The 108,365-nt window shown below is 42.1% G+C and overlaps 2 protein-coding genes across 10 annotated transcripts; one reads left to right on the top strand and one right to left on the bottom strand.

Annotated features, from left to right (window-relative positions):
• Positions 1-1,886: 1,886 nt before the first annotated feature.
• LOC109899784 (equilibrative nucleoside transporter 1) lies at positions 1,887-74,009 on the top strand. 3 transcript variants are annotated; one of them, XM_020495313.2, is made up of 13 exons: positions 1,887-2,049; positions 55,707-55,782; positions 57,312-57,393; positions 57,793-57,974; positions 64,204-64,343; positions 64,844-64,978; positions 65,071-65,168; positions 66,086-66,170; positions 66,442-66,527; positions 66,613-66,721; positions 66,979-67,064; positions 72,416-72,615; positions 72,903-74,009. In XM_020495313.2, exons 2-13 carry the CDS (start codon positions 55,754-55,756, stop codon positions 73,012-73,014), a joined length of 1,344 nt encoding a protein of 447 aa, XP_020350902.1. In that variant the 5' UTR covers positions 1,887-2,049; positions 55,707-55,753; the 3' UTR covers positions 73,015-74,009. The 3 variants fall into 3 exon arrangements, with proteins under 3 accessions (XP_020350902.1, XP_020350898.1, XP_031691455.1); XM_020495309.2 differs by lacking the exon at positions 1,887-2,049 and adding an exon at positions 44,032-44,157 and having other exon boundaries at positions 72,903-73,541; XM_031835595.1 differs by lacking the exon at positions 1,887-2,049 and adding an exon at positions 54,891-55,000 and having other exon boundaries at positions 72,903-73,541.
• Positions 74,010-78,977: 4,968 nt separating this feature from the next.
• On the bottom strand, positions 78,978-97,278 carry LOC109899787 (atlastin-2-like). Of its 7 annotated transcripts, XR_004211603.1 has the most exons (15): positions 96,877-96,944; positions 90,912-91,202; positions 89,756-90,123; positions 85,630-85,773; positions 85,361-85,465; positions 85,121-85,171; positions 84,953-85,009; positions 84,746-84,838; positions 84,145-84,283; positions 83,821-83,948; positions 83,651-83,707; positions 83,463-83,534; positions 82,960-83,391; positions 80,439-80,692; positions 78,978-80,211 (listed from the first exon to the last, which is right to left on the bottom strand). XR_004211603.1 is itself a non-coding variant. In XM_020495315.2 (14 exons), exons 2-14 carry the CDS (start codon positions 91,168-91,170, stop codon positions 80,098-80,100), a joined length of 2,019 nt encoding a protein of 672 aa, XP_020350904.1. In that variant the 5' UTR covers positions 91,171-91,202; positions 96,877-96,938; the 3' UTR covers positions 78,978-80,097. The 7 variants fall into 7 exon arrangements, 4 of the variants coding, with proteins under 4 accessions (XP_020350904.1, XP_020350906.1, XP_020350905.1 ...); XM_020495315.2 differs by lacking the exon at positions 80,439-80,692 and having other exon boundaries at positions 96,877-96,938; XR_004211604.1 differs by lacking the exon at positions 90,912-91,202 and having other exon boundaries at positions 79,337-80,211; positions 96,877-96,997.
• Between the last annotated feature and the right edge of the window lie 11,087 nt (positions 97,279-108,365).

Below are 108,365 nucleotides of genomic sequence, written 5' to 3'. Positions count from 1 at the left end.
GGGTTGGCTGAGTGACTGCTATTAAAACAGGACAACGTGACGCTGTCGCAGTTGCTTAGATATTCTTGATGGACTAGCATAGTTGTATAGGAGAGGGAAATAAACAAGGCCCACCAAAATAGCCCCTCAAGTGGATCTTTATGTCAGACTTTTGTGAGTTTCCCCCAGTGTCAGTGTGTTATGTGGCTTCCTATTTGGGAGGTACTGAGTCATGTCAGTAATGGAGAGTGAAATGAACAAGGAGGAAAATTGAAACAATGAGCCAGTCCATTATGCTACATAAAATGCAGTACCAGTCAAAGGTTTGGACACACCTACTCATTCTAGGGTTTTTCTTTATTGTTACTATTTTCTACATTGTAAAATAATGGTGAAGACATCAAAACTATGAAATAACACATGGAATCATGTAGAAACCAAAAAGTGTTAAACAAATCAAATTAAAGTGTATATTTGAGATCCTTCAAAGCAGCCACCCTTTGCCTTGATGGCAGCTTTGCACACTCTTGGCATTCTCTCAACCAGCTTCACCTGGAATACTTTTCCAACAGTCTTGAAGGAGTTCTGACATATGCTTAGCACTTGTTGGCTGCTTTTCCTTCCCTCTCTGGTCCAACTCAACCCAAACCATCTCAATTTGGTTGAGGTCGGGTGATTGTGGAGGCCAGGTTACCTGATGCAGCACTCCATCAGCCTGTTGTACATACTGCCAAATTCTCTGAAACGATGTTGGAGGCGGCTTATGGTAGAGAAATTAACATTAAATTATCTGGCAACAGCTCTGGTGGACAGTCCTGCAGTCAGCATGCCAATTGCATGCTCCCTCAAAACTTGAGACATGGCATTGTGTTGTGTGACAAAACTGCACATTTTAGAGTGGCCTTTTATTGTCCCCCCCAGCACAAGGTGCACCTGTGTAACGATGATGCTGTTTAATCAACTTCTTGTTATGCCACACCTGTCAGGTGGATGGATTATTTTGGCAAAGGAGAAATGCCCACTAACAGGGATATAAAACAAATGTGTAACATTTCTGGGATATTTTATTTCAGCTCATCAAACATTGGACCAACACTTTACATGTTGCGTTTATATATTTGTTCAGTGTATATATTTATTCCGTGGAATTACCAATATACCTTTTACATGTAAATGCCCTATTCACTTCTATACATTTTCCGGCCTGGTACCAGATTACGAGTCCCTTGACACTTGTGGGGGTTTTAGAGCAAAACAGAGAACATCATCGTGTTCGTGAGTGTCATCTTTTCAGAAAGGGGTCATGTGTGTAGCCAAAACCGTTCGGATGATGCAGATATTATCATGTCTCCTGGTCTGAAACACCGCTGAAGCTATGCGGAAGGCGGATGTAGTGGACTAAGACAAAGCCCATGCAAAACAGAAATGATCTCAATCTTAAACAGACGGATTTAGATTGTGATTTAAATATATATAAGCAGAGCATGGAGGGGGGGGGCTCAAGCGGAGAAATTAGTAAAACAAACACAAAAGTGTTGATTTAATGTTTTTTTTAATGCCCAGCTCATGTGCCCCTTGATGAGGCCTACAGCAATTGCATATTCTGTCTAATGCTAAATCCGCCAGTGTCCACAGGGACGTTTGCTTCAAACATTGAGTTTGCTCTGGCTTTGTTTTCCCGTTATTAGGATGGTTATCATCAGAATGGATAGTGTTCAATACCACATATGTGTAGGCTAACGTTGGAAGCCAATAAACTTCAGTACATGTTATTATGGTGCAAATTCTTATAGTAGGTAGGCAAAATTATTTCAATCCTGGATTTGTAAAAATCCCTATTTCTGGTGGAATTTGGAACGTCCGGGTCCCCTGCTTATTTGCATGTGCCCGCGCCGCCACCACCATACCGCTTTAGGAATGAATGCAGACCCAGTTTGTAAGTTTTTTTGGGACAAATGACTCGAGTCGACAACTGGAGCAAATCTGTTGGGTCAAAAGAATAACACCCACCAACTTTATGTGGCGAAAATTGAGCGCGTTTGAATGTTATAACATCCCACCACATTTCATGTAAGTAAATCGTTTTACTCACATAACGAACTCTGAAACTGCACATGCCAAAAGCTCTTAAGAGTCTAATTGGGGAGAGTATATGAGTAGAATCCGAATGAGGTAGCCAAGCGTTTGTCAGAGAAACTTATAATAATTTGGATGCACAGTTTTTGGGATTAAATTATTTTAACAAACGAATTTACCAAACACAATGCATGTGAACTGCGCGGATTAGCCTAGATCACAAGTAGCAAATGTTTATAGCTAAAATTCTAATGGTAACTACAATGCACTGCGCTACCTCGAAATGACATGCGAATGCACCGTTACCTTAGTAAGCATTAGTAAACCTATAATTTATGATTTCACATTGTGTGTGAGAGAGAGAGAGAGAGAGAGAGAGAGAGAGAGAGCGAGAGACAGGAATCATGTTTGGTTAGCTGTAGGATATTGTATTATTTTAAACAAAACTTTGCATAGAGGCCACACAACCCAATGACACATTCCCATACTGTGTGTGTGTGTGTGGGGGGGGGGGGGGGGGGGGGGGTCTTTACAGTGGGAGAACGAGAGTTAACAAAATATCCCCTATAGAATACATGACATAGTAACACGACCATATAATCAGTATTATGTCTCTACTGCCATTAATTCCAATTGGACTGGTGTGGATTTCTCCTGGGCCAACATGGCTGCCATTTCCACCCCATTCTGGAACTTTGAGGGTTTATGACATGGCCTCTCTAGTAATTTAATAGGATCTCCATGAGCATGACTGTAGACATTTCCTATTGACTCAAACCTTCTCCATCTTTTATAATGTGCTTCTCTCTGATAAGCATTTTCTCAAAGTAATCTGTAGTGAGATAGCATTCTCAGCTGTGTGTTATATCAGCAGTCCTGAGGATCAGGATGCTGCCATTTCAAAATGTTCAGCTGCAACATCCTGAAATAACACGAAGTACCTCACTGCCTTTAATTTAATGTAACTATATTTAATCTATATTGTAATCTACGTAATCCCCAAAATAAATTATTTACAGTGGGAGAACGAGAGTTAACAAAATATCCCCTATAGAATACATGACATAGTAACACGACCATATAATCAGTATTATGTCTCTACTGCCATTAATTCCAATTGGACTGGTGTGGATTTCTCCTGGGCCAACATGGCTGCCATTTCCACCCCATTCTGGAACTTTGAGGGTTTATGACATGGCCTCTCTAGTAATTTAATAGGATCTCCATGAGCATGACTGTAGACATTTCCTATTGACTCAAACCTTCTCCATCTTTTATAATGTGCTTCTCTCTGATAAGCATTTTCTCAAAGTAATCTGTAGTGAGATAGCATTCTCAGCTGTGTGTTATATCAGCAGTCCTGAGGATCAGGATGCTGCCATTTCAAAATGTTCAGCTGCAACATCCTGAAATAACACGAAGTACCTCACTGCCTTTAATTTAATGTAACTATATTTAATCTATATTGTAATCTACGTAATCCCCAAAATAAAATATTTATTATGAGAGGACCATAAACAATAGCTAGTAATGCTGCATACTCTAGTTATACATTGCTGAGGTGTAGTCACTTTTGAGGACACAAGCTCAAGTACACAGTACAAATATGATATATTTTATATGATGTCCAGGGCTTTTGGAAAGTATTCAGACCCCCTGACTTTTTCCACATTTTGTTACGTTACAGCCTTATTCTAAAATGTATTAAATAAATACAAATATTCAGCAATCTACACACAATACCCCATAATGACAAAGCGAAAACAGTTTTTGTTGAAACTTTAGCAAATGTATTCAAAATAATACACAGAAATTCCTTATTTACATAAGTATTCAGACCCTTTGCTATGAGACTCGAAATTGAGCTCAGGTGCATCCTGTTTCCAGTGATTATCCTTGAGATGTTTCTACAACTTGATTGGAGTCGACCTGTGGTAAATTCAATTGACTGCACATGATTTGGAAAGGCACACACCTGTTTATATAAGGTTGCACAGTTGACAGTGCATGTCAGAGCAAACACCAAGCCATGAGATTGAAGGAATTTTCCATAGAGCTCCGAAACTGGATTGTGTCGAGGCACAGATCTGGGGAATGGTACCAAAATATTTTGGCAGCATTGAAGGTCCTCAAGAACACAATGGCTACAGGTTCACCTTCTAACAGGACAACAACCCTAAGCACACAGCCAAGATAACGCAGAAGTGGCATCGGGACAAGTCTCTGAATGTCCTTGAGTGGACCTGCCAGATCCCAGATGTGAACCCGATCAAACATCTCTGGAGAGACCTGAAAATAGCTGCACATCAGCGCTCCCCATCCAACCTGACAGAGCTTGAGAGGATCTGCAGAGAAGAATAGGAGAAACTCCCCAAATGCAGGTGTGCCAAGTTTGTAGCGTCATACCCAAGAAGACCCAAAGCTTGAGGTTGTTTTTCAGATAGAAAATGCACTGACTGCCATGGCTCAGCCTGGTTTTAATGTATGCAGTTTATTACTATCTGATATTTATTGTCTTTTTGGGCTAGATTTTGTGATATTTAGATATTGCAAAATTGTAATCAATTGCAGTTATTCGTCATATTCCTTGAAAACGGAAAGGGATAGAATTTACTGAAAAACAATTGGTTCAATAAGCCCTCAGACGAGGGTAGGGGTGTCATAGGTTTTAATTAAGTCGGATATTTTCAGGTTTGAATTACAGTCTTGACCTCTCGCCGACCAGGTGCCTTTGGTATCAGCTTGTTATGTAGGCACATTCCATGGTCTAGCTGTGCAGTAGTCAGCTAAGGGACTACCCTACTGAGCAAGCTGCCAACTTCTGACTGCTTCACAAAATCATCCCTTTATCACAGCCACACTGCCAGGGAGGGTCTGCTGAGGTATTTGAGTGTTTGCCTAAGGGTGGTTAAAACTCACTATCCTCTTACGTATGCTGTGGTGGACAGCCAAGATATTCACGGTTGAGAGACAATGTTCTTTCAAAATTCCTGAGTAATGGCATTTTTTTCACCCTGTGTCCCACCTGGCACTGCAGACCCTCTTACTCAGATAGTGGATGGAGAGAAAAGTCAGGAAATACAATGCATTTGGAAAGTATTCAGACCCCTTGACTTTTCCACATTTTGTTACGTTACAGCATTATTATAAAATGTATTAAATAGTTTTTCCCATCAATCTACACACAATACCCCATAATGACAAAGCAAAAGCGGGTTTGTAAAAAAAAAAAAAAAAACATATTTACATAAGTATTCAGACCCTTTACTCAGTACTTTGTTGAAGCACCTTTGGCAGCAATTACAGCCTTGAGTGCTCTTGGGTATGACGCTACAAGCTTGGTACACCTGCATTTGGGGAGTTTATCCCATTCTTCTCTGCATATCCTCTCAAGCTCTGTCAGGTTGGATGGGGAGTGTCGCTGCACAGCTATTTTCAGGTCTCTCCAGAGATGTTCAATCGAGTTCAAGTCTGGGCTTTGGCTCCGCCACTCAAGGACATTCAGGAACTTGTCCACAAAATGTGGAAAAAGTCAAGGGTTCTGAATATTTTCCGAATGCACTGTAAGCTCCAGTCGAATCCTTAAGCATCTTAGGGTGGTGAAATAATTAACTAAGTCGCCACCTCTATTCAACAAAAATAGGTGTAATGTACCATGTATGAGAACACATGAAAATGTCACTGCCGCTTGAATATTCAAATCAAACTTTATTTGGGGTCAATGTAAATAGTCTGGTGGCCATTTGATTAATTGTTCAGCAGTCTTATGGCTTGGGGGTAGAAGCTGTTAAGGAGCCTTTTGGGCGCTCCGGGTACCGCTTGCTGTGCGGTAGCAGCGAAAACAGTCTATGACTTGGGTGACTGGAGTCTTTGACAATTTGATGGTCTTCCCTCTGACACCGCCTGTTATATAGGTCCTGGACGGCAGGAAGCTTGGCCTCAGTGATGTACTGGGCTGTACGCACTACCCTCTGTTAGAGGTCGACCGATTAATCGGAATGGCCGATTAATTAGGGCCGATTTCAAGTTTTCATAACAATCGGAAATCGGTATTTTTGGGCGCCGATTTGCCGATTTTTATTAGATTTTTATACCTTTATTTAACTAGGCAAGTCAGTTAAGAACACATTCTTTATTTCAATGACTGTCTAGGAACGGTGGGTTAACTGCCTCTTTCAGGGGCAGAATGACAGATTTTCACCTTGTCGGCTCGGGGGATCCAATCTTGCAACCTTACAGTTAACTAGTCCAAAGCAAATAACGACCTGCCTCTCTCTCGTTGCACTCCACAAGGAGACTGCCTGTTACGCGAATGCAGTAAGCCAAGGTAAGTTGCTAGCTAGCATTAAACGTATCTTATAAAAAACAATCAATCATAATCACTACTTAACTACACATGGTTGATGATATAACTAGATATTATATAGCGTGTCCTGCGTTGCATATAATCTGACTGAGCATACAAGCATACAAGTATCTGACTGAGCGGTGATAGGCAGAAGCAGGCGCGTAAACATGAATTCAAACAGCACTTTCGTGCGTTTTGCCAGCAGCTCTTCGTTGTGCGTCAATCATTGCGCTGTTTATGGCTTCAAGCCTATCAACTCCCGAGATGAGGCTGGTGTAACCGAAGTGAAATGGCTAGCTAGTTAGCGCGTGCTAATAGCGTTTCAAACGTCACTCGCTCTGAGCCTTCTAGTAGTTGTTCCCCTTGCTCTGCATGGGTAATGCTGCTTCGATGGTGGCTGTTGTCGTTGTGTTGCTGGTTCGAGCCCAGGGAGGAGCGAGGAGAAGGACGGAAGGAATACTGTTACACTGGCAATACTAAAGTGCCTATAAGAACATCTAATAGTCAAAGGTTAATGAAATACAAATGGCATAGAGGGAAATAGTCCTATAATTCCTATAATAACTACAACCTAAAACTTCTTACCTGGGAATATTGAAGACTCATGTTAAAAGGAACCACCAGCTTTCATATGTTCTCATGTTTTGAGCAAGGAACTGAAGCGTTAGCTTTCTTACATGGCACATTTTATATGGAACATATTGCACTTTTACTTTCTTCTCCAACACTTTGTTTTTGCATTATTTAAACCAAATTGAACATGTTTCATTATTTACTTGTGGCTAAATTGATTTAATTGATGTATTATATTAAGTTAAAATAAGTGTTCATTCAGTATTGTTGTAATTGTCATTATTACAAATAAATGTAAAAAAATCGGTATCGGCTTTTTTGGTCCTCCATTATCGGTATCGGCGTTGAAAAATCATAATCGGTCGACCTCTACCCTCTGTAGTGCCTTGCGGTTGGAGGCTGGGCAGTTACCATACCAGGCGGTGATGCAACCGGTCAGGATGCTCTCGATGGTGCAGTTGGAGAACATTTTGAGGATTTGGGGACACATGCCAAATCTTTTCAGTCTCCTGAGGGGGAAAGGGTTTTGTCGTGTCCTCTTCACGACTGTCTTGGTGTGTTTGGATCATGATAGTTTGTTGGTGATGTGGACACCAAGGAACTTGAAGCTCTCGACCCGCTCCACTACAGCCCTGTCAATGTTAATGGGGGTCTATTCGGCCCGGCTTTTCCTGTAGGCCACGGTCAGCTCCTGTGTCTTGCTCACATTGAGTTTCCACGTTGGTGGTGTAGTTATTTTCCTCTGCTGAGCACAATGTTTTGCTTGCTTAATTTGGACCACACCCTTGTCATTTCACCCAGTTTCAGGAAAAGAAGTGAATGTAGAAGTTTTGAGTTTGTATTGCACAATCTTGGCATGGTCATATAAACTCAGCAGATGCTTTCTGTATTGATACCATGTGTGTTTGAGTGACATTATGTTACATTGCCAAAATGTTTCTCTTCCTTATGATTTTTCTCTGAAATGAAAATGGATGTGTTGTGGACATTTTTACACAGGGACACTCGAAGTCAGTCTTAAATGAATCATTGTTTATTGTCAGCATGCTGGAGAGGTTCCAACAAAATTGATGCACCATATTGAAGATCTGTCAGTTCTCTTATATACTGCAGACAAGTCATAATTGCATAATTTAGCTTATTCATAATAAATCAATCATTAACGTTTGCTTAATTCATGTGACCGACCAATACTGGATCATGCATGTGACAGACCAATACCTCACGAGAGTTCTTCTCTCTAAGTTGAGACCTTGAAATTGAGATATGACTTTCTCTAAACAAGGTTCTGGACATACTGCCAAATTGTAGACACTGATAGTGAGGATTCGTTCAATCAGTCACTTGCTTGAACAAAGAAATTTGTAAATAGAAAAGCACCAACATAAAATGTTCCATCACAGATGGCACTCCCTTCAGCAAAATATGTTTTACCTAAACCTTCCCTGAATGCTTGAAAAAAAGCAAGTGACCCTCCCCTAAACCCAAAATAATAATTTCTAACATAAAGTGGATAGCAGAGAACCTGACTACCGTTTACCCTCACTTCTTGGACAGACCCGCGCATTAGATATGCCATTTTAGAAACTGTTCTTCGTCTTGTAAGCATCAAATCCAATCACATTTTATTGGTCACATACACATGGTTAGCAGATGTTATTGCGAGTGTAGCAAAATGCTTGTGCTTCCTGTTCCGACAGTGCAGCAAATTCATAACAAGTAATATCTAACAATATCTAACAAAAGGAGAGGATTGTGGACTACAGGAAAAAGAGGACCGAGCACGCCCCCCTTCTCATCGACGAGGCTGCAGTGGAACCGGTTGAGAGCTTCAAGTTCCTTGGTGTCCACATCACCAACAAACTAACATGGTCCAAGCACACCAAGACAGTCGTGAAGAGGGCACGACAAAACATATTCCTCCTCAGGAGACTGAAAAGATTTGACATGGGTCCTCAGATCCTCAAAAGGTTCTACAGCTGCACCATCAAGAGCATCCTGCCTGGTATGGCAACTGCTCGGCTTCCGACCGCAAGGCACTACAGAGGCTAGTGCGAACGGCCCAAAACATCAGAGGCCAAGCTCCCTGCCATCCAGGACCTCCATATCAGCCGGGGTCAGAGGAAGGCCCTAAAAATTGTCAAAGACTCCAGTCACACTAGTTGTAGACTGTTCGCTCTGCTACTGCACAGCAAGTGCCAAGTCTAGGTCTAAGAGGCTTCTAAACAGCTTCTACCCCCAACAGCTTCTCTCTGATACTTCACGGCAAGTGGTACCGGAGCGCCAAATCTAGGTCCAAGAGGCTTCCAAACAGCTTTTTCCCCCAAGCCATAAGACTCCTGAACAGCTAATCAAAGGGCGACCCAGACTTCTCTTTTACGCTGCTGCTACTCTCTGTTTATAATCTATGCATAGTCAAATCAAATCAAATTTTATTTGTCACATACACATGGTTTGCAGATGTTAATGCTAGTGTAGCGAAATGCTTCTGCTTCTAGTTCCGACAATGCAGTAATAACCAACGAGTAATCTAACCTAACAATTTCACAACTACTAAGTGTAAAGGAATGAAGAATATGCACTTAAAAATATATGAATGAGTGATGGTACAGAACAGCATAGGCAAGATGCAGTAGATGGTATCAGGTACAGTATATAAATATGAGATGAGTAATGTAGGTTATGTAAACATATAAAAGTGGCATTGTTTAAAGTGGTTAGTCATACATGTATTACATCAAGATGGCAAGATGCAGTAGATGGTATAGAGTACACTATATACATAGAAGATGACTAATGTAGGGTATGTAAACATTATATTAAGTGGCATTGTTTAAAGTGCCTAGTGATACATTTTTCATAAATTTTTACATTATTAAAGTGGCTGGAGTTGAGTCAGTATGTTGGCAGCAGCCACTCAATGTTAGTGGTGGCTGTTTAACAGTCTGATGGCCTTGAGATAGAAGCTGTTTTTCAGTCTCTCGGTCCCTGCTTTGATGCACCTGTACTGACCTCGCCTTCTGGATGATAGCGGGGTGAACAGGCAGTGGCTCGGGTGGTTGTTGTCCTTGATGATCTTTATGGCCTTCCTGTAACATCGGGTGCTGTAGGTGTCCTGGAGCAGTTACCGTACCAGGCGGTGATACAGCCCGACAGGATGGTCTCGATTGTGCATCTGTAAAAGTTTGTGAGTGCTTTTGGTGACAAGCCAAATTTCTTCAGCCTCCTGAGGTTGAAGAGGTGCTGTTGCGCCTTCTTCACCACACTGTCTGTGTGGGCAGACCATTTCAGTTTGTCAGTGATATATTTGTCAGGAACCTTCTCTAGTGCTATCCTGTCGATGTGGATAGGTGGGTACTCCCTCTGCTGTTTCCTGAAGTCCACGATCATCTCCTTTGTTTTGTTGACGTTGAGCGAGAGGTTATTTTCCTGACATCACACTCCGAGAGCCCTCACCTCCTCCCTGTAGTCTTGGTAATCAAGCCTACTACTGTTGTGTCTGCAAACTTGATGATTGAGTTAGAGGGGTGCATGGCCACACAGTCATGGGTGAATAGGGAGTACAGGTGTGGGCTGAGCATGCACCCTTGTGGGGCCCCAGTGTTGAGGATCAGAAAAGTGGAGATGTTGTTTCCTACCCTCACCACCTGGGGACGGCCCATCAGGAGCACAGGAAGCTTGATAGTGGTTTCACAGACCACCGTGGAAAGAGTAGGGGTGGAAAGATCTCCTTTATAGTGAATGCATTGCATTAATCTATCATTGTATTTGTAGATACGAGAAAAAAGGGCCTTTTTAGAAATATTTTATAAACATACGTCATTTTACATATTAGCATAATATTTTTTAATACCCCACAAATTACAGGCAGAGAGATGAACACATCTTATCATATTTGTCCAATGCCAAATCAGTGTGCCTTGTTTGCAAATAATTAGGAATCTGACATTAGGAATCTGAGCGTGGTACTTTCAAATGTTTGGCCTACCTTTCCACCCCGGACAGAGTAGGCCTAGCGACACAGAAAAATGTAAGCTTTATCTGCTGGCTACTCTTCTTCTGTGGCTTAACCCAACGAGAGAAGGTCACAAGTGTTTCCCTAAAAGCTGTCTGGGTTTAAACATACAGTGGGGCAAAAAAGTATTTAGTCAGCCACCAATTGTGCAAGTTCTCCCACTTAAAACGATGAGAGGCCTGTAATTTTCATCATAGGTACACAAAATCCAGAAAATCACATTGTAGGATTTTTAATGAATTTATTTGCAAATTAAGGTGGAAAATAAGTATTTGGTCACCAACAAACAAGCAAGATTTCTGGCTCTCACAGACCTGTAACTTCTTCTTTAAGAGGCTCCTCTGTCCTCCACTCGTTACCTGTATTAATGGCACCTGTTTGAACTTGTTATCAGTATAAAAGACACCTGTCCACAACCTCAAACAGTCACACTCCAAACTCCACTATGGCCAAGACCAAAGAGCAGTCAAAGGACACCAGAAACAAAATTGTAGACCTGCACCAGGCTGGGAAGACTGAATCTGCAATAGGTAAGCAGCTTGGTTTGAAGAAATCAACTGTGGGAGCAATTATTAGGAAAGGGAAGACATACAAGACCACTAATAATCTCCCTCGATCTGGGGCTCCACGCAAGATCTCACCCCGTAGGGTCAAAATGATCACAAGAACGGTGAGCAAAAATCCCAGAACCACACGGGGGGACCTAGTGAATGACCTGCAGAGAGCTGGGACCAAAGTAACAAAGCCTACCATCAGTAACACACTACGCCGCCAGGGACTCAAATCCTGCAGTGTCCCCCTGCTTAAGCTAGTACATCTGAAGTTTGCTAGAGAGCATTTGGATGATCCAGAAGAAGATTGGGAGAATGTCATATGGTCAGATGAAACCAAAATATAACTTTTTGGTAAAAACTCAACTCGTGTTTGGAGGACAAAGAATACTGAGTTGCATCCAAAGAACACCATACCTACCGTGAAGCATGGTGGTGGAAACATCATGCTTTGGGGCTGTTTTTCTGCAAAGGGACCAGGACGACTGATCCGTGTCAAGGAAAGAATAAATGGGGCAATGTATCATGAGAATTTGAGTGAAAACCTCCTTCCATCAGCAAGGGCATTGAAGATGAAACGTGGCTGGGTCTTTCTGCATGACAATGATCCCAAACACACCGCCCGGGCAACGAAGGAGTGGCTTCGTAAGAAGCATTTCAAGGTCCTGGAGGGGCCTAGCCAGTCTCCAGATCTCAACCCCATAGAAAATCTTTGGAGGGAGTTGAAAGTCCATGTTGCCCAGCAACAGCCCCAAAACATTACTGCTCTAGAGGAGATCAGGCATGGAGGAATGGGCCAAAATACCAGCAACAGTGTGTGAAAACCTTGTGAAGACTTACAGAAAACGTTTGACCTCTGTCATTGCCAACAAAGGGTATATAACAAAGTATTGAAAAACTTTTGTTATTGACCAAATACTTATTTTCCACCATAATTTGCAAATAAAGTCATAAAAAATCCTACAATGTGATTTTCTGGATTTTATTTCATAATTTTGTCTGTCATAGTTGAAGTGTACCTATGATGAAAATTACAGGCCTCATCTTTTTAAGTGGGAGAACTTGCACAATTGGTGGCTAACTAAATACTTTTTTGCCCCACTGTATCTGGTCCAAATCTATTACTTAGGGCTTGGGTCTATTGGGTCTACTCTCTGGCAGATGATTACACGGGCTGCTTTATATAATTAACATTTCAATATTTATTTTTCCATATTTTCTCATTGTTTCTGTGATTTAAAAATACAATTAACATTTAAATACAATTCTTTAATAATCCTGCATAGTATTTTCATACTTTGTGCAAGGTAATTGATAAGCATAAAAAAGTTTGGATGGAGAGCGCCCCAGTGGCGCAGCGGTATAAGACACTGCGTCGCAATACAAACTGCATTGCTACAGATGCTGGTTCGACCGTGCTGGCCGTGACCGGGAGGCCCATGAGGCTACGCATAAATGGCCCAGTGTCGTCCAAGTTAGGGGAGGGTTTGGCCGGCCGGGATGTCCTTGTCCCATCGCGCTGATGTGGCTCAGGTGCATGCACGCTGACACAGTCACCAGGTGTATGGTGTTTCCTCCAACGTAAAATGCTTTTTTTTTGTGGATGGGTATAATTTCTATGTATAAAATAGTCATATTTAAAATGACTAAATTGGGTAATTTTGAATACATTAATTTAAATTAGCCATTTCTGGGGGGGATTCTGGTAAGATGCCGGCAAAGTCGGCTGACTTCCGGTAGACGGAAACGGCCCGATGTACTTGGGCCGATTCTGTGCAGTCATTCATCTTGATTCCGGGTCTAGTCCGACACCCGATTCTGGGCCGATTCATTATTGCTAGCTGTGTAATTAGGCTTCTCCAAGCTCTGATGCTGCTGATGGTCATTAGTAGCCTACCAAACCAAGCCTGGTACTCAGCAGTCTATTGTGCCTCTAATCACTCTGACATCAATGTAAATGTAATTGAACATCTAATCAAACACTTCATGAGAGCCCATGAGCTCATGTTGTGCAACATTTCTATAGGCTATGCAATTGCACGAGAAAACAGAGTGATGGCCTCTATTAGAAAGAGGAGGATCACATCAGCTTTCTATAGGCTAGGCCTACGATATTTACTTCTAAACTTTCCTATTATTAAGCACATTGCTTCTCTTGACACCAGGAGTATAGCCTACATGGCTGGCATGAAAATGAACTACGGGAAAAAGGTCCTCCATTCGCTATTTAAGTGCATAGGTAACATGTATTTTTTTTTCCTCTGCCCCTGTTTCGAGACCGGTGCATAATAATGGTCCACTCTAAATCAAAACAAATGTTACACATACAGTTGAAGTCGGAAGTTTACATACACTTAGGTTGGAGTCATTAAAACTCGTTTTTCAACCACTCCACAAATTTCTTGTTACGAAACTATAGTTTTGGCAAGTCGGTTAGGACATCTACTGTGTGCATGACACAAGTAATTTTTCCAACAATTGTTGCCAGACAGATTATTTCACTGTATCACAATTCCAGTGGGTCAGAAGTTTATATACACTAAGTTGACTGTGCCTTTAAACAGCTTGGAAAATTCCAGAAAATGATGTCATGGCTTAGAAGATTCTGATAGGCTAATTGGCATCATTTGAGTCAATTGGAGGTGTACCTGTGGATGTATTTCAAGGCCTACCTTTAAACTCAGTGCCTCTTTGCTTGACATCATGGGAAAATCAAAAGAAATCAGCCAAGACCTCAGAAAATAATTGTAGACCGCCACAAGTCTGGTTCATCCTTGGGAGCAATGTCCAAACACCTGAAGGCAACATGTTCATCTGTACAAACAATAGTACGCAAGAATAAACACCATGGGACCACGCAGCCATCATAACGCTCAGGAAGGAGACGCGTTCTGTCTCCTAGAGATGAACGTACTTTGGTGCGAAAAGTGTAAATCAATCCCAAATCAAATCAAATCAAAAATTATTTGCCACATACACATGGTTAGCAGATGTTAATGCGAGTGTAGCGAAATGCTTGTGTTTCTAGTTCCGACAATGCAGTAATAACCAACAAGTAATCTAGCTAACAATTCCAAAACTACTACCTTATAGACACAAGTGTAAGGGGATAAAGAATATGTACATAAAGATATATGAGTGAGTGATGGTACAGAGGGGCATAGGCAAGATACAGTAGATGGTATTGAGTGCAGTATATACATATGAGATGAGTATGTAAACAAAGTGGCATAGTTAAAGTGGCTAGTGATACATGTATTACATAAAGATGCAGTAGATGATATAGAGTACAGTATATACATATACATATGAGATGAATAATGTAGGGTATGTAAACATTATATTAGGTAGCATTGTTTAAAGTGGCTAGTGATATATTGGCTAGTGATATATATACCTCCTCCCTGTAGGCCGTCTCGTCGTTGTTGGTAATCAAGCCTACCACTGTTGTGTCGTCCGCAAACTTGATGATTGAGTTGGAGGCGTGCGTGGCCACGCAGTCGTGGGTGAACAGGGAGTACAGGAGAGGGCTCAGAACGCACCCTTGTGGGGCCCCAGTGTTGAGGATCAGTGGGGTGGAAATGTTGTTGCCTACCCTCACCACCTGGGAGCGGCCCGTCAGGAAGTCCAGTACCCAGTTGCACAGGGCGGGGTCGAGACCCAGGGTCTCGAGCTTGATGACGAGCTTGGAGGGCACTATGGTGTTAAATGCCGAGCTGTAGTCGATGAACAGCATTCTCACATAGGCATTCCTCTTGTCCAGATGGGTTAGGGCAGTGTGCAGTGTGGTTGAGATTGCATCGTCTGTGGACCTATTTGGGCGGTAAGCAAATTGGAGTGGGTCTAGGGTGTCAGGTAGGGTGGAGGTGATATGGTCCTTGACAGCAAAGGACCTTGTGAAGATGCTGGAGGAAACAGGTACAAAAGTATCTATATCCACAGTAAAACAAGTCCTATATCGACATAACCTGAAAGGCCACTCAGCAAGGAAGAAGCCACTGCTCCAAAACTGCCATAAAAAAAGTGGTTTGCAACTGCACATGGGGACAAAGTTCATATTTTTTGGAGAAATGTTATCTGGTCTGATAAAACAAAAATAGACCTGTTTGGCCATAATGACCATCGTTATGATTGGAGGAAAAAGGGGGAGGCTTGCAAGCCGAAGAACACCATCCCAACCATGAAGCACGGGGGTGGCAGCATCATGTTGTGGGGGTGCTTTGCTGAAGGAGGGGCTTGTGCACTTCACAAAATAGATGGCATCATGAGCCATGATGATTATGTGGATATATTGAAGCAACATCTCAAGACATCAGTCAGGAAATAAAAGCTTGGTCGCAAATGGGTCTTCCAAATGGACAATGACCCCAAGCATACTTCCAAAGTTGTGGCAAAATGGCTTAAGGACAACAAAGTCAAGGTATTGGAGTGGCCATCACAAAGCCCTGACCTCAATCCTATAGACAATTTGTGGGCAGAACTGAAAAAGCGTGTGCGAGCAAGGAGGTCTACAAACCTGACTCAGTTACACCAGCTCTGTCAGGAGGAATGGGACAAAATTCACCCAACTTATTTTGGGAAGCTTGTGGAAGGCTACCCGAAATGTTTGACCCAAGTTAAACAATTTAAAAGCAAAGCAACCAACATAATTCTCAGCATAATTGAGTGTATGTAAACTTCTGACCCACTGGGAAAATGATGAAAGAAATAAAAGCTGAAATAAATCATTCTCTCTACTATTATTCTGACATTAAAACATTCTTAAAATAAAGTGGTGATCCAAACTGACCTAAAACAGGGAATTTTTACTAGGATTAAATGTCAGAAATTGTGAAACTGAGTTTAAATGTATTTGGCTAAGGTGTATGTAAACTTCCGACTTCAACTGTATATTATTTTGTATATGTAAAGACAAGATTAAATCGAGAATAGTCTGAGCGACAATATTAGCCTATCACTTGTTTATTATGCTGTGGGGCAAAAAGTATTTAGTCCGCCACCAATTGTGCAAGTTCTCCCACTTAAAAAGATGAGAGGCCTGTAAATTTCATCATAGGTACACTTCAACTATGACAGACAAAATGAGATTTTTTTTCTCCAGAAAATCACATTGTAGGATTTTTTAATGAATTTGTTTGCAAATTATGGTGGAAAATAAGTATTTGGTCAATAACAAAAGTTTATCTCAATACGTTGTTATATACCCTTTGTTGGCAATGACAGAGGTCAAATGTTTTCTGTAAGTCTTCACAAGGTTTTCACACACTTGCTGGTATTTTGGCCCATTCCTCTATGCAGATCTCCATTAGAGCAGTGATGTTTTGGGGCTGTTGCTGGGCAACACGGACTTTCAACTCCCTCCAAAGATTTTCTATGGGGTTGAGATCTGGAGATTGGCTAGGCCCCTCCAGGACCTTGAAATGCTTCATACGAAGCCACTCCTTCGTTGCGGTGTGTTTGGGATCATTGTCATGCTGAAAGACCCAGCCACGTTTCATCTTCAATGCCCTTGCTGATGGAAGGAGGTTTTCACTCAAAATCTCACGATACATGGCCCCATTCATTCTTTCTTTTACACGGATGAGTTGTCCTGGTCCCTTTGCAGAAAAACAGTCCCAAAGCATGATGTTTCCACCCCCATGCTTCACAGTAGGTATGGTGTTCTTTGGATGCAACTCAGCATTCTTTGTCCTCCAAACACGACGAGTTGAGTTTTTACCAAAAAGTTATATTATGGTTTCATCTGACCATCTGACATTCTCCCAATCTTCTTCTGGATCATCCAAATGCTCTCTAGCAAACTTCAGACGGACCTGGACATGTACTGGCTTAAGCAGGGGGACATGTCTGGCACTGCAGGATTTGAGTCCCTGGCGGCGTAGTGTGTTACTGATGGTAGGCTTTGTTACTTTGGTCCCAGCTCTCTGCAGGTCATTCACTAGGTCCCCCCGTGTGGTTCTGGGATTTTTGCTCACCGTTCTTGTGATCATTTTGACCCCACGGGGTGAGATCTTGCGTGAAGCCCCAGATCGAGGGAGATTATTAGTGGTCTTGTATGTCTTCCATTTCCTAATAATTGCTCCCACAGTTGATTTCTTCAAACCAAGCTGCTTACCTATTGCAGATTCAGTCTTCCCAGCCTGGTGCAAGTCTACAATTTTGTTTCTGGTGTCCTTTGACTGCTCTTTGGTCTTGGCCATAGTGGAGTTTGGAGTGTGACTGTTTGAGGTTGTGGACAGGTGTCTTTTATACTGATAACAAGTTCAAACAGGTGCCATTAATACAGGTAACGAGTGGAGGACAGAGGAGCCTCTTAAAGAAGATGTTACAGGTCTGTGAGAGCCAGAAATCTTGCTTGTTTTGTAGGTGACCAAATACTTATTTTCCACCATAATTTGCAAATAAATTCATAAAAAATCCCACAGTGATTTTCTGTTTTTTTTCTCCTTTTGTCTGTCATAGTTGAAGTGTACCTATGATGAAAATTACAGGCCCCTCATCTTTTTAAGTGGGAGAACTTGCACAATTGGTGGCTGACTAAATACTTTTTTTGCCCCACTGTATATTATCACTTGATCATGCCTAGCATAAGTCAAGAAACAATGCCCTTTTTTGTGTGACTTTTTCCAATCATAGTCACACACATCATGTAGCTAGCCCACAGGCCTATATGTTCTGATAAGGTTTGTGGCACAACTAAAGTTGCCAAAAAACATCTTAAAATTAAGCATATTAATATTTTTTACAAGGGGTGTAGAGCCTAACTGGCATACATAAGCAGGGTGTCAGTTTCATGTTTGGGAAAGATCATTTTCATCATAAAAATGCACCTTTATAATAAAAGCATTACATGCATTTGCGGTCACTTTTGATAATGGTGTTTTCCCGCTAATGGAACGTTTGCGCTTATAGCTTACTGCAATGCACTTATGTGTGTGTTGCTGCGCTTATAATGTGAAGAAATAAACTATCTGTTGCATCAGCCACATTGTGTAAAAAAGTTTTTGGGGTGGTTGTATTATTTTGCGATCTATTGCATTCCACAACTGTCCCAGAATATGTTTGGAATAAAATAAGTAAACTTTTGTACTATGGCTTATAGTAGATTGACATAGGCTAGTGCTTTTGCTGTTTGTTAGGCCTACTCATCTTGTTGACTGACGAAAAGTGAATATCTTCCAATATCTTCAATATGCACCTCGGAATTGGATAAGGAGGCGAGCAGTTGCGTCCCTGATATGTCTGTCTTCACTTGTGGCCTATGAGAAAGACCCAATCACCTGATGAAGAGCCATGTGAGTGAGAGGTGCTTCATAGCGCGCAGCATTCATGTAGAAGAGCACAACGCAGCACTCCGTGCCAAGGGCACAACAGTCACTGGCCACAAAAGGCATAGATTTTTTTAGGGTGCATTACGGCCACACAAAGGGGATGGCACCGTGAAATTTGAGGCATTATCAAGTGCTTGTGAAATTGTGAATGAAAGACTGAAGTGTGTACAACCTGCGCAAAAAAACAAAGCAGAGCTCATGCCTTTCAAGCAACTTTTTTCAATTAATCATTAGTCGCATCATGCAGCCTTGCAATGTATTAAAAATCAAAACATATAGCCCAACGTTTGTAGCTAAAGTTACATTAATAACTCTCAATTAAGCATATAGTAGTACCTATTTCTTTGTTAACCACTCAACACAGAATAGCCGCATGTGCGCACTCCCTCAAATTGTTTGGAGAAAATATCCTTTTTATTTTATTCAGCTTGATTAAATTATATTCTTCATACTATAAAATAATGCCATGGAATTCTAAGCAAATATTGTCTGCTAAATTAACTATTGTAGCCCACAGCCATTTGGCATAGCTTTCTTATTTGTAGTTGTAAATAAGATTTTGTTCTTAACTGACTTGCCTAGTTAAATAAAGGCTAAATTTAAAATAAATAGCCAGATCAGGACCTAACATAAGGACAACTCAGAGTATGCTATTCTGTTATTTTCTAAATATCATGCTTCTTTAGACCTGTCTAAAATAAATATTGGATTTATTGTGAAGGTGTAGGCTATATTACATGTATTTACTAGACTTTTTAAAATGTAGAGGTTCCAAAGGTAACTGTTGGTGTGGAAGCCAGGAGATGCTAAATGTGTTTATGTTCATTCCGGTCAATTACCGTGAGACCAACAGTTATTTGCTTGTGATTACCGGCTGACAGAATTTCAAGACCGCCACAGCCCTAGGCGTGGCAGCCACTATAACTCAAATGTAAGTACATATTTAGATGTCAGTCAATGTCTCTATACCAGTCTCATCTTTCAGATGCATTTGGAACTGAGTTTATAGCCCATAGGGTTCCAATGTTAGAGCTAAAAGTCTGATGGCACCTGCACATTATTAATTTTGCAACAACAATTGTGACAAAAATATTGGTCACACACCTATTTTTCAGTGGCAATTGACGAGACTATAACTGACTAAATAAACTCAGAGGAATTATAACTAAACAAAAAATATTTTTCACTTCAGTTGACTAAAACGAGATTATCTCTGTGACTAAAATCTGACTACTAAATGGGCTGGACAAGAGTTTTTGGAGAGATCGGTGATAAGCACAATTAATAGCCGTCTTTGCGGACATATTTTACATTCATATAGCGTTCTAAAACTAGGCTACTTGCGGTCCGGACCGTTAACCATTTGTTTAGGCTACATCTTGTTGGGTAATGTTACCTCATTAGCTAGCTATAGTTAACAATCTGGGGGCATGTTCATCAGGATGCAACGTTTTGGAACGTTCAAATATAAATATGCTATGTAGAACAAACATGCCTATTTGACATGTTGAATAAGGAATAACGTTGGCTCTATTCATGCAATTTCTATTTAAATGTGTCCATATTAACATTACCAGTAGCCAATATGCAAACATATGGTGGCACAAAAATAAAGGAAAAGGGTTTTATTGACTAAGTTCCTCTTGCCTTCAGAAAGTATTCATACCCCTTGACTTATTCCACATTTTGTTGTGTTACAGCCGGAATTCTAAATAGATTAAATAGATTTTTTCTCTCACCCTCCTACACACAATACCCCATAATGACAAAGTGAGAACATGTTTAGACATTTCTGGAAATTAAATACAGCAGTATCTAAGAGCTTTGCACACCTGGATTGTACAATTATTAGCAAATTATTTTTACGATTCATCAAGCTCTGTCAAGGTGGTTGTTGATCATTGCTAGACAGGTATTTTCAAGTCTTGCCGTAGATGTTCAAGCCAATTTACAGTTGAAGTCAGAAATTTACATACACCTTAGCCAAATACATTTAAACTCAGTTTCTTAATTCCTGACATTTAATCAAAGTAAAAATTCCCTGTCTTAGGTCAGTTAGGATCACCACTTTTATTTTAAGAATGTGAAATGTCAGAATAATAGTAGAGAGATTTATTACAGCTTTTATTTCTTTCATCACATTCCCAGTGGGTCAGAAGTTCACATACACTCAATTAGTATTTGGTAGCATTGCCTTTAATTGTTTAACTTGGGTCAAACGTTTTGGGTAGCCTTCCACAAGCTTCCCACAATAAGTTGGGTGGATTTTGGCCCATTCCTCCTGACAGAGCTGGTGTAAATGAGTCAGGTTTGTAGGCTTCCTTGCTTGCACACGCTTTTTTAGTTCGTCCCACAAATCTTCTATAGGATTGAGGTCAGGGCTTTGTGATGGCCACTCCAATACGTTGACTTTGTTGTCCTTAAGCCATTTTGACACAACTTTGGAAGTATGCTTGAGGTCATTGTCCATTCGGAAGACCCATTTGCGACCAAGTTTTAACTTCCTGACTGACGTCTTGAGATGTTGCTTCAATATATCCATATACTTTTCCTGCCTCATGATGCCATCTATTTTGTGAAGTGCACCAGACCCTCCTGCAGCTAAGCACCCACACAACATGATGCTGCCACCTCCGTGCTTCACTGTTGGGATAGTGTTCTTCGGCTTGCAAGTATCCCCCTTTTTCCTCCAAACATAACTATGGTCATTATGGCCAAAAAGGTATATTTTTGTTTCAAGGAGACAGAACGCATCTCCTTCCTGAGCAATATGATGGCTGCGTGGTCCCATGGTTTTAAACTTGCGTACTATTGTTTGTACAGATGAACGTGGTACCTTCAGGCATTTGGAAATTGCTCCCAAGGATGAACCAGACTTGTGGAGGTCTACAAAAAAAATTTGAGGTCTTGGCTGATTTCTTTTGATTTTCCCATGATATCAAGCAAAGAGTCACTGAGTTTAAAGGTAGCCCATGAAATACATCCACAAGTGCAACTCCAATTGACTCAAATTATGTCAATTAGACTATCAGAAGCTTCTAAAGCCATGGCATAATTTTCTGGAATTTTCCAAGCTGTTTCAATGCACAGTCAACTTAGTGTATGTAAACTTCTGACCCACTGGAATTGTGATACATTGAATAATAAGTAATATAATCTGTCTGTAAACAATTGTTGGAAAAATTACTTGTCATGCACAAAGTAGATGTCCTAACTGACTTGCCAAGCAATAGTTTGTTAACAAGAAATTTGTGGAGTGGTTGAAAAGGGAGTTCTAATGACTCCAACCTAACTGTATGTAAACTTCCGACTTCAAGTGTATGTGAAAACTAACTAGGCCACTCAGGAACATTAAATGTTGTCTTGGTAAGCAACTCCAGTGTATATTTGGCCATGTGTTTTAGGTTATTGTCCTGCTGAAGGGTGAATTTGTCTCCCAGTGTCTGTTGGAAAGCAGACTGAACCAGGTTTTCCTCTAGGATTTTGCATGTGCTTAATTAGGTCTATTACGCTTCTTTTTATTTAGAAAACTCCCTTGTTCTTGCCGGCAAGCATACCCATAACATGATGCAGCCACCACCATGATTGAACATATGAATAGTGATACTCAGGGATGTGTTGGGTATAATGATTCACCATCCAAAGTGTAAGAATAATATTCCATAAAAAGAAAATCTGCTGTTTCCAGCTACAATAGTAATTGACAAAATTAACAATGTCTACACTGTATTTCTGATCAATTTGATATTTTAATAGACAAAAAAAGGTGCTTTTCCTTCAAAAACAAGGACATTTCTAAGTGACCCCAAACTTTTGAATAGTAGTGTATGTTCCGAAACCATTGCGTTGCTATAACTGTCAAATATTTGGGCATGTGGCGGCGGTGTGTAAAGGCAAAAGGAGATATGCGAATTGTGGAGATGGGGTCCAGTTAAAGTGCTGTAACTGTGGGGGTGCCCATAGTGTAGTGTATGGGGGTTGTTCAGTGATGTCATGACTCTCCTGGTCGAGGATCCATGGCCTCAGATTAACTTGGCAAATGACTGACAGCCAGACCCCCCTCTTTCCCAGAGGAGAGAAGACGGGTGGTTGGGCCGGTTTTATGACACCTCACGCCAATCGTAAATCTTATGCAGCAGAAAACCCTCTCCTGCTCTTCAGTACCAACCAAAGGAATGCCTTTGTCCTCCAGAAAACTTTTGCCGCCAAAACTATTACGTCCCAAAAAAGTTAATATTGGAACAATATTTTTAAGGTAGAAATGTAAAGAATGGTCAGTGGTGATCTAAAGAATAATCATGTCATATTGCTTTTCATTTTGTGATGTTATTAACTGTACTGTATGAACCATATACTGTAACTTAGGAAGGAAACCCCCTTTGGCTGTTAAATTTCCATCCAACATGATGTTAATACAATATGAAGAACGATTAAACTATTTTTGTTAGCAATTTGATTTTAGTTTTCTAACGGGACCATTGTTTTCATGTCCCTTGCACATTAACTAAGCCACACCCCAAATGAGGTCAGAAGAGCGTGTCAGTGTAATGGAACCGGCATTTTCGACCAGAGCTTAAAAAGACTCGCTAATAATTAACATATTCAGACCAGCAGACGTGAAGCTGTGACTACACGTAGAAAATGTTGGAAACTCTGAAACTCAACGAGGTGAAGAAAAACTCACGAGACCTGTGAAGGGATCTAGAACGTTGACTAACTACACGAGGAGGGAAGAAAGAAAATCCCATCGAAGACAATCGCAGAGTATCTGTATCACTACAAGACCATAACTAAGAAGAAGGACATTGTGACCTTTGGTGGACAACCAGAGCCTTACACCCATCGAGCCACTTCCCCAAAGAAGTTTCAACAGAGAGACAACAGATAGACATCTAAGTAAATACATTGCATTTCTTACCCAAATGGGCGGTGGTTCATGTGCAAGGTATATGGTTACTGTGAGCGTCTTTACCAAATGTACGATAAATGTCCCTTTCTCCCTATCTATTTTCCCCACCCCTTTTTTCATCTCTGTGTAATAAGCCGTCATATCTTGTCAGTCCACTAGGGACTTTTGTCTCATGTAAGTGTGTAAGTGTATTCTGTGTTATTATTTAGTTAGTTAGTAAATAAATAATTAAATCAATTTGTGTAGAACTGAATAATCAGAAAAGGCTGGGGTTCTTGCGGATTCAAGTGGTCTGCGATGTTCAGAATGAGACTGATATGAGATAATGATTAATAAGTTATCGATATATAACATACATACATCTTTTAGAGTTGAATTCAGGAGATGGTAACTCTATAAACTACTTCTACTGTGGTGCCCCAAATCCTAATGACTTAATTGTTACATGATTAATTTAAATTGGGTAAACAATTAAACATAGTTAGTTGATTCGATAAATAAATCAGATTAATGTAAGTCACGTCACGACAGTGATGAAAAGACAGGTGGAAGTGCAGCAGGTAAGGAGTGAGCGTAACATCTCGCATGCAGTGAAGGTATTTAACGCATTAACAAATCTGGGCACCTAGAAGAGCAGGTATTCCAGGAGAGATTGAGATGCAGTTTGGGTGTGATGGAGGGAGCAGAATGGTGGAGAACACAAGACTGGTAGAAGACATGAGGAAGGTTGTTACATTTGTGACACTAACAATCAATTAAACAGAAAAATTACATTCGAAGACTAAGATGATTAAGACCATAGTGGAGCAGGCAGTGAGGTATCTTGGACTCACAGGACTGACATGGAAAAATGTACAGGATGACTACAATAAGACTGAGAATCAGTCCAGCCAGGAATCATGTATTGGTTAATTTGCCTTTTTTATGGTGTTAATCCTTCAATGGAATACCAGAAGTGTGATGGCTAATGGGCAAGAGTTCAAACGGTTCCTTGAGGAGTTACCAGCCAAACCTGGTGTGATATGTCTTCAGGAGACATGGCTAAAACCTACTCTAGATTTTGTATTACAAGGTTATGATGCAGTCCGTAGTGATAGGGTGGAAGGAGGAGGAGGTGGTGCTACCTTTATAAAGTGGGGGATCCCATATAGGTGTGTGGGAGAGGGAGTATGTAGTGGTAGAGGTGTGGTTGGGAGGGGGGAATATAGTAATAGTGAATTTTTACAACCCGTGTAAGAGAATGGAGTTGCTGGCCCTTGGGAATGTAGAAGGTCAAGATAGGAGACTGGTAATGTGGTGTAGGGATTTTAATCCTCATAGTACGTTCTGGGGAGGGTTATGGACTGATGTAAATGGAACTGTGTTGGAGGAACTACTAGGTGAGAAAGGGCTTGTGAGTCTTAATGAAGGCGGGGGGACCAGGATTGACCCAGTAATTGAAAATTAATCTGCTCTGGATCTTATTTTGATCTCAAGATCTCAACTGCAAGGCATGTGATTCCTATGGGTACAGGGGGGAGAAAGAGTAATGCAGTCCTTTGGTGGAGTGTAGAGGTGCCGTGGAGAATAAGAACATTCAGAATGTTGAAACGGTCCCATAATTACCAGCACCTGATTCAGAATAAACCAGCACAAGCAGTAGTAAGGAGGATCACAAGGACAGCTGAGTATTGGAGCCAGTTCTGTGGAAACATAGGCAGGACCACTCCTGTGGGAGAGGTATGGGGGATGATTAGGAGGATGATTGGGATCTCCCTGTGCTGAAAAGTGGGGAGATTGTTGCAATGAGAGATATGGAGAAGGCAGAGATGTTAGCCCAGGCATTTGTGAAGGTGCACAGCTCAAATAATCTGACAGAAGAGAGGCAGCTTGGGAGAGAGAGGGTCAGAGGAGAACATCCGGGAGTCCTTGATCAGAGAATGATGGTGGGGGATACATTGAGATAAAAAGAGATTTAGCTAAAGCTGGGGTAACATCTCCTGGGAAGGATGAGATATGTTACATCATGATGGTTAATCTCAGTGACACAGCAATGGGGAAAGTATTGGACCTTTACAATAAGGTGTGGCAGGAAGGGAAACTGCCTGGAAGTTGGATGCAGGTGGTAGTGGTGCCGATATGGAAACCTGGGAAAGACCCTACTAGTCCTTTAAGCTATAGGCCGATAGCGTTGACATCTCACGTATGTACATTAATGGAAAGAATGATAATGGAAAGGCAGACTTACTTTCTGGAGAGAAGAGGACTGATGTCACCAGATCAAAGTGGGTTCAGGAAAGGCAGGGGAGCGATGGATCCTGTACTGTGCCTTGAGTCAGTCATAAGGAAGGCATAGGCAAATAAGGAGGTGGTGGTAGCCATTTTCTTTGATGTAGATAAGGCTTATGATGTGATGCGGAAGGAAGGCCTACTTATCAAGCTGGATAACATGGGGGTTGGAGGAAGGGTTTTTAACCAGATAAATTATTTTATTTTTGGGCGATCAATACAAGTGAGGGTGGGGAGCTCTATCAGAAAGCTATGAGGTGGATTATGGTACCCCCCAGGGAAGTGTCATTAGTCCTTAGTTGTTCTCCATTATGATTGACGATGTATTCTCTCAGGTGAGACCTGATATTGGGAGGTCATTATTTGCGGATGATGGAGCGCTGTGGAAGAGAGGGAGAAATATTACCCATAGAGCAAGAAGAGTTCAAGAAGCGATTAGTGAAGTAGAGCAGTGGTTCCTCAGGTGGGGCCTCAAGTTTTCAGTTTTCTAGAAGGAAGGTTGTGGAGGAAATATACTTGAAGTTGTATGGAAGGAATCTGGAGATAGTGGGAGGATTTAGGTTCCTGGGGGTCTGGTTTGACACTCAAATGACATGGGCGGAGCATATTAACAGAGTAGTTCTCAAATGAAAGAAAATATTAAATGTGACGCGTTGCTTGTCAGGAATGGAGTGGGGGGCATATAGAATGGTGTTGAAATTATATATATATATATATATATATATATATATATATATATATATATATATATATATATAGTGCTGTTGAGGTCATCAATGGATTCTGGAAGTATAGCATATGGATCAGCAGCTCAGACATCTTTACCAAAGCTTGATGTTATCCAGGCCCAAGTCCTAAGAATATGTTGTGGAGCACTCAGGACCTCCCCGGTGGCAGCAATGCAGGTAGAGTTGGGAGAAATGCCGTTAAGGTTAAGAAGACAACAGCTAGCCATTACATATTGGGTAAATCTACAAGGACATAAGGTGACACATCCTACAAAAAAGGTGCACCTAGAGTGCTGGGACCATAAACAATATCTGAATACAAGCTTTGGGTGGATAGGCAATTGCATGGCGAGAGAGATGGGGTTGTTTGGGAGGGGGTTTAGCCCCTCTGTAGATCTTCCTGCTATCCCACATTGGTTTCTCCCTCAGCCAGTGATAGATCTAGGGTTGCTTGAGAGGGTAAGATATGTTGAGGAAGGAGTAGATTCAGTTGTAAGTGAACATTTAAGAACACAATACTATGCTTTCTTGAATATATTAACAGAAACAAACAGGGAGAACAGGAGCAGCGTTTAGTGTTCCTGAGTTTAAGGTGGCAGTGACAAAAAGAGCAACGGATAATTAGCCTGTTTACAGAATGGAGTTGTTGGCCGTACTATTGGCTGCAGAGCGGGTGGAGGAGGTTAGGCCAGACAGGGTAGTCATCTGCTCCGACTCATGTGCAGCACTGATGAGCTTAAATTCATGTGTCTCAGAGCAGACAGGATGTATTGTATGAGTTTTTGCAGCGTTTGTATAGGGTGAAACAGATGGGGGTATTTGTGATATTCCTCTGGGTACCAGTTCATGTGGGAGTAGAGGGGAATGAGGAAGTGGATATTATTGCCAAGCAGGCTCTTAAACATCCTAATGATGAGATGGAATTGTCAATCAGTAAAGCAGAAGCCAAGGGATCAATAAGAACAGTGGTTAAAAATAAGTGGCAAGTTTTGTGGAACAAGGAGAGTAAAGGAAGACACTTTTATAAGATTCAGGAAAAGGTGGGGGCAGGGAGCTCCTCAGGCTGAGAGAGAAGGGAGGAATGTGTAGTCACAAGGCTGAGACTGGGACACACAAGGCTAAATAGTACATTGAAAGTGGTGGGGAAACATTTGACTGATTGTCAGGAGGAGATGGAGACATTGGAACATGTTCTATTTCCGTGCCAGAAATATGTGAGAGAAAGGGAGCTCCCTGCCCCCACCTTTTCCTGGATCTTATACAAGTGTCTTCCTTTATTCTCCCTGTTCCACAACTCTTGCCACTTATTTTTCACCACTGATCTTTTATTAGATTTGAGGAGTAATGGGTTTGAAGAGCCAGGATTAAGTGAACTGCTGGGGAAATCTTCATGGGATGTAGTATTTAATTATGTATTTTGTTTCCTTAGGGAGACGAGATTATTGGGTAGAATTTATACCTTCACTGTCTCTGGTCTACACTCCAGTCCAGTGGCAGTAATGCACCGTAACGTTGGTTGCCAACCGCCATACAAAATTCACAGAAGAAGAAGCAGTTGTGTTTGAGCCAATCAGGCTACTGCACTAGTGGTGCGTGTCTGCCGTCTTGATGGCTTCAGCCGGTGCCTTCCAGGACCTATGCAAACAATTAGAAAAAGGTCACAAACAAGCCGGGCTAATGGGTTTGTAGCACTGGGTTTATGTGATGATGGGGAGAGAACAGTCATGTAATGCAGTGGAGACTGGTGGGAGGAGCTATAGGAGGACGGGCACATTGTAATGGCTGGAATAGAATGAGTCAAACATGTGGTTTCCATAGAGCTCCTCCCACTAACCTCCACTGATCTAATTACTTCTGGACAGTGTAAGAGGATGAACAGCCCTTCGAGGGTTGAGAATGTTGCTCAAATTATAAGGTTCAAGGTAACCCAGCCACGGTAGGGTTCAAGGGAGGGAAGTAAATATCCCCTCCATCTAGATACAGTACCTACAGAGCTTAAATATGTAGTTAAGATCTGTGTAAGACCAGAACAGAGAGAGGGGCTGTTCAGATTTACTAACCAAGCATATGGTGATGCGATTTCGTCAGTGTCATAGGGCAGCCCTAGTGAAGACTTCTTTCCGAAGCTCCATTCCTGTGCCAGGTATGTCACGTAGAGACCATGTTCATTTTGGCACTCTTTTTTAGTCTTAGTCATTTTGGCAAAAATATCATTAAGTCTTAGTCACATTTGAGTCATTCAAATAATGATTTAGTCTAGCCATTGTCAAAATGACGAAAACAGTGGGCCATTTTAGTCAACTAAATGCCCTTTCATTTTAGTCACAGAAATATCAAACATATAAGAATTATCTGGCCATGTAAATCCCAAATTCAGCCTACACAGATATTGCACATTAGAGAGAGAGAGAGAGAGAGAGAGAGAGAGAGAGAGAGAGAGAGAGAAAGAGAGAGAGAGAGAGAGAGAGAGAACAAGATGGTCCTGCAAAGTAGTATGGGTTGCACCTCCATCACTCGGTCCCGTCATCAACGTCCCACAGCCACATTGGTGTCCAAAAGTAGAACCGGGGTTAATGACTTTCAACAGGAGCTAATGACTCTTGCCTAGTCCCAGTGCTCAAGATCTGGTCCAAGTGGTCAAGTCTGAGTCACTGGGTCTACATTAACTCAAAATAAAGTTATTCACCCATTCAGATATAATGTAGTGGCAAGGGGAATTGTTTTCAAAATTAAATTGTTTGGTTACCCTCTTTCTTTCTGTGTAACCAAATGTTTGTATATTGGCTACTGGTAATGTTACCAGGGCCATGTTCAGTTGCATTACATGAATAGAGCCAACGTTATTCCTTACTTAACATGTCAGAGAAGCATGTTTGTTCTATATAGCATGTTTCTATCTGAATAGTCCAAAGCGTTGCGTCCTGCTGAACACACCCAGGTTGTTAGCTATAGCTAGCTAATGAGATAACATGACTGAACAAGGTGTAGCCTAAACAAATGGTTAACGGTCTGGTCCGCAAGTAGACTAGTTTTAGAACGCTTTATGAATGTAAAATGTGGGCCACTAATGCACGATAGAAAGAAAAAAATGTAGTGCCAGTGTTGTGGGTCATATCTTTTGAACGGTGAGGGCTAGAATCAATACGGGTTTTTTTTTGAGGAAAAGAGGAAGACTTGGCTACTTTGGCTACAGAACCTGGCTATGAGCGGCGGTAGTGAAAGACTAGAAATTCAAAGACAGCCTACTTTTCTATACTCAAGGGAGTCTAGAAAAGTGCCCTGCAGCTCACCAGCTCATGTAGGCTGTGTGTCTGTGCTTTCCACTGCTGAACAGAACTGCATTGCGCATCTGTGCTGCTAATATTATTGGTGCTTATCACTGAAAAGCTCTCAATCTCTCAAAAAACCTGTCCAGCCCACTAAGTCAGATTTCAGCCACAGAGATAAATTTGCCTCGTTAAACTGAAATAAAAAATTGTTTTTGTTTAGTAATACTGTTAAACTGAAATAAAAAAAATGTTTTTGTTTTCCTGAGTCTATTTAGGCACTTATAGTTTCATCATTTGCCACTGAAAAATAGGTCATTTTATTTTAGTCACTGTTTTTGTTGATGAAATTAGCACTGCATAGAGAGCACACTCACAGATATCAACATGCCTTCAGGCAGATGTGTCGTGGTCTGGAGAACTGGGTATACTCACATTTTTCCCAAAAATGTCCATGCGCCCCACCAGGCAAAGGAAAGGCACCCTGTGTGAAATATTCTATGAGAAACATTGATATACACTCTGAATTACCAAAAATGATGAATCCCATATTGGTATTTCACAGTCAGGCCAACCCAAGCTGTACTGTGTAAGTAGGCTAATAGTAAGCCTACCATTAAAACAGATTACATTTAAAAAAAAACATTTTAATACAGGTTTCACTCTCAGTCACGCTTTTTAAATCAGAAAAACAACAAAATTGTATGTTCTAAGTCCATAACAATGCTTAAACCACATTAGGAGACCACTTTTGAGGTCTGTGAAAAATCAAAGAAATGTAGGGTTTAGTTATCCTTTAATGCAAGTGTGCAGGCACCTAGCACTGTTTGGTTAGCAGTGTTTCTGTAGCGCGCAAATTTATAAATTCAAAACAGAAATACCTTATTTGCATAAGTATTCAGACCCTTTGCTATGAGACTCGGAATTGAGCTCAGGTGCATCCTGTTTCCATTGATCATCCTTGATTGAAGTCCAACTGTGGTAAATTACATTGATTGGACATGAGTTGGAAAGTCACACACCGGTCTATGTAAGGTCCCACAGTTGACAGTTCATGTCAGAGCAAAAACCAACCCATGAGGTCGAAAGAATTATTGGTAGAGCCTCGAGACAGGATTGTGTCAAGGCACAGATCTGGGGAAGAGTACCAAAAACTGTCTGCAGCATGAAGATCCCCCAAGATCTTCAAGAAGAAGTTTAGAACCACCAAGACTCTTCCTATAGAGTTGGATGCCGGGCCAAACTGAGCAATCTGGGGAGGAGGGCCTTGGTCAAGGGAGGTGAGTGGCCAGGCTGAAGCTACTCTTCTGTAAAAGTCACATGACAGCCCGCTTGGACTTTGCCAAAAGGCACCTAAAGACTCTCAGACCATGAGAAACAAGATTCTCTGGTCTGATGAAACCTAGATTGAACTCCTTGGCCTGAATGTCAAGCGTCATGTCTGGAGGAAACCTAGCACCATTCCTACGGTGAAGCATGGTGGTGACAGCATGTGGGGATGTTTTTCAGCGGCAGGAACTGGGAGACTAGTCAGGATCGAGGGAAAGATTAACGGAGCATCCAACCTGACAGAGATTGAGAGGATATGCAGAGAAGAATGGGAGAAACCCCCCAAATGTTGTATTTATTTATATTTGTACCTATTGGGGATCCCCATTAGATTCTGCCAAGGCAGCAGCTACTGTTCTTGGGGTCCAAACATATTACAACACTTACATTACATATAAATTAAAAGATAAAACAGTACATCATATAACATTATTTCACTACTACATACACTACCGGTCCAAAGTTTTAGAACACCTACTCATTCAAGGGTGTTGCTTGATTTTTACTATTTTCTACATTGTAGAATAATAGTGAAGACATCAAAACTGAAATAACGCATATGGAATCATGTAGTAACCAAAAGTGTTCAACAAATCAAAATATATGTACATTTAAGATTCTTCAAAGTAGTCTCCCTTTGCCTTGATGACAGCTTTGCACACTCTTGGCATTCTCTCAACAAGCTTCATGAGGTAGTCACTGGGAATGCATTTCAATTAACAGGTGTGCCTTCTTAAAAGTACATTTGTGTAACTTCTTACATTAATGCGTTTTGAGCCAATCAGTTGTGTTGTGACAAGGTAGGGGTGGTATACAGAAGATAGCCCTATTTGGTAAAATACCAAGTCCATATTATGGCAAGAACAGCTCAAATAAGCAAAGAGAAACGACTGTCCATCATTACTTTAAGACATGAAGGTCAGTCGATCCATAACATTTCAAGAACTTTGAACGTTTCTTCAAGTGCAGTTGCAAAAACCATCAAGCGCTATGATGAAACTGGCTCTCATGAGGACCGCCACAGGAATGGAAGACCCAGAGTTACCTCTGCTGCAGAGGATAAGTTCATTAGAGTTTCCAGCCTCAGAAATTGCAGTCCAAATAAATGCTTCACAGAGTACAAATAACAGACACATCTCAACATCAACTGTTCAGAGGAGACTGTTTGAAACCACTACTAAAAGGACACCAATAATAAGAAGAGACGTGCTTGGGCCAAGAAACACGAGCAATGGACATTAGACAGGTGGAAATTGGTCCTTTGGTCTGGAGTCCAAATTGGAGATTTTTGGTTCCAACCACTGTGTCTTTGTGAGACAAGGTCTGGGTGAACGGAATGATCTCTGCATGTGTATTTCCCACCGTAAAGCATGGAGAAGGAGGTGTTATAGTGTGGGGGTGCTTCGCTGGTGACACCATCTGTGATTTATTTAGAATTCAAAGCACACTTAACCAGCATGGCTACCACAGCATTCTGCAGCAATACGCCACCCCATCTGGTTTGCACTTAGTGGGACTATCATTTGTTTTTCAACAGGACAATGACCCAACAAACCTCCAGGCTGTGTAAGGGCTATTTTACCAAGAAGGAAAGTGATGGAGTGCTGTATCAGATGACCTGGCCTCCACAATCAACAAGTTTGGGATGAGTCAGACCGCAGAGTGAAGGAAAAGCAGCCAACAAGTGCTCAGCATATGTGGGAACTCCTTCAAGACAAGCATTCCAGGTGATGCTGGTTGAGAGAATGCCAAGAGTATGCAAAGCTTTCAAATTAAGAAAGCCAATGTATCACATTGAGCCCATTTCAGCCATTACCGTGGTGTTTGACAGGTCATTACAAACATTTCCGTGGTCATAACGTTAACGGGGAAAATGACCGGCAAGAGTATGAAAGAGTCACAGGAGTAAAATGGAAGAAATTCATCATTTGCCCAACTGAGACCCCTAGCAGCCTGGTTTAATAGATTAGACGTAACATTGTAAATGCAAATCCAGGACACTCAAAGTGGTACGATGTGTTACGTTTGATATGTTTATACAGTTGAAGTCGGAAGTTTACATACACTTAGGTTGGAGTCATTAAAACTTGTTTTTCAACCACTCCACAAATTTCTTGTTAACAAACTATAGTTTTGGCAAGTCGGTTAGGACATCTACTTTGTGCATGACACAAGTCATTTTCCCAACAATTGTTTAGACAGATTATATCACTTATTATTCACTGTATCACAATTCCTGTGGGTCAGAAGTTTACATACACTAAGTTGACTGTGCATTTAAACAGTTTGGAAAATTCCAGAAAATTATGTGATGGCTTTAGAAACCTCTGATCGGCTAATTGACATCATTTGAGTCAATTGGAGGTGTACCTGGGGCGGCAGGGTAGCCTAGTGGTTAGAGCGTTGGACTAGTAACCGGAAGGTTGTGAGTTCAAACCCCCGAGCTGACAAGGTACAAATCTGTCGTTCTGCCCCTGAACAGGCAGTTAACCCACTGTTCCCAGGCCGTCATTGAAAATAAGAATGTGTTCTTAACTGACTTGCCTGGTTAAATAAAGGTAAAATAAAATAAATAAATAAATGTATTTCAAGGCCTACCTTCAAACTCAGTGCCTCTTTGTTTGACATCATGGGAAAATCAAAAGAAATCAGCCAAGACCTCAGAAAAAAATGGCAAAAAATTGTAGACCTCCACAAGTCTGATTCATCCTTGTGTAGCCGGTGCTATACTGCACCGCTGTAACTCTGCGTTGTGTGTGGTTGAAAGAGACTATAAACGTGGACTTTGGAGATCAGGTAGTTTTAATCAAGCAGAACTGACTCTCTGCATCTTGCATCTGCATCCAAAAGGAAATAAAACATTTGTAGAGCACATCTGTTCTGAGAATCGTCGCCTCTTTCTATAACAGATGCACAATAGGAGGGACTGGGATCATTCGAGGAGCTAGCCATCGTTCACATACAATAGCCTGCTAATACCTTAGCTAGCTATTAACCACATGTTGAATTCAGAATGTTGATATCATCCTAAAAAGTACAATTACAAGTGCATCTTAACAATACCATCCACTTATGAGTAACCTCTAAATATACATCATTATTCATGAACAAAACACTGTGTGTATGACTTTGTACTTAAAAGAATCAAACTTTTCTGAAGACAGAAAAAGTGCATCAAAATGATTTGAGCACGAGCAAAACGTAAGTACACACTCCCCTTCTCCCAGGATGCAGGCATGCATAACAAATCAACACAACATATTGATATATGAACCTGGTGAAATTCACATAGTACTCTAACAACTGTTACACTTGGGAGCAATTTCCAAACGCTTGACGGTACCACGTTCATCTGTACAAATAATAGTATGTACACCATGGGACCACACAGCCGTCATACCGCTCAGGAAGGATACGCGTTCTGTCTCCTAGAGATGAATGTACTTTGGTGCGAAAAGTGCAAATCAATCCCAGAACAACAGCAAAGGACCTTGTGAAGATGCTGGAGGAAACGGGTACAAAAGTATCTATATCCACAGTAAAACTAGTCTTATATCGACATAACCTGAAAGGCCACTCAGCAAACTGCCATAAAAAAAGACGACAGTTTGCAACTGCACATGGGGACAAAGATCATACTTTTTGGAGAAATGTCCTCTGGTTTGATGAAACAAAAATAGAAATGTTTGGCCATAATGACCATCCTTATGTTTGGAGGGAAAAGGGGGAGGCTTGCAAGCCGAAGAAATCCATCTCAACCGTGAAGCACGGGGGTGGCAGCATCATGTTGTGGAGGTGCTTTGCTACAGGAGGGACTGGTGCACTTCACAAAATAGATGGCATCAAGAGGAAGTAAAATTATGTGGCTATATTGAAGCAACATCTCAAGACATCAGTCAGGAAATTAAAGCTTGGTCGCAAATGGGTCTTCCAAATGGGCAATGACCCCAAGCATACTTCCAAAGTTGTGTCAAAATGGCTTAAGGACAACAAAGTCAAGGTATTGGAGTGGCCATCACAAAGCTCTGACCTCAATCCTATAGAAGATTTGTCGGCATAACAACTGAAAAAGCATGTGTGAGCAAGGAGGTCTACAAACCTGACTCAGTTACACTAGCTCTGTCAGGAGGAATGGGCCAAAATTCACCCAACTTATTGTGGGAAGCTTGTGGAAGGCTACCCAAAACGTTTGACCCAAGTTAAACAATTTAAAGGCAACGCTACCAAATACTAATTGAGTGTATGTGAACTTCTGACCCACTGGGAATGTAATGAAAGAAATAAAAGCTGAAATAAAAAATTTGCTCTACTATTATTCTGACATTTCACATCCTTAAAATAAAAGTGGTGATCCTAACTGACCTTAGATAGGGAATTTTTACTAGGATTAAATGTCAGGATTTGTGAAGAACTGAGTTTAAATGTATTTGGCTAAGGTATATGTAAACTCCCGACTTCCAACTGTATAAGACATATGGTTACTTAAGGCAAAAACTAAAAGTAGGATGGTTGGTCGGGACTGATGGGTGTGCGTATAACGCGAACATCTAGCGAACCAAAGGTTGCGAGTTCAAATCTGTTCACAGACAACTTGAGCATTTTAGCAACTTTTCAGCTACTTACTACTTTTTAGCTACTTTGCAACAACTTAGCATGTTAGCTAACCTCTCCCCTAACCCTAACCTTAACCCTTACCCTAGCTACCATTTGCAAGCTATAATTTGTGACATATTATACGTTTTGCAACGTCATAACATATAGCATGTTTAGTAAATTTGTAACACATTGTACGTTTAGCAAATTCGTTACATATTATACGAATTGTAATTCGTAATATATCATACGAAATGGTGATGGACATCCATTGGGGCGGCAGGTAGCCTAGTGGTTAGAGCGTTGGACTAGTAGCCGAAAGGTTGCTAGATTGAATCCCCGAGCCAACGTGGTAAAAATCTGTCGTTCTGCCGCTGAACAAGGCAGTTAACCCACTGTTCATAGGCCGTCATTGAAAATAAGAATTTGTTCTTAACTGACTTGCCTATTTAAATAAAAGGTCAAATGAAAAATTCGAATAAAAAAATTTATACATACCATACGGAATATAACGTATCATACTAAATGGAGTGTCTCAGATTTCCGTACAGAATAATACAAAATGCTCTGAGACCAGGTTGCCTAGTGCTGTCTTTGTTTAAACTTCTTTAGCAGTTCATAGGTTAATCACAGTGTTGATGACACTGAGTATGTTTACATGCACAGTAATAATTTGATAATAAACTGATTATGGCAGTAGGCAGATTATGCAATAGTTATTTAAACACCTTACTCTCTTTATTTTAATCAGTGTAAGGCCAAAATCGAAGTAAGCATATGCCGATTTAAAACACCTTTTCTGAGCAATCTTTCAAATTATTAGGACGTGTAAACATCTTAATCAGCTTTCCATCTGTGTATTTGATCTGCATGTGAGCGAGCCTCCCTCTTCAACGCGAGTGAAGTACATTCGGAATGAGGTAGTTTTCACATACTGATTTTAGATGTGTCAGGATTTAAACATGATTGTTAGGGAATTCGTTCTTCTTGCAAAGCTTGTAAATGTTTTAAATAAAATGATTATATTAATCTGGCTATCCACAACAATCGCATTATTGTGAGCATGTATCCGTACTCTGTGCTTTGCTCCCTCCCCACAAAGCCTCTAATCCTGCATGGGGTTCAGAGCTCTCTCAACTAAGAGTTAAAAAGGCTTTCCCCTGGAATTTGTTTCGGTTCTCAGTCTTAAATTTATATTTTTATATTTACATTTTAGTCATTTATCCAGAGCGACTTACAGTAGTGAGCACATACATTTTCATAATAAAAAATAATAATTTCAGTATGTGGTCAAAAACACCACTTCCACCCTTTTTTGTGAATGTTTTTTATTTCTTTTTGTGCCACAAATTCAACAGTTATAGAATAGACATGTTTACTTTCGTATTTGCATATTATTGCCTGTCGTTACTAAAATGGGTAGATGACATCAGCCAGAATTCAAACCAATTTTGGTAAACAAACATCTTGACACATCATGATTGAATATAAGATGGGGTTACTGACCAGAATACAGTTTGTTGACTGGTTGAGTAGTGGAATAAATGGAAAGGGGGTGGCAGGACAAGATGCACAAATGTAGACAACCACCACAGGTCTAACCCTGCCACTCTTTCCTGTACTACGCCCTTGGAAGAATACAGTCAGAGCTGTTCTGCTCTATGTGCGGAGTCAGTTTTTGCTCCTGGAGGAAATTAAAAAAACACGTGGCCGAGGTTGGCGTGACGGAGACAAATATTATATGAGACAAACATCTTCATTTTGTGCTTGTTTCATGAAGGTAATCAGGTCTACTTCTATAAAGTGTAATATGGTGTTGGGCGACGACGTACCATTTAGAGGACTGGTTTTGGAGTATCCATCAGCCAGCCCAACTCCTTCATGGGTTTGGGATCTGGGGTGTGTATTGAGTGGAAGTTGCCAGACTACAACTCCTCCGATGGTCTGTGTCCAAACCCCAGCAGCCTTATTTTAGACTAGACAGGGTGTGGGTGAATGCAGTTGGAACATAAGAGCAAACAACAGTCTCACGCTCAGCATATCCAGATGCATACTGTCAAAGCCGAACATAAACAATGCTTCAGCCAATTCCATTCAAACATACAAATTTAACTTCCACAGCAGACAATCTAGAGAGTATTTGGAAAACAACACTTAGAGTAATGCTTTATAGTGTTGTCCAAAGAAAAGTGCTACATTTAGACTCAAAGCAGTCCTTTACTTTTTCCTCATTTTGTTACATTACAGCTTTATTCTGAAATGAATTAAATATTTTTTCCCCTCATCAATCTACACACAATACCACATAATGACTGAGCGAAAACAGGTTTAGACATGTTTGCAAATGTATTAAAAAAAAATAAAAACAGATACCTTATTTACATAAGTATTCAGACCCTTTGCTATGAGACTCGAAAGTGAGCTCCGGTGCATCCTGTTTCCATTGATCATTCTTGAGATGTTTCTACAGCTTGATTGGAGTCCACCTGTGGTATGATTCAATTGATTGGACATGATTTGGAAAGGCAGATACCTGTCTATATAAGGTCCCACAGTTGACAGTGCATGTCAGAGCAAAAACCAAGCCATGAGGGCGAAATAATTGTCCGAAGCGCTCTGAGACAGGATTGTGTCAAGGCACAGATCTGGGGAAGGGTACCACAACATTTCTGCAGCATTGACGGTCCCCAAGAACACAGTGGCCTCCTTCATTCTTAAATGGAAGAAGTTTGGAACCACCGAGACTCTTCCTAGAGCTGGCCGCCCAGCCAAACTGAGCAATCTGGGGAGAAGGGTCTTGGTCAGGGAGGTAACGAAGAACCCGATGGTCACTCTGACAGAGCTCCAGAGTTCCTCTGAAGATGGGTGAACCTTCCAGAAGGACAATCATCTCTGCAGAACCACCAATCAGGCCTTTATGGTAGAGTGCCCAGACGGAAGCCATTCCTCAGTAAAAGGCACATGACAGCCCGCTTGGAGTTTGCCAAAAGGCACTTAAAGAGACTCTCAGACCATTGAGAAGCAAGATTCTCTGGTCTGATGAAACCAAGATTGAACTCTTTGGCCTGAATGCCAAGCGTCACGTCTTGGAGGAAACCTGGCACCATCCCTACGGTAAAGCATGGTGGTGGCAGCATCATGATGTGGGGATGTTTTTCAGTGGCAGGGACTGGGAGACTAGTCAGGATTGAGGGAAAGATGAACAGAGCAAAGTAAAGAGATCATTGATGAAAACCTGCTCCAGAGCTCTCAGGACCTCACTGGGGTGAAGGTTCACCTTCCAACAGGACAATGACCCTAAGCACAGCCAAGACAACGCAAGAGTGGCTTCGGGGCAAGTCTCTGAATGTCCTTGAGTGGCCCAGCAAGAGTCTGGACTTGAACCCCATCGAACATCTCTGGAGAGACCTGAAAATAGCTGTGCAGCAACGCTCCCCATCCAGCCTGACAGAGCTTGAGAGGATCTGCAGAGAAGAATGGGAAAAACTCCCCAAATACAGGTGTGCCAAGCTCATAAGGTCATACCTAAGACTCGAGGCTGTAATTGCTGCCAAAGGTGCTTTAACAAAGTACTGAGTGTAAATATATCACTAGCCACTTTAAACAATGCTACCTTATATAATGTTACTTACCCTACATTATTCATCTCATATGCATACGTATATACTGTACTCTATATCATCGACTGCATCCTTATGTAATACATGTATCACTAGCCACTTTAACTATGCCACTTTGTTTACATACTCAACTCATATGTTATACTGTACTCGATATCATCTACTGTATCTTGCCTATGCTGCTCTGTACCATCACTCATTCATATATCCTTATGTACATATTCTTTATCCCCTTACACTGTGTGTAAGACAGTAGTTTTTTGGAATTGTTAGTTAGATTACTTGTTCGTTATTACTGCATTGTCGGAACTAGAAGCACAAGCATTTCGCTACACTCGCATTAACATCTGCTAACCATGTGTATGTGACAAATAAAATTTGATTTGAGTAAAGGGTCTGAATACTTATGTAAATGTGATCGTTTTTTATTTTTAATACATTTGCAAACATTTCAAAAAATCTGTTTTTGCTTTGTCATTATGGGATATTGTGTGTAGATTAATGTGTAGAAAAACAATCCATTTTAGAATCCGGCTATAACGTAAGAAAATTTGGAAAAAGTTAAGGGGTCTGAATACTCCGAATGCATTGTATGTGTCACTTGATTTCATGGTCTCGTGATCGACTGACAGAGATGTACAGTTGAAGTCGGAAGTTTACATACACTAAAGTTGGAGTCATTAAAACTAGTTTTTCAACCACTCCACAAATGTTTTGTTAACAAACTATAGTTTTGCCAAATCGGTTAGGACATCTACTTTGTGCATGACACAAGTCATTTTTACAACAATTGTTTACAGACAGATTATTTCACTTATAATTCACTGTATCACAATTCCAGTGGGTTAGAAGTTTACATACACTAAGTTGACTGTGCATTTAAACAGTTTGAAAAATTCCAGAAAATTATGTCATGGCTTTAGAAGCTTCTGATAGGCTAATTGACATCATTTGAGTCAATTGGAGGTGTACCTGTGGATGTATTTCAAAGCCTACCTTCAAACTCAGTGCCTCTTTGCTTGACATCTTGGGAAAATCTAAATAAATCAGCCAAGACCTCAGAAAAGAAATGTAGACCTTCACAAGTCTGGTTCATCCTTGGGAGCAATTTCCAAATGCCTGAACATACCACGTTCATACAAACAATAGTACACAAGTATAAACATCATGGGACCACGCAGCCGTCATACCGCTCAGGAAGGAGACTCGTTCTGTCTCCTAGAGATGAACGTACTTTGGTGCGAAAAGTGCAAACCAATCCCAGAACAACGGCAAAGGACCTTGTGAACATGCTGGAGGTAACAGGTACAAAAGTATCTATATCCACAGTAAAACAATTCCTATATCGACATAACCCGAAAGGCCGCTCAGCAAGGAAGAAGCCGCTGCTCCAAAACCGTCATAAAAACAAAAGTATCTATATCCACAGTAAAACAATTCCGATATCGACATAACCCGAAAGGCCGCTCAGCAAGGAAGAAGCCGCTGCTCCAAAACCGTCATAAAAAAGCCAGACTACGGTTTGCAACTGCACATGGGGACAAACATCGTACTTTTTGGAGAAATGTCCTCTGGTCTGTTGAAACAAAAAATATAACTGTTTGGCCATAATGACCATTGATAGGTTTGTAGGAAAAATGGGGACGCTTGCAAGGCGAAGAACACCATCCCAACCGTGAAGCACAGGGTTGGTAGCATCATGTTGTGGGGGTGCTTTGCTGCAGGAGGGACTGGTGAACATCACAAAATAGATTACGTGGCTATATTGAAGCAACATCTCAAGACATCAGTCAGGAAGTTAAAGCTTGGTCGCAAATGGGTCTTCCAAATGGACAATGACCCCAAGCACACTTCCAAAGTTGTGGCAAAATGGCTTAAGGACAACAAAGTCAAGGTATTGGAGTGGCCATCACAAATCCCTAACCTCAAGCCTATAGAAAATATGTGGCAGAACTGAGAAAGCATGTGTGAGCAAGGAGGTCTACAAACCTGACTCAGTTACACCAGCGCTGTCAGGAGGAATGGGCCAAAATTTACCCAACTTATTGGGAAGTTTGTGGAAGGCTACCCGAAATGTTTTACCCAAGTTAAACAATTTAAAGGCATTGCTACCAAATGAGTGTATGTAAACTTCTGATCCACTGGGAATGTGATGAAAGAAATAAAAGCTGAAATAAATCACTCTACTATTATTCTGAAATTTCACATTCTTAAAATAAAGTGGTGATCCTAACTGACCTAAGACAGGGAATTTTTACTAGGATTAAATGTCAGGAATTGTGAAAAACTTAGTTTAAATGTATTTGGCTAAGGTGTATGTAAACTTCCGACTTCAAATGTATGTGTTGCTGCCAATCAAATCAATCAGACATGAAATGTAGAATTTGTGACACACACAAACCCAACATAGTGATACGCATCAACCCAAGTCCACGCGATACTTGATGCAACTGGAGAACAAGAAAAAAATGTTTATGTAATGAGGGAATGTTATTGCACATACCCTACACCAGCGTACTCAATATTATTGTCATTTATTGGCGTAGTAACAAACCCCCACCTCACAACCCATGTTTGTACACACCCCTCTTGTTGGCAGACATTTTAGCAGTTTGAAAGTGAATTTTCTGCAATTCTACACATTTTGCCATGGGGCGTTTTATTTTATTTTCTGTTTTAAAGCAAATTTTCTGCAATTGTACAAATGTTCCCATGTCCTGTGTGTGTTTATATGATACCAGAGATTGAATTCTGACGGAGATCCCCCCCCCCCCCCCCCCCCCCACACACACACACAAAAAAACTTGTTGTCGGGACCTGTGGTCCACATTGACCCCTTCTGGGTCCGGATCCGGACCATGGTCCGCCAGTTGAGTGTGGGGGCCCTATACTCTGCACTCCATGTAGTTTTGTGTAAACTGTCCCAATGGGAGGTCTCTCATCGTTCATTCCTTCTTCAACTCGTTTGATTGCTGGATAATGGGCAATGATTAAACATCATCCACTATCAAGACATAAAATGGAGTGATTTAGTTCGTGTAGATCCTGTGCATGCTCAGTCAAGCTTGTACTATGGCAGTTCAACACTCTCAGGTTTTTGGCGAGGACTCCATTGAAGCAGATGGTTTCACATTTGCCATTTGTGATTGTGCCTTTCTTATTTGGATAAAGAGGAATGATAAGTCTGTTTGTTCAACCACAAATACTTTTGCTCGCTCTCTAGCATAAACATAGATGTGGACATAGTGAATAAAACTGCAGGGCCGTTGGTCCTCACCAAGGGTTTCACTGACCTCGACATCTCCCCAATGTGATGAAGGCCGATTTCAATTAGAATAGCTTACTTGAGCTTGCTCATTTTACACATACTTCAGTGGCCGCTCATCTGATAGCCTACAGGTTAACTATGTGGTCCTGAATGGACAACAGCACTGTTCTTCTCATGTTCATTCAACAGTAGCCTAACCCTAAAAAAAGGCATTTAGACCTGCCTTAAAGGGCAACTTTACCCACTAATTTTCATTATCTACAGCACAACGCCAGTGTCTACATATGTGAAAGCGGCGCATGACTAGATTTTATAGAAAGAAATATAAAGTTAGAAAGTTCTACCCGATGACATCATCAAAAGTTAAAACAAAAAAAAGTGATTTTCAACTTCATGAAATTCACGGTGACATGGGGAGCAAGAAAATACCCTCCCTCTGGCTAGAAACGGCAGATTTAGAAAATCACAGTATTTCTTACTTTTTAATCCTACCCTATGATGTAAAAAATAAGCATTTTTTGGGGACATTTTACATTTTTAACTACAGATCATTGAAATGTCCGTTTTCACATATGTAGAATCTGGTATTGTCCTGGGGATAATGAATATGATGGTGAAAAGTGGGAGAATTGCCCTTTAACTTGTAAATGAAGTCCATTGCTTTACATTTTAGTCATTTAGCAGATGCTCTTATCCAGAGAGACTTACCGGAGCAATTAGGGTTAAGGGCCTCGCTCCAGGGCACATTGAGATTTTTCACCTAGCCGACTCTGGGATTTGAACCTGCAACCTTTTGGTTATTGGCCACCCTTTACCACTAACTTTAGGCTACCTGCTGCCCATCCATCCGTCTTTCAGGGTGAATCTCTCGGTGACTGCATTGTAGAAGTCTTCTTTATTACTTTTAAGTTTGAAATATCTGTGTCAATTTAGATAATATTGTGCAGTTTTAAAGCAAATGTCCTGTAATTCTACACATATAGCCATGTCTTGTGTGCTCATGTGATATGAGTGGCTCAAACATTACAACTAAATCAATGGCCTAAAAAAACGTTAGCTGGCATGGGCAAATTAAACTGGATATTTCTGACAAGTTATAAATAGCACTCTTGGGTCTGCAATGACTGACACGCAATGACTGAAAACCTGACTGAGTTTCTTTTAAAAAAAGTTTGGGAACCACTGCCATCAATCAGTGCTGCTGCATGTCACGAGTTGGGGGATGCATGTGCGGCTCCTCACTACATCCTGAATTTTGACCGGGTTGAGGACAGACTACTGGTACTCTTCTTCTCGCGCTAAGGTATTGTTCCAGTATAAATATAATTGAACTGTTGAACTTTTTGTTGAAAACTACTTATACATTCATAGCTCAGTTGTAGAATAGTTTACAAATGAGTAAAATATTTCAGTAACTTGTATAGCGTCCGATTAGGCTACACTTTATGATTGCACATTGTTTACGAATGAGTGATGGCAATTGTTAGCTGAAACATTCTCCTACATTGTAATTTTGTTCGGGTTTTCATACCTTTTTTCTGCGCCTTGGTGCTGACAAACGCTTATGTTTGTTGGAGGAACTCTTTGTCGTGATTTGGATTTCAATTTAGTGTAAATTTTTACGCTTCGAACACACCGACAGTGTCATTGCGCTAAATGGTGTGCAGCATCGTCTGGATATATATATATGCAACAAAAGTTACGCTTTGAACACACCGACTGTGTTTTGCGTTTCGAAACACGAGGAGTACATTCATTTCCAATGGAACGCTGCGTTTGCCTTTCAGCATTGCGTTGCAGAGGCAGTTGTAGTGCGTTCTGTGTGGTGCATACGCTGGATTTATCGAACGTATGCATCAAATTGTATGTGTAGACTTACTTGACAGAAAGTAGCAAAATGTGAATGTTGAATTTTTGTTGCACATATCCAGTAAAAACATGTGGGATAACATAATAAAAACAGTTAGACTGTACAATCTCTTTACATGTTTTATTCATTTATTTGCCAAGTATATTATTTATTCGATGACATCCACAAATTAATTATGAGAGCCTATAATATAATTTCCCACTAAAATGCAGTTTTGGCGCGAAATGCAATAATAAATAGTCAAGATAGCAGAGTAGGCTCTTTCAACAATGAGACCAACGTTGAGGAAGGTGGTCTTGATTGCGCTGTTGGACCGGGACCAGCCCTGCCGAAAGCGCAGGTCTGTTTGGGTCCAGTCCTGAAAGCAGGCAGGGGAGTTCCACCGTCTCATTCAAGAGCTTCGACTGTTTGGAGAGGAATTCCGACGTTACTTTCGTCTGGATCAAAGCCAGTTAGATCATCTGCTCCAGATGGTTGGAGCCAGGATCGCCCGGGTGGATACCAACTACGGGAGTCCACCAGCCGTTGAACGCCTGGCGATTTGTCTCCGGTAAGCTACATTCAAGTACATTTTTAAAGCCTTTGATACCATAATTGATTGATATTTGATACATTGTTTTTATGTGCAACCTAGCTAGCTAAAGGGCTCTCTAGTTAATAGTCCCTATTTGACATCAGATGTACTTTTACAGAATGTTCATTAGGACTATAACTTTTCCAGAAGTTGGTTTATAATCCTTTTTTAATTATTCAATGTTACCAAATGAAAAGAAAGTTGAGGTGCCTGCCCTCTGCCCTGATGAAGGTAGGCTAGTCTTCTCCAGGACCCATTGTTGTTCAAGACAGTTAGTCATTCATTACATTCTTATTGGACTCACATACACTCTTAGAGAAAAAGGTTCCAAAAGTGTCCTCCTGCTTTCCACATAGGATAACCCTTTTTGGTTCCAGGTATAACCCTTTGGGGAATAGGTTATACATGGAACCCAATAGGGTTCTACTTGGAACCAAAAGGGTTCTACCTGGCACCAAAAAGGGTTCTACTATGGGGACAGCCGGAGAACCCTTTTAAGTAGATAGTACCATTCTTTCTAAGAGTAGAGTTGGCCTGGGCTACAGTTTAATGATATAGTCATAGACTGAATTGTACTGTTTCAAGGCATTGTTAATGATGGTTGATGAGTATTACAATATAATTAGTAGAGCATAATAAACAGTAATGAGGTAGCTATATGAGTACATATAATATGTGGGTGGAATTCAAGTTACACAAAATATTGATAATTATTTGGAATTATATTTTAGATTCTTGGCAACAGGAGACTCCTACAGGACCATTGGATTCAGCTTCCTAGTTGGACGGTCCACGGTGGCAGGCATTGTCCCCTCTGTGGCACAAGCCATTTGGGACTGTCTGGTTGGTGAATACATGCCTGTCCCCAAGGAGGAAGACTGGAGGACCATCGCTACTGAGTTCCTGGAGAGGTGGAATTTCCCCAATGGTCTTGGCTCCATTGACGGGAAACATGTAGTAATCCAGGCTCGCAATTCTACAACAACGGTACATATTAAGTTGTACTCTTGGCTGTTGTAGATGCCATTTACTATTTCTGTGTTGTTGGTGCTTCAGGCAAGGGAAGTGATGGTGGGACCCTCTGGGACTCTGCCTTCGGCCAGGCACTTCATGATGGCATCCTGGAGATTCCACCACCTGCATCACTCCCTGGGGCTGAAGACCTGGGACCTGTTCCCCATGTCTTCGTCGGCGACAAGGCCTTCCCTTTAAGGCCCAACCTCATGAGGCCCTACGCTGGACACCAGCTGCCATTGCCAAAGCCTGTAAGGATCTTTAACAAACGACTGTCCAGGGCAAGGTTAGATGTTGAATGCGCCTTTGGGATTCTGGAAGACCGGTGGAGAATGTATTGGAGAGTGCTTGGTCTCAGCCCCTCAAATGTCAATGCCTGCGTGAAGGCCACACGTGTTCTCTATAACTACCTGCGGAGGTCATTCCAGGAGCTGCTCCGGATGGAGATGGGCATGCCAAATGGTCACCTACCTGATGTCACCAGGGCAAGTGCCAACAATGCCCCCAGACAGGCACTCCAGGTGAGGGAGAAGCTGACCACCTACTTGTCATCACCAGCAGGTGAAGTCCCATGGCAGTATGCCGTGGAGTGAAACTGCTCTTTTAAGAGCGCCCTAACACAAAGGTTATTTTAAGAACCAACGACCGTTGTCCATAAAATTGCATTTTTTCCCCAGATTACTTTGTGTCATTGTCTCTCTTCATTTGGAAGTTATATTTAAGTGAAATTTGGGAGTAAAGACCACACCTTAACCCCTTCCCTCTCCCATTAACATCAGTATTATACACACCTGGCATGGTACACCAGGTGAGCGGGAGCACTAATTAAAGTTATAAGACATACAGTTAGTATGATAACAAAGGGAAAGGGTAACCTAGGTAACCTAGGGTCCATACAAATAGTACAGTTTACCACCATGTTCACTGACCTGACAAAATACAGGTGGGAAAAAACTAATTAGGAAGAGAATGTGTTTTTACTTTCATCTTGTTTTAGATCTGCAAAGGTGTAGGGAAGAAATAAGCAGATTAAGTCTAAATGAGATATGAATAAACCACTGAAACAACTGACTATAAAAACATAATTTAATAAGTATTCAAGTACAGGAAAGAACATGACAAGTATGTGCGTGTAAAAATAAATGTATGTGTAACCTGTAACAGAACAACAAGAGCATGTATTTTTGGCACAACTGCAGACCGATACAGGGACTACTCATAAAGCCTAGACGTAGTAGGGGAACTTCAGACATGGCCATAAATTGAGAGAGGGCAGGGCACTGGATCTGAGGTACGAAGAGGTGTGTGTGTGTGTCTCTGAAAAAAATAATAATAATGTGTAGCCATAACACAGCTAAACAAACAAATGGCCCCTGGACGTCATGGAGTCGATGGAACATAACTTAGCAAACAGTTTCAACACCCTGGTTTTCAAGTGGTTTTAAATGAAAGAAATATATTCACCTTTAGTCTTCTAAGAGACCAACAAGAGCATCTGTGAATTCTCCGTTGTATGAGATTCAATTCTGTCAATTCAGAAATCTATGTAACACTAATAATGAATGCTATCCTAAGACTTTATAAACAAATTACTTTATGAATTGACTGAATTTAAACGGAACTGACGTGTGTGAAAATAAAGGTCAAAACAACAACGAGACAACTCATCTCCTCTTCCTGTCCTTCCTGTGAGCTGGTCAGCTAAATTGACTCTATTTCTGAAAGGGAAGAGAAAAACAACACATACAAGCTTAACTTAAATAACACCATAAAAGGGGAGATTTATGTTAACTAAATACTGCTTGTATAGTGTAGATAGTGGCATAAATATTGGAACAGTGTGGTAAAGTTGGTAATACTTGCTGTTTACTCATGGAATTTGTATGAATGTGACAGGCAAATATTTAGACAGCAAACAGTTGTTTTAGGATATTTTCTAACCCAGAAACAACAGCTATACATTTGCCTCATATTAATACTTTGATCTGTAATACCAATTAGCCTACATGACTATACTGTAAAAATGACCTACTTTACTTTACTTTACTTTACTGTTGCAACACTTATGACACTACCTGTGATGTGGAGAATATTTTTTTATTACCATTGAACTCTGCTTCGAACAGCAGCTGATACATTTTATCCTTGACTGCTGCTTTTCTTTGCTGAGGCAGCCTCTTCAGTGTTGGTACCAGGCTCATGGCAAAGAGGGTCTCTTCATCCTCTTTCCTGTGAGCATCAGGTTGGGCTGCATCTCTCTCGACGGCTTGGAGGAGAGCCTCTGCTGAAATGAGTTGAGTGAATCTGGGGGCTGCTACCTCCGATGACGCCTGGTGTGATGTTGTTCCTCTTCTTTACTCTCTCTGTTTCTCTATCCGGCAACATCCAGTTCAACGAGGTCCTCAGTGGTCACTTCCGTGAGGTTCATAATAATCTCAGGTTGTCCTAGATCCAGAGTTGCTTCCTCCATTTCATCATCTTCCATGGCTGCACCGGTGGTGGTCATACTTGTGGATGATGTAGATGTTATAGAGTGTCTCGATGCACCGATGGAGGGGATAGTCGCACTTGTAGGTGACGTTGAGGGTCTTGATGCACCGGTGGCGACAACACTTGTGGATGACGTAGTAGAGGGTCTGGCTGTAAAATTGCCACTCGTTGCCCGAGGCACAATATATGGATCCAGAAAAGAAAGAATGTGGCAGAAGCGCCAAGGCTTGCTGGCCTGAAGCTGCTGACCCAGACTTCTTCTTCTCTTTCTCTGCCCTTCTCTCTCGCTGATACCTGTCCCTGAGTCCTCTCCACTTCCTCCTACAGTCTTCTTCTACATAGACATGAACATGATAAGCCAAACCATTACCTAACATAACTATAGTTATTAGATAGCTATCATGGACATGTCACCTACTATACACATAGACACACACACACACGGTTTTCTGACAAATTATCAGGGGTACAGTAGTATCTACCATTTCTATTACTATTTTATCTGGCATACACACTCACACTCTTTCAAACATGATTATTTGGTAACGTTATCAGGGGTAGTAACTAGCATAATTTATTTGACTATCTCTTTCACACACCTCATTGGCTAGGTTAGCAAGTTAGGTTAGCTAGCTAGCTAACTAGCCACATCTAGCACATGCTCACTACTAAACTGACCTGGCAATCCTACTATCGTGGACACTTGTCTCCAAGCAGCATTTTATGTGTTTATGTCTAGACACGTCAAAAAGACACGGTTTTGAGGATATGGCGAAAATGATTCTCTCCTCCATGTGTCCAACAGCAAGCGACCATCTGCAAAAGGTACCTGCATCAGTATAGTTGCCTAGCTGCGCAAAATGTTATGCAGCAATGATGCAGTCGGTGTGTTCGAAGCGTTAAACATTCACCTTCTGCTACAATTTCTGTAAAGGCGTCTACCTACGCATACAGTTTGACGCATACGTTCAATAAATCCAATGAACGCACTGCATCACAAACACAGTGTTTCATTGGAAATGAATGTAATTCTGGTGTACCAAAATGCAAGAACACTGGTCGGTGTGTTCGAAGCGTTAAGCGCGGTAAGGAACGTTAATGTGACAAGAACACGGCAATAGGGACTGGTGGGTCATGTGCCTGGCCCTGACCCATCTGTTAGCTAATTCAGCAAGCTAGCTGTCCCGTTGTTGTTTTGCATTGTTTACAATTGTTGTGAGTTTTTTTCCTTCTTTCCAAGGCTTCAAACACACCGACAGTGTCCTTGCATTTTGGTACACCAGAATTACATTCATTTCCAATGGAATGCTGCCTTGCAGAGGCAGTTGCAGTGCATTCGGTGTGGTGCACACCTTGGATTTATCGAACGTATGAGTCAAACTGTATAGGTAGATGGCTTGACAGAAATGGTAGCAGAAAGTGAATGTTGAGCTTTTGTTGCATACATATCCAGATGATGCTGCATACTATTTTGTGCAAAGACACTGTTGGTGTGTTCAAAGCATTAGGCCTAGTTGCGTATTAGTTGGCTAGCTCGCGCTATCCATTCATTTCCGACTTGTCAGTTAGCTAGCTAGCCAATGCTGAAACTTGTCTGCATGTCATTTTGATATACTTAAGCAATAAGGCACAAGGGGGTGTGGTATATGGCCAATATACCACGGTTAAGGGCGGTTCTTAAGCACGACGCAGCCCTTAGCAACCCCCCGAATTGCCTTATTGCTATTATAAACTCGTTAGTAATGCAATTAGAGCAGTAAAAATAAATATTTTGTCATACCCATGGTATACGGTCTGATATACCATGGCCGTTAGCCAATCTGCATTCAGGGCTCGAACCACCCAGTTTATAATTGTGTATTGATCATGACAAACATTACTTTAAATGATTCCCAGAAGAGTTGTCTATAGACCATAGCCAAGTCTTCTATAGCAGGGTTTCCCAAACTCGGTGATCATGCTCCCTCCCGTGCACGTTTTGGTTCTTGCCCTATCACTACACAGCTGATTCAAATAACCAACTCATCATCAACCTTTGATTGTTTGAGTCGGCTGTCTAGTGCTAAGGCAAAAGCCAAAACGTGCCCCCAGGACCAAGTTTGGGGAAACCCTGTTCTAATAGCATGGCTAACTATAGAAGCATGGTTAGCCCAGTGTTTCTTCGCTTGTTGTTGTGCGTGCTGTCGTTCACATGTGTCAGTGCTATTTCTGTGTCATCCTGACAGTCCTGGCTGTGGAGCACAAGAATGGCTTCTTTGTTGTAGCAAGAACTGCCAATGAGCAGCTGATGAACTGCAGCTAAACTGAGTGAGCTAGAACAGACAGCAACAGCGTTTCACTCCTGTGTGAAATGGCTTCACAGACAAAAGAGTGCCACACAGTTAATTTTTATTTCAACATTTAGCTAAATAGAGTAGCATTGCTCAACTAGTATTTTTTTTAGGGGCAGGAAATAATTGGGAGCAAAAAGGGAGGGTAATTGAAAACAATGCCATTGGTGACCCTGGTATTCCTTTTCTGTGAGCAGCTTTTCTTTCCAAAGGTTTGGCACCACAGTGCACTGCTCACCTGCCTTCCACTCTTCAGAGGTAACCGCCACCAACCCTTGAAGTGTATAATAAACTATAATATAAACTAGTAGGTTTAATATGTTGTCAGTTTAGGTAGTATACAAAGGATACATTTATCAAAAGGGATTGCGCTTAAATAATGTATTTTTGCATGGTTATGAGCTGTTAAACGTTGAGTATCCTCCAGCTATGAAAATAATAAATAATAAATAAATAATAAATAATAATTTCCTATCAGTCCTAAATGCTTATGAATATAAAGTTGGATTTGAAGAGCTTCAGTTCAGTAATGGCTTGTGTGTCTATAGTCCAGGTGGGAGAGAACACTGATACAATCACATGCTTCTGAATTATCTGCACAAAGCTGAATTTAACTGCACTATACACACATGCCAACTTTTAGTATTCCTTTTTCTCCCTGGCTTTCTCATAACATGTTCTCTGTTCTCTCAGCCAAAGACCAAAGACTTGGGTTCATCTCCACGCCTTTGTCTGTCAAAGTATCTAACACTTCCAACTGTGTTACCTAGGCCTGCTGTGCTGATTAAATGCTATTTCAGTCATGTGGAACTGATGAACTGAATATATATTTCGCCCAGGCTTTTATTTCCAAAGTACCCCATCCGAAGCAGGAGAGAAACTAGCAATGGGGAGTTTACTGGGAACTCGCCATCAATAGGATTTTTATGTTCACACCACTCCTAGCCAACTGTCATAATAAAAGGGCTCGATGTTTGGAGGTACTGCCTGTCAGGGTGACTGGCTGTGTGTTGGTTGCATGAGCAACCCACAGACACTCCACAGTACCGTATGTACCAGTCTCCTATTACAGGCCCAGCCGTGACTGTTATAAACCAACCCTCAGGCTATTCTGAGAACCCACATTGTTTTTTACATGGTGATCCACCCCATGTTAGATTCAGCAACCAGATCCCTGGAAAGGGAGAAGGAAATTGATTTTGGATGATAAATGTGAGTGTGCACCATTTGGCTGTTTAAACAGGATTGTAAAGGGTTGAAGTACATGCTTGCAGAGGGTGTGTGTGTGTGTGTGTTGGTGAGCGAGAGTGTGTCCTGTCACCAAAGTTGGGTAGTGGGGTGAAGGCAGGGGAAGCTCTGATAGTTCCACCAGATTTATCCCCTGAGCGGAACTGCTCGCAAACTGCTCACAAATCAGAGGGATGACTTGCACCATGTGGAAAAACATTGATACTGTTGCTACACCTTTTTTATCCAATGCACGGGGGATTATTTAATATTCTTTGTGAAGAGGTATCTGTTGCTACTTTGCAGGAATGTTTTGCTAATTTTGGATAGGACAATTTCTCTTAGGAGTAGTATTGATTTTTCCCTTAAAGAGATTAACCGGTACTTTTGTATACTTTATAGGCAGTAGTTTTGAAAGTAGCGCTCACGAGCCAAAAGTGGTCCCCGTCATTGCTTTCTGGCTCTGCTGTGTGTGCATCTTGCTAGAGTTGCACACAAGTTCCTGAGCATGTCTTTTAAAATCTTGATGAAGTTATGACAGTCGCAACGTGATAAGAGAACAACTATATAAACTTCTGGGAAATGGTGAAGAGCGCGGTTCTTTTAATCTTGTCATATGACCCATACGCTATAGCCAGAGAACACGGTCTGGGAATGTAAGTCAGAGCTATTCCAGTACAATGCCCTTATGTCCACCTTAATTTGGATTTGGTGGTGTAATCAAGATCATATAGACCCCATTCTATCCTAACGTAAAGGGTGACCGCTGCACTACTTCAAAATGCTTTCTCACTACTGTCTGATCTCTTGGGAATGATGGCAATGGGACGGCTTTAGATTTATAGGGTGACTACAAGGGCAAAGCAACTTCTAATCTCAACAGTTGTCAGTCCGTATTTGCCTTAGGGCCAGAAGTAGTTATGATTGGCTTATGAGTTTTACAACTTGACATAAGGGTATAATGTTAGTCATAAAGTAACATTATAAAGTAATGTTGTCCACCAGGCGGCTCTCTGTCGAACCATCTGTTTTCACAGAGCCTCAGAGTGGAACTTGACTGGAAGTCTATGGCAGAAGCGAACGAAACAACCGCTGGTTTTAATTGGCTGATATCAGTCCATCACCATCTTGCATATCCCTTAGAACCTTCCCCCCTACATTGTGGACGTCAATGCACGAGCAGCGCAAGTAATTTTAAACAAGGTAGTGAGTACAAAAAAACGGGAAGTACACATCTTGGAAATCATTTTCACATATAGTCTTTTGAGTGGCACCAATGGCTCAGACCGCAATCAACAATATGGGAAGGAGATGTGTCGCGCTGCATGAGACAAATGGTGGTCACACCAGATGCTGACTGTTTTTCTGATCAACACCCCTGCCTTTTTTTGTAAGATATCTGTATTCCCAGTTATGTGACATTTAAATTTTTTCATTTTACCTTTGTTTAAATAGGCAGTTAAGAACAAATTCTTATTTTCAATGACGGCGTAGAAACAGTGGGCAGAACGACAGAATTTGTACCTTGTCAGCTCGGGGGTTTGAACTTGCAACCTTCCAGTTACTAGTCCAACGCTCTAACCACTAGGCTACGCTTGACTGAATTTGATATGAACTGTAACTCAGTAAAATCTTTGAAATTGTTGCATTTGAACAAAAATAGTGTTTTGTAGGCCAGACATTCGTGAGAAGACTGATTTTTCAGGATGTCTCATGGTCTTACAAACACTGCTTTAGCTCTGCCACCTTTCACCACAAGTGGGGATGGCTAGCATCAGTGGACGTGGTGGATTGAGATGCAGACCATGCAACAAACAGCTTAAACAGGTGGATGTTTTTATTATGCTAATTCAATTTTGACTCTAGGGGTTAAGCAAAATAAGAGCCAAAATAAAAATCTAGGGTGCACCGCTGTACTGTTCACAACCTTGGAGACCACATTCTCTGAGAACCAAGCACACGATGAGAATCCACTTGGTAACATCATAATGAAACGCAGCAGCAGACCCATTACTGTGTTTGTCTTCCTCTACAATGGTCCCTAACAATAAGTATGCTCACATGTATAGCTTACATTACACACAGTCCAGTGGATTGTGGGTTCCCATGTGATCCCAGTGAGACATTCTAAAATACTGTCCAGTGTAGAATACTCACAATGAGCTGCATTCAATACTCTTAACCAATGACAGTGCATTCCCATGACCATTTCCTCATGACAACTCCATTATCATTTTCATCTAAAGAGGCTTAGTCTGTTCCTTAATGGTATCCATAACTTATGGCAATGCTTATGAGATGCATTGTGAGATAGCCTAAACCTGTTTGGGCTGTTGGGATGCTTGGAGTTCTACACAGCCATCTGTGTGTACAGTGGACTTGGGCTTTTTGTTTAAGAGGGACTCAAGGAAGGACGTTTGGATGTTATTTGGAGACCACCTCTTAACCAGGTTTTTCTTGTATAAAATGTATAAAATGAAATTCTGTTCATAGATCCACCCTTTCAGTAAATCAAATCTTGGATTTAGGCTAACCCTGCACTTCTCTAACCAAGTGTAATTCAAAATAAATGTTTCTCAGAAGAAAATAGTGCTGATTACAGTATACTGAATCTGTGGCTGGCTTGTATGATACATTTGAGGTATGTGCATATCTGGCTACAATGTTTTGGTTTGTTGATGACAGTATTGTGCTTGATAAGGTTTTGAAGGTCGTCTTCTGGCTTTTTATCATATTATGAAATGCTGGAGCTGCATAGGCTACTTTGTGGTTTGGTATAATGTCAGCTGTTATAACCACTGGTATTTCTATTGTTGCCTACATATGCTGCTTATCTTAAATGAAGACAATTTTCCTGGCAAGCAAGGACTTGGTTTATCTTTAGGTTACAAATGTAGTAGGTAGAAAATAGAAATAGATGATGATTGTCTGAAATGTCATATTGGTGACATGCGCTTCTGTCTATTTGGTCATACATTTTTCTTTTTAAAGTAGCCTAACCATAAACCGATATTTGAGAACAAATACCTGCTGAATCTGTAGGGTTTTCCTTAGTATCCCTTAGGCAAACTACAATAGTTAGACAGGAAATTGAATTGTAACTGGCTGGTGATGAACCTGTGGAATGAAATGTAAATCAATTATTGGAGATACGATGTGAAAAAGTTATGAAAATATAACAATGCATTTTGTTAGATTTTATTAAATACAAAATATAGATCACCAGGGGAAAAAAACAGGTTGATTTCATTCTCCTGAACTTTATCCTGTTTTGCTTGAATATCGTTGCTTTAGGAAGGGGCCTCTAAAAAATACTAGGCTAATTTATGAAAATGTCTCGTTTTCAGAATCCGTGCCACATTTTGACTGAAGAGTTGGTTCCTGCTTCAGGAAAATGACGGCCATCAACGCTCCACGGGACAAGTGAGTGCATTGACTTAGAACTTTTTGTTTCTGCCTGCAATCATTCAATGCTGTGTGGATATGTATTTTATGGATACAACTGGTATACATATAGAGTGGGGCAAAAAAGTATTTAGTCAGCCACCAATTGTGCAAGTTCTCCCACTTAAAAAGATGAGAGAGGCGTGTAATTTTCATCATAGGTACACTTCAACTATGACAGACAAAATGAGAAAAAGAATACAGAAAATCACATTGTAGGACTTTTTTAATTAATTAATTTGCAAATTATGGTGGAAAATAAGTATTTGGTCACCTACAAACAAGCAATATTTCTGGCTCTCACAGACCTGTAACTTCTTCTTTAAGAGGCTCCTCTGTCCTCTACTCGTTACCTGTATTAATGGCACCTGTTTGAACTTGCTTGTTATCAGTATAAAAGACACATGTCACAACCTCAAATAGTCACACTAAAAACTCGATGATTTGATCACAAGAACGGTGAGCAAAAATCCCAGAACCACACGGGGGGACCTAGTGAATAACCTGCAGAGAGCTGTGACCAAAGTAACAAAGCCTACCATCAGTAGCACACTACGCCGCCAGGGACTCAAATCCTGCAGTGCCAGGCGTGTCCCCCTGCTTAAGCCAGTACATGTCCAGGCCCGTCTGAAGTTTGCTAGAGAGCATTTGGATGATCCAGAAGAAGATTGGGAGAATGTCATATGGTCAGATGAAACCAAAATATTACTTTTTTTGGTTAAAAACTCAACTCGTCGTGTTTGGAGGACAAAGAATGCTGAGTTGCATCCAAAGAACACCATACCTACTGTGAAGCATGGGGGTGGAAACATCATGATTTGGGGCTGTTTTTCTGCAAAGGGACCAGGACGACTGATCCGTGTAAAGGAAAGAATGAATGGGGCCATGTATCGTGAGATTTTGAGTGAAAACCTCCTTCCATAAGCAAGGGCATTGAAGATGAAACATGGCTGGGTCTTTCAGCATGACAATGATCCCAAACACACCGCCCGGGCAACGAAGGAGTGGCTTCGTAAGAAGCATTTCAAGGTCCTGGAGGGGCCTAGCCAGTCTCCAGATCTCAACCCCATAGAAAATCTTTGGAGGGAGTTGAAAGTCCATGTTGCCCAGCAACAGCCCCAAAACATCACTGCTCTAGAGGAGATCTGCATGGAGGAATGGGCCAAAATACCAGCAACAGTGTGTGAAAACCTCGTGAAGACTTACAGAAAAAGTTTGACCTCTGTCATTGCCAACAAAGGGTATATAACAAAGTATTGAGAAACTTTTGTTATTGACCAAATACTTATTTTACACCATAATTTGCAAATAAATTCATTAAAAGTCCTACAATGTGATTTTCTGTATTCTTTTTCTCATTTTGTCTGTCATAGTTGAAGTGTACCTATGATGAAAATTACACGCCTCTCTCATCTTTTTAAGTGGGAGAACTTGCACAATTGGTGGCTGACTAAATACTTTTTTGCCCCACTGTACTAACATTACTGGTGTAAATTTGTTTTTGTCAGGTATAATGCAGTGTGGATCATTTTTTTCATCCTTGGCTTGGGAACCCTCCTGCCATGGAATTTTTTCATGACTGCAACCATGGTAAGTGTTCTTCATTCTTCTACAACTGTTTCCTTATGATAACCATGAGAAATCAGACTTGGAGCTGTAGTCTAGTAGAACAATATGCTATTAAGGCACACAGACTGAGTTCCTATTTCTTTAAAAGGGTAATAGAACTGGTCTTAAATAATACACCTACTCTAACCAAAGGGAGTTTCTGGAGCTGCCACGAGGGAGGACATGTTTATTGAGACCACTTTTGTAAACAGCTACAAACCCCTGGTTCATCGCAGGGGGAGTTCAAACTTTTAGCAATATCCTTAATCCCTGCACTGGCCCTGGACAGCAGGCTATCATTATGAAAACATTGATTCTCATTAGTTTTGGTCACGAGCTGACCCCCAAGTCTCTCTCCTTTACCCTGTTGCTTCTCTTTAGTACTTCACCAACCGACTGAAGGACCCGGCCGTTGAGGGCTCAGCCATTCTGACAGCCAACACCACAGTGGTGGAGGGAGACACGAGGAGCATCCTAGAGTCCAAGTTCAACAATGTGATGACCTTGTGCGCCATGGTGCCCCTGCTCATCTTCACCTGCCTCAACTCCTTCATCCACCAGAGGTATAGTTAGAACTAATGGTCACTATAGCCTACTGTAACCTCTAGGAAACCCAGGACTCACTTCAAACCACACCTCATTCATCTTAAAAGCACATTGAATTGATACCCCACTCTTATCCTCAATCCCTGCCTGTTTACATGTCCCCTTATCCTTACTCAATGCATTTTCCTCACAGTCCCCTAAACAACCATAGTTCTCACCCTAACCCTGAATGGTGCCTCATGTAAACCTAACTTATCTCTGCTAATCAAGGTTTTTGTCTGCATGAAAAGTCTTGTATGGGCCGCCAAAGTATTTGGCGGCAGAGCTTATGTCCAAACAGTATCATTTTGGGGGTGTAAAAGGTTCAGTATTATCTTAAAATCACAAAAACCATATATAGTATGTGGAAAATATAATGGACCTATATACAGTACCAGTCAAAAGTTTGGACACACCTACTCATTCAAGGATTTTTCTTTATTTGACTATTTTCTACATTGTAGAATAATAGTGATGACATCAAAACTATGAAATAACACATATGGAATCATGTAGTAACCAAAAAATTGTTAAACAAATCAAAATATATTTGAGATTCTTCAAATTAGCCATGATGATATCTTTGTACACTCTTGGCATTCTCTCAACCAGCTTCACCTGGAATGCTTTTCCAACAGTCTGCTTTTCCTTCACTCTGCGGTCCAACCCATCCCAAACCATCTTAATTGGGTTGAGGTCGGGTGATTGTGGATTCCAGGTCATCTGATGAATCACTCAATCACTCTCCTTCATGGTCAAATAGCCCTTACACAGCATGGAGCTGTGTTGAACATCTTAAACATCTTTGAACATCTTGGCCATGTTCTGTTATAATCTCTACCCGGCACAGCCAGAAGAGGACTGGCCACCCCACATAGCCTGGTTCCTCTCTAGGTTTCTTCCTAGGTTTTGGCCTTTCTAGGGAGTTTTTCCTAGCCACTGTACTTCTACACCTGCATTGCTTGCTGTTTGTGGTTTTAGGCTGGGTTTCTGTACAGCACTTTGAGATATCAGCTGTACGAAGGGCTATAGAAATACATTTGATTTGATTTTGATTTGTTGGGTCATTGTCCGGTGGAAAAACAAATAATAGTCCTAAGTGCAAACCAAATGGGATGGCGTATCGCTGCAGAATGCTGTGGTAGCCATGCTGGTTAAGTATGCCTTGAATTCTAAATCAATCAGACAGTGTCACCAGCAAAGCACCATCATACCTCCTCCATGCTTCATGGTGGGAACTACACATGCAGGGATCCGTTCACCTACTCTGTGTCTCACAAAGACATGGCGGTTGGTACCAAAAATCACAGATTTCCATCAGTTTAATGTCCATTGCCTGTGTTTCTTGGCCCAAGCAAGTCTCTTCTTATTATTGGTGTCCTTTTAGTAGTGGTTTCTTTGCATGATTCAAGCCTTCATGGTCGAAGTGGCAGTCTCCTCTGAAAAGTTGATGTTGAGATGTGTTACATGAACTCTGAATCATTTATTTGGTCTGCAATTTCTGAGGCTGGTAACTCTAATAAACATCATCTGCAGCAGAGGTAACTCTGGGTCTTCCTTTCCTGTGGCGGTCCTCATGAGAGCCAGTTTCATCATAGCGCTTGATGGTTTTTGCGGATGTTACGGATTGACTGACCTTCATGTCTTAAAGTAATGGATGTTTCTCTTTGCTTATTTGAGCTGTTCTTGCCATAATATGGACTTGGTCTTTTATCAAATAGGGATATCTTCTGTATACCACCCCTACCTTGTCACAACACAACTAATTGGCTCAAACACATTAAGAAGGAAAGAAATTCCACAAATGTTCTTTTAACAAGGCACACCTGTTAATTGAAATGCATTGCAGGTGAATACCTCATGAAGCTGGTTGAGAGAATGCCAAGTGTGTGCAAAGCTGTCATCAAGGCAAGGGGTGGCTACTTTGAAGAATCTCAAATTTAAATATATTTTGATTTGTTTAACACTTTTGGTTACTACATGATTCCATATGGGTTATTTCATAGTTTTCAAGAAAAAACGTGGAATGACTAGGTGTCTGAACTTTTGGCTGGTAATGTCTGTACCATCACTCCTGTGTTCTAATGTCATGTTGTGTTAGCTAATCTAGTTTTATCAGTTTATCAGTAAAAAGCTAATTGATCATTAGAAATCCCTTTTGCAATTATGTTAGCACAGTTGAAAAACTGGCCTTCTTTGGACTAGTTGAGTATTTGGAGCATCAGCATTTGTGGGTTCGAATACAGGCTCAAAATGGCAAAAAACAAATAACTTTCTCCCGAAACTCGTCAGTCTATTCTTATTCTGAGAAATGAAGGCTATTCCATGCGAGAAATGGCAAAGAAACTGAAGATCTGGTACAATGCTGTGTACTACTCCCTTCACAGAACAGAGCAAACTGTCTCTAACCAGAATAGAAAGAGGAGTGGGAGGCCCCGGTGCACAGCTGAGCAAAAGGAAAAGTACATTAGAGTGTCTAGTCTGAGAAACAGATGCCTCACAAGTCCTCAACTGGCAGCTTCATTAAATAGTGCCTGCAAAACACCAGTCTCAACATCAACAGTGAAGAGGCGACTCTGGGATGCTGGCCTTCTAGGCAGAGTTGCAAAGATAAAGCCATATCTCAGACTGGCCCATAAAATAAAAGATTAAGATGGGCAAAAGAACAAACACTAGATGGTGGGGATGATTAGAAATAAGTGTTAAGTTTGAGGTGTTCAGATCACAAAGAAGAATATTCGTAAGACACAGAAAAATGTAAAGATGCTGGAGGAGTGCTTGAAGCCATCTGTCAAGCATGGTGGAGGCAATGTGATGGTCCAGGGGTGCATTGGTGGTGGTAAAGTGGGAGATACAGTGGTGAGAACAAGTATTTGATACACTGCCGATTTTGCAGGTTTTCCTACTTACAAAGCATGTAGAGGTCTGTAATTGTTTATCATAGGTACATTTCAACTGTGAGAGACAGAATCTAAAACAAAAATCCAGAAAATCACATTGGATGATTTTTAAGTCAATATTTTGCATTTTATTGCATGACATAAGTGTTTGATACATCAGAAAAGCAGAACTTAATATTTGGTACAGAAACCTTTGTTTGCAATTACAGAGATCATACGTTTCCTGTAGTTCTTGACCAGGTTTGCACACACTGCAGCAATTTTGGCCCACTCCTCCATACAGACATTCTACAGATCATTCAGGTTTTGGGGCTGTCGCTGGGCAATACGGACTTTCAGCTCCCTCCAAATATTTTCTATTGGGTTCAGGTCTGGAGACTGGCTAGGCCACTCCAGGACATTGAGCTGCTTCTTACGGAGCCACTCCTTAGTTGCCCTGGCTGTGTGTTTCGGGTCGTTGTCATGCTGGAAGACCTAGCCACGACCCATCTTCAATTCTCTTACTGAGGGAAGGAGGTTGTTGGCCAAGATCTTGCGATACATGGCCCCATCCATCCTCCCCTCAATACGGTGCAGTCGTCCTGTCCCCTTTGCAGAAAAGCATCGCCAAAGAATGACGTTTCCACCTCCATGCTTCACGGTTGTGATGGTGTTCTTGTGGTTGTACTCATCCTTCTTCCTCCAAACACGGCGAGTTTGTCTATTTTTGTCTCATCAGACCACATGACCTTCTCCCATTCCACCTCTGGATCATCCAGATGGTCATTGGCAAACTTCAGACGGGCCTGGACATGCGCTGGCTTGAGCAGGGGGACCTTGCGTGCGCTGCAGGATTTTAATCCATGACGGCGTAGTGTGTTACTAATAGCTTTCTTTGAGACTGTGGTCCCAGCTCTCTTCAGGTCATTGACCAGGTCCTGCCGTATAGTTCTGGGCTGATCCCTCACCTTCCTCATGATCATTGATGTCCCACGAGGTGATATCTTGCATGGAGCCCCAGACCGAGGGTGATTGACCGTCAACTTGACCTTCTTCCATTTTCTAATAATTGCGCCAACAGTTGTTGCCTTCTCACCAAGCTGCTTGCCTATTGTTCTGTAGCCCATCCCAGCCTTGTGCAGGTCTACAATTTTATCCCTGATGTCCTTACACAGCTCTCTGGTCTTCGTCATTGTGGAGAGGTTGGAGTCTGTTTGAGTCTGTGGACAGGTGTCTTTTATACAGGTAACGAGTTCAAATCGGTGCAGATAATACAGGTAATGAGTGAAGAACAGGAGGGCTTCTTAAAGAAAAACTAACAGGTCTGTGAGAGCTGGAATTCTTACTGGTTGGTAGGTGATCAAATACTTATGTCATGCAATGAAATGCAAATTAATAATTAATGATTTTCTGGATTTTTGTTTTAGATTCCGTCTCTCACAGTTGAAGTGTACCTATGATAAAAATTACAGACCTCTACATGCTTTGTAAGTGGGAAACACTGCCGATTTTGCAGGTTATCAAATACTTGTTCTCCCCACTGTATGTACAGGGTAAAAGGGATCTTGAAGATGGAAGGCTATCACTCCATTTTGCAATGCCATGCCATACCCTGTGGACGGCGCTTAATTGGAGCTAATTTCCTCTGACAACAGGACAATGACCCAAAGCACAGTTCCAAACTATGCAAAAACTATTTAGAGAAGAAGCAGTCAGATGGTATTCTGTCTATAGTGGAGTGGCCAGCACAGTCACCGGGTCTCAACCCTATTGAGCAGTTGTGGGAGCAGCTTGACCGTGTGGTACGTAAGAAATGCCCATCAATCCAATTTGTGGGAGGTGCTTCAGGAAGCATAGGGTGAAATCTCTTCAGATTACCTCAACAAATTGACAACTAGAATGCCAAAGGTCTGCAAGACTGTAATTGCTGCAAATTGAGGATTCTTTGACAAAAGCAAAGTTTGACAATAATGAGCAAGGTAGAACAAACATTAGCAAAATAGAAAAAACGAATTAGTAGTTTTAAAAAGCCAGTTGAGCAAAGCTCAGTCTAAAATAAATTATTCATGCATCCTCCTTGCTGCGAATCAAAAAACAAATCATACCAATTTAAAATATTCTGTCAAAAGCATGAAGACAAGTTGAAGTGTTTCCCAAATTCGCTATTCTAATAGTGTTTATTGTCCTAAAGTTGCAGTTTTCAAATGGGAGCAATTGTGAAAGTCAGTCTCTAGGTGATTTTCCATCAGCTTTATTTTAAATGACCAATATTGTCAAACAATATCACAAATTGAGCAAACAATATCAATATGGGAAAAGTCCAAAGAGAACTTACAGCTGAGCAAAGCTTATGAAAGAAACAGTGTACAGTAGGCCTATTTCCATAGCCTATTATTAGCCATTTCTAGAACCTACATGCAACGTATAAAAGCCTAGGTCTAAAAAGAGAGGAAGATTAGGCAAAAATGCAAATCATTGAATAATTATCCAGTTCTTGGGACAGCAGAGTTGCATGCTCTGCAGCTGGGGCCAAAATGATTTCTGGCGCATCGGACAAACGCACCATATACACACACACACTGATTTTGTGCCACAGCTCCAACAAGCTCATGCTAGCGGTCCTTTTTTAGCCGTCTTGCTTTTTGTGATTCTTTTTTTTAATGTTTGGAGGTGGGGGGTTTGCCAATAGGGGTCGCCAACCCTAGCCCCATGGCAAGATGTGTAGAATTGCAGAAAATGTGCTTTTAAACTGCATCATTTTGTCACTGGGGCCAACAGAAGGGCCTCAAAATGTTGGTCTGCGACTGCAACATTGGCCACGCCGCTCCACGCCCACCACCTAATCCCCATTTTGATCCAGGAAAAGACCTGTAATCCTCCCTCTCATTTCAACCCTGAGTAATGTATCGTTTTGACAAAATCGCAACATTATTTTTGCGCTAGTTGGCTGTTCCTGCACCAAAACTCCACTATTTTTCCTTCATAGCTTGTTCTCTTCTTTTTAAATAGGGAGCCAATTTGTTTTCAGCACTTATTTCCATGACTGATCAAAACTCGTTTTCTCATGGATCTCTCTTGTCCCTCTACAGCAGACATATGGTGAGCAATATGTTTGGAACATTGAATAGCAATAAAATCAGTATTGAATCACAATACATAGAATTGTGAGAATCGCAATGCATATCGTTTTGGAACCAAAGTATTGTGTGGTCCCTGGGGATTCCCAGCCCTAGTCGTCCATCGGTGACCTCCACTTCGGTCTAAATAGTCGTAGGAATGTCATCTGTTTTTATCCTCCTTTCTCACTCTTCCCTCACCTCTCCCCCAGGATTCCTCAGAATTGGCGTATCGCCGGCTGCCTGTCTGTGATCCTGGTGGTGTTTCTGTTGACGGCGGTGCTGGTCAAAGTGGACATGGGCCCTCTCCCCTTCTTCTCTCTCACCATCATCAAAATCATCTGCATCAATTGTAAGTGGACCCCAACCTACCTCATACCTAACACACCAAGCTCTCACACACACACAACTCATTCACCACTCACACCATCTGCTATGGAGTTGGCTTGTTTAAAATGGGATGTAAAACAGGATACGCTCACCCCCATTTTGCTCTCCTGTTGGTTTGATCCTGATGCCTGATGAGGAGCAGCTTCTCCGGCTGTTTAGGTTCTGCCAGAGGGGAGGACTGGGTGAATACTGTGTATACGAGGAAGGGGGGTGAATGAAATAATGTTTTATGTAAAACAACCCTTGTGATGTTCTCATTTGTTTTTGCTTTATGTCTCTGTGATGTGCCAACCCTACCTCTCTTGATCTTCCTCTTTTGAGTATATCATTACCTTTTCTTCCAATAAAGTTTTTTTCCCTTTCTTGCCTTCAAATGTATTACTCCCTCTATCCAACATCTACATTCCCTCATTCTCTCTCTAAATTGACTTAATTTTCTCCCCCCTCTCTCTCTCTACCCAGCGTTTGGGGCAGTGCTGCAAGGCAGTCTGTTTGGCCTGGCTGCAATGCTGCCGGCCTCCTACACCGCACCTATCATGAGTGGACAGGGTCTCGCTGGAACCTTCGCTGCCTTCTCCATGATCTGTGCCCTGGCCAGTATGTCTAACACTCGCAGCAGGTCCATAACTTCTATTCCAGGATGAGGATAGTAAGCACTTCCTGGTCATGATCCTGTGTTCTGTGTGTAGGTGGCTCAGCCCTGCAGGACAGTGCCTTTGGCTACTTCATCACTGCGTGCGTGGTCATCTTCCTGGCCATCCTGTCCTACCTCGCTCTGCCCAGTATGGTAAAACCTCCAACTAACACACTCTAATCCAGTGGCTCTCAACTGATTTTGTCCTTGGGACCCAAATTGAACCAAGTTGTCTGCCTCAATCCAATATTCACATGTTGATTTTTTAATATATTTTTTTCCAATCTGGAAAACTGTGGTTAATGCTAGTAAATGTACCAATTATATGACAAGGGAACAAGTCTCACCTTTCATTTTCAGTCCTTGATGAAGAATGTTAAGCTCACTGGTTTGAGACCACAAGAAATATAGATGAGGTTAAAATATAAAATCATTATGATTTCTACACACTTTCTACCTGGTTTTAGTTGTTTAAGTATTTAAAAAAAAACTTGCGACCCATTCAAAACCATTTGGGTTGCGACCCACCAGTTTAGAATAGCTGCTCTAATCTACACAGAACATTGACCCCTACTGATCTGGTCTTCCTAATGGGATGCTCTGATCTCAAAATACTTTGTCCGGGAAGTCGTCATTGGCTCAACAAGGTTATCGAGGGAAGTCGTCATTGGCTCAACAAGGTTATCTGAGGGAAGTCGTCATTGGCTCAACAAGGTTATCTGAGGGAAGTCGTTAGCAGGGTGTAGCACTATAAAGCCCCCTGGCCTGTATCCATAATGTGTCCTCCTACTCAGCTATATGGACAGATTCAGTAACCTGATAATAATAATATGTAGGGATGTTAACCCCGGTGTCCTGGTTACATTTCCAATCTGGCACTCATACCATCATAGCCACCTGGCTTCCAATTGGCTCATTTCATCCCCTCTCCTCCCCCTGTAACTGTTCCCCAGGTTGTTGCTGTAAAAAAAAAACTATGTTATCAGTCAACGTACCTGGTATAAGGAGAAATAAATCATGTGGGTTGGCAAATGTGCTGAATTGTCTTAAAGTCTCTCCCTACCTCGCAGGAGTTTTTCCAGTACTACCTGGAAAGTAATGGATCCAAGCCAGCCGGCGGGGATGAGGAGAACAAGATGAACCTATTGAAAAAAGGTACAGTCAGCAGCTGGAATGACATGTAACAAGACGCGGCTTATAAAACCTGAAGCCATTGAGAAATGTGTTTCTCCTTTTTGTGTGTAGTAGTGTACTCAGCCCAGGGCTCGCTGGATTATAGTATAACTATAGTTTGCTTGTTTATGTATGTTTCTTGATTAAATTCTCAGTTCTTCTTTAAATTAGATTATTTTGCATCTCTATCTGTGTAACGCTAACAACAAAAGAGGATGTGAGGAATCATACAGACTTTTGCGTTGTGTGACAGACAGCCCAGCAGAGAAGAGGCCAGTGGTCAGTCTGACAGAGGAGGAAGCCAAGCCCACGATATCTGTGTTTGCCATCTTTAAACAGGCAAGGGACCTGCACAAAGATAATATTGGTGGGGGGGCCTAAAACCACCCACTTATGTTGGACTTATTTTGTCCTGTGTTTGTAGATCTGGGTAATGGCCCTCTCTGTGTGCTTCGTGTTCACCATCACCATCGGAACTTTTCCTGCAGTCACAGTTGATGTCAGATCCACCATTGCCGATGGAGGTGCCTGGGGTGAGTGTGCTGAGGGAGCGTTTATGTTGTAAATGATTACACAAGTCTTTATTCACCTGTGTTTTGCTGTATAAATGGTGTGTGAAGAGAGTGACCAGCATACAGGCTCATAGCATTCATCCTCTATATAAAAAAAACTAGCAAGGACAATGCCAAACATCTGCCCTTGCGAATTTGCTCAAATAGGTTCCAGTATTGATTTTAAGTCTGTGGACTTGTTATTCACCATGCGGTTTATTGTCCTTTTGTCGCCACAGATACATACTTCATCCCTGTGTCGTGTTTCCTGCTCTTCAACGTGATGGACTGGGCAGGAAGGAGTCTGACGGCTGTGTGTATGTGGGTGAGTCTTGAGTCTTGAGGCCCTGAGCACTAGTTCCACTGACACTGTCTCAAACAGACAAAGGCTTGTTGGTGTAGATTCCTACTCAACATCTGTGCTCCCTTAAAATGGTTCCCCCTGGCCTGACCAATTGTTCCCCTTGGCCAACTTCTTTGACGTTTCACTGGACCATAGATCAGAATGTCTTGGCATCTCATCAATCTAAAAGGGAGAGGAGAAGGATAGGCTAATGATTCCCATACAACAGTATAACATACAATGACATAACACTTTTGTTTAAAAATACCTTAACTTCTCAAAAATGTTAATCCAAATCTGATCCAGATTACTGCCTGGTGATTACATGACGTTATAGGGGTTGTAACCCCTCCCCCACACACCATCAAAGTGAATAGAATGGAATTATAGTTGGAAACCTTGTTGGGGAGTATGAGTGAAATCATGCTGAGACACCCGTACAGTCGGATTTACAGAGCTAGACACAGCACCGAGACTGCCCTGGTAAGGGTCATCAATAAACTCCGTAAGGGTCATCAATAAACTCCTCATGAATACTGCCTCTGGGGCTGCCAGCATCCTCACACTGCTGGACCTGTGTAGTATTCAACAGGGTCAGCCACCCCATCCTGCTGGACCGCATTGGAGAAGCTCCTGGGGCCTGTCAGACACTGTCCTGGACTGGTTCAGGTCCTATCTCACTGATCGCTACTAGTTTGTAGCCATCCTAGTAGGTCAGACAGTTGTGGTCTGACAGGGAGTCCCTCAAGGCTCTGTCCTCGGGCTACTAATGTTTTATATCTGAATGCTGCCACTGGGAAACATCTTGAGGAAACAGACAGGGCTTTCGCTTTTATGCTGACAACATAAAAAGCTCTGTTTCCACAAGCACTGACATTGCCAATGCCACTACAAAGTCAGTGTAAAGTCAGTGTGGAAGAGGTGAAAAAATGATTGTTGTCTATCAACAATGACAAGCCACCAGGGTCTGACAATCTAGATGGAAAATTACTGAGGATAATAGCAGATGATATTGCCACTCCTTATTTGCCACATCTTCAATTTAAGCCTACTAGAGAATGTGTGCTCTCAGGTAAAGTCATTCCGCTACCCAAGAATAGTAAAGCCCCCTTTGGCTATTTCAGCAAGTAATCAGCCTGTTACCAACCCTTAGTAAACTTAGTAAACTTTTTTTTTTTACCTGTATTTAACCAGGCAAGTCAGTTAAGAACAAATTCTTATTTTCAATGACGGCCTGGGAACAGTGGGTTAACTGCCTGTTCAGGGGCAGAACGACAGATTTGTACCTTGTCAGCTCGGGGGTTTGAACTCGCAACCTTCTGGTTACTAGTCCAACGCTCTAACCACTAGGCTACCCTGCCGCCCCGTGTTTGACCAGATGCAATGCTATTTTACAGTAAACAAATTGACAACAGAATTTCAGCATGGTTATAGGGAAGGACACTCAACAAGCACAGCACATACACAAATGACTGATGATTGGCTGAGAAAAATTGATGATAAAATGATTGTGGGGGCTGTCTTGTTAGACTTCAGTGCAGCTTTTGATATTATCGATCATAGTCTACTGCTGGAAAAACGTATGTTTTATGGCTGCTATAATGTGGATAAAGAGTTATTTGTCTAACAGAACACAGTGTTCTTTAATGGAAGCCGATCTAATATATTCCAGTTAGAATCAGGAATTCCCCAGGGTAGCTGTTTAGGCCCCTTGCTTTTTTCAATTTTTACTAACGACATGCCACTGACTTTGAGTAAAGCCAGAGTTTCTATGTATGCGGATGACTCAACACTATACACGTCAGCTACTACAGAGACTGAAATGACAGCAACACTCAGCAAAGAGCTACAGTTAGTTTTAGAGTGGGTGGCAAGGAATAAGTTAGCCCTAAATATTTCTAAAACTAAAAGCATTGTATTTAGAACAAAACACTCACTAAACCTAAACCTCAACTCAAAACCCTAGACCTCAACTAAATCTTGTAATAAATCATGTGGAAATTGAGCAAGTTGAGATGACTAAACTACTTGGGTAACACTAATTTGTAAACTGTCATGGTCAAAACATATTGATGCAGTAGTAGCTAAGATGGGGATAAATTAAATCAAAGTGTATTTGTCACGTGCGCCGAATACAACAGGCGTAGGTAGACCTTACAGTGAAATGCTTACTTACAGGCTCTAACCAATAGTGCAAAAAAAGGTATTAGGTGAACAAAAGGTAGGTAAAGAAATAAAACAACAGTAAAAAGACAGGCTATATACAGTAGCGAGGCTATAAAAGTAGCGAGGCTACATACAGACACCGGTTAGTCAGGCTGACTGAGGTAGTATGTAGATATGGTTAAAGTGACTATGCATATATGATAAACAGAGAGTAGCAGCAGTATAAAAATAGGGGGTTGGGGGGTGGCACACAATGCAAATAGTCCGGGTAGCTATTTGATTACATGTTCAGGAGTCTTATGGCTTGGGGGTAAAAACTGTTGAGAAGCCATTTTGTCCTAGACTTGGCACTCCGGCACCGCTTGCCATGCGGTAGTAGAGAGAACAGTCTGTGGCTGGGGTCTTTGACAATTTTTAGGGCCTTCCTCTGACACCGCCTGGTGTAGAGGTCCTGGATGGCAGGCAGCTTAGCCCCAGTGATGTACTGGGCCGTACGCACTACCCTCTGTAGTGCCTTGCGGTCAGAGGCCGAGCAATTGCCGTACCGGGTAGTGATGCAACCAGTGCATCTCCGTGTTGCAGCTGTAGAACCTTTTGAGGATCTCAGGACCCATGCCAGATTTATCTATAATAAAGCGATGCTCTGCCTTCTTATCAACAAGGCAGGTCATATAGGCCCTAGTTTTGTCACACCTTGACTACTGTTCAGTCTTGTAGTCAGGGGCCACAAAAAAGGACTCATGAAAATTGCAATTGGCACAGACCAGGGCAGTACGGCTGGCCCTTGGATGTACACAGAGAGCTAATATTAATAATATGCATGTCAATCTCTCCTGGCTGAAAGTGGAGGAGAGATTGACTTCATCACTACTTTTATTTATGAGAGGTATTGACATGTTGAATGCACCGAGCTGTCTGTCTAAACTACTGGCACACAGCTCGGACACCCATGCATACCCTACAAGACATGCCACAAGAGGTCTTTTCACAGCCCCCTAGTCCAGAACAGACTATGGGAGGCACACAGTACTACATAGAGCCATGACTACATGGAACTCTATTCCACATCAAGTAACTGACGCAAGCAGTAAAATTTGATTTAAAATAACAGATTAAAAAAACACCTTATGGAACAGCGGGGACTGGGACGCAACACAAGCATTGGCACATACACACTATACATACATATGGATTTAGTACTGTAGATATGTGGTAGTGGTGGAGTAGGGGCCTGAGGGCACAGTGTATTGTGAAATCTGGGAATGTATTGTAATGTTTTAAAATGGTATAACCTGCCTTAATTTAGCTGGACCCCAGGAAGAGTAGCTGCTGCTTTGGCATGGTGTCAAGGTCCTCCCCTCCAGTGAGGTCCGCAACCTGGGTGTGATATTTGACAGTCGGCTCTCGTTTGAGGCTGATATTAAGAGTGTGACCAAAGTCAAAATTTTTCATCTACGGAACATTGCCAGGTTACGACCTATGGGATTACATCCTGCATCTGAGCGACTCATCCACGCCTTTATTTAATCCCGTCTGGACTATTGTAACGGCCTGTTTGTTGGCGCATCTGCCAAGCTCTGAAACAGGACACAATATTTCCAGAACTGTGGTGCACGTGTCCTCACCCATACCCCCCACGAGCACATCACTCCAGTGCTATCCGTTGCGCTGTTCCGCGGCTGTGGAATGCACTTCCAGACACTAGTAGGACTGTCATCCTTTTATGGCACAGCTCAAGACCATGCAGTTGCTAATTCTGCTAATTCTGTTCATGTCCTCTGGATCTGATGTCACCTGGTATATATCTTTGTTTGTTGTCTGTTTTGGATTATTTTATATTTGCGCCTTGTGTGTGAGAAGCTTTTTACAAATTAAATGTATTATCAATCAGAATTCTGTGAAAAATCTGGTTTGGAAAAGAACACTTGCTGTGTAGGCCAGTGGTTTGTATTGGAAAAAAGCCCTTGTGGTTTTAGGATGAAGAGGTTGTGTGACTGCTGAAAGGAAGTCGGTTTTGGTGGGTGGTTGAGGAGTGGTGAAATTAAAGACCCCCTATTGATTTGGAGTAGCTTCCTGTTTTTAACTAGATCTCATGACTGGGGCTGTAACAGCTCCCAGCTCTGGAGTCTGTCATTCATTGGCTGAGAGGTTTCCCCATAGTGATCTAGATGGTGTTCTGTTTCTATTTAATTCTACCTCCGCCCCCTCCCTTCCGCATCATGACCCCTATGATTACTTTAGAACAGTCCCGTCCTCCCCAATTAAGGTGCCACCAACCTCCTGTGATTCTGACTAATTTACATTAAAGGAAATTGCTTTGACTACAATATGGCTACCATTATACCGTGATTCAACATATTTTGGCCAGACAATCTAAACCATTAGATTGCGATACAGCCTTGATAACACATTGCTGACCCTAGAACATCCCTTAGCCAGCTGTGAGTACCTCATTAATCTAATCTCCAGCCCATCTGAAAACCTGCCCTGAACCCTAGTCAGCCTCACACCACTCAATGCTCTGTTGTGTTCTATTCTCCAGGCCCTACTGCTATCCAATCCAATTGAAATAATCAAATGCAATTAAGCTTGGCCACGGGTGGAATAGTTAAATGATTTCACAGAGAAAATGTTTCACTATCCCTTTTTACAGCTGTGTTTTATTAGCCTCACTTCGTGCTGAAGCATATAGTAGGCCTCATTATAATGTAACTAATTGAGTTTGTAGTGTGTTGTTTATTTCTCCTGCCTGCTCTGAATTCTGTAACTCAAGGTTTCATTTGGAGGCCCTGCTGAATTCCCTGAGTTCACAGGCTCCTTGTCTAAGCTTTTCATTTGAATGTGTGTGGGTTTCAGACCCCGTCTTATCCAGGGCGTGGCTCAGTCTCAGGCTACATAACCTTGCACTACTGTCCCCCCCTCAGTTTACATTACTGAAGCTACACAGGAAGTGTGTAAAACCCTCAGCAACCTGACATTTCAACACACCTGACCAGCAACTTTCTTGTTGACAAAATCCAGTATGAAGAGAGGTGATTGCGATCAGGGTTCACATTCATAAGTAATCTGTTTTAAACAGGGTATACAGTATAAGATTGGAGTGGATCTGTACGATGTGTTGACATCTGTACGATGTGTTGATGTACGATGTCTCTCTTTCCTGTCAGCCCGGTAAGGACAGCGTCATCCTGCCCGTCATGGTGGGTCTCCGTGTGGTCTTTGTTCCTCTCTTTATGCTGTGTAACGTCCAGCCCAGGAACAACCTGCCCGTGCTGTTCGCCCACGACGCCTGGTACATCGTCTTCATTATCTTCTTCTCCTTCAGCAATGGATACCTGGCCAGCCTCTGCATGTGCTTCGGACCAAAGTAAGACCATCGCCAGTGACAACTACAGCAGAGTTCTCAACCCTCTGTATCAGGGACCGGCACTGCTGACTGGTTCCTCAGCTGGAAAGCTGACTAATTATAGTCAGTTTGCAAGCGGTACTCCATAGAAGGGAACCATAGCTTGCCGGTTCCTGTAACACAGGTTGAGAAACACTGTACTTTCACAGTCTTCTCATGATGAAAAAGACATTGCACCGGTTCATCATTTTGTATACAGTCCTGTTTTCTTCTCCTGGTCATGTTTTGTTCCTCCTATTTCCATACAGGAAAGTGGCACAACGCGAAGCGGAGACGGCCGGGACCATCATGGCGTTCTTCCTGTCTCTGGGTTTGGCTCTTGGAGCTGCCTTGTCCTTTGTTTTCAGAATCATTATCTAGACCTGGAGTCCCCACAACACCACCCCACCCCTCAGAACACTGTCTGCTCCTCTACCCGCCGTGCAGGACGAGGGGTGGAGGAGGAGGTGAACTTTGCTGTGTTGACTGTCACACGGCAGAAACACTACAACACTCAGATGCAGCCAGCCTCAGAGCTTGAGTGTATGTGCTTCCGCTCTTCCCACTGAATTATAATACTCTCCATTTTGAAAGAATGCAAAGTGAATCTAGTTCAGCTGCCTATGTAACTGCTCTCATCTCGTGCTCTAGTTGCCAACAATGTCTCTCATCCTGCAGGGAACATGGTGGAAGACTGGAGAAGCGCTCTCAGCTCAAGGGAGTATTTCACCTCTTAGGCCAAAATGCCACTATGAGCCGTAAATGGTGCAGGACATGTATTTATATGGATTGCAAAATGATTGTGAAACTGTGCAGCTTCTAATGTCTTAGTATGTGTTATCATTGAGTTGTATGGGCCTTCTAGTTTAGAATAGGTTTTACATTTCAATGAAGTTGTTTTAACAGTCTACGTCCGTGTTAAATGCTCATTATGGTAGCGCTTTGCCCTGCCATGTAAAGGTATTTTAAGCACAGCTACAACAAATATGCAGCTACTAATTACATGTGTTGTGCTAGTGAACGTGAGGGGAGGAGAGATTTTGTAAACTCACCCGTTCATTTGTTCTGTCAGTTTGTGCCATTTTTCGGGTTCATCATCAAAACATTTTGTATCAGAACTACAATGAACAAAAATACCGACACAACATGCAAAAATGTCAAAGACTTTACTGAGTCAGGTCATATAAGGAAATCAGTCAATTTTAATTCATTAATTAGGCCCTAATCTATGGATTTCACAACTGGGAATACAGATATGCAGATAGCACCATCGTATAAAGTTGATCAGTGGTAAAATGTTGGGTTTTATTTGTCTTATATACAGTGAGTGTCTAAGGCCTACTTCAATTATTATTTGCATAAAGTACTTCAACTAATTTCTTGTGGCCTGTGAAATGTTGTCCCACTCTTCAATGGCTGTGTGAAGTTGCTGAATATTGGCGGGAAGTGGAACATGCTAGCAATGGAAGAACTTGGACATTTTCAGCTTCCAGGAATTGTGTACAGATCCTTGCAACATGGGGCCGTGCATGATCATGTTAAAACACGAGGTGATGGTGGCGGATGAATGTCACGACAATGGGCCTCAGGATCTCATTGAGGTATCTCTCTGCATTCAAATTGCCAGATAAAATGCAATTGTTTTCGTTGTCCATAGCTTATGCCTGCCCATACCATAACCCCACTGCCACCATGGGGCACTCTGTTCACAACGTTGACATCAGCAAACCGTTCGCCTACACGACACCATATTGCCAGTTGCCCGGTACAGTTAACTGGGATTCATCCATTAAGGGCACACTTCTCCAGTGTGCCGGTGAGCATTTACCCACTGAAGTCAGTTATGATGCCGAACTGCAGACAAGTCAAGACCCTGGTGAGGACAACAAGCATGCAGATGAGCTTCCCTGAGATGGTTTCTACAGTTTGTGCAGAAATTCTTCAGTTGTGCAAACCCACAGTTTGATCAGAAAACTGATGTGGTGGGCCTGGGCCTGCGGTTGAGAGGCAGGTTGGATGTACTGCCAAATTCTCTAAGCCAGGGGCACACTCAAACAATTCACAAACGAAGCATCTGTGTTTAGTGAGTCCGCCAGATTACAGGCAATAGGGATGACTAGGGATGCTCTCTTGGTAAATGCGTGAATTGGGCCATTTTCCTTTCCTGCTATGCATTAAAAATGTAACGAGTACTTTTGGGTGTCAGGGAAAATGTATGGAGCAAAAGTACATTTTTCTGTAGAAAGGTAGTAAAGTACAGATAGCCCAAAAAAGACTGAAGTACTTTAAAGTATTTTTACTGTAGTACTTTACACCACTGTTTGTTCTATTCTCTAAGCAAGTTTTATCATGTGTAATGCCAATTTATCTGACTATGCCGATTTTCTTGCCAGTTATGGTCTAAATATGCATATTTTCTTGAATAATTTAATTTTATAGTAACGTCTTCATTTTCAAAATCCTGAAACGTATCAACTATTAATTTGGGTCAGGCACGAAGCTTGCGCTAGCGAACTTGCAGCATTGTATAAAATATTTTGGGCCCTCATTTTCTGGTGACAGTAAGATCGGGACACAGCTGGCCATTTGCGCATGGCATAAGAAGCAGTGCTTGATTTTGGCGGGCGCCCACCAGAGCACCTCAAATGGTTTACTGCTTGAGCTCCTGTTCAAATAATAGATTATAAACAGTACCAGCACCCAAAATGATTACCGGAACCTAAATCAGTCTAGCACTGATAAAATGGGCCTACCTGATTACTACTTGTGTTTCCACTGGATCGGAGCATGGCGTTTTAACCTTTCATGCTGAGTGGTTAACGAAAGGAGAGGGCAGGAAAACATTTCAAATACATTCAGTAACTATTGTAGTTCTCAATGGATGTTAAAACAGACATCATGAACGTGCTGTTTTGAGGTGAAGAAAACGTTACTTTAAGAAGCTCCACATGTCAGTAGTGGTGGTGTGTTAAGCCAATCAGAAAAAATATAAAATCCCCAAATGGGCACATTTCACATTTGCACGCAGGCCAGTTAGCCTATAGGCCTACTTCTATGCTTGCACGTCCTTATTCAACACTGGCAGGAGCGCCCCAAACAAAAGACAATGGCTAAATTAACGAAACTCGTAAATGAAATAAAATAAACTTGTTTCTCACAAGTGTAGCATAGGTTGTGCACTTTGAAAACAATTAGTCCACCCAGACAATAACAGACTAGAATAATAACATTGAATGCATTAATAGAAATGACCATAACCAAAATAACAAACATTGTAGATTAGGAATTAATGGTAAATGTACTACTGGTAATTTGTAATGGGGAATTGATATACACTAACAATCAAATGCAAACAATTGATACGAAGTTGTGAAACAATGAATGTGCACAAATTGGCGGGAGAGGCCGCATTCAGTAGAAAAGTGCATCTATCTGCATTCAAAATTTAAATTGATGCCGCCTGAGCAGAAGTCCGGGCATTCATACTTCTTGTGGTTGGCGGAATAGTGTAGAGCCGTTAAGGGATTGTGTTTTCTAATGGATGTACCGCCCCCACCTACCGTCAACCAATCATGTTAATGCGGACCTATACAGAGCCCTCGGCATTGTCACATTTGGGAGGCACATGGCGATGTGGTACGGTGCTTGATTTGGCCCTGCATGCCTCCAGGAGGCTTCGCAATTGCGTCAAACCCTCCTCTGACCACATTATAGATCAAGCATCAATTGTCTTTTGTCTAGTCCTCCGCAATGGATTAGTTCACAGAGATGGGCACAAATATACACTGTTCAAAAAAATAAAGGGAACACTAAAATAACACATCCTAGATCTGAATGAATGAAATATTTTTATTAAATATTTGTTTCTTTACATAGTTGAATGTGCTGACAACAAAATCACACAAATTATCAATGGAAATCAAATTTATCAACCCATGGAGGTCTGGATTTGGAGTCACACTCAAAATTAAAGTGGAAAACCACACTACAGGCTGATCCAACTTTGATGTAATGTCCTGGGGAAAAAAGTCAAAATGAGGCTCAGTAGTGTGTGTGGCCTATACGTGGCGTTGGTGGATGGAGCGAGACATGATGACCCAGATGTGATCAATTGGATTCAGGTCTGGGGAACGGGCGGGCCAGTCCATAGCATCAATGCCTTCCTCTTGCAGGAACTGCTGACACACTCCATCCACATGAGGTCTAGCATTGTCTTGCATTAGGAGGAACCCAGGGCCAACCGCACCAGCATATGGTCTCACAAGGAGTCTGAGGATCTCATCTCGGTACCTAATGGCAGTCAGGCTACCTCTGGCGAGCACATGGAGGGCTGTGCGGCCCCCCAAAGAAATGCCACCCCACACCATGACTGACCCACCGCCAAACTGGTCATGCTGGAGGATATTGCAGGCAGCAGAACGTTCTCCACGGCGTCTCCAGACTGTCACATCTGTCACATGTGCTCAGTGTGAACCTGCTTTCATCTGTGAAGAGCACAGGGCGCCAGTGGCGAATTTGCCAATCTTGGTGTTCTCTGGCAAATGCCAAACGTCCTGCACGGTGTTGGGCTGTAGTAAGCACAACCCCCACCTGTGGAGGTCGGGCCCTCATACCACCCTCATGGAGTCTGTTTCTGACCGTTTGAGCAGACACATGCACATTTGTGGCCTGCTGGAGGTCATTTTGCAGGGCTCTGGCAGTGCTCCTCCTTGCACAAAGGCGGAGGTACGCTATCCTGCTGCTGGGTTGTTGCCCTCCTACGGCCACCTCCACGTCTCCTGATGTACTGGCCTGTCTCCTGGTAGCGCCTCCATGCTCTGGACACTACGCTGACAGACACAGCAAACCTTCTTGCCACAGCTCGCATTGATGTGCCATCCTGGATGAGCTGCCCTACCTGAGCCACCTGTGTGGGTTTTAGACTCCGTCTCATGCTACCATTAGAGTGAAAGCACAGCCAGCATTCAAAAGTGACCAAAACATCAGCCAGGAAGCATAGGAACTGAGAAGTGGTCTGTGGTCACCACCCGCAGAACCACTCCTTTATTGGGGGTGTCTTGCTAATTGCCTATAATTTCCACCTGCACAACAGCATGTGAAATGTGTCAGTGTTGCTTCCTATGTGGACAGTTTGATTTCACAGAAGTATGATTGACTTGGAGTTACGTTGTGTTGTTTAAGTGTTCCCTTTATTTTGAGCAGTGTATTTGTTACTGCTCAACTAAAACAATCTCGTTAGACCAAACAGTTGACCAGTCGACTAATTGGGTTAAGCCCTAGTTTGTTCTGTGTAGTTCTTTTCAAACCGTGTTGGTACAAGTTGAATTTGCTTGGATCGTGTGTCAGGTTGCAATGATAAAAAAAAATGTAATGTGCCTGTGTTTGACGTGGTAAATTAAGTTCATGCTTTAAGCCTTTTCTCCAATTTGCATTATATTAAACAGGTGTGTGCATCCAAACATTTCAAAAGCACAATGTTGTCGGTCTTCTCATCTTGAATGTAGTGAAAGTCAACCATATAGTTACTGTACAACATGAAGCAGTCCCGTAATTATGTTGTTACGTACGACTTGATCTCCCTCTCTTGGCCCTAATAGGTATTGCATACCCACACTGACGTGGAAAGGGATTGAAGTTTAAACAATGTCGAATATAGTCGATGCCAGAACATTGCTTCGTGTTTTTGGACTTCCTTAATTGTCCAGTCTGCAGACAAACTAACATTGTAGAACCAAGTGCATCATTCATTTGTTAGACCACAACTATTCTGACATTAAGGGCTGACCTTTCCCTGTGCAGCAGTGTCACTAACATAATATCTGCTCTGTCCCAGCCTGGACAAGGACAGCTCTTTTCTTGTGACAATGCACTCTGGCTACATGTACATGCACCCTGTTTCATACAAAGCGGTCTCTGTTGTGGTAGTTTGAGAATCAGACACTAAAAGGGACAGTGGATTGAATTGTGGGGTCTAATCGCAAACTAAAAGAAAAACCATAACTTTGGACTCCAAGGCACTGCATCTGTGCTAGAGTCATCACTACTGCCTGGAACCGAACCAGGGTCTATCGCAACCGGCCATGAGTGGAGTCCCATAGGGTGGCGCACAATTATCCCAGCGTCATCCTGGTTAGGGTTTGGCCGGGGTAGGCCATCCTTGTAAATAAGAATTTGTTCTTTACTTATGTATCAATAAAACCAGTGTAAACTGGGTGTGAGGTAGGTCAACAACAAAGCTCTACAATGGTAAACCTCGCTTGGGTGTTCCACAGCTTTCTACTTAGTGTATTGACGTCAACTGGAATGCTGTGAAATCTGCCTTTGTCCCAATAAACAAAAAGGAGTCATAAACAGTATATTGATTTTAATCATTAAGGTCAATGTACTCATTATTGAAAAATAAATTACAGTGAATTTAAAATGCAAAAAGACATTCGGCCCACTCAAATTCCAGAAAGCGTTGTCCGAGGTGGAATTGAAGTGCTCTAGCCTAGAGTTTGTTTACATACTGGTATAGTAGAAAGAATATACGCAATTTTACATGTAAGACCAATCACAAAACATTCCATAACAAGTCACTTTTAGGCCAATTCCCCCAAAAAGCCATAACAAGAAAAATGTATATAAAGTTGCAATGACAAAAACATCATGCCTTATTTGTAAAACAAAAAAAGACTGTACAAACTGGCACGTTCCTAGGCGAGACAGCTGTGGATGGAATTTGTACTCGGGTGTTGGCATAAATGATCAGTGCTGTATTAAGAGAAAAACATGCTAGATTTGCAATACCTTTGATCACTCCCACTATACTTGTGGGTTTTAGAAAAACAAGTTAAATAGTCTGAATACTTCCCCGCTAACCAATAGCTTGAACTCTAGGACCTATTCTAGCACTATGCTATGTTGACCTAATACCATGCAGTGGGTAATACTGGTAGGTAGACACTAAAGCAAGTTCAGTACCTTAACAATGAGGCTCAAACGCTTCCTAAATCCACCACAGTTTAAAACCAAACAATATCAGAAGAGAGGGAGGAACAGACTGGCTTGGCTACAGTATATGACCATGCAGATAGTTCAGCTTGCTTCCAAAGGCACAGCATCAGAGCTGCATTTCCCTGAATTTCCCTTGAAACCAAAGCAACTGCAATCAGTTTAATTACAGTATTAGAAACTAAAACTGGGCCAGCAAAACTGACAACTCTTCATAATTTAAAAACCTGGGTAGGGGTGGGATTGCATCTACAAAATGGCACATTTGAGAAATGGGTCCAATTTTGGTAAAGGCAGGAGAAGACTGGCAACTCCACTTAACTCACTGATTGTCCACCTCCCAACAGAAAGGATCTGATAGAGAAGCCAGCAGTAATACAGGACACTACAGCAGACGAGGCTGGCTATACTTTGGTTTGCACAGTTCTAGGACTTAGCACACTGAGTGGGTGAGCGGATGGCAGGGAGGGGTCAGTGTGACTTGACGTGCTGCGTGACCTGTTCTGTCAGACTGGCTCTGATGGAGTTGACCACAGTCTGTCTAACGTTATCCTCCATATATTGCTCACTCAGAGGCTTCAACACCTGGAGAGGAGAGAGCACAGGGGGACATGACAATCAAAATCAATAGAAAAGAACATGACAATAAGGACAAAGGGAGCGAAAGAAAGGAGCGAGAAAAGATTTACCATCCAACATGCAGACCAAAAACAATGATCGTTTAAAACAAGAATTCAACTGAAAAAATATCTATGAAGTGTCAAGATGATTTATGCTGTATTTACAATCAGAAGAGTAGGTAGAGTGCCAACCTGCGCTCTACATGTAGGGTGAACCAGGCAGACAGCATCCCTATAATTAAGACCAGCCCCATAGGCCACAAGGAATGACAAGAGCGGAATGCAGATGCATTTGGAAATAAAGAGCCAAGCAGCTAGCCAGAAAGGCTAGTTAGTCAGTCAGTCTTGTCATTGTTGTTTGAGGGTAGTCTCTTTCTCTGTGCTGCTGGTAGGAAAAAGCTCCATGTGATTTGACTCTTGGTCGTCTTGAAGAGTTTGGAAAGCACCTGGAGACGGGAGGTAAGGAATTAGCAGAGAAGAGCAACGTCAGCAGAGACAACCAAACAGAGTACACTGAACTGCACCAGGAACATGGGCAGGAAGGGAAACCTCCACCTCACCTTTCTGGAAGTCCTCTGTGAGGCAGAGAGGAGAGGGTGAGCAAGATCAGATTAAGAAAACAGATCACCAGCTAATTGGACAGGGAAAGGGCAGGCTGAAGGCTGATTGGATAGTAAAGAAAGACAGTTAACCTCACATGCACAAGTATACTTAAATGTCTTTCTTGCCAGCTCTAAACCCAACAATGCAGTAACCAAAAGTACAAAAAAACAAGTTAATAAAAACAAGTAGTAAGCCATAAAGTATTCAGACCCCATTTTTTCACAATATAGCCTCATTCTAAAATTGATTAAATTGTCCCCTCCCCCCAATCTACACACAGTACCCCATAATGACAAGGCAGAAACAGGTTTTGAATTTTAAGCAAACGTATTAAAAAAATTAAATCACATTTACTTAAGTACTTTGTTGAAGCACTGTTGGCAGCGATTACAGCCTTGAGTATGATGCTTCAAGCTTAGCACACCTGTATTTGGAGAGTTTCTCCCATTCTCTGCAGATCCTATCAAGCTCTGTCAGGTTGGATGGGAGGGCGCTGCACAGCTATTTTCAGTTCTTTCCAGAGACGTTAGATCAGGTTCAAGTCCGGTTCTGGCTGGGCCACTCAAGGACATTCAGAAACTTGCCCTGAAGCCACTCCCACGTTGTCTTGGCTGTATGCTTAGGTTCATTGTCCTGGTGGAAGGTGAACCGTTGCCCCAGTCTGAGGTCCTGAGCAGGTTTTCATCAAGGAACTCGCTGTACTTCGCGCCGTTCATTTTCCCTTTGATCCTGACTAGTCTCCCAGTCCCTGCCGCTGAAAAACATCCCCACAGCATGATGCTGCCACCACAGTTCCCCGTAGGGATGGCATTGGCCATGTGATGAGCAGTGCCTGGTTTCCTCGAGACTTGACACTTAGCATTAAGGGCAAATAGTTAAATCTTGGTTTCATCAGAGCAGAGAATCTTGTTTCTCATGGTCAGAGTCCTTTAGGTACCTTTTGGCAAACTCCAAGCAGGCTGTCATGTGCCTTTTACTCAGGAGTGGCTTCCGTCTGGCCACTACCATAAAAGGCTTGATTGTAGAGAGTGCTGCAGAGACAGGAAAAACTTCCAGAAGAACAACCATCTCCAGAGATGAGCTCTGTCAGAGTGACCATTGTGTTCTTGGTCACCTCTCTGACAAAGGCCCTTCTCCCCCGATTGCTCAGTTTGGCTGGGCGGCCAGCTCTAAGAAGAGCCTTGGTGGTTCCAAACTTCCTCCATCATTCATAAATGGAAGCCACTGCGTTCTTAGGGACCTTCAATGCTGCAATGTTTTAGATCTGTGCCTCGACAATCCTGTCTCAGAGCTCTATGGACAATTTCACCGACCTCATGGCTTGGTTTTTGCACGGACATGCACTGCCAACTGTGGGACCTTAAATAGACAGGTGTGCCCCTTTCCAACTCCTGTCCAATCAATTGAATTTACCACAGGTGGACTCTAATCAAGTCGTATAAACATTAAGGATGATCAATGGAAACAGGATTCACCTGAGCTCAATTTCAAGTCCCATAGCAAAGGGTCTGAATACTTCTGTAAAGACTTTATTTTTAATACATTTTGTAAAAACTTCTAAACCCGTTTTTGCTTTGACATTATTGTATTGTTTGTAGAGTGAGGATTTTTTATTTTTAAAATTGATTTTATAATTAGGCTGCATTGTAACAAAAATCTGGAAAAAGTGAAGGGGTCTGAATACTTTCCGACTGCACACAGGGTCAGTTCCAATTCTATATTTACAATGTGCAGGGATACTGGACAGCTAGAGGTAGATATGTATAGGGGGGTGATGTGACAAGGCTAAACAGAGAGATGCAGTAGCATATATGATTGTATGGGAGTGTGTGTGTGTGCGTAGAGTCCTGAATGTGTGAATAGAGACAGGGAAACAACAAAAATACAAGGGTCAACTCAGTCCATGTAGCCATTTTGTTAGCTAGATCGAGTTCGGGGCCAATGGGGAACTAGAGGGCCACTAGAAATCTGGAATCTGAGGGAAGGGAATCAACGTCACAGACAGGGGAGACAACGAGGAATTCTGCAAAGTCACTCATCCTAAATAAAAACACTTACGGTACTCTAATTCACTTATCCATACTTCTATCTTTAACATGAAAACACCCACCTGTTCCCAGAGTGTCTCTGCCAACAGGTCTATGATGGTGCCCACATCTCTGAACTCCCCTGAGTATTTTACATAGGCCCACATGCAGAGCATCATGAGGGCCACGCCCATGACCAGGTTGGCCAGCATGGCAATAGTGTTCATGCCGATGAAGCCGGTCAGCCCTGAGACGATGTAGGTGGCGAACATGACGACGAACAGCGTTGCAGGTGTGCGTGCGGCATAGAAGATGTTCTTGCCCTCGTTGTGCTTGTGGAAGTTGGAGTAGGCCTCATCCAGCTCGCCCTCCAGCTGCTCCTGGTATTTCTTGCAGAAGTCCTCTCCGCCCATCTTCTTCACGGAGCGGAACCGACGCAATGAGCACTCCTTGACCTCCTCGTGGCAACGTTCCAGGTCTGCAGGGGCGATGTAGGGCTTGTCCCCTCCACACACCTACCAGCGAAACACAACAGTTCAGAAATCAAACAATATTACACCGACAAACTAGGGGTGAACAAACCTACCATCTCCATGCTTTTGCTGTACATGTCTTTTGCTCCAGCAACTGCTGTAAGGTTGTTGGCTTCAGCCGTTGCCTAGGTAACATGGAAGAAAATGTGAGCAAAGTCAAACTGAGGGTTTGAGCAGAATAAGAGACTCCACAGGCTTGCTTAAAACTATTAACATCAATGTTGAACAAACCAATACAGACCTGTAACATGGACTTGGGATGAGGAAGCTCCTCCCCTTGATAAATCTTTATATAGGCCTGGGAAATAAATGTAGCGAAATTAATTTGTTGTAAAGAGAAGACATTTTTAGAATACTTTCAGGCATTTCCAGTATTCCTGTCGCCATGGGAGAGGCAGAGCGCTTACTCGCCTTAAAATACTCCACTAGATCTCTGCAGGTCACTTTCGCCCCTCCAATCTCCTTCTCCACCAGGTTCTCAGGAGCCAGCAGTAAGGGCACCAGATTGCCCAGCGCCTCCTTGAAGTCACCATCAATGTCTACACAAACACAGTCAGAAGCATCGTAAAGCCCAGAGCGGTCTCCTGCCGGGGTTAACTAAGCTTCCTCTCCACTTCAGTATTTCAGAAAAGGGTCAGGGAGTCACTGAGGATGGGATAATGTCAGGTGGATGGGATGTCATATGGACGGGGGTCAGGGGTGGAAAGGATAATTCTCTGTAGTGCAAGGTCTCACCTTTTAATCTTCCGTCAAACATGGGGTTGGTGGCCACCTTGAGGCCAGGGTGGGGCAGTAGGAAGCAACCGATGTTGGAGAAGCAGGAGTGGATATGTTTCCTCACGGTCTGCAGCTCCTCGTGCTGGTTCTGCTTCACCTGCAGAACCAATCGACACAGCTGTTACATAATATCCAAGACAGACACTGGTCTTCTGTCCAATGCTGCCCCACAAGCGGCCGTTGGCCCAATTGGAACATGATACCAAACATAACACAAGTCAACGCTTCCATACACGAGGCTCAGCTGTTACATGCTACCCAATAAGACAGCTCAGCTGTTACATGCTACCCAACACATGGCATAAGGTGGTATGATAGCTACACTTCCAGATCCTCCTCTAAGGAGTGATACTGCAAGTCTCCTTCCATTCAGAGCTAAACTGAACAAAATTACTCATTACAATTCGTTCAAGATTTTGAATTCAAACTAATTTTGTTCAAAACTGTAGTGGAAATTCCTCTCCTGAAAAGCCACACTGGACTAGATACTATGTTAAAATTTGGAGCAGCCCATTTTAAAATTCTCCTTCACAGGCCTCATTCTCTCATCCAGACATACCTGCAGTCTCTTCTCTAGAAAGCGGTTCCCCCCCTCCAGTCCATAGTTGTGTTCGTATGGATAGCTCCAGTCTCGGATCAGGAACATGAGTGACTGGAACACAAACACAGGGTTACTGAGAATCAGTGCTCAGAAAGGACAAATGTGATCGTCAAAACTGTTGAGTATATTGAAGAAAGCATATCCATTTTCAGGACTGTAATATACCTGAAAGGGTTTAAGATAGATTTCCTCCAAAGCAAGCCGGCCGTATTCTGTGAAGAGCTAAATATATGGAGTAAAGACAATGGATATTAGTCATCATAGCACCAACATTGTTTTCAAACACTAACAAATGTGTAACATTCTTATTGAGGTGAGGAATGACAAACATACCTGGAGATGCTGAAGGTCATCCTCCTGAATATTCTGAGACAGGTTATACACCTGAAAACACAATAATACCATGAAATATATTTTGTACGTAAGCCAATTCATGACAACATACCATTTCAAATCAGCAACGAACAAATCAGGAACTCAACTGGCACAATGTGTGTGCGTGCACTCTTCTGGGTACATAATCAGTAAAACACTAATAACTCAGTTACAGGCAGGTCCATCCCATAGACTCACCTGTACAGAGCTGGTCATGGTGCTCAGGGCAAAAACTGTTGCACAGTCCTTTATGGTGGACTGGCTGTCAAAGGCTCCCTGTGTGTCCACTAACAGAACAGCAACCTGTCGAGGGTTAGGATACTGCAAGTCACCTTTAGATGATCAAGACATGATGGAAATCCACTTAAAGTACAGCCAATAGGAGTTGCAGAGATGGACATAAGATCATAAACATATTAAGACTGTTCCTCTCAATTTAAATGGTTGTGTGTCAGAGTAAGGTTCACCTTGCTCCCATCTGGCTTGTTGACAACAAACACTTCACTCCAGACCTGGATCCCTGTGGTCTCCCTCTCACAGCCTCCTCTCCAGCTGAACCCTGTCAGAGGATCATCATCATCCCCCACCCACGAGTCTGACTGCTCCTGCTGCTGTTAGAGGACAACAAGAAAACAGTCATAGGTATAAACCTCAAATAAGTTATTGATTTCTGTGGGCAAGTGTATGTCATGTAGGTAGTGGTGAAAGCCCTACAGATTTATAAATACAAATAAATAAAAGGAATTTAGTACATGCATTTGCAAATTACCACCGGAGGTCACTGTAGTATCATTCTTAGTACTAGTCCGCCTGAGATATTGGTGGGGTAATTTTACAGAATAGCCTGTGCTGAATGCAACATGTCACTCCGTTCAGTCTAGGTACCCCCTGTATATAGGCCCGCTATTGTTATTTACTGCTGCTCTTTGTTATTCTTAATTCTTAGAATTAATTCTTAATTGTTATTCTTAGGCATTTTCTTAACTACATTGTTGGTTAGGCTTGTATGTAAGCATTTCACGGTATGGTCTGCACCGGATGTAGTCGGCGCATGTGATAACATTTGATTTAACCTGGTTGTCTAGGTCTTAAGTTTCTTGTGACTAATTATGTGACTTCTGAAGGTAATTGGTTGCAGATCTTATTTAACAAAGGGGGTGAATACATATTGCCGCACCACTTCTCCGTTTTTTTATTTTTACCCCCTTTTTCCTCCCCAATTTCGTGGTATCCAATTGTTATTAGTTACTATCTTGTCTCATCACTACAACTCCCGTACGGGCTCGGGAGAGATGAAGGTCGAAAGCCATGCGTCCTCCGAAACACAACTCAACCAACCGCACTGCTTCTTAACACAGCGCGCATCCAACCCGGAAGCCAGCCGCAACAATGTGCTAGCTCGTGCTTGGCCCACCTTGCTTGTTCTGCCCACTATGCTTAATTTGCTCACACTGTAAACCCAGATTAACCATCTTGGTTTAGTTACAAATATCTGCAGATATGAAAGATCAGGAAAACACACGCGCTTCCATATTTTTATAACTGGTACTGGGCTACTTTCAGACAAGTCGTGCAGCTTGTGGGCACCCATGCAAAAAAAAAACACAAAGAAAAACTAGGTTAAACTGATTTTTGTATTATGCTAATTAGAAGTGCATCACTAAACTAAGGATCCTGGGACTAAACACCTCCCTCTGCAACTGGATCCTGGACTTCCTGATGGGCCACCCCAGGTGGTGAGGGTAGGTAGCAACGCATCTGCCATGCTGATCCTCAACACTGGAGCTCCCCAGGGGTGCGTGCTCAGTCTCCTCCTGTACTCCCTGTTCACCCACGACTGCATGGCCAGGCACGACTGAAACACCATCATTAAGTTTGCAGACGACACATCAGTGGTAGGCCTGATCAGACAACGACCAGACTATAGGAGGAAGTCAGACCTGGCCGTGTGGTGCCAGAATAACAACCTATCCCTCAATGTAACCAAGACTAAGGAGATGATTGTGGACTACAGGAAAAGGAGGACCGAGCACGCCCCCAAACTCATCGACGGAGCCGTTGTGGAGTAGGTTGAGAGCTTCAAGTTCCTCGGTGTCCACATCAACAAACTAGACTGGTACAAACACACCAAGACAGTCGTGAAGAGGGCATAACAAAACCTATTCCTCCTCAGGAGACTGAAAAGATTTGGCATGGGTCCTGAGATCCTCAAACGGTTCTACAGCTGCAACATCGAGAACACTGGTTGCATCACTGCCTGGTACAGCAATTGCTCAGCCTCTGACCGTAAGGCACTACAGAGGGTAGTGCATACAGCCCAGAACATCACTGGGGCTAAGCTGCCTGCCATCCAGGACCGACACCAGGCCGTGTCAGAAGAAGGCCCTAAAAATGGTCAAGACTGTTCTCTCTACTACCGCATGGCAAGCGGTACCGGAGTGCCAAGTCTATGACAAAACGGCTTCTCAATAGTTTACCCCCAAGCCATAAGACTCCCGAACTGGTAATCAAATGCCTACCCGGATTATTTGCATTGTGTACCCCCCCGTGATTTCCACAGGACCGCAGATATTGACACGAGGGTTAAAAAGAGATCCTACAGTGCAATTAAACAAGGATATTACAGTGTGTGCAAGAGCAGACTTTAGATAACAAGCTTTAGTTCTATTGTCTCTCGGTCTCCTCCCCCTGTATGTCAACCAGTCCACTCAGTCAATCTAACTGCCACACACACGGAAGAGCAGACTCTCTCCAGCAGGAAACGTGACTGGAATGGAGTGTTCAAATTCTAGGCCGTAAAAAGAGCACAGATGTGCAGACACCAGGAGGAAATTAAATGATTAATCTAAAGGTTTTAACCTGCTGGAGAATAACATGGGGGACACTCAATGATCTCTGCAGTTCTTTCAGGTCATTCTGGACTGGAACTAGTGCAACACAGAGCAATCCTGAAAACCTGACCCTGGATGAGATTGAGTGCATCGTCGTCTCAAAGAAACAATAAGCAATCAGTGCTCCTCTGAGGCCACTGTGAGACGTTTTTTCAGACTTTACTTCTGTCCTCAGTTCAGTCAGTGTCTCAGACTTGAGATGAACAGACCCAGGCAGGCAGGGAATCTAGCAGGAGTCTACAGTGACATTGAGTGTGAGGCAGCTTCAAATCAAATGTTTTGTCACATGTACTGAATACAACTAGTGTACCGTGAAATGCTTACTTACAAGCCCTTAACCAACAATGCAGTTTTTTTTTAAATGGTCAAGATTTTTTTTTATTAAATAAACTATCAATAGCGGGGGGTCAATATGCAGGGGTACTGGTTAGTCAAGATCATTTGTACATGTTGGTATGTGTAAATTGGATAAATAATTAACAGTGAGTAACAGCTTGTCTGTCGGACTGCCAGATGAAGCATCAAAAACAGAGAACGCACTTCCACTGCTACAGAGTCCACTGTCAGGGAGCGTTACACCACTCCAGCCGGAGCTTGGCATTGTGCATGGTGATTTTAGACTTGTGTGCAGCTGCTTAGCCATGGAACCCCCATTTCATGAAGCTCCCGACAAAGTTATTGTGCTGAAGTTGCTTCCAGAGGCCGTTTGGAACTCTGTAGTCAGTGCGGCAACCAAGGACAACCCATTTTTACGTGCTATGCACTTCAGCACTCGGTGGTCTACCACTTTGCGGCTGAGCCGTTGTTGCTCCTAAATGTGCACTTCCAGTTGACCGGGGCAGCTCTAGCAGGGCAGAAATTTGGCATCCTATGACAGTGCCACCTGAAAGTCAGTGAGCTTGTCGGTAAGGCCTTCTACTGCCAATATTTTTCAATGTCTATGAAGATTGCATGGCTGTGTGCTCGATTTTATACACCTGTCAGCAACGCATGTGGCTGAAATAGCCAAACCCACTAATTTAAAAAGGGGTGTCCACATCCATTTTTATATATAGTGTGTGTGAAATGACATGATTATAGCGATAATCTAGCAGTCTAGGAATGGAAGATGTATTTTGTGGGAAGTAAAGAGCCTGAAGGAATTTCACACCACTAAATTAATCCCAATGGATTTTTTTATTTTTATATAATATCCATGTAGAGCCATTAGCTGACTTTCCGTTTACAGCGGTTTTATAAACCCCTAGATGGACATTATGTGCAGCAGACAATAAGGTGTGTAAGTGTCTCATTCATCTGGGAATACAGGACTCTAATAAAGCGTTTATTCAGGTTCTCCAAACTTCTTTACAAATGTTAGTATTGAACGGACAACCGAGAGATGACCCTGAAAAGGTGAGCAGCGTTACATAACGTTTTAATTCACACTACCCTCGGGGTAATGTTAATGACTTGAAAATAGATTGTCTTTTCGCTGTGAACTGTGGTTAAAAGCACTTGCTAGCAGCATCAACAAAGTTGTTAAATTGGTCCTTGCTTAACAAAATCTTCAACCGGATCTGCCCTGAGTTTATTTAGCCTAATCTAGAAGTAGGGCCAGAGTTTTTTTTCCAGGTCAGGTCACATGGTCAGAAATATCATTATTCTATAAAAATACAGTGAATTGTATGTACTGTAGGTATAAGTGTGAACCTGGTTATACCTGGTTGAGCATGTATCGGAGCATGAAGTCCAGCAGGAAGGACTTGCCCTTGCGGAAGGCCCCGGCTACAGACACCACCACCACATTGAGGTCTCTGACATCCTCCTGCAGTAGGAGCTTCTCCAGGGCCTCAGTGTCCAGCTCAAATTTGTGGTCGTCCTCGTGGGCCAGGACTATCTGGATGGGCCGAGCCTTCTCGGCCAACCCCACCACAGGCTCCTCTTCAATTGGCTGCTCCTTAACATGACTCAGCTCTGGGGCCTGTTCCCACTCGTCTGTTTCGCTGTCAGCCTCTGCCCGAGGCGCTATCCTGGAATGAGGCCTCCGATCTGGCAGGGACAAAGGAACATCCTCCACACCACCTGCACCTGACAGAACAGGACACACAGGTTTCATACTGTCAAGAGCAGGGAGAGGTCAACAGTGCACATGGCGTAGTTTAAACTTTACACATCACAAGGAAAGGTTTCAGAGAGAAGTGTAGTCTGTCCTCTCAAAAAAAGTTAGTCATTAGTCTTATCTTAGAGGATTCCAGCATCTGAACTTCAAATCACCAAGACATTTTTCATATTATTTAACATTCCATGGCAATTCCTGGCCATGGTATTTGTTGCATGCTGCCAGTACAATGCCACAGGCCTGCACTGCACACACTTGGGTATTAGGAAACGTATTGGCGAAAGGGAGACAAAAGCCAGGGGTATTGTGAGATGAATGTACTAGGCCTTCATATTTGGCCCCGTGTCTATAGCACCTACACTACGCAGTATATTTTATGTATCAAGGCTATGACCTCAGGGAGATCAACGTCACAAAAAAGGAAAGCATTTCAAACAGCTTTCAGTTTTACCTTTTAATATTTCCCGGAAAGGGTGTCTAATGGAAGGCATTCCCTTTCTAGAAACGTGTGGGAATCAGACGTCACTTTATCACAGTAGACAAACACCTAAACCAACACCCTGGGAACTGGTATGACAGGTAATTGGGACTGCTAGTGCTCATGCAAACAAGCATCCTACAACTGCCATCGCAATTAGACAAAAAAAACACCAAGCAAGACTCCAAGGAAAACATCAAACTGCCCATTGACATTTTCCTCAGAGCTGACAGTCTTACAAGACGTGTGTGATTTGAACACGAAGCAAAACCATCATACCTAATAACAACCCCATCCAAAGCTCAGAGTGAGGATTTGGTGTAAGGCAGGTTTGAACGCTGCGTGCTGGGCTGTCCTCTGCCGAACAGCAGTGGGCTGACTGGGAACTATGGCTGATGCCAGGAGAGGGTTTGCCGAACAGAAGGTATGAGAGAACAGGACAGCATTCTGCGGAGCATTCTCCAGAGCAGAGCTTACACTGAAGAGGCATCCTGCTGATTCTGGTATAATGACTGTCTCGTCTGCCAACAGACAGCATTCACTGTGGGTTTGAGACCACTAGATAAAACGCTGTACAAAAAAAAAAAAAAGACACTAGAATCACACCAAACAATAAGCCAGAGACTAACAGTGGTTTTATGAATGTATTCTACAGCTAGACAGACATCCATATCAGAGTTGGTTTTTTAGCCTCATTGACAGTAAAGCTGAATTTATATACAAACAAGTCAGGACAAAAGCTCCAGCTCCTGACACCTCAGTATTTCCACACATGGGCAGACAAGCAATTAACACCAGTCTGATTAATAATCACCTGCAACACATGCAGAGTAGCATGATAGCGGGTCAGGATGAGAAATAGAAGACTCGCTGGGAGAATCGGGTAAGGCCATCTAACTTGTTGCCAGACTGCTCTGAACTTAATTCACATATAAAACAACAGTACTTAACATCCCGCATCAGCCCAGCTTAAGGATAACCCAATCATAGCCCAATATTGGAATAAAGGACCCTAACGTTACTCCAAGGACCCTACATATTCTGTTTAAAAGGTGAATTGGCTATGGAAGACAAAAACAGCCAAATTCACCATCTAAAATGTGAATGATTCTCAATTGCTGTAAGGTTCTAGAAACAAATCTCCCCTCTACACTCATATCACAACAAAATAATTTCAAATGAAAAGTACAGTTTTAGCAGATGCAGCCAACAGTATTTTTCAGTGACCACACGTCTGTTGTGTCAGTCTTCAGTTTACACACAGGTGTTCAGAAAAGCAGATTGCCAATTAGCACAGGTAGTCCACCGATTTCCTTCTGTTTTCCCTAAACAAGCACTGTTACATGGAAATATGGCCATGTGGGTATCCTAACCCTATAAAGTTATGTATCAATTTAACCTTAACATTATGTCTCACCGATATGAAAGAGAAGGTTATTATGCTTCCAAAACCGTACCAAGTGATGCGTGTTAATGTTTAGACCGAGCGTCGCAGCTCTTAACAAAACTCCCCCCTATAGAAGACACCTTCGTCCAATGACTCGAGTAATGTAACCGAGTCATGATCAAGGATTAGGCCCATCTATGCATCTATCAAGGCAGTGGAATAAGTAGCTTTAGTCAGCAGAATGAAGTGCCAATGCTGTTATAGGAGCCATAGGAGATAGACAAAACATTCACTACTCTACAGGGACTGGGCTGTTGAGAATTCCTATAGGGCTGATGGGAAGAAACCATTTACTGCGAGTGCTACCGAGGGAAGCTAGAGGTTAGGCTAATACACAGTCCAATCATTCTACCTTTGAGCAAACTGAGACGTATCCAAAAATGTGCAGGCTTATCATTACTTTTATCTTTCCACAGTTCTCTCCTGTTGCATCGTATCAGCCCTGATCAGGGTCTATTGGCAGGCCATGTATGCAGGCATTGGAGGTCTACATCTCAGTTCAGTATTTGAAACAGCTCTCTCCCCTTTACTACATCTGAAGCCTTGAGAAGCCACGACAACACACTTAGCCACGTGTGTGGGAATTTTCTTCAGAGGAAAGGAACATTTCATACAACACAAAACCCCAGTCCCACTCTCCTTTTTGGCGACACTGCGGACTGGTGCCAACTCCAGGAGACTACTCCCTCTCTGGACCGGAGTCAAGGAGGGTAAATGCTCAACTGCATTCTTGTTTTATTTTTTTTATTAATAATCTATCATATCCCCCATTTGCACAAAATACTTACTTTCCAACACGCAATACAATATTTCAACCACTAGCAGATGTGCATACGCATGGTCTAAAGTTTGCGGTGAGGTGAGCACATTCTCACGTCAAGTTCAATTGTTATAAAAGCCAACTTTTGCGTGAAAACTGGCGCATGCACATTTTGGGCTATATTTTATACGTACGCACAGCTTATAAAATGAAGCTCCTGTAACCCAAGGACAAAGTGCAGCCCCAGTGAGTGTTAACTATTGCCACAAACAAAGCCAGCTGTATTTTGCACTTATTCAAGTGGCATGTCACAAGGCTAAAAGGATTTAAGAGACACACATTACTGAAATGTCAAAAATAACCTGGGTTCTCTTCAGAATCTTCCATTTTCCTGCTGACTGATTTCTGTACACATCAACATTGGTACACAAACAATTGTGCCAGATTGTGACTGCTGTTCAGTGAGAAAGATGTTAGGTAGGGTTGAAAGGAATTTTCCCCATGTGTAACCAATAGATTAGAACAGCTGAGAAAATGTAGTTACGGCTACACATCTATCACGTTACAATAGAGTTGACAGCCGTTACACCTGAGGGGGAGAGAAAACGCATTGTTTTCTCCTTGCTTCAATCAAGGAATCTGATGCAAGGAACACAGAATGGGCATGCAAAACCAGAGGAGCAAAGATTTTCCTTTTCTATATATATTAAGCCTACTTTGGTGACCAGTTAACATTAGGCCTAGTTGAACTGGGTTTCAGTTGCACTGCAAGACGACTAAAGTAGTCACTGGCTATTTCAAGAGGGGAACATTAGATTCAAAGAAAAGCCAGAGGGTCCCTAACTTTACACAAATAACTTAATGCCTGGTTGTCTAAATCAAAAAGGAGTTCAAACTAATAACACCCCACTTTTAATATCCCAAACAGCAGAGTTAAAAACTAGAAAATGTTAGCTAGCAAGAAAAGAAAGCTTGTTGTGCCAAGCTAGCCTGAAGAGGGATGTCAATTGTTTTCAATTAGACCATGACAGCAAATGCCGTTGAGGCTGGCGGGAAATGCAGTCAGACGCTAAGGTAGATGGGACTTGCCGCCAGAGTTTAAATATTTCAACTTTTGCTGTAGCTTGTTTTCTACTGGATGTTGATTTGCACTGTGTTTACTGAAATCACCATAGCAGCGCATAGCGTCGTGCCATCACCATCTTTCTTGTCCTGTTATGTCGACTGGTAGGAAGTTTATTTTTTGTATATTTATTTTTTATTAACAACAAATCAATACATAAAGCACATGAGGGAACACAAGCATACATAGATGACAAACAATGGACAATCACGCTAGGGGGTACAATATCACATTACAATTACACAAGGACCTTAAGGGACATGCATATACTTACAATTCTAACAGCTTTTTTGTTAGTAGAGCATTTAACAGTCTTAAACTACAGTTCAATTTATTTTTGTAGGGTACGAAAATGTGGTTTTCTGTTTGTAAATTTACATTTGTGTATATGAAATTTGGCCAAAAGAATAATGAAATTAATTACATAAAAATGATTCTGCTTATTTCTATTGTATGTAAAGAATCCAAACAGTACATCTCTCCACAATAGTGTAAAATCTTCATAAATGTGTTCAATTATAAACCTACTGATGTCTTGCCACAGTTTTCTTACATGCATACAATGCCAAAAAAGATGCACAACTGTTTCTGGGTGGTCATTACAAAAGGAGCAATTTGAGTTGATGTTTTCCTTAAACTTCTTCATATAGTGGTTGGCAGGATAATATTTATCATTTTAAAGGAAACTTCCTTAATTTTGTTAACAAGTAGGTATGTGTGTGGCAACATCCAAACTTTTTTCCAACAGATATTATCAATAAATCCATTCCAATAAGGCATGACATAAGGTATAGATACAACATCCTACTGAAACAAGGATCGTATCGCTCTGTTGTTGAATGGACCAAAAGAGAAACAAATCTTTCCTACTGATGAGTCAACAGGGTCAATAGAAGGTAGGCTCTGAGGGTCAGGTCTTGACATGTTCCTGAATAACATAGCAACACCTGAGGGAATGGCATCTAAAACAATTGCAACATCTTTAGGTGTTACAGGTAGGAAGTTTTTGCGGCCCTTGTCTAAAAGCAGCATCATGCTCTCAGATCTCAAATATTATTAGCCAATGCCAGTCACGTGATCGGGTCATTCTCACAGGCATCACAGCTTCGAAGTAGGCGAATAGTAAAGACCGACACGTCGGTGATGCAACGGCGTGCGTCCTTATCGATTTCCGAGGCACATATTGAAGACAGAAGAACTGTCCACATTTACTTTGTCAGCAAACAAGAGTAATGAACAGCAAAAGCAGCAGCCTATGTCAGTCTACTATCCTCACATAGAATAGGCCAACTTTTGTACTTAGTATATTGTTCTATTCAAGAAATAAATATTCCAAACAGACTCTGGGACAGATCCCAAATTAATACAACCACAGTATACAAAAAATAAGAATGTTTAAAAGCAATGAGGCTGATGCAACAGATAAAAACATTTAGCTTAAAATATTTTTTAAAAATTACATTACAAGGGCAGCAAATGCACACGGCTGGCTAAACGTGAAGGTTCCAAAATGCAACTGGCGGGAAAACACCGTTCTCCAATGCAACAACTGTTTCATGAGAGATTAAAATATAATTTCTAAATGTTAAAAATGGGAAGATCTAAAGATGCAACTACCATGGGTTGTCCATATGACTAGGAGTGTGTCTTTGGCTGCTGGACAATGAAAGAATGTTGAGAACATGAGAAATACTGGCGTCAATGGTATGAGGAAGTGTTCAAATAATCCTATTAACATGCCTGTGGTCGGAACACAGTAAGACATACCTCAATAAAAACATCCAGGTTTTATACAATTACGTTTCAATAGTGTAAACATTTTTACTCTAGGGCGCAACAGGCACTACCTTTCCTCTCCTATCTGAACAAACAGTGCCTCGAGTATGACATAATCAAGCCTTCAGACAAGTGGTCACCAACCTGTGTAAAGAGGACTTTTGCAGTCAAAAAGATCTACCATTCAACATATATATATTTTTTTTACATGAATCTAATTAACAGTTCAGTTCTGTGCAGCATGCAGGCCTAATACATTATCACAGCATATTGGCTATATGCCTGGCAATATCGTTCTTCTCAGATCATATTTCAAAACTCAAGCTATGATAACAAAATCGATCAGTTGGTGTAGCACTTGCAATGCACAGCTGAGTATAAATTGAAATCATTTGCTTTTTTATTATACTGGTCTGATGGTACCTGCATCGGATGGTCATTGTGCTTTTCAAGAAAAACCAGGTAAAAAATATTTTTATAAAGTCAGTGATGTTCAGATCGGAAAGTCGGGGCGTGTGTAAGCGGGGAAGAAGTGTAGTTCATCAACTGGAGGCACACAGGGGTATGTTTCTGCTACATTAATTGTATATTGTTATCCTACTGATATGAAAGATAAGGGGCAGTATATTTTGAAAACGGCTTTGCAAGTGATGATTGACGTTTATAAACGTTGAACCCCAGCGAAACTAACCGCTGAAAACCCTATGGAATAAACGGTTTTCGAGAGGGCTTGCTGCAAGGAAACTGTTAGTGACAACTGGTTCGATTACGTTACATTATTTAGCCAACACATGTCCCTACAACCATAGATGCATGTCAATTACAACTCTCGTATGAAATGCAAAAAGTACCCCAATGTCTGGGGCTGAACCACGGAACAGCGGGCAACACGCGCAGTCTGAAATAGCGGACCAGGTGAGGTGAGTGACGGCTGGTCTGCACAAGCGGGGACGAAATAGCTAGCCAGTTAAGCTACACAATACACCTTTCACTGGCCGGGTCCCTGAAAAGTAAAAACATAGCTTGGCTACTGGAGGTTGCGACACTCAGGAGAAGCAACGCCAAACGAGGTAGATTTCAGTTCGTCAGTCTCAAGCACATATCCAACTCCATATTTTCTTGTTATATAAAACGTTACCTTCGTCAAAGACGTGTCTTTTGTGGTTTTGTTCGAAATGATTCCTCTTACTCAGCCCGCTCAATCTCACCTCCGCCATCTTGTCCTGTTTAAATTGAAATAGTCACACGTAGCTGACGTCAAAGAACCCAGTTTCGCTGCTTTCTTTTAGGAAGTTCACGTTGCCTGATGGTTATCCGCTGGGTCCTAAGAAAGATCCAGTGCAGGACACCATCAGTGGCTGATGTCCAATTAGTGTTTTAAAGTAACTAAGTAAAAATACTTTGAAGTACTACTTAAGTCGTTTTTGGGGGTATCTGTACTTGACTTCACTATTTATATTTTGACTAGGTCTAATTTTACTCCACTACATCCCTAAAGAAAGGGAACCGTGGTGTATTGGCTATTTGGGGCGGCAGGGTAGCGTTGGTTAGAGCGTTGGACTAGTAACCGGACGGTTGCAAGTTCAACCCCCCCCCCCAAACTGACAAGGTACAAATCTGTCCCTGAACAGGCAGTTAACCCACTGTTCCTAGGCCGTCATTGAAAATAAGAATTTGTTCTTCACTGACTTGCCTGGTTAAATAAAGGTAAATAATATGTACTACAAACCCTGAAGTGCCTTAGTGCTATTATAAACTGGTTACCAATGCAATTAGAGCAGTAAAAATAAATGTTTTGTCATACCGGTCATACCGGTGGTATACGGCCAATCAGCATTCAGGACTCGAACCACCCAGTTTTTAAGGAGCCCTCCTCTTTGTTACAAAATACGGGAGGCGCACAGCGACGCGGTAGGGAGCTCAATTTGGCCTCTGCATGCCTTCAAAGGCTCCGCAATTGGAACTGCTGACCACATTTTCGGATCAAGCAGAAATAGCCTTTTATACACTGATGCCATATAGCCTAAAATAACGAAAGAAAAACTTAAATGCACAAGAATGATACCTTTATGGATTTTTTAAGGTATTGTTTTTTCTTTATTCAACCCGGCCGCCTCCCACCTTCCCTTCGTCCAGACAATATGTAATGATCCTAAACCTGCCTGCCCTGCGGCATGTTGAGTCAACCCGCGCATCACTAATGTTATCAATATATCTGTATACGGCCTCTTGTGGACTCTAAACACAAAACCCTGTGAGTGTTGGAGTGTGCCCCTGGCTGTCCATAAAATTAAAACAATACAATTGTGAGGGTAGCAGAAGGATAGGAGTAATAACAAACCAAATTTAACTACTGTAAAATAGATTGTGTCCGTAATATGTACAGTACCAGCCAAAGGTTTTGACACACCTACTCATTCCAGGGTTTTTCTTTATTTTTATATTGTAGAATAATACATTGTACATTTAATGTACATTTCTACATTGTAGAATAATAGTAAAGACATCAAAACGATGAAATAACACATATTTATATTTATTATAGATCCATCCCCATTAGCTGCTGCTCTTCCTGGAATCATGAATTAACCAAAAAAGTGTTAAACGTTTTGATGTCTTCACTATTATTCTACAATGTGGAAAATAATAAAAATAAAGAAAAACCCTTGAATGAGTAGGTGCGTCCAAACGTTTGACTGGTACAAAACTCAGCAAAAAACAGCAAAAAATAAACGTCCTCTCACTGTCAACTGTGTTTATTTTCAGCAAACTTAACATGTGTAAATATTTGTATGAACATAACAAGATTCAACAACCGAGACATAAACTGAACAAGTTCCACAGACATGTGACTAACAGGAATTGAATAATGTGTCCCTGAACAAAGGGGGGGTCAAAATCAGAAGTAACAGTCAGTATCTGGTGTGGTCACCAGCTGCATTAAATACTGCAGTGCATCTCCTCCTCATGTACTGCACCAGATTTGCCAGTTCTTGCTGTGAGATGTTACCCCACTCTTCCACCAAGGCACCTGCAAGTTCCCAGACATTTCTGGGGGGAATGGCCCTAGCCCTCACCCTCCGACCCAACATGTCCCAGTATAATGCTAATTTCTTCGACGATGAACGCAAATCCGACCATCACCCCGGTGAGACAAAACCGCGACTCGTCAGTGAAGAGCACTTTTTGCCAGTCCTGTCTGGTCCAGTGACGGTGGGTTTGTGCCCATAGGCAATGTTGTTGCCGGTGATGTCTGGTGAGGACTTGCCTTACAACAGGCCTACGAGCCCTCAGTCCAGCCTCTCTCAGCCTATTGCGGACAGTCTGAGCACTGATGGAGGGATTGTGCGTTCCTGGTGTAACTCGGGCAGTTGTTGTTGCCATCCTGTACCTGTCCTGCAGGTGTGATGTTCGGATGTACCGATCCTGTGCAGGTGTTGTTACACGTGTTACACAATCAGCTGGCCGTCCTGTCTCCCTGTAGCACTGTCTTAGGCGTCTCACAGTACGGACATTGCAATTTATTGCCCTGGTCATATCTGCAGTCATCATGCCTCCTTGCAGGCACGTTCACTCAGATGAGCAAGGACCCTGGGCATCTTTCTTTTGGTGTTTTTCCAGTCAGTAGAAAGGCCTCTTTAGTGTCCTAAGTTTTCATAACTGTGACCTTAATTGCCTACCATCTGTAAGCTGTTAGTGTCTTAACGACCGTTCCACAGGTGCATGTTCATTAATTGTTTATGTTTCATTGAACAAGCATGGAAAACAGTGTTTAAACCCTTTACAATGAAGATCTGTGAAGTTATTTTGATTTTTACAAATGAGCTTTGAAAGACAGGGTCCTGAAAAGGGACTTTTTGCTGAGTTCATATATATATATATATATATGTATGTATGTATGTATATATATACACATACAGTGGCAAGAAAAAGTATGTGAACCCTTTGGAATTACCTGGATTTCTGCATAAATTGGTCATACAATTTGATCTGATCTTCATCTAAGTCACAACAATAGACAAACACAGTCTGGTTAAACTAATAACACACTAAATATGATATGTTTTCATGTCTTTATTGAACACAACTTGTAAACATTCACAGTGTAGGGTGGAAAAAATATGTGACCCTTTGGATTTAATAACTGGTTGACCCTCCTTTGGCAGCAATAAACTCAACGTTTTCTGTAGTTGCGGATCAGACCTGCACAATGGTCAGGAGGAATTTTGGACCTTTCATCTTTACAAAACTGTTTCAGTTTAGAAATATTCTTGGGATGTTTGGTGTGAACCGCTCTCGAGGTCATGCCACAGCATTTTAAATCGGGTTGAGGTCAGGACTCTGACTGGGCCACTCCAGAAGGTGTATTTTCTTCTGTTGAAGCCATTCTGTTGTTGATTTACTTCTGTGTTTTGGGTCGTTGTCCTGTTGCACCAGCCAACTTCTGTTGAGCTTCAATTGGCGGACAGATAGCCTTACATTCTCTTGCAAAATGTCTTGATAAACTTGGGAATTCATTTTTCCATCGATGATAGCAAGCTGTCCAAGCCCTGAGGCAGCAAAGCAGCCCAAACCATGATGCTCCCTCCACCATACTTTACAGCTGGGATGAGGTTTTGATGTTGGTGTGCTGTGCCTTTTTTTCTCCACACATAGTGTTGTGTGTTCCTTCCAAACAACTCAACTTTCGTTTAATCTGTCCACAGAATATGTTACCAGAAGCGCTGTGGAACATCCATGTGCTCTTTTGCGAACTTCAGAAGTGCAGCAATGTTTTTTTTGGACAGCAGTGGCTTCTTCCGTGGTGTCCTTCCATGAACACCCGTATCCTCCCATGAACACAATTGAATCCATTTTAGAATAAGTCTGTAATGTGAAAGAAGTCAAGGGATGTGAATACATTCTGAAGGCACTGTATGTGTATATATATTTTCCCCAAAATATACGGGGCATTGGAAATGATGCAGACAATTACATTGATTGAGGCTTCAATCTATCTGCAATTTTAAAGCTGATCTACCCCCTAAAAAAAGGTATAATAATAATTGTGCTGTCTGGTTTGCTTCTTATAAGGAATTTGATGTAGGGTATAGCATTTGGTTTTGACAATTGAACTTTATTTGTTTATTTTGGTTTAATTTAATTTTAGATACCTCATTTCTAATATAGGCTAATGTCTATAGAAGAGTCTCCTAAAAAATACAAATTATTTAGATCCAACACACCGATAGCTTTAGTTATTTAAGTTTCCAAATGCCTTTCTCGCATTCATAAATATGAGATGTGGAGGTGATTCTCAAATGAGAAGTTGCAGAGGAGACTGGGTCATTCAAACCAGGCCACACAGAAATTAAGTCTCGGTTTGGTTGAATAATGCTTCAGGCTTAGCAGAGCATTTTTAGAGGCAGAGGAGAGAATGAAATGAGTGCACTGTAGGCTACAAGTGTGGGATCTTAATTTGATCACTCTTTTGTTGCTGACACGCGGTTATATGAGCAGTATTGCACTCTTCATGTAGTCAAATTTTGGCCAGCTAATAGCATAACCACCACAGTATGTAGGTGTGCCTTCTGTATATACACCCAGAGAAGACTTAAAAGCTGAAGTTGTCTCTAAATGTACCCATATTTTTTACTTGGCCTATTGATTCTAGCAGCAGTGGCAGGTGGGATTTGTGGTGAGGGGGAGAGAGAAAGAAACCCTTTTGTATTCTTCAGAGAAGAGTAGACCAAGGATTGCTAGTACCCGCAGTGCACTTGAGAGAAACTGATAGATCTACTTACATCACTGTCCTCTGCTCACACTGCTCTCTAGACAATTTGAGGAGAAAATTAGGTCAGAGAGGATGAGGTGGGAACTTGAGAGCTCTGTAGACCCACCATAGACCTACCATAGAGGGACTAAGGAAATCACATAGTCTACTGAAAAATGTGTATACTGTATATAGCCCATGGAGCTGACTGGATTCTGTATCGGTTTATCTTTGTCTAGCCATTATTGTTAGCAGTAGTACACATTGAAGCACTTTAAAAACCAATACAACTCTTTGGTTTAGAGGTGCATTCTGCTATTTACCTCACTTCATATAATCTGCTTCCTGCTATCACTATTTGGATAAGAGCAGTAAACATCTAGTAACGTTGATTGAGGAAATGGTCTACTTGTGAAACAGAACAAACACAATAAAACAGGAGCTGGCCCTCAAGATTGTTCAGGTCTTCACCTAATTTTGCTTCAGTTGTTTGAAAGTCAACAAAGTCATGGCATGGCAAAATAAATAAAATGTATGGAATGATGTCTATTGTTTATCTATCTATCTATCTATCTATCTATCTATCTATCTATCTATCTATCTATCTATCTATCTATCTATCTATCTATCTATCTATCTATCTATCTATCTATCTATCTATCTATCTATCTATCTATCTATCTATCTATCTATCTATCTATCTATCTATCTATCTATCTATCTATCTATCTATCTATCTATCTATCTATCTATCTATCTATCTATCTATCTATCTATCTATCTATCTATCTATCTATCTATCTATCTATCTATCTATCTATCTATATCTCTCTCTCTCTCTCTCTCTCTCAATTCAATTCAATTCAATTCAAGGGCTTTATTGGCATGGGAAACATGTGTTAACATTGCCAAAGCAAGTAAGGTAGACAACATACAAAGTGAATATATAAAGTGAAAAACAACAAAAATGAACAGTAAACATTACACATACAGAAGTTTCAAAACAGTAAAGACATTACAAATGTCATATTATATATATATACAGTGTTCTAACAATGTACAAATGGCTAAAGGACACAAGATAAAATAAATAAGCATAAATATGGGTTGTATTTACAATGGTGTTTGTTCTTCACTGGTTGCCCTTTTCTCGTGGCAACAGGTCACAAATCTTGCTGCTGTGATGGCACACTGTGGAATTTCACCCAGTAGATATGGGAGTTTTTCAAAATTGGATTTGTTTTCGAATTCTTTGTGGATCTGTGTAATCTGAGGGAAATATGTCTCTCTAATATGATCATACATTGGGCAGGAGGTTAGGAAGTGCAGCTCAGTTTCCACCTGATTTTGTGGGCAGTGAGCACATAGCCTGTCTTCTCTTGAGAGCCAAGTCTGCCTACGGCGGCCTTTCTCAATAGCAAGGCTATGCTCACTGAGTCTGTACATAGTCAAGGCTTTCCTTAATTTTGGGTCAGTCACAGTGGTCAGGTATTGTGCCGCTGTGTACTCTCTGTGTAGGGCCAAATAGCATTCTAGTTTGCTCTGTTTTTTTGTTAATTCTTTCCAATGTGTTAAGTAGTTATCTTTTTGTTTTCTCATGATTTGGTTGGGTCTAATTGTGCTGCTGTCCTGGGGCTCTGTAGTGTGTGTTTGTGTTTGTGAACAGAGCCCCAGGACCAGCTTGCTTAGGGGACTCTTCTCCAGGTTCATCTCTCTGTAGGTGATGGCTTTGTTATGGAAGGTTTGTGAATCGCTTCCTTTTAGGTGGTTGTAGAATTTAACAGCTCTTTTCTGGATTTGGATAATTAGTGGGTATCGGCCTAATTCTGCTCTGCATGCATTATTTGGTGTTCTACGTTGTACACGGAGGATATTTTTGCAGAATTCTGCGTGCAGAGTCTCAATTTGGTGTTTGTCCCATTTTGTGAAGTCTTGGTTGGTGAGCGGACCCCAGACCTCACAACCATAAAGGGCAATGGGCTCTATGACTGATTCAAGTATTTTTAGCCAGATCCTAGTTGGTATGTTGAAATTTATGTTTCTTTTGATGGCATAGAATGCCCTTCTTGCCTTGTCTCTCAGATCGTTCACAGCTTTGTGGAAGTTACCTGTGGTGCTGATGTTTAGGCCAAGGTATGTATAGTTTTTTGTGTGCTCTAGGGCAACAGTGTCTAGATGGAATTTGTATTTGTGGTCCTGGTGACTGGACCTTTTTTGGAACACCATTATTTTGGTCTTACTGAGATTTACTGTCAGGGCCCAGGTCTGACAGAATCTGTGCATAAGATCTAGGTGCTGCTGTAGGCCCTCCTTGGTTGGTGACAGAAGCACCAGATCATCAGCAAACAGCAGACATTTGACTTCGGATTCTAGCAGGGGGAGGCCGGGTGCTGCAGACTTTTCTAGTGCCCTCGCCAATTCGTTGATATATATGTTGAAGAGGGTGGGGCTTAAGCTGCATCCCTGTCTAACCCCACGACCCTGTGTGAAGAAATGTGTGTGTTTTTTGCCAATTTTAACCGCACACTTGTTGTTTGTGTACATGGATTTTATAATGTCGTATGTTTTACCCCCAACACCACTTTCCATCAGTTTGTATAGCAGACCCTCATGCCAGATTGAGTCGAAGGCTTTTTTGAAATCAACAAAGCATGAGAAGACTTTGCCTTTGTTTTGGTTTGTTTGATTGTCAATTAGGGTGTGCAGGGTGAATACATGGTCTGTTGTACGGTAATTTGGTAAAAAGCCAATTTGACATTTGCTCAGTACATTGTTTTCATTGAGGAAATGTACGAGTCTGCTGTTAATAATAGTGCAGAGGATTTTCCCAAGGTTACTGTTGACGCATATTCCACGGTAGTTATTGGGGTCAAATTTGTCTCCACTTTTGTGGATTGGGGTGATCAGTCCTTGGTTCCAAATATTGGGGAAGATGCCAGAGCTAAGTATGATGTTAAAGAGTTTTAGTATAGCCAATTGGAATTTGTTGTCTGTATATTTGATCATTTCATTGAGGATACCATCAACACCACAGGCCTTTTTGGGTTGGAGGGTTTTTATTTTGTCCTGTAACTCTTTCAATGTAATTGGAGAATCCATTGGGTTCTGGTAGTCTTTAATAGTTGATTCTAAGATCTGTGTTTGATCATGTATATGTTTTTGCTCTTTATTCTTTGTTATAGAGCCAAAAAGATTGGAGAAGTGGTTTACCCATACATCTCCATTTTGGATAGATAATTCTTCGTGTTGTTGTTTGTTTAGTGTTTTCCAATTTTCCCAGAAGTGGTTAGAGTCTATGGATTCTTCAATTGCATTGAGCTGATTTCTGACATGCTGTTCCTTCTTTTTCCGTAGTGTATTTCTGTATTGTTTTAGTGATTCACCATAGTGAAGGCGTAGACTCAGGTTTTCCGGGTCTCTATGTTTTTGGTTGGACAGGTTTCTCAATTTCTTTCTTAGGTTTTTGCATTCTTCATCAAACCATTTGTCATTATTGTTAATTTTCTTCAGTTTTCTATTTGAGATTTTTAGATTTGATAGGGAAGCTGAGAGGTCAAATATACTGTTAAGATTTTCTACTGCCAAGTTTACACCTTCACTATTACAGTGGAACGTTTTACCCAGGAAATTGTCTAAGAGGGATTGAATTTGTTGTTGCCTAATTGTTTTTTGGTAGGTTTCCAAACTGCATTCCTTCCATCTATAGCATTTCTTAATGTTACTCAGTTCCTTTGGCTTTGATGCCTCATGATTGAGTATTGCTCTGTTTAAGTAGACTGTGATTTTGCTGTGGTCTGATAGGGGTGTCAGTGGGCTGACTGTGAACGCTCTGAGAGACTCTGGGTTGAGGTCAGTGATAAAGGAGTCTACAGTACTACTGCCAAGAGATGAGCTATAGGTGTACCTACCATAGGAGTCCCCTCGAAGCCTACCGTTGACTATGTACATACCCAGCGTGCGACAGAGCTGCAGGAGTTGTGACCCGTTTTTGTTGGTTATGTTGTCATAGTTGTGCCTAGGGGGGCATATGGGGGAGGGAATGCTGTCACCTCCAGGCAGGTGTTTGTCCCCCTGTGTGCTGAGGGTGTCAGATTCTTGTCCGGTTCTGGCATTTAGGTCACCACAGACTAGTACATGTCCCTGGGCCTGGAAATGATTGATTTCCCCCTCCAGGATGGAGAAGCTGTCTTCATTAAAATATGGGGATTCTAGTGGGGGGATATAGGTAGCACACAGGAGGACATTTTTCTCTGTTAGGATAATTTCTTTTTGAATTTCTAGCCAAATGTAGAAAGTTCCTGTTTTGATTAATTAAATGGAGTGAGTTAGGTCTGCTCTATACCAAATTAGCATACCCCCTGAGTCCCTTCCCTGTTTCACACCTGGTAGTTTGGTGGATGGGACTACCAGCTCTCTGTAACCTAGAGGGCAACCAGTGGGTCCATCTCCTCTATACCAGGTTTCTTGCAGGATGACAATGTCTGTATTACCGATTTCTTTGGTGAAGTCCGGGTTTCTGCTCTTTAGGCCAAAGGCAGATGACCTCAGGCCTTGGATATTCCAGGATAATATAGGGAAGGCTTTTTGTTCCATAGAGTGTCCAATGTTGTTGGTCGTGGTTTAGCCTCAGGCCAGTAAGTGTGAGCAAAGCCTGCTGAGCATCTGGTACATGCCATTGGCTTGGGCGAGTGTGAGAGTGGGGGTTGGGACTGTTTGCCCGCTCACTACCTGGGCGTATGTGTGGCTTCCATGTTGAGGCCCTCTTTGCGGGGGTGGGGTGCATGGGGTGGGCAGGAGTGGCATAGGTCTGATCTGAGGGGGCCTAAATGGAGTGCGGGCATGGTTGACGTGGGGGGGTGTTGATTGGTTGGGGTGGGGGTGTGGATGTGTCTGGGTGTACTGTGGTCTGGATGTAATTCCTCTTGGCGTGGGTCCTCTATGTGTAGGTCCAGGGGGAGGTCCTGCAGATCTGGGAGGGTGTCTCGCTGGTCTGGGTGGGGTGTCTATTGATCTGTTGCTCCTGTGTGGAGTGTTGGGGATACGTTTGAGAGCGATGTCCTTTAGAGTCCGGGCAAAGGTGGGCACTGCTGCCTTGTAGAGGTGGACCTGGTCATAGAGGCTGTTCAAGTCCAGGGTGGAGTGGTGGGCCAGGAAAACGTTTGGTTTTGAGGCACAGTCACGGGAAATACTTGCATTTACCCGCTGTATTGTGGCGGGGTGGAAGTCTTTTCGTGGTAGCAGGGTGGAGATAACCACTTGTGCGTTGGGGAAAGTAGAAGAAGCCTTTTCAATCACTCCCTTCAGTGCTGTGGCCACTCTTTCCTGCTGTGCTCTCAGGTCGTTTGTGCCTGTGTGTATTATTATGTGGCTGGGTGAGCCTAGTTTGGCCTCAGACAGAAGGTCTAGGGCACGCTGGGTGTTTGGACACCAGAGTTTAGACACACTGTGTTTGGGAAAAAGTATTTTTTCTTCTATATATTTCCCATTTGAGTCCATAAGTAGTACAATCTGTGTCTTGTGTTTGTCCTCAGTGGGTGTGGGGGGGTTGACAGAAGGGCTATCAGGGTGGCTGACAGGGGGGGTGCTCAGAGGGGGTGAGAGCCTCTGGGCTTGGGGTTCTTCATTTGTCTGTTGTGCTGTGATGTCGACTCTATGGTCAGGGTCTGGTGTGGACTGTTCTGCTGTGATGTCGACTCTATGGTCAGGGTCTGGTGTGGACTGTTCTGCTATGGTGTCGAGACTTTTGTTGGGTGCTGAGGTGGGCTGTTCTGCTGGCTTCTCTGTGGGGGTGGCCACCTCTCTAGTGGGTTGTTCTCTGTCACACGCCGTCCCCCTCAACTTCTCCTCCATCCCCCTCACCCTCTCCTCCATCCCCCTCAACCTCTCCTCCACCAGCAGTCTGATACTCTCCTCTAGTGCTCTGTTCTGCTCCTCTTTCTCCTGTTGTATTTGTCTCACCACTGTCCAAAGTGCAGATATGTCTCTGTCCACCTCCAGCTCTCCGGGTCTGGTTAAGGGGCTGTTGTTGTGCTGGACTGTTGTCTGGGTCTGTGCTGACTGAAGTGTAGTCACCTGCTGTTCCAGCTCCACCTGCCTTATCTCCAGCTGGGTGAATTTGTCCTTCATTTCAATGAGGGAGTGGTAATCTGTGCTGGGAGGTTGACCCTCCGCTGGGGGTTGCTCATCTGTGGGGTCACATAATGAAGAGGTCTGGTCTGATCCTCTCGGGGTGGGGGTATCTTTATCAAGGGAGAGTTTCTCCTGCTGAGCTAATTCTTTGATTAGGTGAAAGTCCAGCTGAAACTGTTTGTGGTTACGCTGTACCATCACTGTTCCGGACTTATAGATATTTATATTACTTAACTCAAGAGTCCTCGTTGTCAAGTATTCTGAGTTTCCACCCCTCGTTAATCCCCCCTCTCGTAACAGAGGGGTAGTGTGCTAATATAGCACTGTGCCATGCCAGGGGATGGTTTGTGTGGAAGATAAGGTTGCTGATGTTCCCATTTTTGTAATAGTCAGCAAAAAGTGTCTCTTGATTTTCCATAAGGAGCTTCATTTTGTAATCTTTTCTTGCCTTCTCGTTCTTTACATGCACAGGGTACTGTATTTTAATTACCTCTGAACAGCGGGAGGGAGCTTCTAAGGCCTCTCCATTTGGTTGGGGTAGACTGTGTGACTCTCCTGCCATTGTTGGGCTAATGAGCTTTGACACCTCTCACTTGACACATCAGTGCTATTTGAAGCTGTATCAAGCTTGTCAGAATTATGTTAGAATTAGAGTTAGAAATCCTTATAAGGTAATGTTGTGTATTTCTCTTCTTGGCTTTTGGAGAAAAAAAATATATAGTTTCAGACTAAGCATTACTCACTCA

Source organism: Oncorhynchus kisutch, linkage group LG11 (assembly GCF_002021735.2).
Source record: "Oncorhynchus kisutch isolate 150728-3 linkage group LG11, Okis_V2, whole genome shotgun sequence".
In the NCBI taxonomy this organism is placed as follows: domain Eukaryota; kingdom Metazoa; phylum Chordata; class Actinopteri; order Salmoniformes; family Salmonidae; genus Oncorhynchus; species Oncorhynchus kisutch.
Note: the sequence above shows the minus strand (reverse complement) of the source record. Positions and strands in the feature narration are given on the sequence as shown.

Bases quoted from the DNA above. Each gene is read 5' to 3' on its own strand.
- LOC109899784 (XM_020495313.2), top strand. From the start codon at position 55,754: ATGACGGCCATCAACGCTCCACGGGACAA. The intron at 66,171-66,441 runs GTACAGTCAGCA...GTTGTGTGACAG, and splicing joins GATGAACCTATTGAAAAAAG to ACAGCCCAGCAGAGAAGAGG. The intron at 66,722-66,978 runs GTGAGTGTGCTG...TTGTCGCCACAG, and splicing joins TGCCGATGGAGGTGCCTGGG to ATACATACTTCATCCCTGTG.
- LOC109899787 (XM_020495315.2), bottom strand. From the start codon at position 91,170: ATGCTGTCTGTTGGCAGACGAGACAGTCATTATACCAGAATCAGCAGG. The intron at 90,124-90,911 runs GTATGATGGTTT...CTGTTCTGTCAG, and splicing joins TTGGATGGGGTTGTTATTAG to GTGCAGGTGGTGTGGAGGAT. The intron at 84,839-84,952 runs GTATATTACAGT...TTTGTGTTCCAG, and splicing joins TCTATCTTAAACCCTTTCAG to TCACTCATGTTCCTGATCCG.